At 44.9% G+C, this 144,179-nt stretch overlaps 1 protein-coding gene across 1 annotated transcript; it reads left to right on the plus strand.

The window, feature by feature from the left end:
* The first annotated feature begins 17,800 nt into the window (after nucleotides 1-17,800).
* LOC144894306 (uncharacterized) lies at nucleotides 17,801-102,350 on the plus strand. The gene is made up of 4 exons (XM_078786861.1): nucleotides 17,801-19,280; nucleotides 98,317-98,407; nucleotides 99,063-99,551; nucleotides 102,266-102,350. Exons 1-4 carry the CDS (start codon nucleotides 17,801-17,803, stop codon nucleotides 102,348-102,350), a joined length of 2,145 nt encoding a protein of 714 aa, XP_078642987.1.
* The last annotated feature ends 41,829 nt before the right edge of the window (nucleotides 102,351-144,179 follow it).

Below are 144,179 nucleotides of genomic sequence, written 5' to 3' on the forward strand. Positions count from 1 at the left end.
CTTCCCCGTCCTCTACTTCCTTCTACATTCATTTCCATCACTCTTCTCATCCAGTCGCTTTCATCCTTCCTCAACACATGACCAAACCATCTCAACCTGTTCCTCTTCACCGCATCAATCACAGGCTCTATTCCCATCATCTTTTGCAATTCATCATTTGTCTTCCTCTCTCTCAATGATATTCCACACATCCACCGAACCATTTGCATTTCCACCCATTCCAGCCTTCATTGCTGCTCGACATTCATGACCCATGTCTCACTCCCAAAAATCATAACACTTCTCACACATGTAGCATTGTAGCATACACCTTTCCCTTCAGTTTCAATGACGCTCCCCTCATCATCAGCATGCCACTCAGTTCCCGAAACTTCTTCCATGCACATCTCACTCCAGCAACCGTTGCCGAGTCGGATCCACATTCTACATTCAGCACGTCTACGAGGGAGCAAAATGTTTTCACACCTTCCAGCTTCACACTGTCTCCAAGATCCAACTCAACATTTCCTCCATCTTCAGCTCCCTCTGTGCACACCTTACATTTGAATGTAGCTGCCACACTGGTTAATGACACTCTCAGACCACTACATTTTTGATGAACCTACTCAGCACACATTGTACATTGAATGGAGTTCACTCTGACACCCTTCCTGCACATAGCACATGGCCATTTCCCAGTTCTTTCCACCTCACCACATGCTTTACCACTTGCCATCACATTCGTCTTTCCAATATTCACCTTCAGACCTTTTGTCTCCATACAATGCTTCCACTTGTTCATCTTTTCCTTCAGTCCATCCATACTTACCGCAATCGACACCAGATCATCTGCATACAACAACTCCCACGGTAAACCCTCCTTTACGTTCTGAGCCAGCACCTCCATCACAGCTACAAATAGTAGTGTACTTAGTACCGACCCCTGATGTACTCCCACCTTCACCTCAAACCCGCCACCTTTCCCGTCCTTCGTCCTTTCAGCCGTGCGCGCTCTTTTGTACATTGCCATCACTACTCTGATCAACCATTCCGCCACTTCTAACTTCCTCAATGCCCATGTCAATACTTTGTGTGGAACCCTATCGAATGCTTTCTCCAGATCAACAAACTCAAGAAACAACTTCTTCCTCTTCTCCATGTACTTCTCCTGCAACTGCCTCACAATAAAGAGCGTGTCTGTCGTTCCTCTTCCTGGCATAAATCCAAACTGCATTTTGTCGATCTTCACCTTCTTCCTTATCCTCCTCTCCAAAACCCTTTCCAATACCTTCATTCCATGCTCCAATAACTTTATCGCTCAGTACGATCCACACTCCAGAGGGTCACCTTTCCCCTTGTATAGAGGGACGAGGTTACTCAGTTCCCAACCACTGGAATGCGGCCTTCTTCCACCACCAGATTACAGATCTCTGTCATTCTCTTCACACCCCAACTTCCTGCTGCCTTCAACATATCTCCCACAACTCCCGTTGGCCCTTCCGCTTTTCTGCTCTTCATTGCTTTTGTTGCTTCCTCAACTTCCTTCTCAGTTATCTTCTCTGCCGGTCCTAAAACTGGGTTACTCTCCATGTTGCTATCCCATTCATTCTCTGTATTCAACAGCACTTCCATATATCTTTTCCATCTTCCTTTAATTCCATCTGGGTCCGCAACGATTTGTCCCACTTCATCCTTCAAGCAATTCACCCCCATCACATCACACCTCTCTTTCGCTATCTGCTTTGCAATCCTGAATACTGCTCTCTGACCCTCTTCCGAATCCAAGCGTTCTCCAAACATCTTCCTGCATGCCTCCTGCGCCTTTGCTACCTCTTTCTTTGCAGCCTTCTTGGCTGCCTTATAACTTTCATGCTCTGCTTTTTCTGCACCCATACCCTTCGCCTTCTGCCACTCCTTGAACTTCCTACTCTTCTCGTCAATCCTCTTTCCAACTTCATCATCCCACCACCATGTTTCCGAGTGCCTCGGTGGTCCTTTTGTCCATCCACATACCTCACCAACGGCTCCCAACAGACTATCTTTCATTGACATCCAACCACGTTCAAGCTCAACCACATCACCCTCTACCCTACTCAGCCCATCTTTTAATGCCTCCCTTATTGTCACCTCTTTCAACCTCCACACCTTCATTCTCAGTTGGGACTTCACCCGCCGAGCTCTCCTCACACCTTTCACCCTTATGTCGCAGACAACCAAGTGGTGCTGTGGAACAGCCTCCTCCCCTGGGATCACTTTTGTGTCCCGGATGTGCCCCCTATCTCGCCAACGCACCATCAGGTAGTCATCGGTTGTCGTCGACCCACCTGAGGGGGATATAAAAAGCTAATTATCCCCTTTCTGGAACTGAGTATTACATCTCAACAAATCAGCTCCATCAGCAAACTCCAAAATCCTTTCACCTTCTCCATTTCTCACACCATATCCGTAACCCCCATGAACTCCCTCAAAACCGTCCATACTCCTTCCCACATGTCCATTTCGATCTCCTCCTACCACAACAACTTCTGCATCTTTCATGTTTTCCATCAGCTTCGCTATTGCACACCAGAACTTGTCCTTATCTTCATCGCTCGGACCAACCTGCAGAGCATATCCCGAGATGACGTTCACCAAGAGCTTTCCAATCATCATTTTCACCATCATCAACCTATCACTCACTCTAGTCACACTAACCACACTGTCTACAAACTCCTCAGAAAATAGAACACCAACACCATTCATGCCCTCCTGGCACCCTTGCCACAGAAACTTGCATTTCTGTCCCTGCCTACCCTTCACCATTCTCACACCACTTCCCTTCCATCTCGTCTCTTGCACACAACATATGTCTACTCTTCTTCTGACCAATACTTCCACCACTTCTGATCTCCCTGTCATTGTCCCTACATTCCATGTCCCAAACCTCAGAAACCGATCTCCACTTCGGACTGTACCTGCCCATATGTAGTTGTAATTGTCATGGTTCTCTTTTTGAGGCAATGTTTTCACAGCCGGATGCCCTTCCTGACGCCAACCCTCTTCATCGCCTCTTACGACTTCGTACCTATTCTAACCAGGGTACACACCGAGAACATCAAACCGACACATAAAACACAAAACAAGGGGAGCGGTAGACAAGATGGGGAGAGAGAAAGGACACAAACACAACATTTGAGAGCAGGGACATCGAGAGAAATGTGGGAGGGAGAGGGCGTGGCTGGAGGTGGGAGAGGTATAAAACATATGAACACTGCAAGGACTTCCAGGAAAGAAGTTGGAATTTCCAAAAAAGTGTATCTGGGGTGAATTAGCGGGGGTAGAAATGATCAAGGTTTTGGATGGGGGAAGATGGTGGTGAACAGCTGTTTTAAAGACCTGGATGGGGGAGTGGGATTGAAGGGAGCGGGGGAGTTTGTTCCAGAGGTGGGAGAAAAGGGGAATGAAAGACTGAAGGTGAGCATAGAGCCAAGATTTTTTGCAGTTCAACCATAAGAAGGTTGCTGGCAGATCTTGTGCGACCTGTAGGAATATTAGGGGGACAGAGCACAGAGAGAGCTGGGGGAGCAAGGTCGGGGAGGAGTCGGTAGAAGACAGAAAGACCACCAACCTGCCTGCGGTGAGTGAGTGAAAGTCCCTCGGAGTTAGCTTCATCGCAGGAGATTCCAATGATTCTGAAAGCTTTGGTTTCAACAGCGTGAAGCCGAGCTCGGTGTGAGGCAGGGGCACCGGCCCAGAGGGGACGGGGGGGGGGGGGGGGGACGGGACAGTATTCCATTGAGCTGCAGATGAAAGCCTTGTATGTGGTGAGGAGCTCAGGTGTGCCAAGGAAGGACTTCGCACGACAGAGGATGCCCAGTCAGCGACTGGCTTTGGAAGCCAGCTTGGAAATGTGGTTTTTACCAAGAAATATCATGGCGGATAGTGAGACCCAAAAGCTTGAGCAACAGAACTTATTGGAGAGGATTGTTGAGAAAGTAGATGGGAGGATTTTCCAGTCGGTCTTTTCGGCGAGACATAGTAAGAGTGTGCGATTTGTCAGGATTGAAAGACATGTTCCATTTGTTTGACCAGTCTGTGATTTTGTCCAGGTCTTCAGAGAATGAGGAGGCTGCAGACTGCCGATCTGCGGGATGAGGAATGGAGGGACAGATAGTTTGGCATCATTAGCAAAGAGATGGAGGATTTTGCAGAGAGTCTGAGAGATCATTGATGAAGACCAGAAATAGCACAGGGCCCAGAACACTAACTTGGGGAACCCCAGCCAGAACAGGAAGGGGAGATGAGAGATATCCATTCAGGGCCACACATTGCCGACGACCAGAGACGAAGTCCACAAGCCATGAATGGAGATTTCCATGGATACCATCGGAGGAGTGTTTGGTGAGCAGAGCTGTGTGTGAGACAGTATCGAAGGCATGTGATATGTCAAGGGAGACAGCTCTGATTTTCTGTTTGGCATTGAGGTCCTCCATCCATTTTTGAGACAGCAGAAGCAACATGTCCACACTGGAATGATCTGGTCTGAATCCAAATTGATGATCAGAGATCAAGCCATTGGAGAAGAGGAAGGATTTGATATCTGAAGCAATGATGGATTCCATGACTTTGCTGATAATTGGGAGCAGGCTGATTGGTCTGTAGTTGCAAGGATCTGTTTTTGCACCTTTTTTGTGTGAAGCGGTAATGTTTGCTGATTTCCAAGATGCTGGCAGATGACCTTGAGCAAAAAAGAGGGTGAAAAGAACAGAGAGAGGGTGAGATGGAGCGGTATAGCAGGATTTTAGGACCCGTGGGCTGATGCCGTCTGGTCCAGTTGCAGAATCAGAGTCGAGGTTTGACCAAAACTTCTCCACCTTGTCAGGAGAGAGGGACACAGAGCCCAGGAGCAGTTGGGTTTGACTGCAAAAGGTGGGAACAGAGAGAGATGGGTTTGGGACACAAGATTTTGAGGAAAACACAGAGTTGAGGCATTTGGCTTTGTCACGTGCAGTGTCAACTTTGTAGCCATTTGAGGTGAGGGAGGGGATGGAGGGGGAACAAACACCATAAACAGATTTGACCAGATGCCACCAGGATTAGGAGGAAGGAGACAGGTTTGAGAGTTCAATCTTGAGTGTGGAGAGATAGTGCTTCCTGGCACTCCTGAGGGTGGACACACACTCGTTCTGAGCTTGGTGGAAGGAAATGAGATTGCCTTCAGTTGGATTTGCCTTCCAAGAGGCAAAGGCAAGTTGTTTCAGGGCAACTGCCTCACCACAAGATTCAGTGTACCATGGACGGGAGGAAGGGTAAGACAACTGAAGACGAGATGGGATAAATCTGTGCATGAGAAAGAGAGCAGTTTGCTTTGGAAGAATTCCCAGGAATAATTGATGTCAGAGGCAGTAGAGATGCGATACCAGTCCAGATGATTGATGGCTGCTTGCAGACTGTGCCAGTCAGCCTGAATGAAATGCCAGACTCGTCGGCACTGAGGAGGCTCTCTGAGAATGGCCAGAGAGATGTCCACTTTAACAAGCACATGATCAGAAGAACTGATTGGAGCAAAAAAGGAGCAGCAGAGATTTGCAGGAAAGTTTGTCATAACCAAGTCCAGAAGAGAAGATACTCCATTGACTGGGATCCGGGTTGGGAAATTGACAGATTGTGTCAGTCCCAATGAGTCGCAGAAGTCCTTTGCTTAGGTGCCATGGCTGGTGAGAGAGGAACCCACACCCAGCCAGCTGGCATGGTGATAGTTGATGTCACCACATATGAGGAAGAGAGAGTTTGGATGAGTTCATAGAAGTTGGTTAATGTTGTCCGACAGCAAAATTTAAATGGAGTCATCACTGTTTGGAGGACAGTACAGAACACATATGAACAAATGGTGGGAGCAGAGAGGAAGCCATAGCCAGAGGTACTCTTGGGGGTGGGGTGGAGAGAGGGCAGTGTCAGGAGAGTGAGGAAGAGAGTTTTTGATAAAGATAGCCACCCCACCAACAGGACGAGGCGCAGGTCTATCATACCGGAGGAGGGAGTAACCAGGAAGAGATATCAAGGAATCAGAGACATCATGAAGAAGGAAAGTTTCTGTTGAGCAGATCGTCTGGATTGTCAGGAGCAACCTGAATGGAGAGATCAATCAGGTTTGAGCGAAGGCCCCTGATGTTTGCGGTCCATCTATATTATAATAGCCGTAGATGATTCTGTCTGTCTGTCTGTCTATCTGTTGGGTGTCTGTCCGGGGTGTGGCTTACTCGGTTTGCAGAGTAGCTCCACCCATAGCTCCACCCATTCTGGGAGTGGCTATAAACAAATATCCACCATTTTATTAACTCGCATAGCTTTGAGTCCTGTTTTGTAGGCCCGTGGTGTCTTGCTCTCCCACAGTTTTATTTCAAATCAAATTCGATAAATCATTTCATTTTTCACAGTCGCTAACATAGTTTTAGACTCGGTTGAAAAAAAACGGGAATAAAATCCGATGAAAGTTGCCGTTTATAGAACGAAATGAATTCTCAAAGGCCTGTAACTTCAAGGCCATTGAGTCTCTCTCACGCCTTTATCTCCAATCTAACTCACCATATGATTTCATTTTTATCGATGGTTTTACTTTTAGACTCGGTGTCAGCAATAATTGAGAACAATCCACACACGCGGGAAAATGCAGAGATATATTTTTTAAAATCGCGTCATGGTGTATCATACACCGCCCAACATGACACCGCCGGCAATGTGTCGATATATATTAAAAATTCGCTTTTGCTTTTCCGTTATGATATATTACTATTTCGTTTGATGATAGTCGTCACAAAAACGTCAACAATGATGCCGACATATATTTCTTCGTTTTTATTTCATTCAACATATTAGCCGGAAGTAAAATATGTTTCAGGAAATTACCGAGATATTTCTTCGTTTTTTTTATTAGTTATGTGCGCATACACTTTAAATAGGTTTATTTGAAATCTTTAATTTTCCACAAACATTCCACACACGCGGGAAAATGCAGAGATATATTTTTTAAAATCGCGTCATGGTGTATCATACACCGCCCAACATGACACTGATGGCAATGTGTCGATATCTATTTTAAATTCGATATATCATTTCATTTTTCACAGTCGCTAACATAGTTTTAGACTCGGTTGAAAAAAAACGAGAAGAAAATCCGATGAAAGTTGCCGTTTATAGAACGAAATGAATTCTCAAATGCCTGTAACTTCAAGGCCATTGAGTCTCTCTCACGCCTTTATCTCCAATCTAACTCACCATATGATTTCATTTTTATCGATGGTTTTAGAGTCGGTGTCAGCAATAATTGAGAACATTCCACACACGCGGGAAAATGCAGATATATTTTTTAAAATCGCGTCATGGTGTATCATACACCGCCTAACATGACACCGACGGCAACGTGTCGATACATATTAAAAATTCGATATATCATTTCATTTTTCACAGTCGCTAACATAGTTTTCGACTCGGTTGAAAAAAAACGGGAAGGAAATCCAATGAAAGTTGCCGTTTATAGAACGAAATGAATTCTCAAATGCCTGTAACTTCAACTTCAAGGCCATTGAGTCTCTCTCACGCCTTTATCTCCAATCTAACTCACCATATGATTTCATTTTTATCGATGGTTTTGGACTCGGTGTCAGCAATAATTGAGAACATTCCACACACGCGGGAAAATGCAGAGATATATTTTTAAAAATCGCGTCATGGTGTATCATACACCGCCCAACATGACACCGACGGCAACGTGTCGATATATATTAAAAATTCGCTTTTGCTTTTCCGTTAAGATATATTACTTTTTCGTTTGATGACAGTCGTCACAAAAACGTCAACAATGATGCCGACATATATTTCTTCGTTTTTATTTAATTCAACATTATTAGCCGGAAGTAAAATATGTTTCAGGAAATTACCGAGAGATATTTCTTCGTTTTTTAAAATTAGTTATGTGCGAATACACTTTAAATAGGTTTATTTGAAATCTTTAATTTTCCACAATATAATTTACTTGCCATTTATCATTTGATGATTACGAGACAAATTCCTCTTGAGGATCGTGACAATTCATGCGCTGCGTGGAAACTTCTATTTCCAAAATGAATGAGACGATCGATGAAGAACGCAGACTTGAACAGGATGCAGCAAGAAAACGAATGAGATGGGCGAACGATTCCATCGACGAACGTCAATGCAAACTTGCGGGGTCACCCGTGGGAATCCCACGGGCATGGATGTGTGTGACATTTCGACATATTGAGTTAGATGCTGCACATTCATTTTTACAAAATGGTTACTGGCAAGTCATCAGATCCAGAAATGGTGTAAAAACCACCGTTTAGAGGCCATTTTTCCCCGCAAAGCGGGGGTTGGCCTTTTCGGGGACCGTGGTAGTTGTTGTTTTTTTGTCCCCTTTTTGAAGCAATGTTTTACGGCCGGATGCCCTTCCTGACGCCAACCCTTTTTGCCGCCTTCAACGACAAACAGGGAATTACCAGTGAACTGGTACTCAATTAGCCGACCTCGGAAGGATGACAGGCTGAGTCAACCCCCCTGGCATTAATTCGGCGATCGACCGAGATTCGAACCCAGGATCCTAAGCCGGCACCCTAGCCGCTAGCCCAACACCAGAAATGGTGTCATGAACACAATTTATTTACGCACAAGCACAAAAGCAAGACGGGCCGATTTCCGATTCCGACGGGCCGACGGGCGAGACGGGCCGATTTCCGATTCCGACGGGCCGATTTGGAGCAAGAAAAAGAACGAGACGGGAGAAAAAGGAGAGAAACGAGACGGGGAAAGCCGATTGGAGAGGCGAGTGAGGCGCGATTGGAGAGGAGTGTGAGGCGCGATTGGAGAGGAGTGTGAGGCACGATTGGAGAGGAGTGTGAGGCGTGATTGGAGAGGAGTGTGAGGCACGATTGGAGAGGAGTGATTGGAGGGGAGTGTGAGGCACGATTGGAGAGGAGTGTGAGGCACGATTGGAGAGGAGTGTGAGGCGCGATTGGAGAGGAGTGTGAGGCGCGATTGGAGAGGAGTGTGAGGCGCGATTGGAGAGGCGTGTGAAGGATTGGAGAGGAGAGGAGTGTGAGGGATTGGAGAGGTGAGGGATTGGAAAGGAGAGGGATGTGAGGGTTTGGAGAGGAGAGGAGTGCTAGGTGGAGAGAGGAGAGTGTCAGGTGGAGACAGGAGTGTGTCAGGTGGAGACAGGAGAGTGTCAGGTGGAGAGGAGTGAGGGGTCACATATTATGTGAAATAAATAAATTGTGTTCATCACACCATTTCTGGATCTGATGACTTGCCAGTAACCATTTTGTAAAAATGAATGTGCAGCATATAACTCAATATGTCGAAATGTCACACACATCCATGCCCGTGGGATTCCCACGGGTGACCCCGCTAGTCTATCTATAATTCCAGTAATCTCTCTCTCTCTGTGTGTGTGTGTGTGTGTGTGTGTGTGTGTGTGTGTGTGTGTGTGTGTGTGTGTGTGTGTGTGTCTGTGTGTCTGTGTGTTTGTTTGTCTGTGACCGCTGTTTCTCGACAACCACGGGTCCGATATACTTGAAACTTGCCAGGTATATTGCTGGGGACCTGAGGATGTGCCTTTTCAAGGTTTCATATTAATCGGATAAGTAGTTACCGAGCTATGTCCAAAAAACGATTCAACCAATCAGAGAGCAGCGAGCTATCACGTGTGCCGAACGTGGCGAACAGACTCTGCCTCGGACGGCACATTTGAGAGCGTATTCATTTATTTCACGTTGGCAAACTATGTTGGCGCTATGTTGGTGTTAAACTATGTTTTAAAACTAATTAAAACTAATTTGCGATTCATCGTAACTGCGATATGCGACCTTCCGGACAGTCAAATGAGGACGTCACTTCCGGACTTACGGATAGTCATAGTGACGACGTACTGATGCTGAACGTGGCGAGCAGACGCTGCCTCGGACGGCACATTTGAGAGCGTATTCATTTATTTGACGTTGCAATCTGTGTTGATTGTTGTAAGGTACGATCGATTGTAGTACACGTTTATAATAACTCTGCCGATACAGGCCCGATTAACTGCAGCGCCATCCGAGCTGCGGCGTCGGGACGATACATTCATTGTATGGTCACATCACGCACTTACGGGCACGCCCATGGGCCCATGGGCACGCCCATGCATGCATGGGCGAAGACATTTTTTTTTTTTTTTTTGGCAAGGAACGGGCACCCACGTACGGGCACGTCCTAGTACTGCTAATGAGGATAGAGGGGGAGCATTGGGTGCAGGACAGGGGAGGGGAGGGGTAGTGTCAGATGAAGGGTGAGAGGGGGAGGCAGGCAGAGCAGTTGATAGTGTGTCAGAGATTACAGAAGAGTTACAAGAAATGGAAGGATGAGGAGGACGAAAGGTTTGACGGCGATGGGATGAGGCACAGTAAGGGTTGTTTGAGGGGGGGCAGACTAAAGTAGACGGTTGGGGAGGTGGAGTGGAGGCAGCTTTGAGAAGGTGGGAGGCGGGAGAATTTTGGAGGGATGGTTGGGGGGGGGGATTTGAAGGGGAGGGGTTGGGGGGTTGATTGGGAGGGGCCAGGGGGGAGTTTAGGAGGGGACGGGCAAGGGGGAGTTTAGGAGGGGAGGGGCAAGGGGGAGTTTAGGAGGGGAGGGGCAAGGGGGAGTTTAGGAGGGGAGGGGCAAGGGGGAATTTAGGAGGGGAGGGGCAGGGGGGGAGTTTAGGAGGGGAGGGAAGGGGCAAGGGGGGAGTTTGAGGGGAGGGGTGGGGCAAGGGGGAGATCTGGAGGGGGGCGAAGGGGGAGATTTGGAGGGGAGGGGCAAGGCAGGAGTTTAGAAAGTGGATGATTAATGAAAGACGAACATTTATAACAATTTGGGTTTATTGTGATTTTCAAGTTAGCGATCCGTTTAAGAACGATTGAGGATGGGTGGAATGAATTTGAATTTGGAGCATGTCGTGATTTAGAATTATAAGAGATGGAATATTTTTTTGAATTGAAATGAGTTGGAGAGGAAATTGAAAAAAGCCTTTCAAATAGGAAGAAAAACAGCGTGTTGTCATATCCCACTGAATAAAACACTGCAGGGGAAAGTTTACACATATTTAAACAGAACCGTGAAGAACAGTCTTATATTCACAAAAATACCAACAGTGAGAGGGAGCCTGGAAGGACAATCACGAGTCACGTTAACAGGGGAAAAGGTGGCAGGCAAGGAGATATTGGGGGTGGGGCGAAACAGCGCACGTGGACAGAAGTGTTATGGATTCGTCACTTCCGTTGTTGTGGTTTTCATCCACTGTAAACATTTTTGGTTCCATGTACTATTATTGTTGTCATTTAAGTGAAATAGAGATTACTATTTTCAAAAGGTAAAAAAAGTTAATGTTTTAAAAGAAACCGGAACCGGACAAAGACATAGAGGAAGAAGAGAAAAGAGAGGCATTGCGAGTGAGTCGGACAAGAAGGAGCCGAGCTGCTTGGAGGTCTTGAGCAAACGCTGGCGAACGAGGGTCACGAGTGAACTTTGGGTTTCCTGGGAAATGGATTCCTGCGACAGAGTTGTTATCGCTGTGACAGATAATTATGTGTGACAGGTTTTGCGGTTGATTCCGAAGAAAATCATTGAAGTGCCGTTATGTCTCGAGAACGGACCATTGGCCATTTTGACTCGCGCCTGATTTTCGCATCGCTCCAGGTTTTTTGCCTCGCTTCAACCATTCTCACCGCGTCCAGACGTTGGCTTGGTGTGTGTGTGTGTGTGTGTGTGTGTGTGCGTGTGCGTGTGCGTGTGTGCGTGTGTGTGTGTGCGTGTGTGTGTGTGTGTGTGTGTGTGTGTGTGTGTGTGTGTGTGTGTGTGTGTGTGTGTGTGTGTGTGTGTGTGTGTGTAACGTGGATTTTGAGTGGGAAATTGCGGTTCGCCGTGCGGGGAGCCGTTGAGCGTCCATACCAGAGGGTGTGATTTCCCAGTTGCCTCTTGAGGACACCTTTGCCCATCTTTGGCAGTGTGACTGTCAACCGAACGGGATTCTGGTCTCGATAAGACGTCGTTCTGACGATCACTGGAGCGTGGATCGGCTTTGGCTTGATGCTGGGATAGAGACATTGGGAATATTATTTTCGCTCACTGGGAGCACAATGAGTTATATTGTACGAAACTGATTGTACCATCATAGGAATGATATCGTTGTTGTACAATTGATTACTATTGTTATTGTGCTGTTATTCTTGTGTGACCTTAACACAATACTTGTTTGTTGGTAACAATTGGTGTGGATTCACCATTGATCTTTGACATACAGAATAACACATCTTTCTGCCGTGACTCCTCTCGGGGCTTGGAGGTACACCGTGACCGGGGTTTGGGGAGGAGCACGTAACAGAAGCACACGATGGGACAACTTCACACGTGGAGAATGGGAAATAAATGTTGTTGTTGTTTTGTTTTTGTTTTTTGTTTTTTTTGGGGGGGGGGCGGGGGTGGGGGGGGGGGTTAAAACGTTAGACAAAGAGTAGATGTTTGGGGAGGAGGGAAAAATCTAAGAAGCTAGCAAAAACGGTGAAGGAAGGAACAAATTTCGACGTGGACCGGGGAAGCCTGAGGCAAGGCCGCACACGCGCGGCAAACAAACGATTAATTTATGAAAGATTAACACCGAGAAACTTCCTGGGGACACACTACAGGTTCACACACCGAAAGATAAATACAGTTTCGACAAAATACAATTGTGAACAATGACAACTTTGAAAACGTGGAGAACGTGTACAGCTTCAAAAATCTGTGCCGTCGCCGTCCAGACCTCGTGAGATCTCCAATTACTTGTTGGGGAATGATGGTACCATCATGGTTGGGGAGTTGGGGAGTTTGGGAGATGGTTGGGGAGTTCTTAATACAATTGTTTTGTTCTACAAGTGCATTGGTGTGGTTTTACCATGGTTTATCAGAACAAACAATACAAATCTTTCTGCCGCATTCCCTCTCGAGATTCTGAGGTGCACCTTAACCGTGGTTTGGGGAGGGAATACGTAACAATAGAAAGGACGTTTTCCCTCACCGATCACTCATGACATTGGCCATCGAGTTCTCAGGGTTCCGCTCAAGGGTATGTAATGAATAAATATATGGGTTCTCTCTCACATAGTTCACTCTCACAACACAGATCTTCCTGGTGTCAGTACATTTAACTTTGCCATGTCACATGACCTTACTCGGTTCATATCAGCTTTGACTTGAGTTCCTGAACAAGTTACTGAAAACGGGTATCTTTACCTCCCACTGAAGGTGGATGGAGGTTATGTTTTCACCCCTGTCTGTCTGTCTGTTACTTGGCAAAAATTCTTTTTTTTGACAAGTATGTTGATCACTCTGGTTTGTGTGTTTGTGTGTTTGTCTGGCCTCTCACTTATACTTGCCTACAGGTCACAATTTTAAACCGATTTTTACTCCCGCCAGGGAGTAATGCATTCGATCGTGTCCGTCCATGTGTGTGTGTTTGTGTGTGTGTGTTCGTGTGTTTGTGAACAAGATATCAGGAAAAGTTCTGAACGGATTTGGATGAAAGTTGGTGGGATGATTGCACTTGGGATAAGGAAGAATTGTTTAGTTTTTGGTGAAGCTCAGGATATTATTCCGGATCCAGGAATTTTTTGAAGGATTTTTTACCATTGGAAGATAGGGCTCAATTGGTTTTAACATTATCTTCTATATATTCTATGTATAACATTGTGATATGAAAATAGTTTTCATATTTGTTGTAAATGTAGTTTAAACTCATGGTTGTTAGAGCGGTGTATTTTTTAGGAGCCTTGTCTTCAATGTTCTTTTTTTTCTTTTCTAACAAAGACATATTCTGTCATTTTAAAACCACCAAAGTGTGTATTCGGTTTCCCCGTTTCATAAAATGTATAGTTTGATATGTATAATGTTTTTTTTTTTCTTTTTTTTTTTCTTTTTCTTTTTTTTAACCTCAGAAGATATATCAACATTTACCTCAGTGAATGTCAATCGCGGTGTCAGTATTTGATGAACTTATAAAGACTTAGGTGACATAAGTGTGACCAGCATGTGCACGGGATTCTTCCCAGAAGAATGAGTGGTCGCATTAGCTTGTACGACTCAAAATGAGCGAGTTTTGTTTTCACGTTTGGGCCAGTTTTACATGTTGTATCCCTAATGAATGAAATGCACGTTTTTCTGGCTTACAATTTTATTTGAAGTCACACATGCCTCAAAATACACACTTATATAGAATTGAATACTGAATCCGAAAATGTAAGTGAAATTGTCTTGTTTTTAAAAAACATTATCTTCTATATATTATATAATATATATATATATATATATATATATATATATATATATTATATATCTGTGCAGTGTCTGTCTTGTGTTGTCTTGTCTTGTGTTGTCACTGAACTACTCCCTCAAACTTTTGTGAAATCGTACTATTCCAACTTGACCCACGGTGGGAGTATGCGCTCTACTGTGGCGTTCTATTTTTTTTATTTTTTTTTGTATACAAAATCGAGGCTCGTGTAAGAGCTGGCAGGGGTAGAGTTTGTGGTCTGACAGAATCATATTTATTTTTGAGGTCAAAATGTCAACAAGCCGATGGTCAACCACTTTTTCTCCAGTTTCTAAAATCCTCAATTTGCATCCGATTGACTTGAAACTTGAAAAGGATTTTCATATCAGCTAACTGAATTCAACCACCAACAATTTTTGAGATCAGCATAGGCAACAACCATTCCAGATTTCTAAAATCTTGAATTTTTATCCGATTGACTTGAAATTTGTATAGGAGTTTCATATTAGCTGATTGAATTCAACCACCAACTATTTTTGAAGTCAAAAGGAAGAGACGCTGAGTGCCATTCTACTTATTTTTTTGTATGCAAAGCTGAGGCTTGTGTAAGAGCTAACACATAACACATATAATAAATGGAGCAGGAGACAAGATTGGGGGTGGGGGGGGGGGAGGTAGAGAGGGAAACACCCAAGCACAATAACAGCAGAGAACAGGGACATTGGGAGATCTGTGGAAAAGAGGGCTGGGATAGGGGAAAAACAAAAGTACCCTGCTGGGATTTCGCTATTTCAAAAAGTGAATCTGGGGTGAATTGACGGGGGTAGAAAAGACCAAGGTTTTGGATGGGGGAAGACAAGAGATGGTGGTGAACAGCTGTTTTCAAGACCTGGAGGGAGGAGAGCAATTGAAGAGAGTGTGGGAGTTTGTTCCAGAGGCGGGAGAAAAGAGGAATGAAAGAGTGAAGGTGAGCAGAGAGTCTTGATTTTGGCAGTTTCACCAGAAGAGGGTTTCTGGCAGGTTTTGTGTGTCCTGAAGGAATATTTGGGGGGGCAGAGCACAGACAGAGCAGGGTAAGCGAGGCTCAAGAGGGGTTGGTGGAAGACAGCCCACCAACCTGCCTGCAGTGAGAGCAAAAGGCCTTAGAATCAGCTTAATCATGGGGGATACCAATGATTCTAAACGCTTTGGTTTCTTCAGTGTGAAGCCGAGCTAGGTGTGAGGCAGGTGCACCAGCTGAGAGCGGAGAGTAGTACTCCATCAAGCTGTGGATAAAGCTTTGTATTTGGTGAGAAGCTCAATAGAGCTAAGAAAGGTCTTCGTATGACAGAGGATGTCCAGTCGGCGACTGCCTTTGGAAATGTGGTTTTCCCAGAAAGATAATGGCAGATCATGTGACACAAAAGCTTGAGTGACAGAGGGTTTTCCAGATGGTTTTTATGAAGAGAAATAGTGAGGGTGTGAAATTTGTCAGGATTGAATGAAATGTTCAACTTGTTTGACCAGTTTGTGATTTGATCCGGTCTGCAGAGAGTGAAGAGGCTGCTTCCTGCCAATCTCAGGGTTCAGATATGGAGCAGCAGAGGGTGGATTCATCTGCAAATAGATAGAGAGGATATTCCAGAGACTTGTATCGGTCATTAATGAAGACCAGAAGAAGCACGGGGCCCAGAACACTGCATCGAGGAACTCCAGCCTGGACAGGAAGGGGAGATGAGAGAATTCCATTCAGGGCCACATGTTGATTTCTACCATAGAGGAAGTCCGCAAATCCATGCATGGAGATTTCCATGGATACCACAAAAAGACAGTTTGATGACAATTGCGGAGTGCCTGACTGTATCGAAGGCACGACAAATGTCAAGGGAGTCAGCTCTCATTTTCTGTTTAGCATTGAGGACCTCCATCCATTGTTGAGACAGCAGAAGCAGAATGTCCCGAATGGAAAGGCCTGGTCTGAATCCAAAATGATGATCAGAGATCAAGCCATTGGAGAAGAGGAAGGATTTAAAATCAAAAGCGATGATGGATTTCATGTCCTCGCTGATAATTGGGAGAAGGCTGGTTGGTCTGTAGTTGCAGCGATCTGTTTTTGCACCTTTTTTGTGTTAAGCGGTAATGTTGGCTGATTTCCAAGCAGATGGCAGGTGACCTTGAGCAAAAAACAGGGTGAAGAGAACAGTGGGATGGTGACAGCGTGGCAGAGCAGGATTTTGGGACCAGTGGGCAGATGCCGTCTGGTCCATTTGTGGAATCAGAAATGAGATTTGACAGAAACTTCTCCACCTTGTTGGGATAGAAGGACAGAGTCCAGGAGCAGCTCGGTATGACTGGTTATGGTGGGTACAGAGAGCAATGGGTTTGTGACACAAGGTTTTGAGACAAACACAGAGTTGAGGCATTCAGCTTTTTCATGTGCAGTGTCAGGTGTGTCACCATTTCAGGTAAGGGAGGGGGATGGATGTGGAACAAACAACAGATACGGATTTGACCTGCTGCTACCAGGACTTGGAGGAGGGAGGCAGGTTTGAGAGTTCAGTCTTGAGAGTGGAGAGATATTATTTTCTAGCTTTCCTGAGGGTAGAAACACACTTGTTCCAAGCTTTGTGAAAGGACATTTTGAGAAATTTTTAACACCATTAAATTCGAGAATTTTTTTTTGATGAATCTTACAATCTCTATTTTAATTAAATTGAATTAAATACTTGAACACTGTTGAACACAAATCGCCTTCTTGTTACTTCCAATAACCTCCAGATTAACAGTACTTGGACATGTTAAATAGGGTGGTGTATAAGGGTGATGTAGAAGACTACTTCAATAGTGCTTAACATCTGCAATTTTTATTTTAAACAATCTTAAACTTCATTATTATATTTAAATGGAAGTATACATTTAATGGTACAACATGTTCTTTGAACTCTCAAGATGGTTCTCAGTCTCATTTCCCTGCAAAAGACTGACGCTTATTTGTACACAGGTGATATCTATCTTTTAAATGTGGGAGGCAGGCAACACAACGATTCATCTGTCACTGAAGATTCGAATTGTGCTTCTGCAAAGGAAGGTTCAGATGATAATCACATGACAAATGGAAGTGCTTCCTGTTTTGCAACTGGTGAGTGGAAACGTATAAAATTAACATACAATCTTTTGTGCTGAGAAAATATAAAAGTTTTTGAAAAGTGTTAAATATTTTTCAAATTTGATTTTGACAAAAAAAAGAAAAGAATTGATGTTCTTTGTTTCTGTAGAACAATCCAGAAGTCATATGGGACAAATGAGGTCCCGTCGCAGCTTGACAGTGAAGAAGAAGCATTTTTTTGAAGAAAAAATCACATAATCAAGACTCACTTTGTATAAAATACAAGTGCATGTGTGGTCCTCACAACACCAAGATAGATATTCAATTTCACAAACACAAAAAGGTTGCAGAAAGGCAAATATGCTGTAAGTGTAATTGTGTGCAGAATGTATTTTGCTTCAACGAATAACATCAAAGCACACATGAGGATCCACACTGAAAAACGCCCCCACACGTGCTCCATCTGTGAAAAAGGTTTTTTGACAAAAAGCAATTTTAATAAACATATGAAGATCCATACAGAAGAGCGCCCTCACAAATGCTCGATATGTGATAAAGGTTTCTCTCAAAAAGACAATTTGAAATTACATATGAGGATCCATACAGGAGAGCAACCTCACACATGTTCGATATGTGATAAAGGTTTCTCTCGTAGCAACAGTTTGAAATTGCATATGCGAATCCATACAGGAGAGCAACCTCACAAATGCTCGATATGTGAAAAAGGTTTCTCCCGAAAAGCCCATTTTAAAATACATATGAGGATCCACACAGGAGAGCAACCTCACACATGTTCGATATGTGACAAAGGTTTCTCTCATAGTGGCAATTTGAAATTGCATATGAGGATCCATACAGGAGAGCGACCTTACAAATGCTCGATATGTGATAAAGGTTTCTCTCAAAGCAACAGTTTGAAATTACATATGAGGATCCATACAGGAGAGCGCCCTCACAAATGCTCGATATGTGATGACGATTTCTCTCGAAAAGGCGATTTTAAATTACATATGAGGATCCATACAGGAGAGCAACCTCACAATTGTTCAATATGTGACAAATGTTTCTCTTGTAACAGCCATTTCAAATTACATATGAGGATCCATACAGGAGAGCGTCCTTACAAATGCTCGATATGTGATAAAGATTTCTCTCAAAGCAATAGTTTGAAATTGCATATGATGATCCATACAGGAGAGCGACCCCACAAATGCTCGATGTGTGACAAAGGTTTCTATGAAAAAGGCAATTTGAAAATACATATGAGGATCCACACAGGAGAGCGACCGCACAAATGTTCGATATGTGATAAAGGTTTCCCTCGTAGCAACAGTTTGAAATCGCATATGAGCATCCACACAGGAGAGCGTCCTCACAAATGCTCGATATGTGATAAAGGTTTCTCTCGAAGCAACAGTTTGAAATCACATATGAGGATCCATACAGGAGAGCGTCCTTACAAATGCTCAATATGTGATAAAGGTTTCTCTCAAAACAGTAAATTGAAATTACATATGAGGATCCATACAGGAGAGCGTCCTTACAAATGCTCGATATGTGGTAAAGGTTTCTCTCAAAACACTGAATTGAAATCACATATGAGGATCCATACAGGAGAGCGACCTCATAAATGTTCGATATGTGATAAAGGTTTCCCTCGTAGCAACAGTTTGAAATTGCATATGAGCATCCACACAGGAGAGCGTCCTCACAAATGCTCGATATGTGATAAAGGTTTCTCTCGAAGCAACAGTTTGAAATCACATATGAGGATCCATACAGGAGAGCGTCCTTACAAATGCTCAATATGTGATAAAGGTTTCTCTCAAAACAGTAAATTGAAATTACATATGAGGATCCATACAGGAGAGCGTCCTTACAAATGCTCGATATGTGACAAAGGTTTCTCTCAAAAAAGCCATTTGAAATTACATATGAGGATCCATACAGGAGAGCAACCTCACAAATGCTCGATATGTGATGGTTTCTCTCGAAAAGGAAGTTTGAAATTACATCTGAAGACCCACACAGGAGAGCTGAAATCTGAAATACCACGAAATGAAAAATGAGGTTTATATTATTTCAAAATTGAAGAAACATGAAGTTGAACCAGTGATAGTCAGAGAAACAGGGAATGTGGATGATTAAGATAACTCTAGATAAGCACTTAAAAAGCATTCCGGGGAATATCACGACAATCACACTACAGGTGGAGGCTGTCAGAGGTTCAGAAAGGATTCTAAAAAGAGCCTTTGGAACAAAGCTATGAGAATGAAGTTTCACAAACTGGTTCATGAATAATGATCCAAAAAAGGAGGTGGATATTTTGAGTTCTGGGAGAACTGCCTCCCACCTCCTAAAACCCGTCTCTGGAGATTACAACCAACGAGAGCATCCTTACAAATGTTCTATTTGTGATGAGGATTTTATTTCTAAACGGAGCCTGAACTTCCACAGTACATCCCACGCTGGAGTGCTCACATAAAAAGTGCTCTAACTGTGGGAAAGGTTTTGCTGATAAAGGTTTGTTAAATTCACATAGCATAACCCATACTGGGTTGTACACACCAACTTTTCAAACGATGCTCAGCAGCAGGTAAGGTCATCAGTGAACCAGCAAGGACAAAGATATAGTGAAAGCATACAGCTCTTTGGGCATATACCTTGAAAGCACAAATCCTCAGAGTACCATCTGTAACCCCTGACAACTAGCGCGCTCCCTGAGAGCCCCTTGATGAAAGCCATACGGCTGGTTGTCACCAGAATGTCCACAACAATGACTGCAAACTGGTGTCAGAAGGCACCAATAATCTCAAAATTCTAACCCCATCAGCATCCGCAAACTAAGTTTAAAGAAAGTGACATCTAAAAAAAAAAAAAAAAAACAGTAAAATGTATTAATTTTGTTCTCCATATTCTCATAATAGAGAATTGTTGAAAATTTGATGCCAAAAACTCAAATGGTAACAGAATGTAATCTCTCAATCTGATCTTGGATCTCATCATGCGTCTTTCAGGGTCTTCCTTTGGTTGCCAGTTTGAAATACTTGTCTCTGTCCTTGCCAGACATCCAGCCATGTTCCATTTGAGTGTTTTGATTGTGACCATTGTTTAGGAATTTTGTTTTCTGTCTGATTTGGTTGTTTTTGTCCCTTTTTGGTTATGCTTAGATGGCATCTTTCCATAGCAGTTTGAATATAATTTTTTTCTCAATCTTTGATGTAGTCCATGTTTCATTGTCACGTGTGATATGGGGAGAACACCCTTGTTGTAAAATTGTTTAACAGAAGAAGACTCCTGCCTATATTTTTCATGGAACTTGAATTTGTGAAGGGTTTCACAATAAAGAGAGTTCATCAAAGCACAAATGCACTGTCTGTGTTATTACCCTGCACTCGTGAAGCGAAAAGCGGGGTTAAGCAATCGGGTGCGTACATGTGCCGTGTGCCATACGTGTGCCATCTGCATTTAAAAAAAAATCATTTTCTCGGCAACCGTTGGTGCGATTGACATGAAATTTTACCGTATGAGTGCCTCTGCCTGTAGATTTTTTTGCTGATCATTATGACGTCGTAGGTCACGTGGTACAGACTCCATCTTGGAAAATCATTAAACCTATATATCTACCAAACCGCTTAATGGAAAAAATTGAAACTTTCTTTTTGTGAAGTGCACCCCAAGAGGAATAAGATATGTTGATGATAATGTCAGAGGTGTCTCCATTATGATGTCATAATTCGACAAGCACAACGCTTGATCTGATCAGTATGAAAAAAAAAATTGCCTATGCATCTGTTAGTCGGATGAACACTAATTTTTCAGAAATAAGCGGCTCCTCCTGTAGAATATTTTTCATGATAATTATTACGTCATTGGTCACATTGGTACAGGCGCCATTTTGGAAAAATCGAAAAATGCTGCACCTCTATATCTCCAAAACCACTCTGGAAAAAATTTAAATGTAGATGAATGTCAAGCACTCCCCTTGGGGAATAAGATATGTTAATGATGATGTCATCGGTGCCTTCATTATGACGTCATAATTCGACAAGTGCAACGCTTGATTCGATAAGGAATGAATTTTTTTTTTCGAAGTAACTGTTGGACCAATGGACACGAAAAACTTTGCACCACTATATATCCGAAACCTCCACATGGAAAACAAGAAAGAGCAATCAGGGATTGCAGAACCTCACCAGGATGTGAGTAGTAGGAAAAGGGGGGGTTCTGGGACACCTTCAAATTTAACATTGGAGTCAATGGGGAAAAAGGGAAAAACTTATTTACTCACAACCCCATCTCTTGTTAAACTCTTTGGTTTGGTTCTATCATTTAGTTCTTGTTGCTTGGTTCTATGATTTATATATTTGTAAAAAAAGGTGGCGGTAGCCCGATAAAATACCTAACCCCCCTTTTTATCTTTTCATATATATTTATCTTATCACTTATATATTTATCTTACCACATATATTTATCTTATCACTTATATATTTATCTTATCATTTATATACAGTCACGTGAAAAAGTAAGTACACACCACGTAAAGTTTTGACTTTTTCAACATATTTCAACATATAGCTATTTGATCTTCATTTCAACAGTATTGACAGATAAAGGTGATATAATATAACAAATATCATGAAACATTTACATTTTGTAGTCCATTGTATAATTTAAATAAACATAAATGCAAGTTTCGCATGTGGAATAAGTAAGTACACCCCTACATTTATCACTACTTCAAATACCTAAAATTAGAATCAGATGCACCAGCTCAGGTGCAAATGATTAGAACATCGTTAGAGAGGATCTTGGAGTCACCTGTCTTATTTAAACCTCAGACATTTCGTTTGGTTTGCTCTTTGTTGTTGAAGTGCGTGGCGTCACCATGCCTAGATCAAAAGAGCTCTCTGAGGCCTTCAGAAAGAAGGTTATAGATGCCTACGAGTCTGGGAAAGGATTTAAAAAGATCTCCAAACAATTTGAAATCAATCATTCGACTGTCCGCAAGATAATCTACAAGTGGAGAAGATTCCATATAACTGCCAACTTGTTCAGGGCAGGCCGCCCCAGCAAGTTCAGCCCGAGAGCAGACCGCAAGATGCTGAAAGTGTCTCGAAGAACCCCAGAATGTCATCGCGGGACCTGCAGGTAGCTCTTGCCACTGTTGATGTCAAAGTGCACAAGTCTATCATTAGAAAGAGGCTGCACAAATTTGATCTACATGGGAGGTGTGCCAGGAGGAACCCTTTGCTGTCCAGAAAGAACATCACGGCAAGACTAAAGTTTGCCAATGAACACCTCAGCAAAGACCAGCACTTCTGGAACAATGTGCTCGGGACAGATAAGTCAAAGGTAGAGCTATTTGGCCACAGTAACAGAAGACATGTTTGGCGAAAACCAAAGACAGCATTTGACCACAAGAACCTGATACCAACTGTAAAGCATGGTGGTGGAAATATTATGGTTTGGGGCAGCTTCGCTGCATCAGGGCCTGGGCAGCTCACCATCATATAATCCACTATGAATTCTTCATTGTACCAGAGGGTGCTCGTGGATAATGTGAGGTCATCTGTCGGAGAGTTGAAGCTCAACCGAAGGTGGACCTTGCAACATGACAATGACCCTAAACATACCAGTAAATCCACCAATGAATGGCTGAAAATAAAGAAATGGAGGGTTCTGGAATGGCCAAGTCAAAGCGCGGATCTAAATCCCATCAAGATGTTGTGGGGGAATTTGAAACGAGCTGTGCATGCAGGAACCCCGTCAAACATCGCACAGCTGAAATAATTCTGCATGAAGGAGTGGGCAAAAATTTCTCCCAGTCGATGTCAGAGACTGGTAGACAGTTATAAGAAATGCCTACTTGAGGTTGTTTCTACCAAAGGGGGCAATACGACATATTTGAGCCAAGAGTGTACTTACTTTTTCCACATGCGAAATTTGCATTTACGTTTATTTAAATTGTACAATGGACTACAAAATGTAAATGTTTTATGATATTTGTTATATTATATCACCTTTATCTATCAATATTGTTGAAATGAAGATCAAATAGCTGTATGTTGAAATATGTTGAAAGAGTCAAAACTTTACATGGGGTGTACCTACTTTTTCACGTGACTGTATTTATCTTATCACTTATATAAATCACTTTTATTTATCTTTACACTTATCACCATGAGGGAGGCTATCAATTCCATTTTCTTAAATAAACCTCTTGTCATCAAAACCTCCAAGAGCTTTCTTATTTACCTCTTCTGAATATAATTGATGTTTATAACTTCTTATCATATTAATTTTTCTAAACTCTTCTTTCTTTGAAGTTAAACAATTCTAATAATTTTCAAAGTTTATTGTTTCTTAAATAACATTTTTCTTTATTAGTCCCCTACCAGTGTACACCGGAGGGGACTATAGGTTTGCACGCTGCCCCTCCGTCTGTCTGTCAGTCTGTCCGGCCGTCAGTCCATGCACATAACAGTTGTCTGGACTTTTTTTCTGAACACTTAATCCTAGTGATTTCAAACTTAGCACAAGGTTTCCACATGATACGTTACAGATCAAGTTCGAACTTCACGACGTTTCGATCATTTGTGACAAAGTTATGGCACTTTGAACTTTGGGAATTCTGATTATTCTGATGATCCTTAACTCAGTGCCATTTTAAGTTTTAATTTCCTTTTAAAAAGATTTTCTCTCCAATAATAGGACCGATTGAGATCAAATTTTCACCGTAGGGGGGGGGGGGGGGGACTCGGTCTGCAGAATATTTTAATGGTAATTATGACATCACAGGTCACGTGGTTCGGCCGCCATATTGTTTTTCGTGAAAACACGAAAACCCCTTTTTCTTTGCAACGGCTGAATAGACAGAGGCCAAACTTTGCTTTCAGAATCGCATACCCATGACGAACAAAAAAAAAACTGCGAGCATGACGTCATGCATCACATATTAATTTTTTTATTTTTTTATTTTTATTTTTTTTGGATACTGAATCGAGGCTCGTGAAAGAGCTAACATTTACTTCACAAACAAATCAACCAGACAAACAGAATACGCAAAAAGAGGGAGCGGAAGACAAGATGGGGAGAGAAGGGGAAGCACACAAACACAACATCCGAGAGCAGTGAGATGTGTGGAAGGGAGAGGGCCCGGGGGGAGGAGGCATGGGAAGGGGGGGGGGGGGGAAGGGAGAAGTATAAAACACAAGGACACCAAGAACTTCCTGGACAGAAGTTGGTATTTCAGAAAAGTGAAATTAGCGGGGGTAGAAAAGATCAAGGTTTTGGATGGGGGAAGATAAGAGATGGTGGTGAACAGCTGTTTTAAAGACTTGGAGGGTGGAGTGGGATTGAAGAGAGTGAGGGAGTTTGTTCCAGAGGCAGGAGAAAAGAGGAATGAAGGAGTGAAGGTGAACAGAGAGTCTTGATTTTGGCAGTTTAACCATAAGAGGGTTGCAGGCAGATCTTGTGGGACCTGTAGGAATATTTGCGGGACAGAGCCCAGAGAGAGCTGGGGGGGGGGGCAAGGCCAGAGATGAGTCGTTAGAAGACGTTAAGACCACCAAACCTGCCTGCGGTGAGTGAGTGAGAGGCCCTTGGAGTTAGCTTCATCGCGGGAGATTCCAATGATTCTGAATGCTTTGGTTTCAACAGCGTGAAGGCGAGCTAGGTGTGAGGCAGGAGCACCAGCCCAGAGGGGAGAGCAGTATTCCATTGAGCTGCGGATGAAAGCCTTGTATGTGGTGAGGAGCTCAGGTGTGCCAAGGAAGGACTTCGCACGATGGAGGATGCCCAGTCTGGCTTCCGTCGGAGGATGCCATGACGGAGGACTGGCTTTGGAGGCCAGATTTGAAATGTGGTTTTCCCAGGAAAGATCATGGCAGATAGTGAGACCCAAAAGCTTGAGTGACAGAACTTCCTGGAGAGAATTATTCAGAAATTGGATGGGAGGGTTGTCCAGTCGGTCTTTTCGGAGGGGCCGTAAGAGTGTGAGATTTGTCAGGATTGAAAGACATGTTCCACTTGTTTGCCCAGTCTGTGATTTGGACCAGGTCTGCAGAGAGTGATGAGGCTGCAGACTGCCGATCTGAGGGATGAGGAATGGAGCGACAGAGAGTAGAGTCATCAGCAAAGAGATAGAGAGGATTTTCAAGAGAGTCAGAGAGATCATTGATGAAGACCAGAAAAAGCACAGGGCCCAGCACACTGCCTTGGGGAACTCCAGCCTAAATGGGAAGAGGAGATGAGAGAAACCCATACAGGGCCACACGTTGACTACGACGAGAGAGGAAGTCCGCCAGCCATGCGTGGAGATTTCCATGGATACCAAAAGAGGAGAGTTTGGTGAGCAGAGTGGGGTGCCAGACCGTATCGAAGGCACGTGATATGTCAAGGGAGACTGCTCTAATTTCCTGTTTGGCATTGAGGACCTCCATCCATTGTTGAGAAAGCAGAAGCAGCATGTCCAGAGTGGAGTGTCCAGGTCTGAAACCAAATTGATGATCAGAGATCAAGCCATTGGAGAAGAGGAAAGATTTCATATCTGAAGCAATGATGGAATCCATGACTTTGCTGATAATTGGGAGAAGGCTGGTTGGTCTGTAGTTGCTGGGATCTGTTTTTGCACCTTTTTTGTGCAAAGCGGTGATGTTGGTAGATTTCCAAGCAGATGGAAGATGACCTTGAGCAAAAGAGAGTGTGAAGAGAACAGAGAGAGGGAGTGAAAGAGCGGAAGAACATGATTTTAGGACCCGTGGGCTGATGCCGTCAGGACCAGTTGCAGAATCAGAGTCGAGCGTTGACAGAAACTTTTCCACCTTGTCAGGAGGAAAGGACACAGAGTCCAGGAGCAGCTGGGTATGGTGGGTACAGAGAGGGATGGGTTTGGGACAAAATATTTAGAGGCAAACACAGAGTTGAGGCATTCAGCTTTTTCACGTGTGGAGTCAGCCGTGTGGCCATTTGAGGTGAGGGAGGGGATGGAGGGGGAACAAACACCAGAAACAGATTTTACCAGATGCCACCAGGATTTGGAAGAAGGAGACAGATAAGAGAGTTCGGTCCTGAGAACGGAGAGATATTGTTTCCTGGCTCTCCTGAGGGTGGACACACACTTGTTTCGGGGTTTGTGAAAGGAAATGAGATTTCCTTCTGTTGGATTTGCTTTCCAGGAGATGAAAGCAAGTTGTTTCTGGGCAATAGCCTCACCACAAGAACCCGTGTACCATGGACGGGAGGAAGGGTATGACAACTGAAGACGAGATGGGATAAATCTGTGCATGAGAGAGAGCAATTTACTTTGGAAGAATTCCCAGGATGAGTTGATGTCAGAGGCAGTAGAGATGGGAGACCAGTCCAGATGATTGATGGCTGCTTGAAGACCGTGCCAGTTGGCCTGAGTGAAATGCCAGACTCGTCGACGCTGAGGAGGCTCTCTTAGAATGGTCAGAGAGATGTCCACTTTAACAAGCACATGATCAGAAGAGCCGATTGGAGCAGAAGAAGAGCAGCAGACATTTTCAGGGAAGTTAGTCATAACCAAGGCCAGAAGAGAAGATGCTCCGTTGACTGAGATCCGGGTTGGGAAATTGACAGATTGTGTCAGTCCCAGTGAGTCACAGAAGTCCTTTGCTGAAGAGCCATGGCTGGTGAGAGAGGTACCCACCCCCAGCCAACTGGAATGGTGACAGTTGAAATCACCACATATGAGGAAGAGAGAGTTGGGATGGGTAGATAGAAGTTGGTCCATATTATCAGACAGCGAGATGTAGATGGAGTCATCACTGTTTGGTGGATGGTACAACACACATATGAACAAAAGGTGGGAGCGAAGGGGAAGCCGTAGCCAAAGGTATTCTTGGGGGTGAGGTGTAGAGAGGGCAGTGCAGGGCGAGTGAGGAAGAGAGTTTTTGATAAAGATAGCAACCCCACCTCCAGGACGAGGCTCAGGTCTATCATACCGGAGGAGGGAGTACCTGGGAAAGATACCAAGGAATCGGAGACATCATGAAGGAGGAAAGTTTCTGTTAAGCAGATCACGTCTGATTTGTCAGAAGCAACCTGTACGGAGAGATCAGATAAGTTTGAGCCAAGGCCCAGGATGTTTGAGGTCCATACTGTTAAGGAAGAGGAAGGGGGAGCATCGGATACAGAACAGGGGGGGGGGGGGGAGCGGTAGGGTAAGATGTGGAAGAGGAGGATGAGGTAGGGAGAGCTGTTGAAGGTGTGTCAGAGATTACAGAATAGCTTGGAGAAAGGGAAGAATGGGGTGGACAAAAGGTTTGATGGTGATTGGGTGAGGCGCAGTGAGGTGTTATTTGAGGAGGGGGAAGAGTGAGGCAGAAGGTTGAGGGAGGAGAAGTTGGAAGGGGGAAGAAGCGGGAGGATGCTTTGAGGAGGAGGGGTGAGAGGGGAGTCTAGGAGGGGAGGGGTGTGGGGGGAGTTTAGGAGGGAAGGGGCGGGGGGGGGAGATTTGAAAGGGATGGGTGATGGGGAAGATTTGGGGGGGAGGGGTAAGGGGGAAGATTTGAAAGAGATGGGTGATGGGGAAGATTTGGAGGGAAGGGGTGAGATTGGATTAAGTTATGATGTTTCAGAGTTATGACGTTTTTAAGCATGAACCTTTAAAACCGAGCCGCTCCCTCATTTTTGATCCAATCGAGGTGAAACTTCAGAAATCTGTTCAGCATGTCGGTCTACTAAAATGTCCTTTTGGAATTTGCTATAGGGCAGGTGGTTTGGCAGATATCGTTAATTAAACGAAAATATTTTAAAAATGGATATCTCTTGTTTATTCTCGAGTTCTCCTCAAGCCGCACCGCGCGCCCTCAGCCTCGTCTCGCGAATGTCAAAAGCGCTCGCGAATGTCAAAAGCGCGACACAGCACGCGCTTTCGGGAGGGGTGGTGCCAAGCCGAGCAACATATATATATATACATTTATATATATATACATATATATATATATACATATATATATATACATATATATATATATATATATACATTTATATATATATACATATATATATATACATTTATATATATATACATACATATATATATATATATATATATATATATATATATATATATATATATATATATATATATATATATATATATATATATAAAAAAATATATATATATATATATATACACACATTGATCGTGAACCGGAAAATAGAATAAATTACTGATATTTAGCGAGTCGAAAGGTTCTTTATCAACAACTTTTTTTGTCGTGCTTCTGCTGACCTGTCTGCAAGGTGTATAAATCGAAGTCCCGAGTGTGAATCACAGGTGAGCCCGTCCTGAGGTAATTAGCGATTGGGAACGATTCAGAACCTGTGGATAAATAACCCTTGGTAATTTCCCCAACAGTTTTCCGGATGACAGACTGCTGGTAGGGGACATGTATTGCAGCGCAATACTCAGAATGCTTGTTCCTTTCAACTTTTTATCACTCTTTTCAATATTATTATCAATATATTTATAAGCATAAGCATTCGACCTCAATCCTATAAATTCACTCATTACCTTGCCCCCCCAATTCATCCTTAAACTTTCCAATAACCTTTTTATTATTTGAAGAAAACTACTTATCACCCGGCTTGTAATTACTTGTATCATATATATCAATATCATCAATCATATCTGTATAAACTTCTTCTGTGTCAATTTTCAAAATAAAACTATCCATACGAAGTGGATTAACATCATTTTGATATTTCTTCCTTCAGTTATTGTAAAAGTACATTAATGACTTTCACAATTCAAGAATTGATGTTCCAATATAAATAAGTTTATCCATTTCAATACTTTCTTTAACCAAATGGATAGCACAAAAGTTATCTGTTAACACCTGTACTCTTTGAAAACTGGGTCTATTAATTAATTTTGTTGCTTGTTTCCAAGATGTAGCAAGTCTTAAGTTTTGGTCTATTCCTAACATTTTCCATTGTCTTTCCAAATACAGCATTGTTCATCAATTTATAAAAGTCGTTCTCAAAATCTGTCTTTGCCTCTGTTCTTCTCTTTGTATTAAAATCAATATATTGTTGTGGTTTTGAGTTTGTACAATAAAGGTTAAATTTCCACCTCATAGTTTAGTCACACTACAACATGTAGCCTCGTGATAGTGCAGTTATTTCTTAGTATGTGTGAGAATAGTCCTTTTCCTGTGTTAGTTTTGCATTGAGTAGAATATTGAGTGGGTCCTCCATTGCCTTATGCGGCCTCCATTGTCTTATGCCTCCTTGTGCTGCCTTTGGCTTTTTGGCGCAAATTAACATGAGGCAAGCCTGGCAAATCGAGCAGGGACCGAATGAGGGCGGGGAAGAAGCTGACGGTAAGCGCGAGCCGCCAATCAGGGCTCAAAGGGAGTGGCTGCGGCACTGTGTCACAGGGTGTGGTTGGAACATTCGAGAGGGCTGGGGGGCTTGGTCATATAACCCTTTGTGAACAGCCCCCACCCCAGTTATGTGAGGAGTCCTTCTGTGGAGAGGTGAGCTTGCAGTTCTGCGAAGGGAGGCACTTGACTAAGTTCTGTGAGAGTTGAGTGTTGTTCAAGAGAGAAGACGCGCATGAACTGAGTTATAAGCGCTCTTACCAAATTGGACGCTCGGTTGAGCTTGGGGCCGAGCCTCTTTTGGGTTACGCGAGTGATAGCGCGCCGGAAACTAAATGCGCTGTGGAAAACCGCCAAGCCGGCGAGGGATGTGTACATTTCCCTTCTGCCTGCTGTGCCCTTTGTTCGAGAGACGCGCTACAAGGATCCCTTCCACTGCCTGTTTGCCTTCATCGCAGGACCTGCTGAGACCGTGGAGAGCCACGCCGGGCGGGGCCATTCCTGGACGACCATTCAGCGAGGAACATCATCCTGCCTGCATTTCTCCTTTGTGAGTGTGACTGGGCCCGTGTCTGGGGTTAATATAAGACTGATTAAGTACTGCTCTGTGTCTCTGCTTCTACTGATCATTGTACATACTTGTGTAAATAATAATTAAACCTGTTATTCCTTTATTCGACCGTCTCATCCCTTCCATCATTGACTAGGCGTAGTATGAATAGAACCGCTTGAATTGGGTTCCAATACTAACGGTAACTGCACAGACTACGTGGTACACAATCTGCTCGGTGTACCCAAATTACACATGGCTCGTGCGAGGCTTGATTCCCCGCTTCTGCAGCGGTGCAGGTATTTAGGTACGTGCGAGACTTGTCCCGAAACCCTACCTTGCATTTGCCTGGGGGGGGGGGGGGGGGGGCATTTCAAGTCTCGGTTACGCCGGCCGAGAAAGAACAAGGGGTTTAACCTTCCCTTGGTAAGGGTAGGAAGGGCGGCAGAAAAGCGTAACAATATGTTTTGAACCAATGACTTTGACTAAACTGTAAAACTCTATGAATCTTCTTTATTTTCAACCCTGCTGATAAACATTGCCTCAAGTTCCTTTGGTGTGAAACATAATTTTCTTTATTATATAATGTAGTTAGTTATTTCTCTGTTGATTTACCTTTGGTATTAAATGATTGTTGATAATCACTTAACCATTCTTTTCTTGGCTTTTTTATCAGGAGCATAAGGTAGATCTTTATGTTTATTATGAAGTTCTTCAGGATATTTCAAATCAACCTCAAAATAATATCCAATTTTAGCTGTATCCAATTATTTTTGTGTGGAGATAACGATATCCTGTAAAACCTTTTCATAATCTTTCTCTTTAACCAACTTAAGTTTACCATAAGGTAGGCCTTGAGACATAGTCCATCCATACAAATTATTAGCATCATAATACATCAAATAAGAACTATCTTTTGTCGTATCATAATTAGAAAGATATTTGTTGTTAGCTTTAGCATATCCATTGGAACATACTTGAGATATTCCCCCTCTCTTAGCCTTTTCTATCATCAAGAGCATATCGACATCACTGATTAAATCCAATTCTGTTTTGTCATTTTTATCATACACTCCAAGCCAAACCAGGCGCAGTGTAATAGTGAGCGGGGTCTTATCCATAAGAATTTTTATTATGGCAGATGGTTCTTAAAGTCTCAAATACATCAACCAATAGTAGGACATCAGTTTTAAGATACAAATCATGATACTGTCCAAGGTTCTTTCTATTAAACTTTTTCCAAACATCTTGTGCTCCAGTATAATCTTTATGACTTATATGACTTTTATTGAACTTGTTATCGAAATTTTATTTTGAGGGAAGTTGTGTTTCTTCAAATCTCTCAAATGAATCCATGTAATCATAAGGATATATACCCGTTTGTGATAGGAATTCAATCTCTTCTTGATTTATGAAATACTCTGATGACAACCTCGATATTTACCTGCAAGATGACAATGGTCTCTTACCTTTAACCCTTTACCAATTTTCACATCACAAATATGACATACAACCTTTGGTTGTCGAAACTTATTTTTCTCTTTTTTTTTTGTTAAGCACATGTTTTTATATGTTTCTCTCATTATCTTGGTTAATCGAACACAGTCTTTCCCCAGTCGTTTTACAAACTCGCGAGAGGCATCTTCTCCTCTATAAAGTTCTAACTTGTTGTATTTATCACCGACAGATGATTTGATATAATAACAGAAACCACAAGGAGTATGTTTTTGATATTTATTTGTGTAAGGCCCTTTCGGGACTGGAGAAGCAGCATCCATCTTTTCAAGGATACTTTTAAAGTCAGCATATATTACATACGGATGTTTTATGGATTTGTTGAAATCTTTGAATGAAATACCTGATCCTGCTTTTGGCATATTGATTACAGTTGATTTATGATTACTACAATATTTTGAATGTTGATCTTATCGTTCTTTTGTTTGAAAGAAGTTGAGACATCGCTCACATGGATATGTTTTACATTTTTTATTGATTACTTGTGAAGTGATTAATCTTGATAAATTTTTGATGTAAGCATAATGTGATTTTTCTTTGGAAGCAAAGTAGAGAAGGTCAATATGTATTTCATTATTTCTATTATCAGAAATTTTAAATATCTGAACTTTGTTTGTATCCGTTAATCCATCCAATAATTGGTTATTTGATGGTTAATCCATCCAATCCAATCCAAGAATTATTCATCTTTTCAAATTTAGAAATATCTATTAATGACATTGGGAATTTTAAATCTTTAACATTTGGCATATTCTCATATTTCTTATAATGAGATACTCTCTCAGGTTTGCAATGTGGGGGATGAAAGTGAGTGAGAACAGACCATAGGAAACATTTATTATCTTTGTTTTGAATATTAACAACTCTTTTTTGAAGTTTAATTTCTCTTGGTAAATCACTATAAGAAGAAGCATGAAGAGGGTCTGATTTTAGAATGTGTATATCGAGGAAAATGATTTTACTAATGCTATATCTGCTACCCACCACAGTATTATCTACATCCTGCTCCTGTTTTACAAGTTCACCATAAACACCTGATTATAAGAAATCTTGGAATGATGTGATAAAGTGAGGGACTGTTCTCATATGAGGAGTTTCTTCAACACCATATTTTACCATACTTAATACTTTACTTAAAAGCTTAAAATAACTTTACTTAAAATAAAATTTTCTTGGTGAAAATCTCGTGGTAATTTATAGATACTTTTCTGCTTAAAATAAAAAATCAGTTCTTGGCACAGATCCAAATTAGTATGGCTCCTTTGAGGAGACTGTTCAACCCTCTAACCTTTTTACTTAATAAATACAATGTTTCAAAAGACACATTTCAATCAATTTCCTCATTTTAAAAGGATACTGAAATATATTGCACTGATGTGAAATTGAACAAAGATGATAACAATAACTTTTGGATTAAACCTATTATGAAAGATTAATATGAGCTACTCAATCCCTTTTAAAGGAAGATCATTCTCTGTCTTTGGGAAGCCATCAATTAAAGTAGTTAGAACAAAAGTTTCACCACTATTTATGGAGATCTTTAACAAACTAGAGAAGGTAATGAAAGATGTTAAAGTATCAAAAAACAAAACTTTCTTCTGCAGCTATCGAAAAGAAGGATAAAACTATTACCTCCAAACACGGTGAAATTGTTATATTCTTTAATAAGCCAAAATATGTTAATCTTGATGAAATGAAAGATGTTAATATAACAGGAGAAATATCATTTTGCTCAATAGTAGTTAGGAACCATTTTCAAATCACCTTTAATATTAGAGATATAGTAGTTGAATCTGTTAATGAAAAAAAAGTATATGGATATAGATGGTAATGTTTTTTTCTGCTAATTAAATACGAGTCATTATTCAAGTGAAGAGTTTGGAGAGCATGATAGTGATGATAGTACTTCTATTGGAACAGAAGACAGTCATGATAGTGAGAGTTTGTGTTCTAATGATAGATATGAAAGTAGTTTTACAGATGACGAAGATGAAGATACCGATGAAGATTATGCAACTACTACTACTACTACTACTACTACTATTTATACTAATGATTTTTAGTTTAACTAATCTTTTCCTCTATAAATATGATAAATCCAAATGACTTACCAGATCTTGAGCCTCTTGAATTTCCTGATTCTCCATATGATAAATTAGAGAATTGTGATGAGATACTAACTGATATAGTGTGATTAAATACAGAGTCAAAAGGCCATAAACAATGCTTATTCTGTGATTATCTTACACTATATAAATGGAAATGTTAATACAAGATACTATATAAATAAAATAATGGATTATCTTGAAATTAAACCTGAACTCAGGATAAAATATAAAGTTTCTAAAAAAGCTCATAAAAATTAGATGACTTGTTTTTCAAATATATGAATGAATGATTTTTTACCCTTTTGGGAAAATGAGATAAAATTTAAAAACCATAAAATCTTCCAAATTCATTAAGATGTCTAATAGTTGGTTCAAGCGGTTGTGTAAAAACCTGTTTGCTTTTAAAGATGCTCCCTACCCCCATCTTTTTAGATTATAATAATTTATTAATTTTCACAAAGTCAAGTTTTCAACCCGAGTATTAACGACTATCACAAGGTTTTAATGCGGGTCTTCAAAAAGAAGATATAATCGCTTTATTTAAACTTCAAAACAAACTAAATGATTATAACATTGAGGATATAATAAAACTATTTTGTGATACACAGAAATCAAAACCCAAACCAAAACCCATAAATTGTTTTCTCAGTGATAATACGGATGATGTACATTCACCCCAAGATTTAGATAAATCAAAAAAGAACCTCGTTATCTTTGATGATTGTGTTAATGAGAGAAACCAAATGGTTATGGATAGCTACTATAGAAGAGGGACACATTCTTCTTGTAATTGTATTTATCTCAGTCAATCATACTTTCAACTCCCTCATCACTCAATAAGAAACAATGCCAATACTTTTATTTTGTTCAAGTTAAATTCAATAGATATAAATAATTTTTGGAGAGACCATTGCTCTACGTGATGAAGTAAAAAAAAGAATTTGAGACTCACATGAAACACACGATTGGAAAATATAAATATATTGTTGTGAAACAAGATGAGATACTAACTGATATTTTTTTATTTTATAAATGATTACACACATAAATGACAACTATTATTATTAATATTGTGGGTAAATCTGCTTCAGGAAAAAAAAACTTTCATAAATCTAAGCTCTTGAATAGTAAAAATGAAAAGATTGTAATTTTTTTTTTTTTTTAACACCCCATGATTCGTATTATATCTTCAACAACCAGAGCAATGCGACCAGGTGATGTAGAAGGTGAAGATTATTACTACATTAAAATGGAGGAACATATGCAGTTGAGGAACAAATGTCAAATATTTGAGGAGGTCTCTCTTGGCACAACAAAATATTCACATTGTAAGAGTGAGTCGAAGAAACTAAAATCTGGTGGTCTTGGGATTTTAGAAACTTATCCAGAAGGAATGAGACAAATTATTAAACATCTGAGTGTTAATGGAGTTAAGGTTTTATTATATGGTTTTGATGTTGATGAAGAAACTCAGCGCCAATGTATGAAAAGCAGAGATACTAGTACTAGTGAAGAATAAATGACAACTTGTATTAATGCTAATAAAGAAATTGATAAAATATTTAAAGAACAGGATTTATTTGAACACATCTACTTTAATGATATAGAAAAGGAAAATTTTCGATTGACCTTTACAATTCAGTAAATGGTATTTTTTCATAAATAAATGAATGTGCAATAAAGAGCAAGAAGATTTAAGGAACATCAGGAGTTAGTTTCAAAAGTTGTGAAACAACAGGAAGAGATAAAGAAGAAACGGAGACAAAAACTAACTGGTGAAGAAGCTTTTGAAAGAAAACAAGATAAAATTTTAAAACCACTTTTAAAAATTCAACAAAAAATGATTTCTTCTACAACTCCCACGATATATGATATACTCCAAAAAACTTCAAATGCTCGAAGATTTTAGTCAAATGGCAGAGCAAGAACTTGGAGATATAGGAGAATTAGAATATGATTATGAAGGATTATTTCAACAACTAGAAAAGGTAAATCAACCTCCTGATTACATTGTGAAGGCTCTTCTAAACAATGAATATTTGGCGGATTCAAAAATTATAGCAGGTCTCTTACCAACAGAAGAAACAGCAGTGTTTCATCTTGTGAAAGAAAAGGTATTGATACAAAATCATGAATTGATGTTCTTGTGTTCTGCTCAACCACCTGTTAAATTAACTCCAAGACGAATGTTTATTCTAACAAAAGATGGAATACAAGCTCACAGTATGAGGGGTGAATCGAGATATTTTGATGAACCATTGAATATTAAAAATGAAGATGATAGAGTATATATTGATTTACAAGACTTACTTGATTATGGAGTTTCTGTTGCTGGTAAAAGAAGGAAGAATGAGAAGGAGAAACATATTCTTGGTGCTTTAAGCAAGCTTGGTTTCGCCTTTTGTTATTTTTCTTTCTTTAAGGCTCAGGTGTTATTTTTCTTCCAAATGATCCATCACGATTAGTTAATAGGCTATATTGCTGTTAGGTAGTAAGAAGGCTGGGAACAACAATTGTTTTAATGAAGCCAAAGCCATTTTAGACCAGTTAATCAATCTGAAAAGAATTAATAAATCTCAATACAATTGTATTTTATTACATATTCACTAAGATGAGAAGCACATTCCTGAGTTTTAATTTCATGACAAGTGATTACACAGTTTCATTTCCTTACCCACAACAACTTAACCCTACAAAAGATTATGAGGCATCTTTATTGTCAATGGAAACTTTTATGGAACTTATGGAAATTATGGAAAACTTGTAGAAATTCAATATGGAACCAAAAAATCTTGTCCATTTACGTGTCAGGAAAAACCATGAGCAGAGTAAATTTTAGGATAACTGATCAAGATAATCATATGATTTTCTTTATTGAAGAAATTGTATCCATCAGAATTCACCTACGTGAAGTTTTCCAATAAATAAATACAATGATTGTGAGAAAACACGAGTTGGGAAAATATAAAATAATTACAAAAGATGGGGAAGGCATGTACCTATCACCATACTATAAGGGTGAAGGTATGTTTATTGGCAAAGGACACTATAAACCTAAGAGACAACGGGGAGTAGGACATCAATTTAGAAATAAAGGGGATGGAATAATTAATACTCTAATGGCTATTGGTTCAACCATTCTTAAACAGAAAGACCTAATTGGTTCAACTGCTTCTGCCATGGGAAATGTAGCAGGTGCTACAAAGATTGCAAAAGATGCTCAAAAGGAGTTTCATAAATTACAAGCAATCAAAGAATTTAAAATAGGCAAAACTCAACTATCTTCACAAAAACGACAAAAAATCATTTTTATACTTGGGTCAGGGTTTCAAAAGTTTTAGCATATTTTTTTTTCTACTAAATAAATACAAGTATGGAAGCGATTGATTGTATCTGTGATTTGGATGATACCATTATCATTTCAAGCTCCACTAAAATGGAAGACTATTTTAAGGTAAATGCTATAACAGGAATAGACTGGAATTCAAACGGAACAAAACGTTTTGAAATAAATAATCAACAAACTTACTTGAATGTAGCTAATAATTTCTTGTTGTGTAAATTTAAATTCAATAAAGCTGTGAATAACACTAATGCTATACTCTTAAATGATTTCTTCTGGAAAATGTTTGACAGTGTCCGCATGTATATTGGAACACAAGAGGTTAAAGTGGTTGGTTGTCTCTGCTACATCTGAAATGATGAAATTTACACTATATTCATTCGGTGAAAGAGTGGGTTAGGGAGCTGTTGAAGGTTTTATTCCTGACTAGCAGAAGTACCCGGCATTGCCGGGTGGGGGAGGGGAGGGGGAGGGGGAAGAGGAGGGGAGGGGAGGGGAACGGGGTGGGGGGGGGGGTGGGGGGGGGGAGCGAGCCCCTTGGCAAAGCGAGCGATTTTTTTTTTTCATAGCGTCATAGCAACATAGCATTCATAGCATCATAACATTCATAGCGTCATAGCGTCATAGCGATTTTTTTGGTCATAGCGTCATAGCGTCATATCGTTCATAGCGTCATTTCGTTCATAGCGTCATTTCATTCATTGCGTCATTTCGTTCATAGCGTCATATCGTTCATAGCGTCATATCGTTCATAGCATCATATCGTTCATAGCGTCATAGCGTTCATAGCATCATAGCGATTTTTTTTTCCATAGCGTTCACAGCGTCATATCGTTCATAGCGTCATAGCGTCATATCGTCATATCGTCATAGCGTTCATAGCATCATATCGACATATCGTTCATAGCGTCATAGCGTCATAGCGATTTTTTTTTTCATAGCGTCATAGCGTCATATCGTTCATAGCGCCATATCGTTCATAGCATCATATCGTTCATAGCGTCATAGCATCATAGCGATTTTTTTTTTCATAGTGTCATAGCGTCCTATCGTTCATGCGCCACGTTATGGCAAAAAATATGGATCTAAAGATGAAAGGGAAAAAAACCTATGTGCTGTGAATGGCAATGTTCATCGCTGAAATGTGAAAAAAGGCAATTGCTTTCTCTCTGAAATACGTGCGAACGCGTAACTGAGTTGATGGCGGCAAGGAACATCACGTGATCGCTCTGAGCGAATCAGCGCGCTGCTCTGAGACCGGTCAGATTCCGTGCATAATATTCCTCGCTGAAATACGCTGAGGTCAAAATATGGTTTAAAAATATTATGAAATCAATTTTTAGGTCGGCCATGTTCTTACCAGGCTCAATGGCCATGTCTGTGCCAAATATGAAGTACATGAGCCTCTCCATTTAGGAGTCTACCGGTAACATTACACACACACACACACACACACACACACACACACACGCACACACACACACACAAACTGTGTTTTATATATATAGATATGTCAACGGGAACAAATGCAGACCCTGGTTATAGACAAAGAAAGGCAATGTTTAACCATGATATAAAAGCATAGACTAGTTTAACCATAGCAGTTCCCCTAAAGCAGATATAAATATTTGGATTTTGTGATTATGATAAAATTTTGTATAGACTTAAAATTTGATTTCAACTACAAAAGAATGATAATGTAAATACAGACTTGGCATTTAATATGGAATTTTTCTTTTTTTCCTTGACTTTGGTTTAATTTCTGAACTCGGTATATCAATCTGGTGAGTTTCTTTTACGCTTCGGTTATTTCTTTGTCAAAAGAACCATGTCACTGATTGTCTGTCGCAGCAAGAAGTCAATAACAGGATTATATCACAGGTGTCGTGACAAAATGTACGGACAGGTACATTTGATGATTGACTTCACAATCGGGTATATAAGCGTGGTTGCATTCTGTATTAGTGGAAAACAACTGCTGCACGTCTAAAAAGTTATTGCCGCTTCCCCTGGAGATGGTCCGTCAACTCGACAATGCTGTTTGTCATGGAGTGGTGGCTTTACGAAATTCCGGCATGAAACAGCGTGCCATTGCTCAGCAGTATGGCATCACTCAAGGTCAGGTGTCAAAGATCCTGAAAGGAAATGCTCAGAGGGGTGTCCCTACTCCAATACCGAGGCCAGGACGTCCATGCAGAACCACAAGGAGGGATGATCGCCAGCTGCACCGGTTAATCTGCAATGGCCGTACCAAGTCAGCTAATTGGCTTAGGGCTGAGTGGCAGCAACTGACTAATGTGCCTGTATCCAGAAGGCTCGTCGACCAACGACTGGTTCAAGCAGGCTATCGTGCCAGGTATCCCCTGAGAAAGCCACATCTGACAAGACAACACCACCATCACTGATTGCAGTGGGCCAGAGAGCACCGTCAATGGCAGCCAGGACACGGGAATCACGTGATCTTCAGTGACGAGTCTAGATTTCTGGTCTATCGTCAAGATGGCCGCGTCCGAGTGCGAAGACAAGTGCATGAAGCCTACAACAAAGATTGTATAGTGCCAAGAGTCCAAGCTGGAGGTGGTGGGGTGACCGTTTGGGCTGCTTTTCATGCAGGGGGCAAAACTGACCTGGTTGTCCTGAATGGAAACCTGAACCAGTTCAAGCACAGGGCCATTCTGGAAGAAACATTGCTTCCATTTGTTCATGCAGCCTTTCGAGGAAACTGACAATGCACGGCCTCATCGTGCTCGCATGATCCAACACTTTCTTGCTGCCCATGGTGTAGAGCATATGGAGTGGCCTGCCATGTCCCCGGATATGAATCCGACAGAGAGCTTGTGGGCAGAATTAACGCGTCAAATCGACAACTTGGACCAGCAGCCTGCCTCTGTGCGTGAATTGCAGCAGGCTATTGCAACTGCATGGCAAGCGATTCCTGTGCAAACCTTGGCAAATCTCGTGAACAGCATGCCTCAACATGTACGTGCTCTCCTGAATGCTCGTGGGGGTTACACGAAGTACTGAACTGTAATTTTACTGTCCGTAATCCCAGTCGTAATTTAACTTTTGTTTTTGTTAAAATAATTTTTGGCTAATGTGCAAAATAAAGAGATACTTCTGGAAAATGCACAGAAGTTTAACACAGTACTGTCCGTGAATTGAGTTCGCTATCAGTTTACATCACTTTCAAGGATCAATTTATTTGCTTCAAAATGTCAAATGTGGTTTTTGTTTCTTTTAAAGGTCACATTAACAAAATCTAGAATAATTTCAACTAATTCCAATGAACTTTTGGTTCTAAGTCATCTTGAAAAGTAAGTTCACCCCCACAAAAAAATAATCCATATTAAATGCCATGTCTGTAGATTGCTTTTTGGGGCTGCTAATGCTTTTGGTGATAATAATGAGTTTGTTATTTATGATTTGTGTTGGTATATTAGTGAATATACCGCTAATCTTGAAACGGAAGAGATGTTAAATAGAAGACTTAACTCAAAGAAGCCGCTAAATGTATCATACCCGAAAATAAGATTTCAACACATTAAACTGGAACACACTACCTACATTTGGAATTTGGTTGTTATTCAAGGAAAGCCAATTTACCTATGGCTCATTTTTAAGAAACGAGATGGAGATGAAGGTACTGATAAGAATAATGCGCTGAGTGATAATGCTAAGGTAAAACAACTTTGGGTTTCTCTTGATGGTACATTTTAACCGCGAGATAGATTGGAAATTGATTGGGAAAAAAATGATTATGCAGAAACCTACAAGTCTTACCAAAAGGTGTGTGAAAGCAACGGTAATCAAGAACCCATTTTGGATATGACTGCATTTAAAAACTTTGTATAATCTATGCAATTTACCTGAGTTCTCAAAAGGAAACTATAAAGTCTAATCGATTGGATACTTCTCTATACATTGAAAGAGGGGAAAGTGAAGAAGTTGATACATATTGTTTGCTTTTGGATGAAACAGAATTGCAGTTTAATAAAGATAATGGTGTTATGATTAATATCACATACATTTTTCCAATAAATAAATGAGTAGGAAAGAACCAACTGGGGTATATTATTTATCAAATCAATCATATTAAACTATTGTCTTGTATTCAAAATCAAAAGTCTTGAACGATTAGCGTTAATACTCTTGAGTGGCCGCCTTTGATTAAAATCAGACAGTCATGGAAGCCGATTGCGAAGGCCTTAGCTCTCGAGGCGAAAACTCAATGGCGGACTCCAAAAACAAAAAGCGACACAAAACCGTGCGGAATGGAGAAGAGCGGCTCAAGAGCCCTGCAGTCTTACCTGTAAAATCAACCACATGGGAAACTGCATTCAGATATATACAGGAAAATAATATAAGGGTTTATTTTACAATGAATAACGGGACAGGAAAATCACGTGCCGGTAATTAGATTGCCTAATCGGGACATCCTCACACACCGACTTCGTATACGAGACGAGGGAATGAATTACGAAAAGAAATGTTCGTTATGTTTGGTGTATGTGGGGTGCGGCCTTATCTGTTCGTCGTCTTGCCCACATGCGGCTCCAAGCTCTGGCGCGAAGAAACCCTTCGTCCACCTGCTTGCGCTCCGCTCCGCTCACACCACGAGGTCCCGCCCACTCAGGACCAACACTCGCTCCCAGCACCACAGCACCGCAGAGGACCGAGCACCGCTCCAAGCTCTGGAAGCACCAAGACGGACCACTCCAAGCACCACTCCACACCAAGAGCGAACCGTCGGCACGATGAAGAGAAGTGCAGAGACAAGAAGATGTCGTGCAGCATCAAGAGACCAGCGAAGAGCCAAGTCTCACTAAATGTCATGCGGCATGCCCTTTTATGACCTTCGTCGACTCTCCTACAATGTTCGCTGGCTGCCTCTCATTGGCCAGGTGCCTCCCACCTGTGGTGTTGCTCGCCCATCCCCCTGCCCAATCAACAGTCCTCCTGGGCGTGGCCCCCAGCCTTGCCACGAGGCTGGTTGCTAGGCCAGCCGGATGTGTGGCCGGCGGCGGCCATCCTGCAATGCCCCTATCTGGCTTCCTGCCTGTCTTCTTCCAAAGTCGTTGTGGTAAGGGAAGGGAATTAATTAATGTTGCACTAAAGGGCCTATCTAAGTGTTTATAGGAGTATGCATTGCCATAAGGGACAAAGGTTTGGCTACCAGAGGGGATGATGAACAAAGGAATCTTATCCATAATTCCTGCACTATTTAGCACGCCCTGCTCCCCCATAGCGGGGACATCAATACATCTTATACCGACAACCCGGGTTAACATAGAACTTATTTCAAGGTAGATTCCCTATCGCGACAGTCGAATACCTACCTAAATAGAACTATCTGGCTCGAGATATTCCTCTACCCCCGACATAACAATACAATTCAAAGAAAAGAAACAGTAAGAATTGATGTTTTGCTCACAAGAGAGCAGTTGAAAACACTAAATGATACGAGATCACTTAAAATTAAAATATCAAAACCTATGTTAAAGAAATCTTAAATAATGGAGACGAGAGGAGGAAAAAAGTTATAATACCTTTATTTGCTGGTTTAAGTGTGGAAGGAGCATTGACTGATGGTATTTCAGCAGCTGTAAAAATTGCTAACGAAGGAAGGCACAACTAAAAGCTCAAAAAGAATTGGAAAGACATAACAAGGCATTGGAGAAACAAATTAGTGGAAGTGGTGTAATTGTAGATTTTGCTGAAAAGCTTGAAAGCCTTCCTGATAAAGCAAGATTCTTAGTTGATGATATGCTTTCTTCTATCGCACAGGGAGGTGTTAAACTAACCAAAAGCGGTAATGGATGATATCTTTCTCATAAATAAATGGATAAATGGTTTCAACAATAGTGGAAAGAATACAATGTCAAATATAGAACTTGCTAAGTATTGTAAAAAACAAAAAATTGATAATGTGGTTATTTCTATGAGAGATTAATTAACAAAGTTGTCTAATAATACAAAGAATATTATTATGAATTTAGATGCACAGAATGGTTCTCATTGGGTTTGTCTTCATAATAGTCAGGATCAATATTATTTTGTTAGTTATGGTACACCACCACCTGTTGAAGTTATACAATTCTAACAGAATGGTATTTATCAAACTTTTCAAGTCCAAGACATTAATTCTAAATGTTGTGGTCAATGATGTTTATATGTATTATTTCAACTCAATAAGAATGAAAATTTTTATGATGTCAATTTTAATCTAATATAAATGCCTTATGTTGGAAAAGATGGTTCTATCTTTGGAGTATCCCGAGAGTTGGATATTGATTTATCAAATTATTATGCATAGGCACAGGCCGAACAACAAAAATATAATATAACAAAAAATATTAATATGAAAAATACTTAGAAATTCATCGATTATCCAAGCCCCACAGATGCGAATGATTTGGTGAGATTCCGTGATTTAACAAAATATTCGACAGCACTCTTTATCAAACAAGTAGCATTTACAACCACAACACCTGGACCTACAAACCATACACCTTGCCTTATTAAATTTAACAATCTACTCAAAATAGAATTATTTAAAGAATGACGCTTAGTTAATATGAGAATAGAAAAATGGGGGTATGTTCTGCCTGATTTGGGGTATAATTGGACTTTTTCAATAAACCTACAAGACCTACATGATTTAAATAATTATTGTATCGAAGAATATTACCCACTTGGTGTGGATAATGAGATATGTGGAAGCATAAATAACACAACAAATACACGATTTCAAGAATAGAAAATTATATGATGGCGAAGTGATAGTTATTTGACAAAGAAGGAAGGAAATCAAATAAAGATGGAAAGCCGATAGAAAGCCGAACAATATTGGAAGATGGGGTGGTATCACCTGTCATAATATTAATCTCACATATATTTCAGAAACATGAATTTTTTTTATACATAAATGGCGGGGAGAAGACCACAAGAGAATTTACATTTTTGTATTCAAGGATATTTACAAGAAAAGGGTGTTAGATATTACATTCTTTATGAATTAGAACATAGACATAGGAATTTTGTAATTAAGAACTGGCCTTACAGTGATATTGATAAACCCTCAAATGAAGATTTGATTAAAATATTAAATAAAAATCAACTTCTAAAAGGTATGAAATATAATAATTCTTTTAGAAATCATCAACAAATGTTATTGGTATCCTATTATGAGAAAAATAATTACAGATACAAGAATATCTCAAAATCCAGATGAATACATGTATGATATTCCATGGGGCTCAAACTCAAGGGTAGCAAGGGATGAGGAAGGAGTCGAAGAAGAGAAGGAAGAGAGTGAGAAAAAGGAGAAGGAGGAAAGGGAGAAACAGGAGAAGGAGTAGAGGGAGGCAAGGGAGAAGGAGGAGAGGGAGAAAAAGAAGGAGGAATGGGTGAAGGAGGTAAGAGAGGAATGGGAGAGGGAGAGGGAGGAAAAATATGGAAACCAGTAAGATTAATAAAAGATTGAAGGTATTACAGAAAATAAATCAAACTTAACGCACTGAGGATGAAAATGAAGAAATTAAAAGTCTAACGAGGATATTATTTTTAAGAAAAATGGCACCAATGTCTTCAATTGCAGGGAGGAGACTTAAACGAGAAAGTGGGGATAAAGAAGAAGAAGGAAAATATTATGTGGTTGATGATGTTGGTGTTATTGACTTTAGTTCGTTTTATTTGCAAATAAATGGAGGAGAGACTAAAGACATTCCTAAGGATTATTTATCTTTTAAAAAACAAGACAGAAATATATATGTTAAAAACTAAAAAGGTTTTCACACTCTGAATTTTTCTCATAAATAAATGAGTTATTGTGTTAAGTGTAAAAAGAAAACTAATACTAAAAACATATCGTATGTTAAAAATAAAAATAATAGAGTTTATAAAAAAGAGAATATGTTTGGTGTGTGGCTCGAAAAAGTGTCAATTGATTTCTAAGCATAAAAGTGGGGGAGATATACAAAAGTTTTTGTCATGGAGTAAATTTACAACAACATTTACCAGGAGAATTACACCTATCGGGGTATTGTTTCTGTGGTTCAGGAACAAACTGGGACAAAAGATTAGATGAGGTTGACAATCCCAGACCTTGGTCTAAACCTCTAAATAGGGTTGATGAAGTGTGTATGAAGAACGATATTGATTATGGGAATACCACTACATTGGATGAAAAACAGAAGCCGACAGCGAAATGTTGTATAATTTGTCTTTGATACAAAATCCAACGTTGAGCGAGAAAGTTGATAGGTTTATCGTGAAAAACTTTACAAGTGTTCAATTGAAACTTGGTCTTGGTTATCCAGGTGTTTCACTCTCAAAAATCCAGTCCTCAAAAAACTATTAAGCTCTAATGATGTTATCAAGACTGAGGAGCTTTTGGCTGATGAATTACATAAACCTATAATCACAAAGTTTAAAAGAAGGAAAGTTTATTCTAAAGGCACCGACCACATTTGGTCTGCTGATTTAATCGAAATAAATAATGATAAGGGATACAGGTATGCTTTAACTGTTATTGATTTGAGGAGTAGATTTGCATGGGTTGTTCCTTTAAAAAAACAAAAGGGGTAAAACTCTTATGTTAGCTTTCAGTGGAATATTTAGTAAAAGCAAAAGGAAACCAAAGAAGTTATGGACTGATGAGGGAACAGAGTTCTTAACAAAATATTTATGAAATTTCTTAAGGGGGAGGGTGTTACATTATACAGCACCTTTAATGAAGGGAAGGCAGTTGTTATTGAGCATTTTAATCATACTTTGAAAGAGAGGCTATATAAAAAATTCACACAACTCGGTTCTCAACAATGGGTATATTTAATGAAGGATATTGTTGATAATTACAATAATACAGTTCATTCATCAATAAAATCAAAACCATCAGAAACATTTACAAAATTAGAACATGAAAAGGAGATTAATTTGAGAAAACCCAAGTTCAAAGTTGGTGATATTGTAAGAATATACTGATGGAAAAGCCATTTTGAGAAAGGTTATACAAAGAGATGGACTAATTAACTTTTCACAATCATGGATGTAATGGATACAGGTCCTTGGATCTATAAATTATATGATTTAAATGGAGAAGAAATCTTGGGTTCATTTTACTCACAAGAATTACAAAAAAACCAAGCTAACAAACCACATACACCTCCGTACCATAACACATCCATCCGTACTTTTATCCACCCCACCCAGATTAGTTAATTAATTCCCCACACCACACATTTATTTAATTAGTAGTAAGAATAAAATTAATAAGCCATGCCCACACAGACCACACCAACTCAAACCATACCCACACAGACCACACCCACACAGACCACACCCACACAGACCACACCCACACAGACCACACCCACGAAACCACATCCATAATCCCCATCATCCCCCACCGCTTTGTGTGCCCCACTTTTGACCCATCATCCCACCCCCAACCCCACCTTCCCCACACACACGGGGAGGGGTAGGGGTGGAATGAGGGGGGTGATGAGTCATTGGCAGGAGCACATTTTCCCCTTCTTTTTTCCTTTATTCTCTTTTTGTAATTAATAATTTCATAATTGTAGACAAAACAAATATAATTAAAACCATACAACATTAAAATCTTGTCATTATTTTGCCATTTTTCTTGGGGTATGAGTAGATATTCAGTTTCCTCCCAGCATGAAGGGATGAGATAAAGTGTAATGGGTGAGGAAAAAGATCACAGATTAAAGCATTTACCTCTATAAAATTTAGTTTTGCATTGAGATGAAGGTTTAACCCGACACAGGTTGGGAATGGGTTGACACTCCTCGGAACTTCAAGGTTGTGAAATGCGTTGGTTTCATCATCAAACATCATGTTGTTTTGTTGGTTTTTAATGCTGGAAATAAAACAGTTAGTTAAAGTTAATAACACACATACACACACAGTATCAAAGTTTGTGAATAATTAATTATATATCTTACCTCTGGCATAACATCTCGTACAAGGTGTTTACTTCGTTGTCAGTCCCTTATTTTGTTGTCTCCCCAACTTTGGGGAATATTAAGGGGTGAGAGAGGTCTTTCAAACACTGTGGCATCTCTTATGTCGCCACCTCCGAATCTGTCAGTTCTGTAAGGGTTTCATTCATATTCTCCCATTGTTGGTAATAATCATTGGCTTCATTTTCAACATCAACCATCAACTTTGACATTGAGGAGAGGCTGTTAAAAAAGAAAAAAAACAATAATTGATAATCATGCAGTTATTTGGTTCTATATAAAACAATGAATAAATTAATCGTTGAAACAAAAAAAAAAACTTACCTCTTTTGTGATAAAGCTTGAAACTCAACATCATCTTCAAAGTTGAAAAACATTCTTCGAATGGACCAAGCTCAAGTGAGATTCAGTTATTATAGTTAGTTTGGGGTGAGGTAATTTAATGATATCATGGAAACAATAAACAATGAGTTTTCTGTGAATTTCAGGTGTGTGTCTCCAAGGAAGGGAATTAACATTCTTCATAGGATTTAATGTTTTAAAATATTGCCCGACTAAGAGAGACTAGTATTTTTGCCTCAGGCAGAGGAAGTGTAAAACTGGTTTCTCTGGTGAAACATTCTCACGTAGGTATTTTTATTTATTTATTATAGATGGTGATTGTTCTTTTAAGAAAATTAAGCTATTACCTAAAAATGAAACACAAATATTTGTTGGGTCTCTGTGTGAGTATCATGAAAAATGGGGAAGAGTTAATAAGTTAAATGCAGGCGTGAGTCAATAGCTTAATTTTCCCCACTGACTTCAATGTTATATTTAATGTGTTTTAGTAGTTGGTAAATGAGCTTCGTTGAAAGGGAGAAAACGGTGCAATTTAACGGGAGATGGGGTTGTGAGTTTAGGTTTTTCCCTTTTTTCCCATTGACTCCAATGTTAAATTTGAACGTGTCCCAGAACCCCCCTTTTCCTACCACTAATGGGGCTTCCATTTTCAGTGTTTAATCACAATCCATCTTCCAGGATTTCTTCCACTGGTCTTACAATGGTGTCTGGCAAGTTATCTTGTAGCCAGTCACTGCTTGCTTTGCTTACCTGGGAACCAGTATACCAAAAGGCATGAACCTCAATGCCATTCAGTTTACGGACACTGTTCGATTGATAAGTTTACCAGAATACAGTCCAGGTGAGCTAAAACGTGTTACCTGGTAAAAAGTAAGACAAGTTTTAGTAATCCTTTTTAACATAACACGAATATTCGTACGCGTGGGCATTGTGGGTAGTGACACATTTATTTTATATCAATAAATTATAAAAAAAAAAACGAGGAATATCAATTAATTATTTTAATTTTAAAGGTGGGAAATATAAATTAATTATCTCATCATTTGTACCTCAAATTGAGTGTTGCGTCACTTAATGCCAGGTATGATTTTACATTGTTCATTTCACAGGGAATCACAGGATTAGTGGGTTCGATGAAACCTGTTATAATGCAAATATACAATGTATTATGCAAATGTGCAATGCAGGTACACTTGATGCATGTGTGCACGTCGGGATGTTGTTGCAGGTGTGAACTTGGGGCATAACACATACACCGCCGAGTGGTTGATTATGGCATGCATGGTAATACAGTGTGGATGCACTTCCGGAGTCACTTCGGTGCTGGACGTGGAACAAGACTTATTTATACTGACATCAGCTCCGTAACTGAAACAGGTTGTGCTTTGTCCTGTGACGTCATGAACCGCATGATGACGCAGTCTCACAGAACGAGCGCGCGATCTCTTGCGCATTCGAGTTTCACAGCACATCACGTGGTTATTTTAATACAATCAGGTAGATATTTAACTTGTTTTTCACCTAAGTTTATTTTCTTGTGAAAGAATAACCGAAAGAGGGAACATTCCGCGGGGGTTTAAACCCTTTCATGTGATGGTAACGTTTATTTTAAACCCGTTATCTCTGATTATCCCGTTTAATAAACAAACTCGTTCTCATCTCGTTATCATTTATCAAAACAAACATCATTCCCGAATCCCGATCCACGGATTTCTCCGATCAATGTTCGAGTTCAGAAAGTTCAATTGCAGCCTGAACTGAACTCATTCGGGAGAACGATCTTTAAAATGTGTTTCAAGTTTTGGGATCTCGCGAGATCAAACTCGTTCAAACAAACTCGTTCAAAATGTGTTTCAGGTTCAACCCTGGACGGCTGGGTTCGAATCGTGACCCAGGTATAAACTGCCGTCCAGGTGTTTCGCAGGCAGGTGATTCATCAATGTGTTCATCTTCGTTCCTCGGATAGACGGAAAGCCGGACGTCCTGTGTGCTAACATTAGTTGGTGAACGTGAAAGATCCCACGGTGTCCTTCACGAAGAGTAGGCAAGCTGTCGCCGTCATCCTGAACAAATTACCCATTCCTGCTGAAACCCACGAGGCACTCCTGTAAACAAGGTAAAGGTACGACAAGCATTTGTTAGATTATCGGGAACACGTGACACGAGAATAGTTCCACCGATGTATGACGTCATCGCACACAAACCAACGTGATAAAACGTCATCACGACATGGAGTATTAAGGTGTGATTGAAAAGCTGATCCACACCAGGTAACCCGGTTTATAACACTTGTCCTGAAGGAACTGCGCTCCAACGCGAGTCGAAAGAATTGACGCGACCAAAGACGGAATTCGTCCGAGTTGCTTTATTGAAACAAAACAGCTCAGGTATTCTGACAAGCCCGTTTTTCGGGCAACAATATATAATAATAATAATAATAATAATGCATTTATTTTATATAGCGCTTTTCAGGAAGCCCAAAGACGCTTTGACAGAGTGCAAAACATAATGCATAGCAAAACATAAAGACAATATACACATTTATGTCGGGAAGTTTGCCCGGCAAAAGCTATAGCGGGCATGCCCGGGTATCAAGGGCGAGCCTTGGAAAGGCGAGTCTGGACCTGCCCGGGCGTGTTTGGCTGCGGCCTGGCAAGTCGAGGCTGGGCGTGCCCGGGCGCTCTGGGCGAGCCCTGGAAAGGCGATAGCGGGCATGCCCGGACGCTCTGGGCGAGCCCTGGAAAGGCGATAGCGGGCATGCCCGGACGCTCTGGGCGAGCCCTGGAAAGGCGATAGCGGGCATGCCCGGACGCTCTGGGCGAGCCCTGGAAAGGCGATAGCGGGCATGCCCGGACGCTCTGGGCGAGCCCTGGAAAGGCGAGAGCGGGCGTGCCCGGGAGGTTCGGGCGTGCCCGGGAACAGTGAGTCCGGGCATGCCCGGGAGAGGCGCGTCTGGCCGTGTTCTGGCCGATGCAAGGCGATTATGTACATCCAGCGGTAACCGCTACACACGCCCCTCCAGAATCGACCTGCACCGGCAGGGTAAATTTAAGGGGGGTCCGGATGACCTGGCCGAAGCGACCCCTGGAGGGTCGTGGGGAGGGGTCTGACGTGATGGTGGGTGGTCGAGCGGGGGGAACTGTGGACGGGGGGCGGCCTCGCCGCGGAGGAAGGGCCAGCCGTGGTGGTCGGTCGACGTCCATGTGCGCCGGTTTGAGGCGGTCCACAGAAATCCGGTCCGGCCGGCCGCCGAAGTCGACGATGAAAGACTTGTCGCCCCGTCGCAGGACCCGGAAGGGCCCGTCGTACGGCGGCCGGAGTGGCCCCCGGTGCGCGTCATGACGCACAAAGACGTACTCCGCTGTGCGAAGCGCCGGGGGGACGTAGGACTGGGGGCCACCGTGGCGGGACGTCGGCATGGGGGCAAATCGTCGGGCGGCCTCCTGGAGGTCCGAGCGCTGGCGAGCAGCGGACCAGGGACTGGTAGCGTCAGGCACGAATTCGCCCGGGACGCGGAGTGGCTGGCCGTAGACGAGCTCGGCGGCGGACGCCTGGAGGTCTTCCTTGGGGGCCGTGCGAAGGCCCAAAAGGACCCACGGCAGCCGGTCGGCCCAACCGTCGTCCTGAAGGCCGGCCATGAGTGCGGCCTTCATGGAGCGGTGAAACCGCTCGCACAACCCATTGGCTTGGGGGTGGTAGGCCATGGTGCGGTGCAGAGTGACCCCCAACGAACGGTCGACCGCGCCCCAAAGCTCAGACGTGAACTGTGGGCCGCGGTCGGACGAGATGTCCACTGGTGCGCCGAAGCACGCGACCCAGGTGGCGATGAACGCCTGCGCCACGTCGGCGGTGGTGGTGGAGGTGAGGGGCACGGCCTCCGGCCACCTGGTGGTCCTGTCCACCATGGTGAGCAGGTGGGTGAACCCCCGCGAGGGGGGCAGGGGACCCACCAGGTCCACGTGGATGTGGTCGAAACGCCGTTCAGGCATGGCGAAAGGTGCCAGCGGGGCCTGGGTGTGGCGGTGGACCTTGGCTCGCTGGCAGGCTGTGCAGGCGTTGGCCCAGTCGCGGATGTTTCGTCGAAGGCCGTGCCAGACGAAACGCGCCGACACCAGCTTCTGAGAAGCTTTCCGGCCCGGGTGAGAAAGGCCGTGGATGGAGGCGAAGATGCGGCGCTGCCAGGAAACGGGCACGATGGGGCGAGGCTGGCCCTGGGAGACGTCGCAGAGCAGGACGTTGCCCGCGAAGGGGATGTCGGCCAGGCGGAGGCCCGTGTCCGCCACGCGGAGTGCCTGCACCGAGGCGTCGGTGGTCTGGTCGGCCGCCATGAGCGTGAAGTCCATGCCGAGGTGGACCGCGTTCGCGCTGGCCCGCGAAAGGCAGTCGGCCACGGCGTTGTCTTTGCCGGCGACATGCTGGATGTCTGTGGTGAACTCCGACACGGCGGAGAGGTGGCGCTGCTGGCGGGCCGACCACGGCTCCGTGACCTTAGCCATTGCATAGACCAACGGCTTGTGGTCGATGAAAGCCGTGAACGGGCGGCCCTCCAGGAGGTGTCAGAAATGGCGAACGGCCAGGAATAGCCCGAGCAGCTCGCGGTCGAACGTGCTGTAGTTTAACTCGTTCGGCCGGAGTTGCCGGCTGAAAAAAGCGAGTGGCTGCCAAACCCCGTCCACCCATTGCTCATGGACGGCGCCCACCGTGTAGTTGGAGGCGTCCGTAGTGAGGGCGATGGGCGCGTTGAGCACCGGGTGAGCCAGCAGCGTTGCGTCGGCAAGGGCCCATTTGGCACTGGCGAAGGCCGCATCCATGGCCGTGGACCAAACAATGTCATGCTTGGCCGGCTTGCCCCGGAGGGCCTCATAAAGGGGCCGCATGAGCTGAGCAGCGCGGGGCACGAATCGGTGATAAAAATTCACCATGCCGAGGAACTCTTGGAGGGCCTTGATGGAACGGGGACGCGGGAACGTGGTGATGGCCTCGACCTTGGTCGGCAGCGGCACGGCCCCGGTCTTGGTGATGCGGTGGCCCAAAAAGTCAACGGTCGTCACGCCAAAGTGGCATTTGACCGGGTTGACAATTAAGCCATGCTCGCTGAGGCGACCGAACAGTGTTCGGAGGTGGAGGAGGTGCTCGGCGCGGGACGTGCTGGCAACGAGGATGTCGTCCAGATAGACGAAAAGAAACGGCAGGTCACGCAGCACGCCGTCCATCAAGCGCTGGAACGCCTGGGCCGCGTTCTTGAGGCCAAACGGCATCCGCAAAAATTCGAACAGGCCGAACGGCGTGATGACGGCCGTCTTCGGGACGTCGGCCGCCCGGACAGGTACCTGGTGGTAGCCCCGTATCAGGTCAATTTTCGAAAAGATGACCCGTCCCGCCAAACGGGCGGAAAAGTCCTGAATATGCGGGATCGGGTACCTGTCGGGGGTGGTAGCGTCATTGAGACGGCGGTAGTCGCCACACGGGCGCCATCCACCCCCCGGCTTTGGCACGATGTGCAGTGGCGAGGCCCACGCGCTATCGGAGCGCCGCACGATGCCGAGGTGCTCCAACGCGTCGAATTCGGCCTTTGCCACGGCGAGCTTGGCTGGGTCGAGGCGGCGGGCCCTGGCGTAGACCAGCGGGCCCGTAGTGGGTATGTGGTGCTCGATCCCGTGCCGCACCGCGACGGCCGAAAACGTCGGCCGCGTGAGGGCCGGGAATTCCACGAGCAGGCGAGCAAACTCGTTCTTTGCCGGTAGGGCGCACGCCAGTTCGGTCGGTGCGGAGCTGCTCATTTTGCACGCCAGGGAGCTGAAGGTCTCGGCGTGGCCAAGGCGACGTCGTTTGACATCGACCAGCAGCCCGTGCGCGCAGAGGAAGTCGGCGCCCAGCAAAGCCACGGGGACGCTGGCGGTAACAAAAGTCCATTGAAAGCGCTGGCTGCCGAAGCAGAGGGTGACGACGCGTGGGCCGAAAGTGCGTATGGCCGAGCCATTAGCAGCGACCAAAGAGGGGCCGCAAACTGCGTCCAGCCTGTCCTGCTCGGAGGCAGGTATGACGCTCAGTTGGGCGCCGGTGTCGCACAGGAAACGCCGTCCAGATGCTTTGTCCCGAATAAACAGCAAGTTGCCCGAGTGGCCGGCGCTCATGGCTGGGAATGAACGCCGGCCCGGCCGTTTCCCGACCTGCCGAAAGTGCACGGGGGCCGGCACGTCCGAGCCTTGTGTCCGAACCTGGCGTGGTAATAACACCACGCCCGGTCAGGTGGAGGCCCCGGCCGTCGTGTCGGAAGCGGGCGGTGCGGCGTGGCGGCAGCCAGTTGCACCGGCAGTTCGGCCTCCAACCGCGCAGGGCGCTCGGGCGTCGCCTCGGATGGCGGCGGGCTCCAGGTAACCGCGCCGATGTGCTGGCCCGCCAAGGAGATCTTATCGGCTTCCCTGGCGAGGGCGCGGGAATCCGTGATCAACGTGCCAGCCAGGGCGAGGCGTACCGGGTTAGGTAGCTGACGGAGGAACAGCTCCCGGAACAGGAATGCCGGAGAGTGCTCGCCGAGCAACGAGAGCATATAGTCCATGCGCTCGGACGGGCGCGTGTCGCCGAGCTCGGGCAGGTCAAGCAGGCGCCGTGCGCGTGCTGCCGGTGAGAGGGCGAAAGCACTGAGGAGGAGCGTCTTCAGCGCATCGTATTTGTCAGCAGCCGGCGGGTGCTGGAGGAGGCTCAAGGCGCGGGCTGCGGTGGCGGAACCGAGCGCCGCCACAACATGGTGGAAGTGGGTGTCGTCCGCAGTAATGCCTCGCAGGGCGAACTGAGAGTCCGCCTGGGCGAACCAAACAGCCGCGTGAGCCTCCCAGAAGGTAGGCAGTTTAAGCGTCACTGCCGTATCCATGTCGGTAGGTCACCAATGAAGGAACTGCGCTCCAACGCGAGTCGAAAGAATTGACGCGACCAAAGACGGAATTCGTCCGAGTTGCTTTATTGAAACAAAACAGCTCAGGTATTCTGACAAGCCCGTTTTTCGGGCAACAATATATATACACATTTATGTCGGGAAGTTTGCCCGGCAAAAGCTATACCGGGCATGCCCGGGTATCAAGGGCGAGCCTTGGAAAGGCGAGTCTGGACCTGCCCGGGCGTGTTTGGCTGCGGCCTGGCAAGTCGAGGCTGGGCGTGCCCGGGCGCTCTGGGCGAGCACTGGAAAGGCGATAGCGGGCATGCCCGGACGCTCTGGGCGAGCCCTGGAAAGGCGATAGCGGGCATGCCCGGACGCTCTGGGCGAGCCCTGGAAAGGCGATAGCGGGCATGCCCGGACGCTCTGGGCGAGCCCTGGAAAGGCGATAGCGGGCATGCCCGGACGCTCTGGGCGAGCCCTGCAAAGGCGAGAGCGGGCATGCCCGGGAAAGACGAGACCGGGCGTGCCCGGGAGGTTCGGGCGTGCCCGGGAACAGTGAGTCCGGGCATGCCCGGGAGAGGCGCGTCTGGCCGTGTTCTGGCCGGTGCAAGGCGATTATGTACATCCAGCGGTAACCGCTACAGTCCCATCATTTCTGAGTCGATTCCTCGAGCGAAGTAAATCACGTTCAAAGACCATTGTTGGATACCTGGTTTAAACGTGTACACCAGACAATGTCTGAAGTGTATCCTGGATTCCCGATTTCCTGTCCTTGTGCAACTCCATCATGTTTGATCGAAGGAACTCGATAACAATCGGTAAACTGTTTGGGGCGGATCCAGGAATTTCAAGACGGGAAGTGGGGGGAGGGGGGGCGGGGCGTGCATTACACTACAGGGCTCGGGAGGGATGAAGGGGGGTCTGGGGGTCCTGCCATCGGAAATTTAAAAAAAGTGATTGTCAGAAACGGCATTTTGTGAGTTATTGGAAGTTTACGCAGTTCCTTGCGTTCTTACCTGGTCCAACAGTTCAGCAGATTCGCGATGACTAATGGTCAGACAGAGGAACTGGTCAAACGACTTGCCCAGATGTTCCTTCTGCTATAAATTGATACATTTTGTAGGTGTGTGTGTGTGTGTGTGTGTGTGTGTGTGTGTGTGTGTGTGTGTGTGTGTGTGTGTGTATGTGTGTGTGTGTGTGGTGTGCATCCGTGCGGCATGATTTTTGTGTAGTTCTACTGAAGCTTTCTGATGTGGAATTTCTGATTTGTGTCGTTCTCGCGAAATGATTGTCATGATCTCTCGAGTTAATTAGGCTAAATAACTTCGAAGAATCCAGAAGAATTCCCATGTTTCTGAACGCACGCCATGTTAAGGTGTATAGAGCAGCGTAATAGGTCCTTCCATGGCATGCCATTCTCATTACTAAACAAATAACAAAAACAATGATAATATTTTAGAAAGCATTTATTCCATCTCAAGCACTGTAGCACTGTAGCAATGTGGCACTGTAGCACTGTAGCAATGGGGTATCCAAAGAACACAATTGTGATCACTCATTCCCATGGGGGTAGAATCTGGATATCAGAATACAAATGGGGTTAATTTGGGATAATTTTATCCAGGATATTAATCCCTCTCTTAATCCCTCAAGCACTGTAGCAGGCAGGTATGCTGCAAGGCCATGAAAGCCGATGAAAATTTGGTCAATTTGGACCAACGGGCTCACCAGCAGTTATAAAAGACCTGTGCACTCCCATAGTGTGAAATGATGGCGATGACAGACTGTGAGCTGGTCAAAGCCCGGCACCGCCATGCGCCTCGGTTGTGAAGATCAAGGCAGGGGGTTCTCCCCATAAAAGAGATCAGATAGGACAGCGGAATGTGAATTATTTAATGAATCGTAAGTTATGCAATTTTGGAATAGACGGCACTTGTGTTTCCGAATGAAAATGTCACACACATCATGTGGGGATATGGTGAAGTCATGGTGTATGTTCATGACGGCCAGAGATGCCATCCGACTTTCTCCCATGGAATTTCTTAGGTAGGTCTTCAGACGACGCAGGCAAGAAAATGAGCGTTCGGCCTCACAGGAGCCGACAGGGAGAGTGCATCCAACATGGAGTAGGACTTTGGTGGATATAAATTCGTCTCCATCTACTGCGCAGAAACAATCCATGAATGTGCTTGGAAGCGTGTTGTTGGGCTTCCTTCTCCAAAACATCTGCCAGTCTCTAAGCTCATTTATCAGTCCTGCAGGATGTTCCTTGTCGTTTTTCCAACGCAACAGTTCCTGATGTAGGGCTGAAATGTCGCAGGTATGGGTGATTATTGCAGATGGCATCAGCAGAAACTGGTCACTACCTTCCCGCTTTTCAGCACAGAATCGGTATCCATTTCCTGGCTGAGGTGGTCGAGAAATGGAATGCACATGTTGCTGAGGTAGAAGAGCAAGGGAGTATTGGCGGCAGTGTTTGGACGATGGATTTATGTGATGAAAGTATGGTTTTTACCATCGCACTTGGGGTGTTTTATAATAAAGCAAAAGTGATTTAAAACCAATGAGCATTGGTAAGCCGCCTGAAACGTTCCTTGGTCAAAATAATCTGGACTTGAGGGCCGATCCAGGATATTCACAGCTTATAATTTATAAAAAATGCGGAAGGGAGAGGGGGTGCGCACCCCCTGCATCTTCTCCCCTGGATCCGCCGCTGCATTTTGTACCTGGATCAATTGCTTTAAATACCTGCTCCCATGTGAATTGTGTTATCCATCGACCAAAACTCCGCAAACCACTGTATTTAAGAGGACATATTGTATTTTTCTTACCACATTACACTGCGGGGCCCAGTCTCAGGGTATCCAAAGAACACAATTGTGATCACTCATTCCCATGGGGGTAGAATCTGGATATCAGAATACAAATGGGGTTAATTTGGGATAATTTTATCCAGGATATTAATCCCTCTCTTAGGTTGTGCAACTACTTGTTTAAAACGGTCGTTTACAAGAAGTGGAAAGTCCAGATCATTAAAATCCCGACTCTGGAAACTCCAGCTCCTGGATATTGTATCGGTAACAAATCGATTGTTGAAATCAAATAATTTATACATTTATCAGTGTTACCACCTGTAGGAGGGTAATACAACATACACATAATAAGATAAGGTACTTCTCGAGGTAACCTTGGTGGTCGCATGATAACCCATAACGCTTCGATGTTAATGTTACCAGGTGTATTTACCGGCAAAACACGTGGTTTCAAGTGGTATCTTGCATACAGTGCTATGCCTGCACCAGGTCGTCCAACCCGAGGTTCAGAAAAAATATAAAAACAATGGAGAGTAAACAGTTCTACAGGTGTATTTTCCTCAAGCCAGGTGTCTGTGAGAGCTAATATATCGACCTTGAGGTTCTGAGCTGCAATGGGCACTTCATCAAATTTGTTATTGATGGATCTTATATTTGAGAGGAGCAAAGGAGGAATGTTATAAGATCGTTCGTTGTGTTTGATGCTTTTATTTTACACTCATCACTTTCAAAAGTCTGAATAAAATGTCCTGAGATCCATTACCTGAGATAGTCGGTGTCCTGGTCTTATGATCACAGGTATCTGCTTGTTTAAATGAGTCATAGCAGACGTAACCGTAATGGGGACGAAACCCCCGAACTCAGGGGTACGAAAGACGTTCAATGAAGAACAACAAGCCAAGTCGACACTTCGTGTCTGCAGTCCCGGATCGATGTTCTGTGTCTGCAGGCCCGGATCGATGTTCTGTGTCCGCAGGCCCGGATCGATGTTCTGTGTCTGCAGGCCCGGATCGATGTTCTGTTTCTGCAGGCCCGGATCGATGTTCTATGTCCGCAGGCCCGGATCGATGCTCCATGTCCGCAGGTCCAGATCGATGCTCCGTGTCCGCAGGCCCGGACCAGAGATCACAATGATGTGAGATGAAACAGAACAAAAGACCAAGAGGCCAAATGAGACAAAAACGTTGCTAAGTTCCTGAGTTGGTCTCGTCCGCCACGTGCAGGCGCCGCCATTACCATTACCCTTGTGACTGAGAGAGAATAATGGCAGTGGTAACCTGTCTTAATGAGAAGGTAGACGAAGTCGAAGTGGAAACTCGGAGAAGGTGAGGAGCAGCGAATGACGTCATGTTTGTAAGCACAACTTGAATCTCACAGCCGAGCAGGAGAAAAACGTTCCGTCTTTACTAATTGAATTGGAGACAAAGTTCAATCCGGAGAGAAATGTGATTTATGAACTGCACGTGTTCGGCAGGTGAAAGAAAGAAGAAGAAGAATCTATTGCTAATTTTGTTTCGCGCCAAAGAGAGAAAGCAGCATGTTGTGAATATGGATTTTTGAAAGAGCAGCTAAAGAGAGACAAAATCGTTCTCGTCGTTGCTAATGAGAGTACACAGCGTCGCCTCCTGAGGTAACGTGATTTACCTGTAAACGCGGCCATTGAGACGTGTCGGTGGAGGAGCTCACGGACAGGCGGATGAGAACAATGGAGCAGGAAAGGTCGTTGATCGACAGTGTTAATGTCACACAGACGAGGAAGAGAACACTGTCCAACCTATGGTAAAACATGCTGATCATGTGGTGGAGCTAATCACTTTACCATGGTATTGTAGGAGCTGTGCTCCCACGTCGATCGGAAGAATGGACGCGACAAAAAGCTGGAATTCGTCCGAGTTTCTTTATTGTCACAAAACAACTCGGGTACTCTGAAAAGCCCGTTTATCGGGCAGCAATATATATACACACATTATCCCGGAGCATTTGCCCAGGAAAGGCGAGAGGGGGCGTGGCCGGGCGTCTTGGCGCTTCCTGTGCGACACCAGAACCCAGGTGAGCGTCATACCTGCCTCTGATCAGGACAAGCAGTCCGCGGTTTGCGGCCCCTCCTTGGTTGCGGCCAACGGATCGGCCATCCGCACCTTCGGCCCGCGCAACGTCGCCCTCTTCTTCGGCGGCCAACGCTTTACTTGGTCGTTTGTCACCGCAAACGTGCCCATGGCTCTGCTAGGCGCCGACTTCCTCTGCGCACATGGACTGCTGGTGGACGTCCAACGGCGCCGCCTCATTAATGCCGAGACCTTCAGCTCCCTGGCATGCACATTGAGCAGCTGCGCTCCGACCGAGCTGGCGTGCGCCCTGCCGGCGGCGAACGAGTTTGCTCGCCTGCTCGCGGAGTTCCCGGCCCTCACGCGGCCAACGTTTTCGGCCGTCGCAGTACGACATGGGATCGAGCACCACATACCAACCACGGGCCCGCCGGTCTATGCCAGAGCCCGCCGCCTCGACCCAGCCAAGCTCGCCATGGCCAAAGCCGAGTTCGATGCTTTGGAGCACCTCGGCATCGTGCGACGCTCCGACAGCGCGTGGGCTTCGCCACTACACATCGTCCCAAAGCCAGGGGGCGGCTGGCGCCCATGCGGCGACTACCGCCGCCTGAACGATGCTACCACCCCCGGCAGGTATCTGATCCCGCACATCCAAGACTTCTCCGCCCATCTGGCGGGACGGGTCATTTTTTCAAAAATCGACCTCATACGGGGATATCTCCAGGTACCTGTCAGTGTGGCCGACTTCCCTAAAACGGCCGTCATCACGCCGTTCGGCTTATTCAAATTCCTACGGATGCCGTTTGGCCTCAAGAACGCGGCTCAGACGTTCCAGCGCTTGATGGACGGCGTGCTGCGCGACCTGCCGTTCCTCTTCGTTTACCTGGACGACATCCTCGTCGACAGCACGTCCCAGGCCGAGCACCTCCTCCACCTCCGAACACTGTTCGGGCGCCTCAGCGAGCACGGCCTCATCGTCAACCCAGCCAAATGCCACTTCGGCACGACGACCGTTGATTTTTTGGGCCACCACATCACCAAGACCGGGGCCGTGCCGCTGCCAGCCAAGGTCGAGGCCATCACCACCTTTCCGCGTCCCCGCTCCGTAAAGGCCCTGCAGGAATTCCTGGGAATGGTGAATTTTTATCACCGCTTCGTGCCCCGCGCTGCTCATCTCATGCGGCCCCTCTATGAAGCCCTCCGGGGCAAGCCGGCCAAGCACGACATCGCCTGGTCCGCAGCAGTGGACGCGGCCTTCCAAAGCTCAAAGCGGGCCCTCGCCGACGCCACACTGCTCGCTCACCTGGTGCTCAACGCTCCCATCGCCCTCACCACGGATGCCTCTGACTACGCGGTTGGCGCCGTGCATGAGCAATGGGTGAACGGGATTTGGCAGCCACTCGCTTTTTTCAGCCGGCAGCTCTGGCCGAACGAGCTCAAATATAGCATGTTTGACCATGAGCTCCTCGGTCTACACCTGGCCGTTCACCATTTCCGCCACCTCCTGGAGGGCCGACCCTTCACAGCGTTCGTCGACCACAAGCCATTGGTTTATGCAATGGCCAAGGTCACGGAGCCGTGGTCGGCCCGCCAATAGCGCCACCTCTCTGCCATGTCGAAGTTTACCACTGACATCCGACACGTCGCCGGCAAAAACAACGCCGTGGCCGACTCTCTTTCTCGGGCCAGTGCGAACGCGGTCCACCTCGGCGTGGACTTTGCGCTCATGGCGGCGGACCAAACCACCGACACCACGGTGGAAGCCCTCCGGGTGGTGGACACGGGCCTCCGCCTGGCCGACATCCCCTTCGCAGACACTGTCCTGCTCTGCGACGTCTCCCAAGGCCAGCCTCGCCCCATCGTGCCCGTCACCTGGCAACGCCGCATCTTCGCCTCTCTCCACAGTGTTACATATTTATGTGAATGTATGTGAATTACCATTCAGGTCTTTGCTTATCTGTGTGTAGTATATTAAGTTGTGGTGTAGTTGTTGTGGTTGGAGGGTCAGGAGCCCTTCTGAGGGAGGGGCCGGAAACGGAAGTGGCCGGAAACGGAAGTGGCCGGAAACGGAAGGAGAAAGACATGAGGGGAAAAAAAGAAAGGATTTTCGTCTTCCTCGCCCCGCTCAGACAAAAGGTGAAATCGACCTTGCGCTGCGTGGAAAACGCGGCGTTTCGAAGCCCGTCTGGCGAGAGGAATTTACTGGTATGATACCGGCCCGGTGGAGACGTCAAGTTGACGTGGGGCCGTGCCTCGACCCTGCCTCTGGCCTCGTTCGCGGCACCGTCCAAACAGACGCGTGCGGGTCGCACTTTGGGGGCCTAACGCGCCTTGCAAGCGGCGTGGGGTTTGGCTTGCTCTACCGTATCCGCTTCGCGTGGCCACGAGGGGCTGCAGCCACGGTGCCTGGTACGATACCTGCCCGGTGGAAACACGTCCACCCGGAGTTCGTTCAACCGCCCGAGTGCGGCGAGGGCGACCATCATCTTGGTCAGTAGGGGCCCAGAGACATTGTGCAGGACCGAGACCAAACGGGTGTCGTGAGTACTCACCGGGACACACATGTATAAGATGGCCATCTTAATCATAGGGAATTAATTGTGAATTGGGGAATTGGTGAGGGTTGTGTATTGTTGATTGCTCGGGGAAAATCTCCGTGGTTGTGTCTTTGAAATTGTTTGGTATCATTACCATTGGAAATATATCCTTGAACATCAGTTGTCTCCTGGGTGAAATTCCTATGGATTGCGTGGCGAACGCGCCTATATAATACAGCTTGCTGGCGGAGTTCCTCTCACGGTCCGGGGGTCACTGAGACCAGGTATTCACCGAGGGGACCACGTAACAGAATTGGGGGCTCGTCCAAATTACGATTTGCGGTTTCGCAATTGGGTCTACGTCCGGGATTTAAAAGTGTATAAAATAATAAAATAATAATATTTTTGTTAATTAAAATTTATTAATTAATTATTAATTGGTAATTTTTTTTTTTGAGAAATTGGGGTAAAGTCTTGGGGTGAAGGTTAACAGGTGTTAACGATAGGCACCATGGCGTTTGTGGCACAGAACTTTGGGGTAACCCCGAGTGAGGCACAGTTCCGAGCGTTGCTAAAGTCGGACCTCTTGAAATTGGCCAAACATTTTAACTTGGAGGTCCGAACTAATTTGAGGAAGGCAGAGTTGCAGGCCACGGTGATACAATCTATAGTCCTTGAGCCAACCGGCCATATTTTGAAGTGAATGCTCCGGCGGGGGGAGTAATTCTCATTATGATTTTCCATAAGACCAATGTCTCAAGTGTCAGAAAAGGTGTGATGGACATCTGAGAACGGTAGCTTAGTGCCCGGATGGACGCCATCTTTGAAACCACCCAGCTCGAAAATGCCCATTTGGTGGGGTACATTGTTGCACGTGTATCTGGACTTCTATACTAGCTATCGATGTGCGGTTGACGACTAAATATACGTCCGATGTGTACCGTCTAAATAAAAAATAATATGAAGCATTTTGTTTTAGATTAATTATTATAAAAATCAATTATCGAAAAAAAATCATATATTTTTCAATATTTTATTATTAGACTTGTACTTTTTTTAGTGAAACAACACTGGTATGATTTTCCAAATTACGCATTGTGCTACACCGTTTATCTGTCTATAAAAATAACTCAAAAACTAAAACATATCATCCACCACGAGTGTACACAAAAAATATATGAAAAGGCATGCACTTTCCACAAACCGAAACTATGTCAGTTGGAATTTCCCGCCGATTAATCAACCCACAGAACCCAGTGCCGAAAGTGACGTCAGTCTATTCTATATCTATATTCTATATTCTATATCTCAGTCTGAGATTTGTTGCGGTGACCTGATTAATTTCTGAGGGGGGGGGGGGGGGGGTGGGTGGCTTAAGAACTAAAAGTGAACATGTTAGATGGCGCCACATACAACTCTATTATAGAGTTGTATTGTGGCGCCATCTAACATGTTCACTGACTTGGATGAGTATGTCTATGTAAGCTGGCGAGCTTTTCGGATATCGGAGTAATCTAACGTCAGTCTTTTTGTTCTTTCAGCTGAGATGGCCGGTGTCGAGGCGAAACGGGCGAAGATTGAACCTGAGTCCGGAACGTGCATCCTGTGCAGCAAGAAGTCGCCACTCTCTGAACTAAGCAAGGCAGCGGGCAACAGTTCTTGGAAGACATTGTGTGACGCAGCCGCAGTTAGAAACTTTTATCCTGCCGACTATAAACGCGCCTGCCACAGATATGGCAACAGTGCAAGAAATCCTCAGAGAAGCTCTGAACATCATGTCATCACTTCAGCTTGAGCGTATACCGGTGGTGCTAGACCAGGCACTATTTGCTAAGGCGACCGAAATAGCATGGAAAGATGTCGATCGATATGGAAGAATCGTGCTCATGATGGGGAACTTCCATACCATCTGTAACTTCATGTCGAGCATTGGGAAAATGTTTGGAGATGCAGGCCTTCGGGATGTAGCTGTTGAGTCAGGAGTAATCGCTGAAGGTTCCATCAACAGGGTTCTGGAAGGCAAGCAATACAACCGTGCTGTGCGACTCCACAAGTTGATGTACGAGGCACTAATGCGCATCATTTGGAAGGGCTTCCAGGTGTGGATAGAAAGCAATCATCCTGACAAGGAACCCCAGATTCGAAGCACTGACCTCAAAATTCGCAGCATCAAGGAGGATGTTTGCCACGAGACTCTCGCTGCTGCTCTCGATGATGATTCATGTGTACAGAGCTTTGACATGTTCGCGAAATACCTACATTTTCTGCGAACCAAACATGGAGACCTGGCTCGCTTCTGGATGATGTATATTGATATGGTAGAGACCCTGCTGGGGTTGATTCGTGCGGATAGAGAAGGCGACTGGATGCTTCACTTGGCTTGTGTCAGAAGAGTGATCCCTTGGTGTTTCGCAATGAACAAGGTGAACTATGCTAGATATCTACCAGTGTACTATGCACAGATGACGCAACTCCACGAAACATGCCCCGAGTTGTACAGGCATTTCAATCAAGGCTACTTCTCCGTACAGCTTAGACCAGGGAATCCATTTGCCAGAATCGCTGTTGATCAGACAACAGAAGAAACAGTAAACAAAGATACGCAAACAGCTGGAGGAACACGAGGTTTTAGTCTTCGACAAGGGGCTGTGTCACGATACTATCTAACTGCAGAAAATCGGGCTACTGCACTGAGGCAACTACGAGAAACTATCCTTGTGAATGGCAGCGACACATCTCACGCCAAGCACCCTGACTTGTCTACTTCTCGCATCAAACGTGATGAGTCTGGCGTCACAGCTATCTGTGATCTACTGGAAAATGACTGGACCAATCCATTCGCCGATGATCCGTCATGTCTTCTCAGTATATCTACCGGAGCGGCTGCGAGGGAGGACGTTTCTAATGACCTACTCAACGCCCTGCAAAAGGGGGAAGCGGCGTATCAAAGCTTCCAGAAACGTCTTGAAGAGGGAACAGGCTTTCATGACACATTGAACAAGCTAAACTTGAAGACCTTTGGTAAGATCAAGCAGAAAGTTGTGAAGGGCACAAAGAAGGAGATCGTCCTGAGAGCTGACAGACAACTGTTTGCCACCATGATACTCATCGCCAAGACAAGGAACCTCGACATGCAACTTGTCCTTTGTCACCCACTAGGGCCGTTACCATGGTCTTTGGCAAACGTTGATGGGTCAATGAAAAAAACGAACAAAGCTGCACTTGCGAAACACATGGAAGGTCTTGTGGAACCAGCCGAGAACGTTGACAAGCGAAGTGCAACAATAATTGATGCGATGGCTCTCATACAAAAGATGCATGGCGAGAACGACACGTTCGAAGAACTATCTGACCGCATCCTTGCTGCAGCGCTTCACGCTGGTCAAGGCAGTGAGCGCATCGATGTTGTCTTTGACACATACACAGAAGAATCCATCAAAGCAGCTGAGCGTGTGAACCGCGGTTCAAATGAAGGCATCAGTTTCAGCGAGATCAGACCCGCACACAAAATCATGAACTGGCGGCGTCTCCTTGCTTGCAGCCAGACAAAGGAGAAACTGGTTGTGTTTCTGGCGGAGTCGTGGAAACATGAAACAAATCGCGAAAAGCTAGGCAACAGAACACTGTATGTCACCTGTGGTGAAAAATGTCTGGTACTGACCCGCGATAGGTGGAAGTTGGTGCAAGCACTCGAATGTAGCCACGAGGAAGCAGACATGCGTATGTTTCTCCACGCAAAGCACGCCGCTACCCACTACAAGACGATCATCTTAGTGGCAGATGACACCGACGTTCTGATCATCAGTCTTCATCTCAGCAGAACCATCGATAATCAGCTCTTCATCAGACGAGGAACAAAGGTTCGAGTCAGAATGATCGACGTTGGAAAGTTGGCTGCGGTATTGGTCTGGAGTTTGCAGTGCATTGCCAGGGCTTCATGCATGGAGCGGGTGTGACACTGTGAGTGCTCTGGCTAGCCAAGGAAAGATAAAGGCTTTGAAGCTTGTGCAAGCGAATGAGCTGTATCTTCAAGCATTCACAGATCTGGGATCTTCGTGGAATGTACCAACAGACGTCTTCAATAGCATTCAGGCCTTCACGTGTCAGCTGTACGCCAAGAACACGAAGATCGTCGGTGTTAATTCGCTCCGTTATCACATGTTCTGTGCAAAGAAGGGCCAGATCGAATCTGGACAATTGCCGCCTTGTGAAGACTCCTTGATGCAGCATACGCTTAGGGCCAACTATCAGGCGGCTATCTGGCGACGCAGCCTTGAAAACCTACCAGACGTCCCAACACCATCAGCAGGACATGGTTGGGAACTCGATGATGGCGGTTCGCTCACAATCCGATGGATGGCGGGTCTACCAGCTCCAGATGTCGTCTTGAATCTCATCTCATGCACATGCAGAAGGACGTGTCGACCGTCAGATTGCTCCTGCATACTGAATGGGTTGAAGTGCACTGTTGTGTGTAAGCTGCAGGGATGCTCCAACATGGTGCAGGATGATGCTATCGTGGCTCAGGATGCCAATGACTCTGATGGCGACTCTGATGATTAACTTTGTGTGCACTGTATATTGTATAGCATATGTTGTTCTCTATTATAATGCAGGCCAAATTGCCTGAAAATCTTTATAGACAGATAAACGGTTTAGCAAAATGTATAATTTGGAAGATCATACCGGTGTTATTTGACTAAAACATGACATGTTCAATGATACCTCCGCTTGCTTATTAGGAATATACATCGTATGGTGTTAAAATCAGCTCCATACGTCTTTCCAAACTCTAGTAATGAATAATTAATATAATTGGCGGCCATTTTGAAATCCAAGATGGCCACCAAAGTGCAGATTTCCTATGTAACAATTTCCGCCTGCTTATTAGATATCGTATGGTGTTAAAATCCTCTCCGTACGACATTCCTAACTTGCGTTATCGTCAGAATAGATAATGCCAGCGGCGGCCTAAGTCATTTTATGCCTCTTTACATTTATTTGTTGTAAACTCGTGGTGGATGATATGTTTTAGTTTTTGAGTTATTTTTATAGACAGATAAACGGTGTAGCACAATGCATAATTTGGAAAATCATACCAGTGTTGTTTCACTAAAAAAAGTACAAGTCTAATAATAAAATATTGAAAAATATATGATTTTTTTTCGATAATTGATTTTTATAATAATTAATCTAAAACAAAATGCTTCATATTATTTTTTATTTAGACGGTACACATCGGACGTATATTTAGTCGTCAACCGCACATCGATAGCTAGTATAGAAGTCCAGATACACGTGCAACAATGTACCCCACCAAATGGGCATTTTCGAGCTGGGTGGTTTCAAAGATGGCGTCCATCCGGGCACTAAGCTACCGTTCTCAGATGTCCATCACACCTTTTCTGACACTTGAGACATTGGTCTAATGGAAAATCATAATGAGAATTACTCCCCCCGCCGGAGCATTACTTTTGGTCTGGCTCAAGGACTATGGTGGGATTAGGAACATGGGACGAGTTAGCCTGGGAGTGGCTACCCGAAGAACCAGAAGATGTTGAGCTCCGGAAACTGGAGTTGCAATTACGGAGCCAGGAACGGATTAAAGAAGAAGAAAGGAAAGCAGAAAAGGAAAGAGCAGAAGAAGAAAGGAAAGCAGAAAAGGAAAGAGCAGAAGAAGAAAGGAAAGCAGAACAGGAAAGAGCAGAAGAAGAAAGGAAAGCAGAAAAGGAAAGAGCAGAAGAAGAAAGGAAAGCAGAAGAGAGGAGGGAAGAGAAACAAGCGGAGGAAAGGAGAGTGGAACGAGAACTCCAGGAAAGGTTAAAAGAAGAAGAAAGGAAAGCAGAGGAGAGGAGAGAAGAGAAACAAGCAGAAGAAAGGATGAAAACAAGGGAACTCGAAGCAGAGGAGAGAAAAGCAGAAAGGGAATTAAAGGAACGTGACATGGAGCTTCAGCAGGAAATTAAATTCAAGGAGCTGGAGTTAATGAGAGAACGGGGAGAGGCACCACCCTTGCTGACGGGGTCGACACCTAACCAGAAAACCTGGGATGTGGGCAGACATGTGAGGCTGGTTCCACCGTTCAGTGAAAAGGAAGTCGCGAAATTTTTCCCACACTTTGAGAAAGTGGCTCGACAATTAAACTGGCCGGAGGAGGCCTGGACCATACTCGTACAAAGTGTGCTGGTGGGGAAAGCTCAGGAAATTTATTCGGCGCTACCAATGGACCAATGTGCAGATTATGAGGTACTGAAGAAGCACATCCTCAAGGCCTATGAGTTGGTTCCGGAAGCGTACAGGCAAAAATTCAGGAATGCCAGGAAGAGGGAGAGTGAGACCCATGTGGAGTTTGCCAGAGTGAAAGAAAACATGTTTGATCGGTGGTGTGAGTCAAAAGGAGTCGGGAAAGACTTCGAGACATTGCGTGACTTGATCCTGGTGGAGGAATTCCAGCAGTGTGTCCACGAGGACATCAAAGTGTACCTGCAGGAAAAGAAGGTACCAAAGTTGTGGGACGCAGCCACCATGGCAGATGATTATGCCTTAACCCACCGAATAGGGGTCCACGAACCTAACTCCTCACCTAGATCTCCGCAGGGGAGGTGGGGAACAGCAGGTGCGGAGAACGACCATACATGGCGGCGGCCTCGAGATGATTATGGGGACAACTATGATACCCCACCGGTTCGAAATCAGAGGGAGGCGGGCCCAAGACAAACTTATAGTTCGGGGGGCCCGAGGCAGACCCCGAGTTTTTCCTCCGGGCCTACTTGCGCGTTTTGCAAGAAACCTGGACACTTGATGTCCAGTTGTTACCTCATGAAAAGGGACAACCCAGAGCGGAGTCCGACTATTACAACTCCGAATGCGATGGCTAGCGTAAGAAATCGCCATCAAAAGGGTTACCAACCATTTATTTCAGAGGGGTTTGTGTCACTGGATGGAGCCTCGACTAACCGGAGACCGGTTAGGATATTGAGGGACACAGGGGCCCATCAATCTTTAATGCTTGAAGGCATTTTGCCATGGTCCGAGGAGACGGCAACGGGGGATAGTGTGCGTTTACAGGGGATCGGGGGCGGTGTTAGTGCTCCCCTTCAGGTCATCCAGTTGGAGTCCGATTTGGTGTCAGGACCGGTCACCGTCGGTTTACAAGCCACGCTTCCTGTAGAGGGTGTATCTGTGGTTATCGGGAATGATTTGGCCGGGGGTCAAGTTTATGGTAACCTGAGGGTTGGTAAAGAGCCCAGCAGGGAAAATAACACCACACCAGCTCGGGATGGCGACAAAAGTGCCAAGTTATTTGTAGGGGGACTGAACTTCAAAACAGAGGAAGAAGTTCTGACCTCTGTCTTCAACAGATATGGGCCGCTGGGGGAAGTGCGGTTGGTAAGAGACTGGGAAACGCAACAGTCAAGAGGGTTCGGCTTTGTCACGTTTGCCAGCACAAAAGACGCCAGAGAGGCAGAGAAGAATTGGAATGGCAAGGATTTGGAGGGTCGGACCATAACAGTAAGGAAGGCATTTCATAGGCATCGAGAGGTCTACAGGAGAGGACAACTGGGCGGTAGTTTTGGTGGTGGCCGCAATCAATATTATCATGGAGGCTCCCTGAGTTATGGCCGCTCCCGAGGGAGGGATTGGCAAAATGGTGGCCGAGATGGAGACCGCTATTCAGGGGACTACAGGGACCAGTGGTCCCACCCTAATTATTAGGGAAGTTCTGAGAAGTTGAAGCACTGAAGGCGGCGGAGCCGCCGAGCCAAGATTCTTACACGAATTAACCGTGAACGCCGTTCCTAAAGGCGTCCATGTAGTGAACTCTCATGCACGGACTAACCGTGAACTCCACGTTCCTCAAGGCGCCCATGTAGAGAACTTTCCTGCACGGACTAACCGTGAACTCCGCATTCCTAAAGGCATCCATGTAGTGAATACTCGGCTTGGCCTCCCGGAAAAGTGCTATCGAGTTGCTAACTTTGGATCTTTGATCAACCCCTTAACCTTCATTCCCAAGAAACTGACGGTCAAAGTCAGAGGGTCATGAGATGGAGGGTGATTTGGCAGGGACAATGTCGTTGTTGGTACTTAGTCCAGAGGGAGTAATCTGGAGGGGTTGTGGTGAAATTTTGGTTGCTTTATTTTCAAGTGATAACTGTGCCCGGGGGGAACTGATAATGTGGGGGGGGGGGTTGAGTTATCTGTTTTGTTTCTCCAAATTGGCCGGCAAAGAAAGTTTTCGCTGGGTTCAAACTTTCTTTCTTGAAGGGGGGGAGTGTTACATATTTATGTGAATGTATGTGAATTACCATTCAGGTCTTTGCTTATCTGTGTGTAGTATATTAAGTTGTGGTGTAGTTGTTGTGGTTGGAGGGTCAGGAGCCCTTCTGAGGGAGGGGCCGGAAACGGAAGTGGCCGGAAACGGAAGTGGCCGGAAACGGAAGGAGAAAGACACGAGGGGAAAAAAAGAAAGGATTTTCGTCTTCCTCGCCCCGCTCCGACAAAAGGTGAAATCGACCTTGCGCTGCGTGGAAAACGCGGCGTTTCGAAGCCCGTCTGGCGAGAGGAATTTACTGGTACGATACCGGCCCGGTGGAGACGTCAAGTTGACGTGGGGCCGTGCCTCGACCCCGCCTCTGGCCTCGTTCGCGGCACCGTCCAAACAGACGCGTGCGGGTCGCACTTTGGGGGCCTAACGCGCCTTGCAAGCGGCGTGGGGTTTGGCTTGCTCTACCGTATCCGCTTCGCGTGGCCACGAGGGGCTGCAGCCACGGTGCCTGGTACGATACCTGCCCGGTGGAAACACGTCCACCCGGAGTTCGTTCAACCGCCCGAGTGCGGCGAGGGCGACCATCATCTTGGTCAGTAGGGGCCCAGAGACATTGTGCGGGACCGAGACCAAACGGGTGTCGTGAGTACTCACCGGGACACACATGTATAAGATGGCCATCTTAATCATAGGGAATTAATTGTGAATTGGGGAATTGGTGAGGGTTGTGTATTGTTGATTGCTCGGGGAAAATCTCCATGGTTGTGTCTTTGAAATTGTTTGGTATCATTACCATTGGAAATATATCCTTGAACATCAGTTGTCTCCTGGGTGAAATTCCTATGGATTGCGTGGCGAACGCGCCTATATAATACAGCTTGCTGGCGGAGTTCCTCTCACGGTCCGGGGGTCACTGAGACCAGGTATTCACCGAGGGGACCACGTAACAACAGCCTCTCCCACCCGGGCCAGAAAGCTTCCCAGAAGCTGGTGTCTGCGCGATTCGTCTGGCACGGCCTTCGACGGGACGTCCGCGATTGGACCAGCACCTGCACAGCCTGCCAACAGGCCAAGGTCCACCGACACACCCAGGCCCCGCTGGCACCTTTCACCATGCCCGAACGACGTTTCGACCATGTCAACGTGGATCTGGTGGGCCCCCTCCCCCCATCACGGGGTTCACACACCTGCTCACCATGTTGGACAGGACCACCAGGTGGCCAGAGGCCGTTTCCCTCGTCTCCACCACCACCGCCGACGTGGCGCAGGCTTTCGTCGCCACCTGGGTCGCCCGCTTCGGTGCACCAGCGGACATCTCATCGGACCGCAGACCGCAGTTCACCTCCGAGCTGTGGGGCGCGGTCGCCCGCAACCTGGGGGTCAAGCTCCACCGTATTATGGCCTACGACCCCCAAGCCAACGGGTTGTGCGAGCGTTTCCACCACTCCATGAAGGCCGCGCTCATGGCCGGCCTTCAAGACGGTGGTTGGGCCGACCGGCTGCCGTGGGTCCTTTTGGGCCTCCGCAAAGCCCCCAAAGAGGACCTCCGGGCATCCACCGCCGAGCTTGTTTACGGCCAGGCACTACGTGTCCCGGGCGAATTCGTGCCCGACGCTACCAGTCCCTGGTCCGCAGCTCACCATCGCTCGGACCTCCAGGAGGCCGCCCGACGGTTTGCCCCCGTCCCAACGTCCCACCATGGTGACCCCCAGTCCTACGTCCCCCCAGCGCTTCGCACAGCGGAGTACGTTTTTGTGCGTCATGACGCACATCGGGGGCCACTCCGGCCGCCGTACGACGGGCGCTTCCGGGTCCTGCGATGGGACGACAAGTTGTTCGTCATCGACATCAGCGGCAGGTCGGACCGGATTGCGGTGGACCGCCTCAAACCGGCGCACGTGGACATCGACCACCCGCCACGTTTGGCCCTTCCGCCGCGGCTAGGCCGCCCCCCGTCCACGGTGCCCCCCACTCGACCGCCCACCACCACACCGGACCCCCCCCCCACGACCCGCCAGGGGTCGCTTCGGCCGGGTCATCAGGACCCCCCTCAAATTGACCCTACTGGTGCAAGTCGATTCTGGGGGGACGTGTGTAGTGGTTACCGCTGGGTGTTCACAATCGCCTTGCACCTACCAAGGACGCGGAGCGAGCACCATGCCGGGCTCGTGCTCAACTTGCCAGGCCCGCGCTCAACTTGCCAGGCCTCGGCCGGAACGCCCGGGCATGCCCGCCCTCGACTTGCCAGGCCGTGGCCGGGCCAAGCCCCCTCTCACCTTTCCTGGGCGGGGGCTCTGGGATAATGTGTGGATATATATTGCTGCCCGATAAACGGGCTTTTCAGAGTACCCGAGTGCTTTTGTTTTAATAAAGGAACTCGGACGAATTCCAGCTTTTTGTCGCGTCCATTCTTCCGATCGACGTGGGAGCACTGCTCCTTCAATAACATCAGCTAGATTTTCAACTTGTTTTTCACCTTAAGTTTATTTTCTTGTGAATAAATATTTTTTATAAAGAAATATTTTTCTAAACTATGAAGAATAACCGAAAGAGGGAACATTCCGCGGGGGTTTAAACCCTTTCATGTGATGATAACGTTTATTTTAATCCCGTTATCTCTGATTATCCCGTTTTATAAACAAACTCGTTCTCATCTCGTTATCATTTATCAAAACAAACATCATTCCCGAATCCTGATCCACGGATTTCTCCGATCGATGTTCGAGTTCAGAAAGTTCAATCGGAGCCTGAACTGAACTCATTCGGGAGAACGATCTTCAAAATGTATTTGAGGTTCAACCCTGGACGGCTGGTTTCGAATCTCGACCCAGGTATAAACTGCCGTCCAGGTGTTTCGCAGGTAGGTGATTCATCAATTTGTTCATCTTCTCTCGGATGGACAAAAAGCCAGACGTCCTGTGTGCTAGCATTATCTGGTGAACGTTGAAGATCCCATGGTGTCCTTCACGAAGAGCAGGTAACCCACCTGGAGTGTCATGGGTGGATCGCGCCCTGAGGGCACCACCTGTTTGTTCACGCTTTTGTCTCCTGCCAAGTAACAGGTAAGTATGCTTTGTTCATCACAGGACGTGATGCGACACCTTCTCAGGATTCTGTTCTCACGTGATGACGCGACCGTTAACTTTATGACGTCATCATGCCCATTGTTGAATCGTGATTTTATATCGCTGTTGTTACGTCATCACAGGAATCTTTTTATGTGATTCGTTCGCAATGGTGACTTGAAACAACCACCAGTGCTGTTATGGTTGAGCTCAGTTTCGCTTTTCATTATCGATCGGGTAGTTTGGTTGCATCATCATCCTCGGGTAGTTTGGTTGCATCATCATCCTCAGGTAGTTTGTTTGCCTCATCATCCTCGGGTAGTTTGGTCGAAACAGCATCCTCGGGTAGTTTGGTTGCAGCATCATCATCCTTGGGTAGTTTGGTTGCATCATCATCCTCGGGTAGTTTGGTGGAAACAGCATTCTCGGGTAGTTTGGTTGCATCATCATCATCCTTGGGTAGTAAGATTGCATCATTCACCTCGGTACAGGAGTTCTGATTTTAAAAACCGCAACGTTCCGCCGAATTCACGGGTTATTCCATTTACTTATGAACCTTATTTTCTTATTTTACAATCTACCATATAAAACACAATGTGTGTGTGTTTGTGTGTGTGTGTCTATCCCCCTTCATAAAGATAGGTTTTAAAGGCTTGGAGTAGTGCTTTAGAAGGGATTTGTGTGATGAGGGGGTTGGGGGGGGGGGGGAGGTTAAGGGGAAATCTTTGAACACGACTGTGTGTGAACCGGTTAAAAGACCTAAATGATTGAGGACCCAAAAGACCCCAAGCAAACAGAAGATCCTGAAGATCCAACTGGACCCCAAACACCCAAAATACACTGTAGACTGTTAAAGACACAAAATACCCCAAAGAGCCAAAATACCGTAAAGACCCAAAAGACTGAAAATACCATTAAGACCCCATGAATCCCAAAGACCAAAAAGACCTCGAAGATCCAAAAGACCCAAACAACCCCAATGATCCAAATGACAGAGGACCCAAAAGACCCCAAGGACTCTGAAGTTCCAAAATACCGTGAAGACCCAAAACACCGAAAAGACCCTGAAGACCCAAAACACCATAAAGACTGCTAAACACAAAAAATGCCATGAAGACCCAAAATACCATGAGGACCCCAATGACCCAAAAGACTGAAAACACCCTGAAGACCCAATGGACCCCAAAGACCCAAAATATCCCAATGACCAAAAAGACCCTGAAGACCCAATAGACCCTAAACACCCAAAACAACCCAAGGACCCAGAAGACCCCAAGGACTCCGAAGACCCAAAATACCCCAAATAAAGAAAAGACCCTGATGACCCAATGGGTCCCAAACAAGACTGATACTGTTAAAGACCCAAAATACTCCAAAGAACCAAAAATCCCAAAAGGCCCCAAGATCCTTAAATGCCCAAAAGACCATGAAGACCCGAAAGACCCCCGAAGACCCTTAAATACACTGAAAACCCTTAAGCAACCCGAAGGCCAAAAATACCCCCAAAGACCCTTAACTATCCCGAAGACCCAAAACACCCTGAAAACTGTTAAACACCCAAAATACCCCCGAAGACCCAAAATACCCCAAACACCCAAAATATCCCAAAGACCCTGAAAAACCCTGAAGATCCCAAGGACCCAAATTACCCAGAGGACATAAAAGACCGACAAGTCCCTGAAAACCCAAAATACCCCATGGACACCAGACCCTTAAAGATCCAAAAGACCACAAAACCCCAAAAGACCCTGAAGACCCAAAATTCCCCTTTGACCCACAAAGACCCCAAATACCCAAAAGACCACAAAGATCCAGATGACCCAAAAGACTCTGAAAACGGTTAATGACCCAAATGAACACGAAGACCCAAAATACTCCAAATACCCAAAATACCCCAAAGAACATTAAATACCCAAAATACCCAAAAAATCAAAAACACACTGAAGACCGAAAAGACACTGAAGACCCAAAATACCAAAATAACCTTTATAACCTAAAAGAGCCCAAAGTCCCAAAATATCCCAGTTACAGAAAGGATTGAAAAGACCCAGATGACCGAAACGACCCCAAAGACCCCAAAATACCCCATATACCTTTAAAGACCCGAAAGACTTCAATGACCCAAACAATCCAAAAGACCGAAAATACCCCGGAGCCCCTTAAAGACCCTGAGGGCCCAGTGGACCCCAAATTCCCCCAAGACACAAAATACACCGAAGACCCTAAAATACCCCAAATATTCAGATTGATGACCCAAAATACTCAAATGAATCAAAAGACCTGGAGGACCCAAAATACTCAAATGACCCAAAAGACACCGATGAACCAAAAGACACTGAAGACCCAAAAGACCCCAAGGACCCAAATTACCCAGAGGACACAAAAGACCCCAAGTACTCCGAAGACCCAAAAGAAGAGTAATTATGGCTCTTACATTGGTATTGAAGACGGTGGCTTGCAAACTGAGCCTCAAGGTCCGTGTCCAGAAGCGGTATTTTTAAAATCACAATAAATACAAAGCACAGGGAGGTTAAATTTGCTGCACGTGATGTGCAATGCGCAGAGTAAAACGAGTGTTCATTTACGTCTGTGGGATGGCTAACAAATAAAAATGATACAAGCAACACTGACACTTGGCCCAGACTTCAGACTTTGGCATGCTCATGTGGCTGTACCTTCAATAACTGTTCCAACCCGTCATTTTTGACGGGCTTTATACCAGTATAATATAATGTGCATTTCATAAACAATATCGATATGCATTAACAATAGGGATTTATAGAATTTTAATGTCATTATTGTTGCATTTGTATCCATTCAATGAGGTATTCATTATTCCACTTTACCTGCTTTTTTACCAATACTTCACGCCTTAATTTTATAATAGTCTCGTCTAGTTAAACATCAGGGAAAAACGCTGGCCTCCAAACCCAGTCGCTCACTGGGCATCCTCCGTCGTGCGAAGTGCTTCCTTGGCACACCCTCTGGGCCGGCGTTCCTGCCTCACACCTTGCTCGACTTCACGCTGTTGAAAAAACAGCTTTCAAAATCATTGGAATCTCTTGCGATGAAGCTAACTCCGAGGGCCTTTCAATTACTCTCCGCAGGCAGGTTGGTGGTCTTTCTGTCTTCTAGCGACTCCTCTCCAGCCTTGCTCCCCCAGCCCTCTCTGGGCTCTGTCACCCAAATATTGACTACAGGTCGCACAAGATCTGCCAGCAACCCTCTTATGGTAAAACTGTCAAAATCTAGGCTCTCTGCTCAACTTCACTGTCATTCCCCTTTTTCCCGCTTCTGGAACAAGCTCCCCCACTCCCTTCAATCCCACTCCTCCCTCCAGGTCATTAAAATAGCTGTTCACCACCATCTCTCATCTTCCCCCACCCAAAACCTTGATCTTTTCTACCCCCGCTAATTCACCCCATATACCCTTTTTTTTTAAATTCCAACTTCTTTCCTGGAAGTCCTTGCAGTGTCCATATGTTTTATACCTCTCCCACCTCCCCCCAAGCCCTCTCCCTCCCACAGATCTATCGATGTCCATGCTCTCATATATTGTGTTTGTGTCCTTCCTCCTCTCTCCCCATCTTGTCAACCGTTCCCCTTATTTTATGTTTTCTGTATCAGTTAGATTTTTTGTGTGATTAATGTTCGCATTTTCATGAGCCTCGATGTTGTATCCCCCCAAAAAAAAAAAATTTTTTTTTAAAATCGATTAATCACGTGACAATGCTTTCTTTCCTCGAGATGGATCATTCCATTTACACTGTGTTTATCACCACTCACAAGGTGATGTGTTTTGTGGGTAAAGTGAGACCCACCCTCGGTCTCATCTCGAAACATTTTGGACCACGATCGTTCTCGCGTTATCTCTCATCTCTCCTGATCTCGGGTTGCTTTGATTGCATGACGTCATTTAATTTGGGGGCCCTGGGCACGTGACCATTATTGACGTGCGTTAATCCGCCATTACGGACAGAGCAGCGCTCACTCGCACGTGGTTCACTCCTAACCCGGAAGCCGTTCATGCTTCTTCTTTATCTGCCCTTTAGTTTTGAACAGAAATTTGGCGGCGGCTGACGTCAATTGCTGACGTCAAAAACAATCTTCTTACAAAGAGGAAAAAGCACGATGTGCGTAAACAGGAAGTATTTAATAACGAGGAAGAGCTTCCGGGTGATCTACTTGTAAACCTCGTGTTGTTACTGTGACGAAGGTTCACGTGATCTCATCTCATCATTCTCATCTCATCTCATCTCATCTCATCTCTCAAGGATCTCATCTCATCAAGATCATACTTGTAAACATCTCATCTCAGATCTCATCTCATTGGGCGTGATCTCATCTCATCTCATCTCATCTCATCTCATCTCATCTGCAGAAGAGGTTTGTTCAGAGATTCTCATTTTATTTTTAATCCTGAGATAGATCTGTAAAACGTTTATTTAAAGATGAAATAATTCGCTGTTCGTTGACGACGGGAATGAAGATAAGTTAAACGAGTTTTTATTCAATGTGTGTTGAGGTATTTGATTGTTCATTCAATGAGGTGTTTTCACTCGTTTTGTTTTATTCACTGCATTGTTTTATATGACGTCATCACTAAACTTCATACAACGATGGTGAAACCTCATTATTACTTTTAACTACAAACCAGGCAGAAAGCTTTTATAATTAACTTGTAAAACCAATGTCACCTCTAAATGAGGAGGTGTTATAGAGTTTGTAGATTATGGATGGATGAGCGATCTATGTAGCGTTGGTATGGAAAAAAATGTCGGTCCCATCTGCTACGTCCAAAACTAAAGTTGGAGAATCTTCTGAAAAAAGTCGTTTAGACCAGAGATTCTCAACCGGTGGGTCGCGACCACCATTTGGCCGGAAGGTGCAACCACGTGGTCCGCGGACATCATACTCACCTGAGAAGGCAGGTGAATAGTTTACCTCACGAGTGTTCGTTAAATTTACCTCACGGAAAAAAGTTATATTAATGCCATTGTATTAATTTGTGATTGGAATGATGCTGTTTAAAATGAAAAGAAAGTGAGATTGAGTTGAAAGGTGAATTGGGAAATGACGTGAGGGTTTCCATCTGTAACATTCACGGATTCGGTATTTGCAGTTTCGCCATTGACCGTATTTGGTTGATCGAAGGTGTTTCTGGAATGGAGAACGTCTCGGGCATCTCGTGTTCACACGAAAAGGCAAGCTGGTGTATTTTACTATTGCTGTATTTTATTTTGACAAACATGGAACGTTAACAGAAAAGAAAAACCCCTCGGGCGTGGCCGACACCCTCTTGGTGCGCGGAATGATGTCATTGTGCCAGCGAGCCATCGTGTCCACCACACACGCCCCCCCAGAATTCCCGCGCACCTGAAGGGTCAGTTTGCGGGGCAAACGGATGACCCGGCCGAAGCGCCCGCTGGCGGCATCTGGGATGACGGGATGCCATCTGGGATGCCTCCGGCTGCACCTGGGATGGGTGTAGGACCGGGGGGTGGCGTGCCGGCGGGGCTGGGCGGTGCCGGGGGTCCGCCTGCCGGGGGGCGGCCCCGACGCGGGGGCCGTCCAATGGCGGGGGGTGGTCCACGTCGAGTTGGGCCGGCTTGAGGCGGTCCACAGAAACGCAGTCAGGAGTACCGCCGATGTCCAGGGTGAAGTGTTTTGCCCCGGTCTCCAGCACGCGGAAGGGCCGGTCGTACGGGGGCCACAGCGGTGTCTGCTGGGCGTCATGGTGGACAAACACGTACTCCGCCGTGCGAAGCTCCGGGGCGACGTGCGTTGGCGGGCGCCCGTGGTGCGCCATCGGCACCGGGGCGAACCTCTGGGCGGTCTCCTGCAGTGCGGAGCGCTGCTGCGCTGCAGATCATGGTGCCGTGGAGTCGGGGAGGAACTCGCCCGGCACCCGCAGCAGTTGTCCGAAGACCAACTCCGCCGAGGATGCGCGCAGGTCGTCCTTGGGTGCCGTTCGGAGGCCCAGCAGGACCCAGGGGAGCCTGTCGACCCAGCCGCCGTCGCGGAGGGTGGCCCGGAGCGCGGCCTTCAACGAGCGATGGAAGCGCTTGCACAGGCTGTTGGCCTGGGGGTGGTAGGCCGTGGTGTGGTGCAGCTGGACACCGAGCCCCCACACGCCAGCCCCCCAGAGCTCTGAGGTGAACTGGGGGCCGCGGTCAGACGAGATGTCCGAGGGGGCGCTGAACCGGGCAACCCAGGTGGCGATGAACGCCTGCACGACGTCCGTCGCCGCCAAAGGCACGGCCACTGGGTGGTGCGGTCCACCATGGTGAGGACGTGGGTGAAACCCCGCGAGGGGGGCAGAGGTCCCACCAATTCCACGTGAATGTGGTCGAACCGACGTTCGGGCACCGTAAACGGGGCCTGGGTGTGGCGGTGCACCTTTGCGCGCTGGCACGCGACGCACGTTCTGGCCCAATCGCCGACGGCCTTCTGGAGGCATTGCCAGACAAACTTGTCGGCGACCAGCCTTTGGGAGGCCTTCGTGCCCGGGTGGGGCAGGCCGTGGGTGGTGTCAAAAACCCGGCGCTGCCAGCCCGCGGGCACGATGGGGTGAGGCCGCCCGAGGGAGACGTCGCACAAGAGGGCCGTGCCCGCCCCGTCAAATGGCACTTCGGTGACGCGGAGGCCCGTGACGGTCCGCAAAGCCTGGACATCGGGGTCGGCGGTCTGGTCCGCCACCATCCGGGCGTAGTCGATGCCGAGGTGGACCGCATGGGTGACGGACCGGGAAAGGCAATCCGCCACCGGCTTGTCCTTCCCCGCGACGTGCCGGATGTCCGTCGTGTACTCTGACACGTCCGAGAGGTGACGCTGCTGCTGGGCTGACCACGGCTCTGCGACCTTGGCCATCGCGAAGACCAGGGGCTTGTGGTCGACGAAGGCTGTGAACGAACAGCCCTCGAGCAGTGCCTGACCGCCAGGTGAAGCCCGAGCAACTCGCGGTCGAAGGTACTGTACCGGCGTTCGTGCGGGTGAAGCTGCCGGCTGAAAAACGCCAGCGGTTGCCAAGCACCACGCACCCATTGCTCGTGCACCGCGCCCACCGCGTAGTCCGACGCGTCGGTGGTGAGGGCGATCGGTGCATCAGGCGCCGGGTGCGCGAGCATGGTGGCGTTAACCAAGGCGAGCTTCGCCCCCGCGAACGCCGCGTCCATCTGCTCGGTCCAAGCAACGTCACCTTTGCCTGGCTTCCCCCGGAGGGCCTCGTGCAGGGGGCACAGGAGCTGGGCGACGCGGGGCAGGAAACGGTGGTAAACGTTCACCATTCCCGGGAACTCCTGGAGCCCCCTGATCGTGCAGGGGTGCGGAAACCCCTTGACCGCCTCCACCTTGGCCGGTAAGGGGATGGCCCTGTGCCTGGTGATGCGGTGCCCCAAAAAGTCAATTTCGGCGACGCCGAACCGGCACTTCGCCGGGTTCACGATCAGGCCATGCTGGCCCAGGCGTTCGAAGAGCGTGCGGAGATGGCGGAGGTGCTCTTCATGGGACGCGCTTGCGACGAGGATGTCGTCCAGGTAGACAAACAAAATCCAAGTCGCACAAGACACTGTCCATCAGCCGTTGGAACGCCTGAGCCGCATTCTTCAACCTGAAGGGCATCCAAAGAAACTCGAAGAGGCCGAATGGTGTAATGACGGCCGTCTTTGGTATGTCCTCCGGCCTGACGGGGACCTGGTGGTATCCGCGGATGAGGTCCACCTTGGAAAAGAAGGACATTTTCGCCAATCGATCGGAAAATCCTGGATGTGAGGGACTGGGTAGCGGTCGGTGTGGTGTCATCATTGAGGCGGCGGTATTCTCCGCACGGCCGCCATCCCCCGCCGGGCCTCTGCACGATGTGCAGTGGCGACGCCCAAGCGCTCTTGGAGTGCCGGACGATGCCCAGCCGCTCCAGCATAGCGAACTCCGCTTTCGCCACCGTGAGCTTCGTCAGCTCGAGGCGGCGTGCCCGGGCATAGACCGGTGGCCCGACGGTGGGGATGTGATGTTCCACCCCGTGCTTGATGGCCACCGCCGATAAGTTGGGCCGCGTGAGGGCTGGGAAACTGGGAAGGAGGCGGGTGAACTCGTCCGCTGCCGGAAGCGTACAAACCAACCTCGCCCTGACCGAACCGCTCAGCAAGCCGCCTAGCGAGCCGCTCGGTGAGCCGCTCAGTGGGCCGCTCAATGAGCTGCTCAGTGCACATGCAAGTGAGCTGAACGTTTCGGCCTGGACGAGGCATCTGTGCTTCATGTCCACCAACAGCCGGTGTGCACAGAGGAAGTCCGTGCCGAGCAATGCCATGGGCACACCGGCGGTTACGAATGACCACTGGAAGCATTGCCCTCCGAACCGCAGAGAGAGGCAGCGCTTCCCGAATGTGCGTATGGGTGTTCCGTTGGCTGCAAGCAATGTGGGGCCCCGTCCCGCAGTTTGCTTGTCGGACGTGGAGGCGTGGATAACACTCACCTGTGCACCTGTGTCGCAGAGGAAGCGTCGCCCGGACAAGGTGTCCGTTATAAAAAGGAGGCTGCCGGAAAGGCCGACGCTCAAAGCCGCTACCGAGCGCCAGTCTGGGCATTTCCCGACTTGCCAAAACGAGCACGGCGGGCAACAATTCCTAGCCTTGTCCCCAAATTAGGCGTGGAAACGGCACCAGCCTTGCGGCGGGGGCGGCGGAGGCCTCGGAGGATGCGGCTCTCGCTGTGGCGGTGGGCGGGGCATGGTGGCGGCCACGAGGTGTGCATCAGCATCAGCCTCGGGATCCGCGATGGCCACACCGAAACTCGCCCGCGTGTCCAATGCCACGAAGAACTTGACGGCCAGGGTGCGGGGTTCCGTTATGTTGGAACCAGCCAACGCGAGGCGTACCTGGGCCGGTAGCTGGCGTAGAAAGAGCGCCCGGAATAAAAAAAAATCCGGGGCTTTGTCACCCAGGAGCGACAGCATATAGTCCATCTGGACCGATGGTCGTGTGTCACCGAGTTCTGGCAGGTCCAGGAGGCGGTCGGCCCATTCGTCCTCAGTGAGGCCGAACGTGGCGATGAGGAGACGCTTGAGCGCCTTGTACCTGTGGTCGGCCGGTGGGTTCCACAGGACTGACACTACTCGGGCGGCTGTGCCGGGCCCGAGGGCGGTGATGACGTGGTAATAGCGCGTCTCGTCTGCCGTTACGCCTCGAAGCTGGAACTGGGCCTCGGCCTGGACAAACCATACCTCGGCCTGAGCTTCCCAAAACTCAGGGAGCTTGATCGCGACCGCGTTGTGTGACATGGCGCGTTCTGTTGGTCAGCGACGGCTGCGCCAGCGGGGTCACCAGTGAAGTGCGGTGCTATGCACACAACTCGTTTGCCAAGAAGGTGAGCAACAACGCGGGTAACCAAAAAGAGTCTTTATTCCAAAGATCAAAACTATAGCACTGACTCGCTCGGGGCTGCGAGCCCCGTGTATATCCCGAGGCCACGCCTACCCCTCGGGCGTGGCCGACACCCTCTTGGTGCGCAGAATGATGTCATCGAGCCATCGTGTCCGCCACAACACCGAATATATTAAGTTTGGGTTAACAGTGGCAGGGGATTAAGTCAGTGGGCAATCAAGTTCAAGCAGCCATCAATCATCTGGACTGGTCTCCCATCTCTACCACCTCTGACATCAGCTCATCCTGGGAATTCTTTCAAAGGAAATTGCTCTCTCTCATACACAGATTTATCCCATCTTGTCTTCAGTTGTCATACCCTTCCTCCCGTCCATGGTACACGGAATCTTGTGGTGAGGCTGTTGCCCTGAAACAACTTGCTTTCGTCTCGTGGAAAGCAAATCCAATGGAAGGAAATCTCATTTCCTTTCACAAAGCCCGAAACAAGTGTGTGTCCACCCTCAGGAGAGCCAGAAAACAATATCTCACCGTTCTCAGGACCGAACTCTCTTATCTGTCTCCCTCTTCCAAATCCTGGTGGCGTCTGGTCAAATCTGTTTCTGGTGGTTGTTCCCGCTCCATCCCCTCCCTCACCTCAAATGGCTTAACGGCTAACTCCGCACGTGAAAAAGCTGAATGCCTCAACTCTGTGTTTGCCTCTAAATCTTGTGTCCCAAACCCATCCCTTTCTGTACCCACCATACCCAGTCGTACCCAGCTGCTCCTGGACTCTGTGTCCTTTCCTCCTGACAAGGTGGAAAAGTTTCTGTCAACCCTCGACTCTGATTCTGCAACTGGTCCTGACGGCATCAGCCCACGGGTCCTAAAATCATGTTCTTCCACTCTTTCACTCCCTCTTTCTGTTCTCTTCACCCTCTCTTTTGCTCAAGGTCATCTGCCATCTGCTTGGAAATCTGCCAACATCACTGCTTTGCACAAAAAAGGTGCAAAAACAGATCCCAGCAACTACAGACCAATCAGCCTTCTCCCAATTATCAGCAAAGTCATAGAATCCATCATTGCTTCAGATATGAAATCTTTCCTCTTCTCCAATGGCTTGATCTCTGATCATCAATTTGGTTTCAGACCTGGTCACTCTACTCTGGACATGCTGCTTCTGCTTTCTCAACAATGGATGGAGGTCCTCAACGCCAAACAGGAAATTAGAGCTGTCTCCCTTGACATTTCACGTGCCTTCGATACGGTCTGGCACCCTGCTCTGCTCACCAAACTCTCCTCCTTTGGTATCCATGGAAATCTCCACGCATGGCTCGCGGACTTCCTCTCTGGTCGTAGTCAATGTGTGGCCCTGAATGGTTTTCTCTCATCTCCTCTTCCTGTTCAGGCTGGAGCTCCCCAAGGTAGTGTTCTGGGCCCTGTGCTTTTTCTGGTCTTCATCAATGATCTCTCTGACTCTCTTGAAAATCCTCTCTATCTCTTTGCTGACGACTCTACTCTCTGTCGCTCCATTCCTCATCCCTCAGATCGGCAGTCTGCAGCCTCCTCACTCTCTGCAGACCTGGACAAACTCAGCTGGGCAAACAAATGGAACATGTCTTTCAATCCTGATAAATCGCACACTCTTACGATGTCTCTTCAAAAAGACCGACTGGAAAACCCTCCCATCCACTTTATGAATAATCCTCTCCAAGAAGTTCTGTCACTCAAGCTTTTGGGTCTCACTATTTGCCATGATCTTTCCTGGGAAAACCACATTTCAAATCTGGCCTCCAAAGCCAGTCACCGACTGGGTATCCTCGGTCGTGCAAAGTCCTTCCTTGGCACACCTGAGCTCCTCACCACATACAAGGCTTTCGTCCGCAGCTCTATGGAATACTGCTCTCCACTCTGGTCTGGTGCTCCTGCCTCACACCTAGCCCGTCTTCACGCTGTTGAAACCAAAGCGTTCAGAATCATTGGAATCTCCTGCGATGAAGCTAACTCCAAGGGCCTTTCACTCACTCACCGCAGGCAGGTTGGTGGTCTTTCCGTCTTCTACCGACTCCTCTCTGGGCTCTGTCCCCCAAATATTCCTACAGGTCGCACAATATCTGCCTGCAACCCTCTTATGGTTAAACGGCCAAAATCAAGACTTTCTGCTCACCTTCACTCCTTCAGTCCTCTTTTCTCCCGCCTCTGGAACAAACTCCCTCACTCTCTTCAATCGCACTACACCCTCCAGGTCTTTAAAACAGCTGTTCACCACCATCTCTTATCCTCCCCCATCCAAAACCTTGATCTTTTCTACCCCTGCTAATTTCGGTCACCTTGTGTTTTATACCTCTCCCCCCCCCCCCCCTCCCCTTCCCACGCCTCCTGCCCCCAAGCCCTCTCCCTCCCACACTTCTCCCTGCTCTCAAATGTTGTGGTTGTGGGCTTCCCCTTCTCTCCCCATCTTGTCTTCCGCTCCCTCTTTTTGTATATTTTGTTTGTCTGGTTGATTTGTTTGTGAAATAAATGTTAGCTCTTTCACGAGCCTCGATTCAGTCTACAAAAAAAAAAAAAAAAGAAGTTTCTGTTGCCTTTCACTACCACATACCTTTGTGAGTCAGGGTTTTCACTTGTGACTGGTACAAAATCAAAGTCCAAGAATAAACTGAAAGCAACTTTGAATGGTAATCTGCGAGTCTGCCTCTCGCCCATCCCACCCAGAATTGATCTGATTGGTTCTCAGAAACAAACCCAAGTATTCCATTGACGTAAGCAGCACTCTGTATTTAAGGGTTAAATGTCTTAAATAAAGAACCAAATAAAGTTATTATTATTATTACGAGAGAAATACCTGTGCTACGCATGGGTGGGAGGTCAGAAGCAAACAGGCAATGCAGATATGGTGAATGCTAAAGCATGAAACCAATAAATTCCACATTCCTGTAGCACCTTCAGTCGCAAGTCAGACATGGACAGCAAGTTCGTGAAGGACTTCCATGAAAAACGTACCTGTTAGCAAACAAACGGGTACGTTCACGTAGAGAAACATCGATCGTGGACCGTGGCGAATCTGCATATGGCGATGGCAAAATATCAGAAATTGAAGGCTTTTTATTTTATTTTAAACGATTCATATAAACATCCATTGAATCATATCACACGCAAATCATCAAAATCTAAACGGTATCTTTCGAATTTCAATAAAAGCAACATCACCGTTCATATTGGTAAATATTATTCCATCGTGTTTCAAATTGTGATCGATACACTATGATCGTGATGATCGTGATGATCGTGTCCTGATCGTGATCGATAAATCGTGTTCACAATCGCGATGTCGTATGAACTCCCGATATGTGTACCAAATTACCGATACATGTAACTCTACCAAATCAACAGTTAAAAGGATTTTGAGCCGATAGGTGTTACAGCCTTGGCAAGATCGATGGAGACAGTGATCGAGATCGAGATTGAACGGATTTTTATATAAATCGTTCAAAAGAAAAAAAGCCTTCAATTTCCAATATTTAGCCTTTTCATTTGGGCTTCCCAATTGAAGCCCCACCCATAGGGCGGGTACCGTTGCTCGACGTAAGAAGACGTCACAATGAACGTCATGCAAATGTGAATGTCATGCGGGAGTCAAAACCTGAGAATGCTGGAGACCAAAGCTGAAATTGGGTAAACTAAATAGCCTATTTCACTCCTGGGGATCCCAGGATTATCCGCCCAAAATATCTTTGCAATCGGTTCAGCAGTTTTTATGGTACCTTCGAACAGACAGACAGACAGACATTTGGTGAATTATCGTAAGATTATATTTTATTCAATCCATTGCTGCAGACAGCTACATATAACTAAGGTTCTGAGATGACAGGATTATGCGTGTTGAACCTGAAAAGTTTAACTTCCAGCAAAGTGGAGACTCCTTGGTGCAGTTGTGTGAGACAAATGCAGTGAGGAAAATAAAAACAGGTTTTATATGTTTGTGTGTATTACACAAAAGGATCAACTCTGACCCTGAATGCGACATGATGCTGAAGTCAGATGTGTAAATTATGCCAACACATCACCTTCAAACTAGGATAGCATCCACGTGCTATTCAGGTCTTTGAAGACAGATTTTTGGTCACAAATACATGGAATTTGAGTGGCCGATGCAGCTTATGCCCTTATTATGGGATCATTAGGATAACGTACGGGTAAATCATTTATTTGTGACCATGCTTCACAGCTCAAAGGTGAGTGTGGCTGTCTCTTACGTATACTGTCAGTCTAAATGTGGTGATCAAGCTGGATATGTTTACCATTTAGCCTGATAAGTGATCAAATTGGATAAGATGATGACTCACAAAAAATTCCAAACTGAGTAAAGAAAATAACGTGTAACTTTTCTGTGATTAACATGAGCATTATATCCTTGGCAGGTCATCGGTGAAATGGAGAGCTTCATGGAATGGCTCAAGTCCCAAGGCCTGAGAGCAGAAACAGCCCAAGCAGTGATTGATAAGCTCGGAATTGAGAATCGGAAGGTTATTCGAGCTTGTACTGAGTCGGATCCATTGCGGACCGAACTCCTCTCTCTCGCCAAAGCGAAATTGCAATTTGCAATGTATGCTGACTTCTGTAAATTCATGAATTCATTTTCAAAGTCACAAGATGTCCAGATTGCAGGTTCTTCTCTATTGGGAAGTATTTTCGTCAACTTGGAGAATGTTATTCTGGAACTTTCCAGTTTCTGTGAAAAGTTTTTCAGATTCCAAAATGTGCTCAGGGGCAACGTTTCTGGTTTCTCTGGAATCTGGTTCAGTGACGTCAGCAGCCTCCGCTCTCAGGATGATGGATCAAGACCCACGTCTGGTATGTGACTGTTTAATATGACATCGCATGTCATCAAATATCTTGATGTTCCACCATTTTTTTTTTTCTAACTTGTATAATCTCTTTTGGTGCAGTTTTGTATTGTCTAATATGAATGGATTTTTTATGGAGGGTACACGGTAAATTTGAGCTCACCGTGAACATATTTCCGGGGAGCTTATGGGATGGTGTGTTGTCAACTACTTCTTCTTCTTCACTTGCAATTTCCTCTCCGAAACTGCTGATGGGATTTTGACCAAACTTGGCTAAGATTATGTTTTGTGTGTTCGAACTAAAATTTGTTCACGGCATTAAAAAAATAATTGTGGTTTCAAGGGGCAGCAAAAAATGTAATTTGAGGCACATTTTAAACATTTTTGTCATGTAGCCTTGTTTCTGCAATCAGCATTGGGGGATACATGAAATTTGCAACCTTTTTCGTTGACTTCTACAGCCTGGTGTTGGCTTGGAGGTTAGGGTGCCTGCTTGGAATCCAAGGATCCTTGGTTCGAATCCTAGTCGATCGCTGCATTAAAGCAAGGGGGGTTGACTCAACCTGTCATCCTTCCGAGGTTGGCAAATTGAGTACCAGTTCACTGGTAATTCCCTGTGTTTCGCAAGAGGCGACTAATAGGGTTGGCGGCAGGAAGGGCATCCGGCCATAAAACATTCCTTCAAAAAGGGGACCACGGTGCCTGAAAAAGGCCAATCCCTGCTCTGCAGGGAAAAATGGCCTCTAAAGGTGGTTCTTTCTTTCATTGACTTCTGCTTCATGCCCCAGGATTTAGCGTCACTGGTCAAAATGGAAAGGAAACCCTAAATTTGATAATGGGTCATTCGTGGTGGAGCCTGTTGCCATCCTTCAATTTAGCTTTTGGTGTGAAGCGTAGGGATTTGCGATGGCATGCCATGTTTTGCTCTTGTAGTTTTAGTACCTCTCTTAACCATGGATGGGCTTAACAATATTATTGTTGTTGTTTTTTAGCCCTGGATAGTTCATTTGAACAGGCCCACTGCAAGTAGACAGCCAATCAATCTGCCAGGAGTGACCCAGGGATCCCCCACATCTAATATGATGTACCCTCACCTTCTCTTATCCTTATTTAAACAATGAAATTCATCGTATAATTCTTTATATCTTGTAAATATTTGGTTGAACAATGTGAACGTTAAAAACAAAAAAAATTCATTTGAAAACAAACTCCAACCCACTGTTTGCTAAAACAAAAAAAAATGTGTAAATTTTTGTTGTTTTTTCACAACAACTATTTGGACTTTCTTCAAAAGAAAAGAATTATTTAATTCTGAAATGTTTATTTAAACCTAAATCAAGGTTTGAGTTGTGATTAAATTTCAGGAAATGCAGTTTGGACATCATCCATCTTTGTGCAGTATTGAGTAAAATCTCTTATCTTCTCTTGTCCAACATCTCTTATCCACCATCTCTGATCTTCTCTTATCCACCATCTGTTATCTTCTGTTATCCACCATCTCTTATCTTCTCTTATCCACCATCTCTTATCTTCTCTTATCCACCATCTCTTATCTTCTCTTATCCACCATCTCTTGTCTTCTCTTATCCACCATCTGTTATCTTCTCTTATCCACCATCTGTTATCTTCTCTTATCCACCATCTCTTATCCACCATCTCTTATCCTCTCTTATCCACCATCTCTTGTCTTCTCTTTTCCACCATCTGTTATCTTCTGTGATCCACCATCTGTTATCTTCTCTTATCCACCATCTGTTATCTTCTCTTATCCACCATCTGTTATCTTCTCTTATCCACCATCTGTTATCTTCTCTTATCCACCATCTGTTATCTTCTCTTATCCACCATCTGTTATCTTCTCTTATCCACCATCTCTTATCTTCTCTTATACACCATCTCTTATCTTCTCTTGTCCAACATCTCTTATATTCTCTGATCTTCTCTTATCCACCATCTCTTATCTTCTCTTATCCACCATCTGTTATCTTCTCTTATCCACAATCTCTTATCCTCTCTTATCCACCATCTCTTATCCTCTCTTATCCACCATCTCTTATCCTCTCTTATCCACCATCTCTTATCCTCTCTTATCCACCATCTCTTTTCTTCTCTTATCCACCATCTCTTATCTTCTCTTATCCACCATCTCTTATCCTCTCTTATCCACCATATCTTATTGTCTCTTATCCACCATCTCTTATCCTCTCTTATCCACCATATCTTATTGTCTCTTATCCACCATCTGTTATCTTCTCTTATCCACCATTTGTTATCTTCTCTTATCCACTGTGGGGAAAAATCAACCAAGTCCACAACTTTGTCCCATAAGTAGGTTTAATTTCAATCAGATCTCTGGCATCATCCTGTAAAATACAATCATGCAATATATATTGTAACGGTTTTGAGAAGTGTAACGGTTTTTTTGAGAAGGTAACGGTTTTTGAGAAGTGTAACAATTTTGGAGGAAGTGTAACGAATGTAAAAAGTATGGTTTTGTTATGTGTAACATCCTCGTAATGTAAATAATGGTCGCAGCCGTCCTCCTAGTTAATTCCATGAAACTTACACGCAGGCCACGATATATCTTTTTAAATAGTTTATTTCCTTATTCAATGTAGGTTAAATATGTGTTTCCCACTAGATTGACTCTGCATTGTATCAAACGAAATAAGCGTAGACCCTTTCAATTCCCCAATCATCTCCGCTCTCCAAAGTTCCTTTCAAAAGGGTGCGAGTGGTGTTCAATCCCGCAAGCCGCCATTGCCCATGTGCTAATCTCGGAGAAGAAAGGCGTGTCTCCACCTCGTCATAGAGGGGAGGAGTGAGCCAGAGGGTCGCATGGCCAATCAGCACCGTGGTGAGCGACCCGGTAGGCGTGCCCTCGCAGCCGGCGGCTTGATTCCGCCCCGAGTGATAAAAGCGAATGGAAGGGACTGCTTCACCAGATGACCTGGGAGATGAGATGAGCGAAGACGCGACATACGAGAGGAGCGGTGAGATGCGAGACGCTCCAAGCCAAAGGGGAGAGGTACTCGGAGAGGAAACCAGCTTTGGAGGGACGCGCTGAAAGGAGGGAGACGGCTCCACCAGAAGGAGAGGAGCAGGTGGGCCCGAGCCAGCGTGTGACGTCTAGAGCATCGGCAGCGGATACGCGACGGAGGGTTTTCCCGCCAAAAACCGCGAGGAATTGAGGGCTGCTGCCTCCGACCCTGCCTCCCTCTCCAGCAATCCACCTCAAGCCCTACCTGCCTGCAATATCCCCCGTGTAAGTGTGAACGTCGTCTGTCCTACTCGTTGTCTTGGGGTTAAGTAAAATGAATAGTATAAGCTAACGATGCACTGTGTGACTGCTTCTTCCATCCATTGCTGTAAATAATTTTGTTCGCTCTTTCTTTTTGCTTGTGTGTGTATAATAAATCTGTTCTTCCTCCATACTCTGTCTTCTTCTCTTTTCCTTCTCTTTCGGTCGCTTTAGAGGTTTCCCGATTGAATATCTGCGGTGCGATCTGGTCAACGTCGGGTGGAATTGGGTTCTAATCGGGGAGTAACTGTTCGGTCACGGTTGGACCATCCGCTCGGCCCATCATAACATCTAAAACCGCGTCTGTAACAATATATATCAGGATCATGGCATCATATAGAAAGATCGATGATATTAGTCGATGCAAGCAAGCGGGGGGATATGAGTGGGTACGTACCATTCAAGTCTTCATGTCATTGTATAATGTCGCAGGAGTGGCCTCGAGTCGCGGACATCCGAGGTCTTATAGACGCCTCCCAGCGGTTTAAGTGAGCATGACACCTGGGTTCAACATTTTGTACATTTTAACTACATTCTCCCCGCCGTTAGAACTACACTGCTGCTAGGCAGGAAGCGAGCATGCGTCAGCATTAATTGATTGGGGATGTCATTTTATTATTATTGGGGTGTCAAGGAAATATTGTCCTATTGATACATGTCTTTGTGCAATTGTTTTTATGTTTCGCTCTCTGTCAAAGCATCTTTTGGGCTTCCTGCAAAGTGCTATATAAAATAATGCATTATTATTAAATGTCAGCCGGTCCATCCGCAGCGGTCAGGGTGGCGAATTACCCTGCCAGCAAGGGTTCGGAAACTACCGGGTATGACATCCCCAAGCCCGGAGTCCCCTGCTTCGGAGTAGCTGCTGGAGGCAGGTGTCAGAGTGGCACCTCAGTGCCTTCAGGCAGGGGTGTATCTGGCGAAGGGAAGGGCGGCAGATGTTCCCTAGACGCACTCGTAGCCTGGTTAGCAATCATTTCCGATACCGGCAGACTATGAGCCCGTGGGTCGCAATAGTCTTACAGTGGGGTCGTCGGCACAGTAGCTAGATTGGATAATTTGTATCTTGTCGAAGAGCAAATTGCCATTTGTCGCAATGCAACACATTACAGGAAGATGTGCGGATGTGTAAGATGCGTAAGCAGCACATTACAGTAAGCCTCTTTACAGTAAGCTGTAACAGTAAGTAAGATTACATTACAGGAAGCCATTACAGTAAGTCCCTTACAGTAAGCCTGTACCTGACTAGGCTCCCAAGGGTACATGGTCGATCCATGTTAGGTCCATGTCATGGAATTGCCGAGGGAGAGAGAATCGATGAGAGCCATACGGAGCCATAATGAGAGTTACTCGGTACCAGCGTCTCCATGGGAGAGTTGTCAACCGAACCGGGCGAGTATGGCAGATTACGACTACACACAAAATGATCGAAACGCACCTCCCCAGGACGTTACTTAGTGTCGTGCAAAGCGCGCAGAACTTCCGCGATTTATTCGTGTCGTGCAAAGCGCACAGAACCTCCGCGATACATTAGGCATTCCCGTCCTGCAGTACAGCGCTCTGTGGATCAAAGAAGATCGGCTATCTGGATTTGCCAAACTTCCATCCATGCAATGACTGCCGCAGATCTAGCTGGATCGCTCCATGCACCGACGACATGGAGTACCACAATGTCCCGGATGGATTGTCCATCCATGCAACGAATGGTGCAGATCTAGCTGGATCGCCCCATGCACCGACGACATGGAGTACCGCAATGTCCCGGATGGATTGTCCATCCATGGACTGTCCTATTGACATTGACAAACCGAGAGAATGTTCTAATGTCCTCCATGGATTGTTGTCCATCCATGGACTGTCCTTATCTCACCCCTTCTCTCATCCATCCCCCTCCCCCCCCCCCTTTTCCGAGATCGCAGCTGCGCGCTGCGTACCAAAGTCGAGCGACCTTCACAGTCTGGGTCAGAGAGAAATGGAAACTGGCAGCGGCCGGGCGAGGCATCTCGCAGTCTCGAAACGTGTCGTGGAGGCGAGCCAAGAGCTCTGTTCTAGAAACAACAAGCCCAGAGTCAAGGGTGATCAGGTGAGACGGTGCCTCCGTGGCTTGCTCAGGAGACAAGGGAGTCGGGCGCAACGCTCAATGTTACCATCTCATGAGGTCACTGTACTCATGAGGTCACCGTGTACTCCCAAATGCCCCGTGGTCTTATCGAATAACGGCATAAGTCCTCGTTGTGGGCTAGTCACCCTTGAAGGCCTATGTTCTCAGCGAATAACGGCATAAGTCCTCATTGTTGGCTAGTCGCCCGCGAAGGCCTATGTTCTCAGCGAATAACGGCATATGTCCTCGTTGTTGGCTAGTCACCCTCGAAGGCCTATGGTCTCAGCGAATAATGGCATAAGTCCTCGTTGTTGGCCAGACGCCCTCGAAGGCCACCACGGTATGACATGCACGTTTGTGCTGGGGCAGTCAGGTTGAGTATTTCCGCTATCTGTGGAGGTACCAAGGTACACAGAAACTCGGGTAGACGAACTCTGATGACGCAAGCCCGTGAAGCACGCAATTACGTTAATGGCGCTGTAGGGCAAACGCGTGATTAGTCGTTGACGTCATAAATTGGTTCGGGTGCGTGCGGGCGGGTTTGACGGTGATTCGCCCCATCCTCGGATTCCTGGAGCGGAGTTCCAGCTGAGCGGTATCCCCAGACGGAGTAAAGTGGCACACCGAAATCTATAGTCTCGCATTCATTGGGCACCAGCATTCGAGCGGGCTCGAGATTGGTGTACTGAATATGAACCCGGCCGACGAGTGGATTGTATTATCTAGGGCACACTGCATTCGAGGGAAAACCGAAAGTCGAGCTCGGCCCGTTGAACCAGCGCGGCACGCCGAGTCGAGTGGGCGAGCACGCTGGGCAGCGATAAACTGCATGTCCTGAAGTAGCATCTCGTTTGATAGCTTTCGGCCCGTGTTTGTCCGGAGTTAGATGCGGGGGGGGGGGGGGGGGGGGGGATAGAATACATCGAATACATATCACATCCTGAAGTAGCGTCTCATTTGATAGCTTTCGGGCCGTGTTTGTCCAGAGTTAGACATAGTTAGTCATATAGAATACATTGCGCTATGGTATATGATCATCTAGCTTGATGCGACATTCCCGCGGTAGTGCCCGAGTGCTGTGAAAGTCTATGAAGGTCCCGCTCGACGTCCTTAGAAACTGCCGCCAGACGAGGCTCGCTGCCTGTCCGTTAATCGGGACATAGATGATGGCGCTGACAAGCCGGATATCCTTGCTATGGCGAGTCCTCGAATGGTGCCAAGCGAGCCCCTTGCCAAGCGAGCCTCATGAGTTGAGGCGATTCCGGGCAGCGGAGTTCGCCGGCCTCGTTGAGTAGCCACGCGTAGGTGGGATTCCGACCAGCAGCAATCGGGTCCGCCGGCCTCGCAGAGTACGGCCTTTGAGGGGAATCGCATATGATTCGCGCGTAGGAGGTGATTCCGACGAGCAGTGATCAGAATCGCCAGCCTCACAGAGTAGTGCCCGTGATGGGTGCAGCGTGCGATTCGCGCATAGGAGGTGATTCCGGATGAGCAGCGATCGGAATCGCCGGCCTCACAGAGTAGTGCCCGCGATGGGCGCAGTGTGCGGCTTCGCGCGTAGGAGGTGATTCCGACGAGCAGCGATCGGAATCGCCGGCTTCACAAGTCGTGCCCGCGATGGGCGCAGCATGCAGCTTCGCGTAGGAGGTGATTCCGATGAGCAGCGATCGGAATCGCCGGCCTCAGAGTAGTGCCCGCGATGGGCACAACGTGCGGCTTCGCGTAGGAGGTGATTCCACCGAGCAGCGATTGGTCGGGTCGGCCGGCCGAGTGAGCCATGGCAGACATGGGAGTCGTGAACACTCGCGTGGGAGTCTCATCTCGGGCCGAGGCATGCAAATCTAGGATGATTCTCTCAGACGGAGCCGTTAGCGTTTCGAGCAACCGAGGCTAGACTCGTACCTTTGGCTCCAAGCGGGGCCGTCGTCCCGACGGGGTTTCGGCCGCCGGACATTTCCCAGTAGCATCGTTCTCCAGGCATCTTGCTGGAGTTCGTCACGCCTGCTCTGGTGTTCGGGCCTCGGGAGAGCAGTTCGTGCTTTGACGACGCGGTTCCGCAAAATGCTTGCGAGGTTCCAATGCATCCGGTCCCTTCGTGGCAGACCGGCAGCGAGAGTAGTCGGAGCTCTGTGGCTGGAGCGAGCTCGACGGGTCCTCTGCTGGTCATTCTTCTCTGAGGTGGGTCTCGCAGGAGCGTGGAGAATGTCGGGAAACGCTCATCTGAGATCTGCGTTCATCCGGCCATAGCCAGACTCGTGTCTCGCCATTTCCGCAGATCATGATTGAAATTAAGTGTCGTGAAAATCAACCAAGTCCACAACTTTGTCCCATAAGTAGGTTTAATTTCAATCAGATCTCTGGCATCATCCTGTAAAATACAATCATGCAATATATATATCAGGATCTTGGCAACATATAGAAAGATCGATTATCTATCTATAATTCTAGTAATCTCTGTATGTCTGTATGTATGTCTGTGTGTCTGTGACCGCTGTTTCTCGACAACCACGGGTCCGATATACTTGAAACTTGCCAGGTATATTGCTGGGGACCCGAGGAAGTGCCTTTTCAAGGTTTCATATTAATCGGACAAGTAGTTACCGAGCTATGTCCAAAAAACGATTCAACCAATCAGAGAGCAGCGAATTATCACGTGTGCCGAACGTGGCGAACAGACTCTGCCTCGGACGGCACATTTGAGAGCGTATTCATTTATTTCACGTTGGCAAACTATGTTGCCGGTATGTTGGCGTTAAACTATGTTTTAAAACTAATTAAAACTAATTTGCGATTCTTTCGCTTTCCTGCGCGTTTGTGCACGCTATGGCGATTTCTTTACCAAACTCCGCAAGCCGTTCGCTTTGGACCAAACCATTTCATGTAAATAGAGGGAGGGGGGGGGGGGGGATTGTCACCGTACTCGCAAGCCGTTCGCTTTGGACCAAACCATTTCATGTAAATAGAGGGGGGGGGGGGGGGATTGTCACCGTACTCGCAAGCCGTTCGCTTTGGACCAAACCATTTCATGTAAATAGAGGGGGGGGGGATTGTCACCGTACTCGCAAGCCGTTCGCTTTGGCTTTGCGAATGGACCAAACCATTTCATGTAAATAGAGGGGGGGGGGGGGATATAATTTTAGATATATATATATAGTACGGGCATGCCCTAGTCTATCTATAATTCCAGTAATCTCTGTATGTCTGTGTGTCTGTGTGTTTGTCTGTGACCGCTGTTTCTCGACAACCACGGGTCCGATATACTTGAAACTTGCCAGGTATATTGCTGGGGACCCGAGGATGTGCGTTTTCAAGGTTTCATATTAATCGGACAAGTAGTTACTGAGCTATGGCGATTTCTTTACCAAACTCCGCAAGCCGTTCGCTTTGGACCAAACCATTTCATGTAAATAGAGGGGGGGGGGGGGGGGATTGTCACCGTACTCGCAAGCCGTTCGCTTTGGACCAAACCATTTCATGTAAATAGAGGGGGGGGGGGATTGTCACCGTACTCGCAAGCCGTTCGCTTTGGACCAAACCATTTCATGTAAATAGAGGGGGGGGGGGGGATTGTCACCGTACTCGCAAGCCGTTCGCTTTGGCTTTGCGAATGGACCAAACCATTTCATGTAAATAGAGGGGGGGGATATAATTTTAGATATATATATATAGTACGGGCATGCCCTAGTATTAGTCAATGCAAGCAAGCGGGGGGATATGAGCGGGTACGTACCATTCAAGTCTACCTGTCATTGTATAATGTCGCATGAGTGTCCCCGAGTCGCGGACGTCCGAGGTCTTTTCGACGCCTCCCAGCGGTTTAAGTAAGCATGACACCTGGGTTCAACTTTGGTACATTTTCACTACATCCACCATCTCTTATCTTCTCTTATCCACCATCTCTTATCTTCCCCCATCCAAAACTATGTTCTTTTCTACCCCCTAAACAACCCAAAATCCACCTTTTTCAAATTCCATTTTTCTCTCCTGAAAGTATAAATAGTGTCCATTTGTTTTATACCGTTTGCCACCCCACTCTCCCTTCCACAGATCTCCCGATGTCCCAGCTCTTCTGTTGTTGTGCTTCCCTCTCTCCACCCCCCCCCCCCCCTTGTCTCCTGCTCCCTCGATTGTATGTTTTATGTGTTTCTGTTTCTGTTTGTTTGTTTATGTTTATGTTTATGTTTGTTCATGTTTATGTGTTCGCTCTTACACGAGCTTCGACTCTTGGAAATTCTGATCATGTCGCCATCGAAGTTCAGATTTCTTATTCTTCACCATAAACTGTTGTTCATCGTGTCCATTAAACTGTCTTCCAATATAGCAAGGCTGACTGGGATCCCTTGCATTCTTTTCTTCCCGATGTTCACTGGAACTCAATCCTTTTTCACAACCCATCTGAATCTGCTGTGGAAGTGACTGAGTGGATCCGTGTTGGTATGGGCCTCTTTCTCCCTTCTCGAACCTATCAAGTGAAACACCACTCAGCCAGGGTTCACTCCAGCTAGTTCTGCTGCTATCGCCCATTGAATGACTTTTTCAAACAGTATTGCTGTGTTGGCTCGAGTGAGGCACATCGTTTGTTTCACCTTGTGAGCAACCACTGTATATAAATTTTGGAGAATGCTGATCGATGAAATGCAGAATCTGTTTGTAATTCAATCTCAAATAAACATCTCTGTTCTCAATATTTTTAGAGAATTTCTGATAGTGTTCTCAACCATAATCGATCATTGATTCCTGTTCACTTCAATTGCCCTGAAGTACTCACTTCTCCTATTGATAAGGTCAACCTCTTTGCTGAGCATTTTGCTGCAAACTCCATGGACAAATATTGCCCGTTTTTCCTTCTCGTCCTGACACCAGGCTTTCCACTGTCATCAGCACACCCAGGAAAGTTGCTAAGATTATTCAAAGGCCTGACATTTCAAAATCTACTGCACCAGATTGAATCCCTACAATTGCTTTGAAGATGTGTTCACTTGAAATGTCTTCTGTTCTCTCAAAACTGTATTGCTTGTGTATGTCAACATCTGTGTTTCCACTTAGCTGGAAGCAGGCATGTGTAGTCCGTCTTTAAAGGCTCCGGTGAGTAATCAGATCCTTCTCCTATCGGCCTGTTAGCCTTCTACCCATTATCAGCAAAGTGTTTGAATACCTGAGAAAACAACTAATGACTCATCTGGAAACCCACAACCTCCTAAATGATGCTCAGTATGGCTTTAGACAGTCATGGTCTGCTGGTGATGTTCTACCCTAATCACTGAACATGTGAATGGGGCTTTGGATCATCATGGAGAAGCCAGGGTTGTTGCTCTCGACATCTCGAAGGCTAAAATCATATGGCATTTCCTGAAAATTGCTTGATACAATCACTGACGTCCTTGCAAATCGTCAAATCTCTGTGGTACATGAGGGACAGTAACCCCCTGTCCATAATACGATTGTGAGTCCTCAGGGGTCTGTCTGTCTGTGTTGGGTCCAATATTGTTTATGTTATATGTAAATGATCTGCCTGATTGTATTCCTTCTCAATTAGGCATTTACGCAGATGGCTCAACACTGTATACTACCTACTCAGGAACCTTGTCTCCTCCTTCCCGTGACCAGTGGCATCAAGAGCCAGCACGGTACCCGAGGCAAATAACCTCGGGGCCCCAACCCCACCCTTTCTCTCATTGATAACTTTGAGGAACTTTCTTGAATGAAAAACAAAAAACTTTTGAAAAACAAATGGTCACTTTTATTTTGCCGTTTAATCGAAGACATAAGAGATAGCAGGACGTTTGGACCGATAGAATCAATTCGCACCCTCGACTATTGAACACTTTTTCTCCCTAAGATTGGCAAAAAAAAAAAGTGAGAAGATGGTTAATAATTTTTGGACAAAGAGGATACAAACGCCTTTCTTTGTAACGCACATTTCTGGTAAATAACCTTTTTCTGTAGAGTTTGAAACTACTATTAACAGCGGCAAATGTTTTCTTTCTGGCAAGAAAAAGCAAAATTAGCTTCTGGGTTTAAACGTAACGATGAGGAAATGAGGATGAGCCGATGAGGGGTTTTGTTTCACTGCACTGTTTAAAAAAAATTACAGCAGAAGCTCGGGCCCGGATGCAGTGACCCTCCCCCTCCCCTCTCGCCCCCTGAGCCCTCCCCTCGTCACCCATACCCGTGACCATGCAAGTACCACTCTCAATCAGGACCTGGAGAGTGTGAGGAACTGGGGAAAATACTGGCTTGTTACTCTCAACCAAAAATGACCCACTTGTTATCTGTTTCTAGTTCAAGATCACTTTGTTGTCCGACCCTGTCTATGGATTTGTTACCCTTGCTGGAGCTCCCTGTCAGCTGCCTGCTTGGATTGGATATCAGCTCAAACCTCAGCTGGGAAAAGTACATCTCTGGTCGAGCTAAAAGCACATCACAGCACCTTGGCAGCTTATTTCGTACTCGGCGATACCTTTCTCAAGCTGCTATGCTCAATCTATACAAGGCCACTGCAGGTCCTGTCATGGAGTATCATTGTCATATTTGGGCTGGTGCTCTGGCCTGTCACCTTTCTCTTGACAGAATCCAGCAGCGTGTTGCCATTCTGGTGGGACATGAGTTAGCATCATCCCTGGAATCTCTCTCAATTTGCCGCTTTGTTGCTGCAGATATTTCCACGGATTGTGCTCTGAGGGTCGATCAGGTTGTTCCATCTGAGCACTTTCAGTCACTCAACACATCTGGCAGTTTCTTCCCATCCATACACCATATCTGTTCCAAGGAGTAAGACTATAAGTTATTCTTATTTTTATTTTTCCCCACAATGCATTACTCTGGAACAGCTTACCTGCATCCTGCTTTCCCCTCTATCTCAAGCTACCTTGATTCAAGAGGAATGTGAATAAATATACTCCTCCTTTCTTTCTAATATCTATAATTTCCTTTGCGTAGGCCCCACCTCGAGTAGCCTGAAACTCTTTGTAGCCGGCGATATGTCATAAAAATATATATGGATGTGCATTGAGAGTATGTACCCCAATTGGCACCGCCAAACCATTTGGCACCGCCAAACCATTTGGCACAAAAAGGAAACACGTTTGTAAAAGAGCAAGAACCCTGCTTCCGGAACATTTGACGTCAGGAGTGAGAATCGAATATGCGGCACCCCAAAAATTGTGAGGAGTGCAGGGTGAAATTGTACTTCAAATAATTATACAGATATGTCAAGCCAAGGGGAGCCGGACCCGGTGGGCTAACTTGACGAGGATGTGGAGGAGCTAATGGCTCAGGAAGCTGTAAATGAATGTAACATTGTGGGAGAAGGACCAGGAGGGGCAGCAGTGGAGGTGCCGACAGTGATTGAGGACTCAACTCTCCCCTTACCCCCACCCCCTCCCCACCACCAGCCCCAATTGGCATGGAATAGTGGGTCGCCGTTGTCAACGCAGTCTGGTAGCGACCAGTTGATGCTGTTGTCAGGGATTTCAGGCGAGTAATATCCTGAGGGGGGCAGCATTGGTCCACGGTGAACAAACATTGTTATTTCTGAGACAGCACTTGACGGTTGCTCAGCAAACTGCTGGCCTTCTGGCTTTGGGAACTGTTTTGATAAATATCTCTTGGATCCCTTGGCCGATCATGGACAAACATTCTTTCTCCATGCAACTTAACTTGGCAAAGATCCTTGATGCAGAGGTATGACTGAATCTTATATTGGACTGTCCACTGTTGTGTATATGACAAATAGTTTCCCATGAGAAAGAGCTGTTCCTTCGTCAAGGCAAAGCTCAGCTTGTTGTTCAGAATTCCTTTGGGGCTGGGTGTGCGCTGGAAAAGTATTGCTGTGGTTTTGAGATTGTACATATTACTTCAATAAATGTTAAAGGTTTGCCCCTCATAGTTCGTTCCACGAGCAACACGTAGGCCACCTTGTATTATTAGTTATGTCATAGTATGTGTAAGTATAGGCCATTTCCCCTATTAATATCTGTGTTGTGTAAAGACATGAGATTAGGTCCCTTTCATTTTGTGCCCACCCTCCAATTCTACCCCTATGGGCGAAATCCATCTCACGCCCCATTTGGCTGTTCCACATTGAATTAGGGTGCTCCCTAGTCAACTTAACACGAGGTATGCCTCGGAAGGTCGGGGCAGAGTTGAGGGTGGAGCGACAGACGCAATGACGGTAGGGGTTACCAACCAACCAGGGCTTGAGCGGCATGGCATGAGAAGGCGTGGTTAGAGAGATCTGGTGAGTTCGGGAAGGTTAGCTGGGTGGGGCTAAAACGGCCATGCGAACAGCCCTCAGAAGGACTTGCAGAGGGAAAGGACTTGTTGGAAAAGGCTCGCGTAACAAGGACTTGAGGGGGGCGAGCGGATTGTGAGGACTGATTGAGAGGACTCATTGTCGAAAGGACCCACAGAGGATTGATTGGACTTGATCATTGGCAAGAGGGCTGGTTGTGAGCGCATTGTGAGCACTTCAATGTAATAGTGCTTCGAGGTTTTGAAGCGAATAACCCAGCCACTCGAGTAAACGCGGCAATAGCCGCCAGTGAATTACACCACAGCCGTGCCAGAGCCACCCCCCCCCCCCCTACCGTTCGCCCCGTAAATAACCTCTGCGTCCAAACGGCACATTACGAGCTCCTGCCTGCTGCTGGATCCATCTTCGCGGTACGTGCTGGGGACCAGAGAGAGAGAGCTGCACGGAAGCCATCCCTGGACGCGCTGGTAACCATCAACCTGACTTTCATCTGCGATCCCCATGTGAGTGTGTATGTGTGAGACGGGCCCGTTTGTCCTGGGTATTAAGTAAGACTGTATAAGCTGCCCTGTGTCTCTGCTTTCATCATTGTGAATAGTGTAAATAAACTTGTTCTTCTTTTCCAATTCGATCACCTTTGTGATTTCGCCATTGACTAAGCGTGGTATGAATAAGAACCGCTAGAATCGGGTTCCACCATCAACTAAACAGCTCGGATCACGTGTACGCTACCACTCTGCGCATCCACCAACACACGTGGTTTGGGTGAGGCTTAACTCCTCGTTTCAGGGCAGCGCTAGTACTTAGGTAATAGCGAATTTGGTCCTACAACCCTAATTAGCGCTGTCCGGAAAGGACGTCATAGGCCTCGGGTCGTGCCTGGTCAGTCAAAGATGAGGGGATTAATCCCCCCTTGGTAAGGGGAGAAGGCCGGCATCAGTATATAAACTGGTTGCTGTATATAACAGACAGTTGTATATATACAGTAGACAGTAGTAGACAGTAGACACAGTACATACAGTATACAGTAGACAGTAGTATATAACAGTAGAAGCAACAGTATATAAACTGGTTGCTGGCCATAGCTTTTAAGGAATTGTGGATTGCTGTGATGGGATTGATGTTACTGTATCATTGCAGTGGTGTTACTCGTTTACACGCCAATCTTATTTCTTCCATGCACACACTGTTAATACATCTTTTGTAAACTGATATTGTCCGGGTTCGACAGGGTGCTTATTCCTGGTGCGGAGTCGGGTGCCTTCGACATTGTTGATTCGTCAACTAGTGGCACAGATGACGATGAAAATGGATGAGGGACAGGCTGGCTGGCTTAAGGCATTACATGCATGCGCGGCAGGCAGAGGTAAAGGTTGATATGAAGGCTGTCGCCAATGAGGTAGCCGCAACGCTTGAGGCTGTGTGGGGAGAGGTGAGGAAGCATGTATATGGTGTCTGGAACGAGTTCGGGGCAGGTGAGGCTAGAATGATGGAGACAAATGGAATAAAAGAATAGGTAAATGGACTTAAACAAGGAAAAAAGGAATTGTGGAGGGGAAAAAAGAACTGTTCATGCAAATCAGAAGAAATACAAGACCTAAGGACAGCTCAGAAGGGCAAGCAAGAAAGAATGTAAAATGGGACATGATGACCTAACACGGAAGATAAAAGAAATGGGATGAACGATAGAGACAAAATAACAGAAAAGGAAAAAGAATGGAAGACACCAAAGTAATCTTGGAATAAGAACTAAAAGGGGTAAAGTGGAAAATAATAAAGATAGAAAAATCAAATGGATAAAGGCAAAGAAGAATGATTAGAGACAAGTGAGTGGACAAAGAATGTTGAGGAGATCATGGAATATGTAGAAACAATGTGTAAAGATCGGGATAGCGCATGGCAGGTCCAGGTGGAGAGGGTATGAGCGATCAAAGTGGACCATGATGAGGTGAGGCTATGTGAGCTGCAGCAAATTCATGATGTGAAAGGATGCGTGCCGAGCTTGGGTGGAATAAAGAATCAGGGGTTTCTTGGAGTGCCAAGCCTGAGTGTAGTGGAGTGTGTGCCGCAAGCGTGGAGTGGAGTGCATGAAAGAGCGAGAGTACGGGTCGTGCACCGACTCAGACGGGGGTAACCGTTAGCTTGACTGAGTGGAGGGGTAAGGTTACCGAGTGGTAAATATTTTGAATGCTGGGATGTTCTGGTCCTGTGCGCTGTAGATTGAAAAGAACAGGTGTGCAATCGGTACAGGTCCAAGGGAGGTCGCATTTCGAGGCACTTCATGTCACTGTGTTAACAGTCTGTGCCGGGCAAAACACCTGTGTGTGGATGATTGAAAAAATATTTCCCAAGGGATGGTGTGTGGCTCAGCGTGTGTGGCACAAATGGTGCAAACGGCATGAATGGCAAATTCAGCTGCGGGACCTCCACGGGATGGCCCGTATGTAAGGTAGTGTGTAAACTGTCATGGAGTGAAATTGATGGTGGAGTGGATCGTTTGAATAAATTGTGTGCAAGAGATCGTGAGATGGCCGGTGTGTGTAAGTTGTGTGCGCTGGTCCGTGAGGTGTTTTGGGAATGTACCACGGTGGTGCAAGTGTGGGTGTGGTGAAGGTTACGGGGCTGCACATGTACAGTCACGTGAAAAAGTAAGTCAACCCCATGTAAAGTTTTGACTTTTTCAACATATTTCAACATGCAGCTATTTGATCTTCATTTCAACAATATTGATAGATGAAGGTGATATAATATAACAAATATCATGAAACATTTCCATTTTGTAGTCCATTGTATAATTAAAATAAACAGAAAGGCAAATTTCGCATGTAGTTGAGAGACTAAGGGAGATATGAGGCTAAGTTCGTGCAAATCAGTCTAAAAGCACCAAATTTGGCCCAGATGTAGCGCAGGGCATGCTCTAATGATTTAGTGAGAGTGCCTGAGCCGGCGACCCCCGGGGTCACCATGGTGGCCAAATCCAATATGGCCACCACCCGATCAAGGTTTCGGCTATAACTTTTGATCCAGATGAGCTACAAATACAAACGTGGTGTCTATTTTGATGTGTTTTGACCATTAGAAACACGTTGGAATGCTTACCTTTACGATTGGGTGTGTCTGGACCCCTAATTTGCATATTTCCAAGATGGAGACTACCCGACAATGAGTTTTACCATAACTTGTGACTCTTTTGGCAAACTTGGTGTCTATTTTATGCTTTTTGAGCATTAGATACCCATTAAATCCAGCTGTTTACAGTAGTGCTTGTGTACAAGTCATGGAGATGGACAATGACAACGTATACAACTACTCTTTCCTGCCTTTTCCTGTCATCAGAACCACTTTTTTGAGAGGTCATATTTCCATCATAGTCATTAAAGACACAATGAAGATGGCATTGCTCCCCCTTTGCTCATAATAATGCATTTGTATCATTTCAATTGATAGGAGACTTCCTGAAACTAAGGGTAGACCCTCTCGTTTTACTTCTGTCTACAAATACAATTTCATGTCTCACGTAAGTCATGTGTATTATTTTCATACTAGGATGTGCCCGTACGTGGGTGCCCGTTCCTTGCCAAAAAAAAAAAAAAAAAAAAAAAAAATTTCTTCGCCCATGCATGCATGGGCGTGCCCATGGGCCCATGGGCGTGCCCGTAAGTGCGTGATGTGACCGTACAATGAATGTATCGTCCCGACGCCGCAGCTCGGATGGCGCTGCAGTTAATCGGGCCTGTATCAGCAGAGTTATTATAAACGTGTACTACAATCGATCGTACCTTACAACAATCAACACAGATTGCAACGTCAAATAAATGAATACGCTCTCAAATGTGCCGTCCGAGGCAGCGTCTGCTCGCCACGTTCAGCATCAGTACGTCGTCACTATGACTATCCGTAAGTCCGGAAGTGACGTCCTCATTTGACTGTCCGGAAGGTCACATATCGCAGTTACGATGAATCCCAAATTAGTTTTAATTAGTTTTAAAACATAGTTTAACGCCAACATAGCGCCAACATAGTTTGCCAACGTGAAATAAATGAATACGCTCTCAAATGTGCCGTCCGAGGCAGAGTCTGTTCGCCACGTTCGGCACACGTGATAGCTCGCTGCTCTCTGATTGGTTGAATCGTTTTTTGGACATAGCTCAGTAACTACTTCTCCGATTAATATTTAGTTTTAAAACATAGTTTAACGCCAACATAGCGCCAACATAGTTTGCCAACGTGAAATAAATGAATACGCTCTCAAATGTGCCGTCCGAGGCAGAGTCTGTTCGCCACGTTCGGCACACGTGATAGCTCGCTGCTCTCTGATTGGTTGAATCGTTTTTTGGACATAGCTCGGTAACTACTTGTCCGATTAATATGAAACCTTGAAATGGCACATCCTCAGGTCCCCAGCAATATACCTGGCAAGTTTCAAGTATATCGGACCCGTGGTTGTCGAGAAACAGCGGTCACAGACACACAGACACACAGACACACACACATACACACACACATACACACAGAGATTACTGGAATTATAGATAGATATATTTAATACGAATGTCACTTCAATTCAATGTATTTTGATGTATTTGAGTCCATTGATAGTTAAAAAATATATCAACAGCCAACGTGAGCTAAGCCAGCAAAATGAAACAAATATAATCAGGTATTTTCAGGTTTCTTAATCTCAATTTCACAAAGTAACTTTTCCAATCAGGTCTTGTGAGGAGCCGATCTTACTGTAACTGGTTATTGGTGCCGACAGAATCGAAGGAGTGATTGCTTGAAAGGGGACCGTTGCCGGAGCTCAGTGAACAATATGGCCTCTACCTCTGGTAGTACTAGTTAGTAGCAGCATCATCAATTGGGACTTATGCTGTCTCTGCCAATTATATTAGATTTCGTAGTGCAGCGGTCAGAACATAAATTCAGCTTGATTGCAAAAGATCAATCCCATGAGCAATCGAACAGAGTCCTGCAGTCCTGTGGTGGAGCAGCTGGACTCTATGAAAGCACTGAAGCCCTCACACTCTTCATGCTTGCAGTGCCTGACTGCGCCAGGTTGGTGCAAGAGTTCGAAGCTGTGTATAACAGCAGCTCATCATCGTCAACATATCATCATGAAGAGGCACATAGCTTGCAGATCAAGTTCAGGAAAGATGTCAAATCCTTCACCGAGGTTATGGAAACTCACGGAAATCCATTTCTATCAGCGAATCACGACCTCATAGCACTCGACACACAAGACGTTATGGAAACGGAAGTGGCTGGATCGCTCGCAAGTGTTCACGAAGTTGGTATGGCCCTACATTCAGCTTATGTAGAGCAGCAACTTGACAAGGTCACCAAGCCCGTTTCAGATACGATCCCACGGACAAATACCTTGACGTTTGCCAATCAACCTGACCCAAAAGCCAAACATAAAAAGAAGAATGGCGTTCACAAGCAAAACATGACTCTCGTCACCCAACTATTCCTTTCCCTTCAATCCCAGCCCGATGCAGACATGGCAGAATTCTTCAGGTTTGAAAATCAGAGGGAGCCACCCAGAATTTCCAACCAAGGGCTTTTACGCAGCGGCAAAAAGGCGGACATTCTTGAATGCGTGAATGCGGCAAAAACCCACGTAGCAGCAGCCAGGGATGCCACTGTAGTTGTGCTCGATGGAGCAGTAATGGTCCAAATGGACCGGCCAATTACTGCAAAAACATTCCAGGACTATGTAAACACCAATATTGCTGGGTTTGTGAGGTCACACATGAGCCGTGAATCTGTCAGGGTGCTTGGACATTGTGTTCGATACGTATCCAGAGGAGAACCTTAAAGCACAAACTCACGAACGCCGAGGAACGGGGTCAATAACTAAAATAGGAGATGGCAGAACTCCTATTCCAAAGTGTAACTGGAACAGCGACTTCCTGACTAATGACGAGAACAAAAAATAACTATTTGGACTTATCAGCGATGAGCTCACCAAGCATGACATGCAGGGTAAACTTCTCCTTTCTACCAAGAAGGATGTTGTACTCTCCAACAGACCTGAATATGACATATCTGTGCTTCAGCCTTGTAACCATCCTGAAGCAGACACGAGAATGATTCTGCACTTGGCACATGCTGGGGCCAATGGCCATAAAAAGGCATTTGTCCATACGGTCGACAGCGATGTTGTATTACTTGCAATCCACTTCTTCGACACATTAGGCCTCACAGAGCTCTGGATTTGCTTCACATGTGGAAAGAACTACCAGGACATTCCTGTTCACGAGATCCGCAATGCTCTTGGTCCCCAAAGGTCACTGGCTTTACCTCTCTTCCACTCGCTAACGGGATGCGATAATACATCAGCCTTTCTGGTCCATGGGAAAAGGAGTGCATGGGCAGCTTGGGGGGCAACACCGGATCTCACAGAAACCCGGGTCGCCCTCACCTTGGAGCCTGAACAGATCAACTCAGATGTCCATGTCCAAAGACTGGAGCATATGGTCGTCATCATGGACAGCAAGAGCTGTGGCTCCAGCCGAGTAGATGAAACCAGACAACGGCTTTTCTCAAACTGTACCAAGTCCCTCGAGAACCTGCCTCCCAACCAAGCTGCACTGATTCAGCATGTCAAAAGGGCACTGCTGCAGGCCAGATTCTACTGGAATCGGGCAACCTCCGTCCAGCAAAACATCCCAGAGTTCAGTATGTGGGGCTGGTACTGGGACTCCATGACCAAGACTTGGGAACCTTACTGGACCCATCTTGCAGATGCCAGTAAAGCCTGCGCCATCCTCCTCTGCTGTGGCTGCAAAAAGTCATGTAGTGTGTGCTGCAAATACTGTAAAGCTGGAGTCCGTTGCACCTCGATATGTGGATGCGAGGGTGCCTGTACCAACAATGAGGGTCGAGACGACGATATTTGAGTAATCTGGTTGTGTGATTTGGATAAAACAAAAATCCACTCGTCACCTCAACAGCTACGATCCAAAACAGTTGCCCTGGTAAATCAAAATGACTGAGAACATATACCTGAGAACTTATACCCCCCCCCCCCCAATGGACATAATTACTACTCACTTGTACATATATTGATGCACATACTGGTTGTTAACTGTATCAATAGGAATGGGTTCTACTCTTCTATTTGTAGAATTGTTTCAATAAAAATGACATATGTAAGATACATAGGTTGATTGTTTTCACCAGTTTAATCTTAACTCGTTCCTACAACTCTACACTCAATATGGGTGAAGATGTACGTTAAATTAATTTTTTGGGATAGTGGCCATATTGGTAATATGCAAATTAGAGTGCTCCATATAGATTCCATCATATCAATCTGAGTATTTCAATGTGTTTGTAATGCTCAAAAAGCATAAAATAGACACCATATTTGCCAAAAGTCACAAGTTATGGTAAAACTCATTTTTGGGTCGTCGCCATCTTGGAAACATGCAAATTAGGGGTCCAGACATACCCAATCGTAAAGATAAGCATTCCAACGTGTTTCTAATGGTCAAAAAACATAAAATAGACACCACGTTTGTATTTGTAGCTCATCTGGATCAAAAGTTGTAGCCGAAACCTTGATCGGGTGGCGGCCATATTGGATTTGGCACTCTCACTAAATCATTAGAGCATGCCCTGAGCTACATCTGGCCCAAATTTGGTGCTTTTAGACTGATTTGCACGAAAATATCCCTAAGGCCCTCGACTAATGTGGAAAAATTAAGTACACCCTTGGCTCTAATAGGGGGTATTGCCCACTTTGGCAGAAACAACTTCAGTAGGCATTTCTTATAACTGTCTACCAGTCTCTGACATTGACTGGGAGAAATTTTTGCCCACTCCTCCACGCAGAATTATTTCAGCTATGCAATGCTTGAGGGGTTTCTTCCATGCACAGCTCGTTTCAAATCCCCCCACAACATCTAGATGGGATTTAGATCTGGGCTTTGACTTGGCCATTCCATAACCCTCCATTTCTTTCTTTTCAGCCATTCCTTGGTGGATTTACTGGTGTGTTTCGGGTCATTGTCATGTTGCAAGGTCCACCTTCTGTTGAGCTTCAAGTTTCCGACAGATGGCCTCACATTATCCTCAAGCACCCTCTGGTACAATGAAGAATTCATAGTGGATTCTATGATGGTGAGCTTCCCAGGCCCTGATGCAGCAAAGCTGCCCCAAACCATATTTCCACGATCATGCTTTACAGTTGGTATCAGGTTATTGTGGTCAAATTCTGTCTTTGGTTTTCGCCAAACATATCTTCTGGTACTGTGGTCAAATAGCTCTTCCTTTGATTCATCAGTCCAGAGCACATTGTTCCACGAGTGCTGGTCTTTGCCTAGGTGTGCATTGGCAAACTTTAGTCTTGCCCTGATGTTCTTTCTGGACAGCAAAGGTTTCCTCTTGGCACACCTCCCATGTAGATCAAATTTGTGCAGCCTCTTTCTAATGGTAGACTTGTGCACTTTTACATCAACAGTGGCAAGAGATACCAGTTGGTCCCGTGATGACATTCTGGGGTTCATTGAGACTTCTTTCAGCATCTTGCAGTCTGCTCTCAGGCTGAACTTGCTGGGGCGGCCTGTCCTGAACAAGTTGGCAGTTGTTTGGAATCTTCTCCACTTGTAGATGATCTTCCATACAGTGGAATGATTGATTTCAAATTGCTTGGAGATCTTTTTAAATCCCTTCCCAGACTCGTAGTCATCTATAACCTTCTTTCTGAAGGCCTCAGAGAGCTCTTTTGATCTAGGCATGGTGACGCCGCACACTTCAACAACAAAGAGCAGACAAAACTAAATGTCTGAAGTTTAAATAAGACAGGTTCCTCCAAGATCCTCTCTAACGATGTTCTAATCATTTGCACATGAGCTGGTGCACCTGATTCAATTTTTAGGTATTTGAAGTATAAATAAATGTCGGGGTGCACTTACCTTTTGCACATGCGAAATTTGCATTTATATTTATTTAAATTATACAATGGACTACAAAATGTAAATGTTTCATGATATTTGTTTTATTATATTGCCTTTATCTATCAATATTGTTGAAATGAAGCTCAAATAGCTGTACATTGAAATATGTTGAAAAAGTCAAAACTTTACATGGGGTGTACTTACTTTTTCACATGACTGTATGTGTGTGATGTCTGTGGGGGTTCCGCACATGAGCAGTGGATGTGGCGAACATGGAGGAAATCCGCCGAATGTCAGTGCGAAAATTTTAATTAATTTCCAGGTTACGGAAGTACCGCCAAACTTTTCCACAGAGAGGGGCTTACTTAGGATAGAATATTTCGTGCAGTAGCAGCTTAAAAGCTGGAACACCAGAATAATCGCTGCTGTTTGAATGCACTTTGCACCCAAGGAGAAGCTGCCTACCTGTTCATTCCATGGAAGGATTGCCTGCCGAGATCAATTGGGTTGCCAGGTTTGGCGGTCTCACTCGGTCAGTTGTTACTTAACATCCCGTTGGGCCGTGAAGTATCCACAGCATGGCGACTTGCAGGTCCAGAGGTCAGGGAGAGTCCGAGAAGTCCAAATTGTGATGCACCACGAACTCCGCGTCTGCAACAAAAAAGAAAAGTCAGTGTTGAAGGATCTACCAGGGTTCAAAGTGGGGCCAGGTTTGACACCCCAAAATAGATTTATGCTTTATTCACTGAAACTACACACACAATTTCAATGAAACATTACCACAACCTTTACCATACGTGCTGTAACAAAGTTTGTTCAAGGCATTAAAAAAAAATCAGGACCTAAGATAATCTATAGAGGGTGGGGGGAGGTGGCGATGGAGGTTGCCCCCCCCCCCAAAATAGGTTTTTGGGGGGTTTCTTTGTTTAAGGTGTTATGGTGATGTGAGTATGATTGTACATGCTGCCCTGTCTTCTGGCATCCATTGAAATTGGTTAAAATTCCATGATGCGGTTTAAAATGCCATATCATGGGTTTTCAGTGAAGTATTCAGTAGTCAGTGTAGTACACTGCTTTATTCAACCAGGTGAGTGCCCAGGGGTATTGCCCCGATGTTTATATTTAAACTGAAGTCTACATTCCATGATGTAACATGTTCAATGAACTCTCAAGATGGTTCTCAATCCCATTTCCCTGCAAAAGACTGATGTTTATTTGTACACATGTGATCTTTATCCTGTAAAGGTGGAAGGCAGACAACACAACAACAATTCATTTGTCACAGAAGATTCAAAATGTGCTTCTGCAAAGGAAGGTTCAGATGATATTCACATGACAAACGGAAGTGCTTCCTGTTCAGCAACTGGTGAGTGGAAATGTAAAAATTTTTACATGCAATGTTTTGTGTTGAGAAAATATAAAATTTTCACGAAAGTGTCAAATATTTTGATTTTGACAAAAAAAAAGAAAATGTTGTGTTCTTCGTTTCTGTAGAACAATCCAGAAGTGATATGGGACAAATAAAGTCCAGACACAGCTTGACAGTGAAGAAGAAGCCTTTTTTGAAGAAACAATCACGAAAAGAAGACTCACTTACAATAAAAAACAAGTCTGGGCCTCGCAACACCAAGATTAATGTTAAATTAAACAAACACAAAAAGGTTGCAGAAAGGCGATTACGTTATACGTGTAATGTGTGCAGAATGGATTTTGCTTCAACGAGTAACATCAAAATACACATGAGGATCCATACTGGAAAAGGCCTGCACAAGTGTTCTGTCTGTGATAAAGGTTTTTCTTGTAACAGAAATTTGAAAGGACATATGAGGATCCATACAGGAGAGAGACCTTACAAATGCTTGATATGTGATAAAGGTTTCTTTCGTAGCAACAGTTTGAAATTACATATGAGGATCCATACAGGAGACGACCTTACAAATGCTCGATATGTGATGAAGGTTTCTCTCATAGCAGCAGTTTGAAATCACATATGAGGATCCATACAGGAGAGCGCCCTCTCAAATGCTCGATATGTGAAAAACGTTTTTCTCATCGTAGCGGTTTGAAATCACATATGAGGATCCATACAGGAGAGAGACCTTACAAATGCTTGATATGTGATAAAGGTTTCTTTCGTAGCAACAGTCTGAAATCACATATGAGGATCCATACAGGAGAGAAACCCCACAAATGCTCGATATGTGATAAAGGTTTCTCCCGTAAAAACTATTTGAAAGAGCATATGAAGATCCATCCAGGAGTGTGACCTGACAAATGCTCGATATGTGATAAAAGTTTCTCTCAAAAACGCGTCTTGAAATTACATAAAGTCATGTGAAAAAGTAAGTACACCCCATGTAAAGTTTTGCCTTTTTCATCATATTTCAACATACAGATATTTGATCTTCATTTCAACAATATTGATAGATAAAGGTTACATAATATAACAAATATCATGAAACATTTACATTTTGTAGTCCATTGTATAATTTAAATAAACATAAATGCAAATTTCGCATGTGGAAAAAGTAAGTACACCCTTGGCTCTTATAGGTGGTATTGCCCCCTTTGGCAGAAACAACCTAAAGTAGGCGTTTCTTATAACTGTCTACCAGTCTCTGACATCGACTGGGAGAATTTGTTTTCCACTCCTCCATGCAGAATTATTTCAGCTGTGTGTTGCTTGAGGGGTTTCTTGCATGCATAGCTCGTTTCAAATCCCCCCACAACATCTCGATGGGATTTAGATCTGGGCTTTGACTTAGCCATTCCAGAACCCTCCATTTCTTTCTTTTCAGCCATTCCTTGGGGGATTTAATGGTATGTTTAGGGTCATTGTCATGTTGCAAGGTCCATCTTCGGTTGAGCTTCACCTTTCCGACAAATGGCTTCACATTATCCTCAAGCACCCTCTGGTACAATGAAGAATTCATAGTGGATTCTATGATGGTGAGCTGCCCAGGCTCTGATGCAGCAAAGCTGCCCCAAACTATAATATTTCCACTATCATGCTTTACAGTTGGTATCAGGTTCTTGTGGTCAAATGCTGTCTTTGGTTTTCGCCAAACATGTCTTCTGGTACTGTGGCCAAATAGCTCTACCTTTGACTCATCTGTCCAGAGCACATTGTTCCAGAAGTGCTGGGCTTTGCCTAGGTGTTCATTGGCAAACTTAGTTATGCCGTGATGTTCTTTCTGGACAGCAAAGGTTTCCTCCTGGCACACCTCCCATGTAGATCAAATTTGTGCAGCCTCTTTCTAATGGTAGACTCGTGCACTTTGACATCAACAGTGGCAAGAGCTACCTGTAGGTCCCATGATGACATTCTGGGGTTCTTAGGGACTTCTTTCAGCATCTTGCGGTCTGCTCTTAGGCTGAACTTGCTGGGGCGGCCTGGCCTGAACAGGTTGGCAGTTGTTTGGAATCTTCTCCACTTGTCGATGATCTTCCGGACAGTCAAATTATTGATTTCAAATTGTTTGGAGATCTTTTTAAATCCCTCCCAGACTCGTAGGCATCTATAACCTTCTTTCTGAAGGCCTCAGAAAGCTCTTTTGATCTCGGCATGGTGACGCCGCACACTTCAACAACAAAGAGCAAACCGAACTAAATGTCTGAGGTTTAAATAAGACAGGTTCCTCCAAGATCCTCTCTAACGATGTTCTAATCATTTTCACTTGAGCTGGTGCACCTGATTCTAATTTTAGGTGTTTGAAGTAGTGATAAATGTCGGGGTGTACTTATTTTTTCCACATACGAAATTTGCATTTATGTTTATTTAAATTATACAATGGACTACAAAATGTAAATGTTTCATGATATTTGTTATATTATATCACCTTTATCTATCAATATTGTTGAAATGAAGATCAAATAGCTGTATGTTGAAAAAGTCAAAACTTTACATGGGGTGTACTTACTTTTTCACGTGACTGTATGAGGATCCATACAGGAGAGCGTCCTTACAAATGCCCGATATGTGATAAAGGTTTCTCACACAGCGGCCATTTGAAATCACATATGAGGATTCACACAGGAGAGCAACCTCACAAATGCTTGTTTTGTGATAAATGTTTCTCTCATAACATCAGCTTGAAATCACATTTTAGGATCCATGCGAGAGTGCAACCTTACACATGCTCGATATGTGAAAAAGGTTTCTCCCAAAAAAGCAATTTAAAATCACATATCAGGATCCATACAGGAGAGCGACTGCACAAATGCTCTATGTGATAAATGTTTCTCTCGGAAAAATAATTTGAAAATGCATATGAAGATCCATGCAGGAGAGCTGAAATCTGAAATACTAGGATATAAAAAACGAGTTGAAGAGGATTTGAAAATTGAAGAAACATGAAATTGTACCAGTGATAGTTGGAGCAACAGGGATCTGGATGATCAAGAAAACCCCAACTAAATACTTCTAAAGACTTCCGGGGAATATCATGACAAACAATCTGCAGGTGGAGGCTGTCGGAGGTTGTGTGGATTCTAAAAAGAGCCCTTGCAACAAAGCTATGAGAATGAAGTTTCACAAACTGTTTCATGAATAATGATCCTTCACTGAAAAAGGAAGAGGAGATTTTGAGTTCTGGTCCTCCCACTTTCAAAACCCGTCTCTGGAGATGGCAACCAATGAGAGCATCCTTTCAAATAGACCATGGATCGAGTCCACTAATTCTGCTTGGTTTTCGAATTCTGCAGTCTGCGTCTGAGAAGTATCTACAAATGTCCAGGATATGTTGAATAAGTGTATATGAATCATAAATGAAATCTTCCCATGTTCGAAATTTGCACATTAATTAGCAACGGCCAAAAACAAATGACCTCCTTTTCCCCAGCATCGGTTATATAGATACTTCTAAATCGAGATTTAGACCATTGCAATCCAATCATGCAAAATTAGATCATCTGATGTTAGTCGATAAGATTTTGTGGATTATTTCATGTACATAATTCCTATTGGTGTCTGTTGCTATGGTAAAAATTTCCCTCGCAACCAATATTTCACAAACTGCTTATGTGCATCAATTGATTGACAAAAAGTGTAAAATCTGCCCTGTAAATTAGACAAGCCAGGCTCGAGACACTGGTATACTTTTGGGACTCGTGATCCCACCCCACATCCCCATTTTTGTAACTGAGAATACACAAGTACAAAAAGTTTTTATTAAAACAAAAGCCGCGTCGATGTTACACAATGCCTAGATGCAGCTGTGCTCATAACGTCGATGTTATAGGCACAGGACATTCCTATTGATTCGATTCCTTGATGTTATTTTTGTGCAAAGTGAAAATATATCTCGGCAATTTCTCGTGTGTAGCGACACGTGAACGAAGCTATGCTCCTCTCTCCACATTATTGTGACGTATAAATTAAATATTTCATCGTGACGATTGTCATCAAATGGACGAATTTTTAATACTAGGGCATGCCCGTACTATATATATATATCTAAAATTATATCCCCCCCCTCTATTTACATGAAATGGTTTGGTCCATTCGCAAAGCCAAAGCGGACGGCTTGCGAGTACGGTGACAACCCCCCCCCCTCTATTTACATGAAATGGTTTGGTCCAAAGCGAACGGCTTGCAAGTACGGTGACAATCCCCCCCCCCCCCTCTATTTACATGGAATGGTTTGGTCCAAAGCGAACGGCTTGCGAGTACGGTGACAATCCCCCCCCTCTATTTACATGAAATGGTTTGGTCCAAAGCGAACGGCTTGCGGAGTTTGGTAAAGAAATCGCCATAGCTCGGTAACTACTTGTCCGATTAATTTAAAACCTTGAAAAGGCACATCCTCGGGTCCCCAGCAATATACCTGGCAAGTTTCAAGTATATCGGACTGGTAGTTGTCGAGAAACAGCGGTCACATACACACACGCATACACACACACAGACACACACACAGACACACACACAGAGATTACTGGAATTATAGATAGATATCTCGGCATTTTCCCATCAGTTATTTCAGGCGGTGTATGACTGACCATGCCGCGATTAAAATATACATATATATATCTCGGCAATTTCCCGTGTGTGGTGACACGTGAACGAAGCTATGCTCCTCTCTCCACATTATTGTGACGACGTATAAATTAAATATTTCATCGTGACGATTGTCATCAAATGGAAGAATTTTTAATATTTCTCGGCATTTTCCCCTCTGTTATTTCGGGCGGTGTATGACTAAGCATGCCGCGATTTAAAAGAAATATATCTCAATGGACTTGAAGTTACAGGCCTTTGAGAATTCATTTCGTTCTATAAAGGGCAACTTTCATCGGATTTTCTTCCCGTTTTTTTTCAACCGAGTCTAAAACTATGTTAGCGACTGTGAAAAATGAAATGATTTTCGAATTTGATTTGAAAGAAAACTGTGTGAGAGAGGAAGACACCACGGGCCTACAAAACAGGCCTCAAAGCTATGCGAGTTAATAAAATGGTGGATATTTGTTTATATGAAGCCTCTCCCACAATGGGTGGAGCTATGGTTCCCAGAATGGGTGGAGCTTCGAGGTTTTGTCTTCTCTGCAAGAACAACAACAAGAAGAACAACAACAACAACAATAGCAGAGGGCACTCTATGAGCAGCGTCTGCGACGCGGCTAAAAATGAAGCATTAAATGAAATAAATATATATTTTAAACGAAATAATTGTCACCCATATACTGTAATGGGTATTTGTATTTGTATATTATCCCCATACTCCCTCTATTTTGTCCTCTTGAGACACAGACACACACACACACACACACACACACACACACACACACACACACACACACACACACACACACACACACACACACACACTTTTACACACATGCACATCCAGAACATTCTTGTGTATATTCCAAAATGACCCTCATTCACTCTTCTTTCTTGTAAATATTTCCTGTTTCCTTCCCCTTTCTCCATTTAACACACACACACACACGCACACACACACACACACACACACACACACACACACACACACACACACACACACACACACACACACACACACACACTTTTACACACATGCACATCCAGAACATTCTTGTGTATATTCCAAAATGACCCTCATTCACTCTTCTTTCTTGTAAATATTTCCTGTTTCCTTCCCCTTTCTCCATTTAACACACACACACACACACACACACACACACACACACACACACACACACACACACACACACACACACACACACACACACACATGCACTCATTTTAAAAGTCATATCTTAAATAATCTTCATTCATCCTCTCTCTGACTCTTCCTTCCCCCCCCCCCCCCTCAAACCCCCACCTTTCCCTCTCTCATTCTCTCGCAAGCTGTGTGCATCCCTATCTGAAACAACACTAAATAATAGCAAAAGCCACTGAAATAGACCATTTATGTTCAGTTTATAAACGGCTCGTGTGTTTCACATATTCTCTTTGACATGCATATAATATTGCGTATAACAAGTCTTGATGTAAACAAGTTTGTATGAGGACATCATAGTCTGAATCATTACACAAACATGCAACTCCTCCAATTCCTCTGACTATCAACAAGTTAGTGCACATTAAGTACTGTACATATAATTTGGTTCAATAATAAATGGGAAAGGATAGATATTGTACTTGGCATGCATATTCATTGTAATTTTTCATATGAAAATCCGTCCCTGCAGGACAAAAGTTCACATTCTTAAACTACATTAGTTTTGTTTTGCCCTGCAGTGTAAACTGTTCTCAGCTAAAAGAAAACACAGGTATAATCTTTTAACTATGAAATGCATAATTTCCCAGTCTTACATTCATCTGTAATACAAAATTTTGTATTAATTAATCTTTCATTTTCAAATGGAAATGACCCCATTCTATATAAAGACGCAAAACCTTTGTTAAATGAAGAAAAAAGAACCAAAACGCAGAGATTTTTGTTAATACAATAACAAAATGCATTTCTGTCAATAATATTTGTGCATTCAGTAGAAAAACATGAAAATAAATTAATGACTAATAGACTCAAGTGACAAAAACCCACAGAGTACAAGGAAATAATTAAGCTTCTTCATCTCATTCCAGAGTGTCGATTTCTCCCTCGATCTCTGTCAAGTCAGGAACAGACTCCTTAGTACAGCGGATAAGCTCTCATATTTTAACAAATTGTGCATTTTTTAGAAAAGCATGAAATTTCTAGCATAGTTAGTCTATACCATAAGGTTTAATTTCAGATGTGGAGGGAAGTCAGATTTGACCTCTGAAGACCGTGAAAGGTCAAATCCAAAATGGCCGCCAGTCCACCGGGTATAATGTTCAAACGTGCTTATAGGTGTCATTTCCAACTAAATTGGGGATGCCCATTCATTTGGTGATACTTTTGAGATAGCCAGAACTCAAGGACATGTATTTAGGTCATGGTCAAGGTCAAATTATGTTAAATATCTATCTTTATGATACTGCAGTTGGAACTGCTATTGGAAAAAGTTTATTTGAATTTTTAAAACTTTATTTTTTCGGGTACAGGGATAGGTACAGAACACCCAAAGACCAGAAATGATGAAAAAAAAGTGTTTACACTGCAAGGAATGATGCAATAACCTCTGAAAAATAACTGTAGTTAACCAAGTATGTCCACCAAAGCTTACATTAAATCAAGTGCAATGATGAAAATTGGTAATGATCTAAATCTAACAGTCTACAGAACAGAAGCACAGTGCAGTGCACTTGAGTGCAGCTTTGGCACTTGCAGCGTCCAGTGCACCCTTTCTTGCAGCCACAGTCGATCAATTCATGGCAAGATTTTGATGCTTCAGGAAGAGTGGTCCAAAGTGGCTGCCACCCAGTTGTCTCCTTTGTCCAGCCCCAGTGAGGTGGGGCTGGCATCTCTGGATCCATGACCAATGCCTGGTTACAACAGTTGGCCTGGTAGCAAGTGCGCTTGATGTGCTGCTTGAGTGTTGCCTGGGTTGGAGGAATGTTCTCTGGAGTTCTACACTTCTGTGTGAAGAGCTGTTTCCTGGCATCATTCACTTCCGTGCTCTCACTGGTTCTATCGTGGATCAGCACCACAAATCGCTCCAGCAGTAACATTGAGCCTTCACTGACCTCACTTGGCATGCCGAGAAGTTCATTGAAAGCATCATTCACCTCTGGGCATCCCCAATTTAGTTGGAAATGACACCTATGATGTTTTTCGACACTATTTAGTTCCAAAATTAAGCGCGTTTGAACATTAGACTTTGTGGACTGGTGGCTATTTTGGATTTGACCTCTCTCGGTCCTCAGAGGTCAAATCTGACTTCCCTCCACATCTGAAAATAAACCTTATGGTATGCACTAACTATGTTAAAAATTTCATGCTTTTCTCATAAAATGCACAATTTTTGTGTTTATCTGCTGCACTACCTGATTTGCACAGACTTTCGATGAACACAAATCAGTACAGGGAAGCTTGTTGAGAAAACACGAGCACCGCCCATTGAGTACATTGTGTCTTCTTGAAAGAGCAATGGGCAAGTTCCATTACACTTGATGGTGCTGGGGGAAGACCCATCCAGTCCATGGTCAGCAAACCATCATCAATATCCCAACCATTGTTCTTTGGTGATGATATTTCTGGTTTGCTGATAAGGCACATTTTGTGAATGGCGGCTTGGGAGTTTGCTCGCAATATGTGCTTGTGCATGAAATCTCTGTTTAGAGGCAAACCTTTCTCTCCACAGCTCCCAGTCTTGAACATTCTGCATCTTGCTTCATTTGCCTCGCGGCAGCCCTTCTGCCCATAGAGTTCACAGGTGTATGCTTCGATGTCTTCATGCAAGGATGGCGGTACTGTAAACGTCATGCCAAGCTTTTCAAATGTGGAGCAGTGGTCTTTACTTGATGTCAAGGTATTTGCAGATTTTAGTTTACTATTACCATACAAAGCACTCACTGTGTCGCATCCAGTAAAACAATGAAATCCTATTAACGCAGAACAAACTTCTTTCCCGAAATGGTCAATTATGTGACAGACAACAGTTGTGCGTGTATTACTTCCTCTGCCTGTGTGGAAATAGACCTCTGCATCTATGTCCTTGCAAAATGCCACACATAGTACCAAGACATCGGTGTCTGGACTGATCATGATGATGATGTGATCACTGTTATTACAGCGTTCAAAGAGTGTAGTAGAAGTCTCGTATCGGCTTCTTGTGTTGAGAACAGACTTGGGATTTGCAAAACTTCCTCATCATTGCCATGCTTTCCAATAGAATGACACTCAATGCAATGTCCAACAATAATTGTGATGTAATCAATCAGCTTCCCAGTCTTGCACCACTGTTTGAACAGAAATTGGAGCAGATTTTCCTTGTTGTCACCATAAGATCGAAACTTGGACCATTGTTTTGGAGTCCTCTGCTCAGGAGAAAATATTTCACTGATCTGGGTCCCTCCCTCTGCTCGTCTTCCTCTTTCAGCATTCTCTATGCTGCCAGACATGTATCTGTCTGTAATAAAGTGCACAACTTTGGACTTGTTCATCTTTGCCTGTTTCACAAGGACTTTCAACATTTCATCAGCAAACTGTCCAAATGTTGGCTGTGGTTTGACGACTGATGAGTGCCATCGAATCCCATACCCACATTGAGCCAAATGGGATCTCCTCAACTGTGGGTGATGATCAACTGATCCCTCCAGGAAGTGCATGAGTTTGTCATTGTTGGTTTTCACAGGAGAGCCGTCATGGTTTGCCAGTGGTGCAGGAAATGGACCCAATGAATGAACCAGCATCTCTTTGATGTCGACCTTTCTCACTGAACCAACAACAATCAGCCTGCGGACAAATCCTGGTCAGCTGTCAAGGCGATTTCTTTACCCTTCACTTTTGTTATGGTGGACTATCTGTATCCTTGAAAGTCTTCAGCTTCATCTTCGTCATGGTTTCATGAAAACCAATATCATTTGATTGAAGTCTCTTCTGGCAGAATGTTGCAAAGGCAACTTCACCTTTTTGCTTAGCCTCATGAAGGTCTGCAGCGACAGGTCTGATGCAAGCTGACCTGATGTTATGTAAAACAGCTTGTCTCATTCTAGTGAAGGATCAAAAGGGTTGACCATATTTTGAATTGTATCCATGATGTTCTGTATGTTCTCATCACGCTCTATTCGTGTTCTGTCTAAGTCAACACGGGCCCAACATGGAGTGTCACGACCAACCATCGCCATCTCCTGACAATTTCTCGTAATGGCAGTTCTTTCATATTTTAATAATATCCATCTGTGCACTGCACCCTTCTTGATTGTGAATCCAGTCATTCCTCCTTTTGTCTTGGAGTCTCGGTTTACAGTTTGCTCAATTATTTGGTCACAACCAATTTTAGCAAACCCATGCTTCTGTTGTGTTTGTGCAACAAAATTCCCAGCTTGAAACTCTGCATAGATATCAGGGTGACTCTGTCTCAAGCAGCACATCTCAAACCAATACGATGTCAGATACTTTGCATTATTGATTCTGTCATGAAAAGAAACAAGGTGGAATGGAACGGATGCTCGACAGGTGAAGGTTCCAACTGGCTTGCCTTGTAGCCCTGATGAATAGAAGCAAGTCATCAACCATTGAAATATATATGCTCCAGAAGTGGAATTTCTCAATATTCAGGATGTCCATGATGAAGTTCTCATAGCCACTGATAAGCTCCTGAAATTTCTTTGAGTTGACACGGTCGTCAGTCTTCAGCTGGGAATGCCTTCTGCAGGTGAATTGCAAGCTGGGAATCGACATTTCTCTCCTCTTCTGATAGTTTCCAAGTATGACTGCCATCGCAGTCATTGCAGTGCTTCACAAAGTAATTTGTGAGATCATATGCTCCTGTTCTAATGATGGCCACTTATGACTCCCCTGACAGACCCAGTCGCAATCACTTCAGACTCGATGATAATGTCCTGTAAGCCAGCATCAGAATATTGCTTTCCAATAGTCATTCGGCACAACATCATCTTCGATGACTCATTAGGCACAACACTGGCAGCAGCATCCATGTTGATGTCTGCTGCTGTGGGTGGCCAGATCAGCTGAGGATTGGCACAAGTTCCATCGGATATTTTGAGCCTTTGAATAAATGGCCTGGTCCATGACTACAACAATCTTACTGAGTCCCAACCCATCTACTATGGCAAGGCTGCGGCATAGGATCATGTACCCTGTGTTTAACTGAGTCGGACTGGCATCTATGACAGGTAAGTAGCCAATATTTGTTTGTGTTGGAATAGCACCTCTTTTAAACAATGTGTTGAAACCAGTCCATGCAGGTAAGACACTTTCATTCGGGTTTGCTGTCTTTGTGAGAAAGTATGCGCTATCGATTTTCCGTGGCAGTTTATTGGACATGGATATGGTTCTCCAAGTCCAGTTGGACATTCTCAGCATATTTCCGGGGCTCTTTCATTTGCCCTCCATGGTAGAATTCCATGTTGGTTGATGGTGGCTTCAGGGATCGTTTCGTCATTCTCTGCGCAGATATTGCTTCATCAAGTGTCATGAGTGGATACCTGCCTTTGAATTATTATACCATTGGTATTGTGGGTGGTTCCTCTGCCAGATAGTTTCTTCACCGTAGTCATTGTTATCCCGTACAATCGTTGCATGGATATTTGGCTGGATATTTGGAGGTATGAAATGCTCTCCTCACTGTATCTGAAGTTGGGCCAGAGCTGTATCGTGTTCAAGGACCTGGGAAATGGAAGTACAATGTCCCAGGCCATTCAACAGCCCGATAAGCTGAGCAGATCAAGTTATGTGTCCAACTGATATAGCCAACGCTGAGTGCTTAGGCATGAGCCTCCTTCCATTGAATGCAATGTTCATTATATCCTGGCAAGTTGAAATAATCTTCTTACTTCTATCTTCACCAACGTTTACACGTGCAATTTATTGAGGAAGTTCATCGGAGGCTCCTGTTGACCATGCCATGAAGTTCAATGACTCATTAGGCACAACACGAGCAGCAGCATCCATGTTGATGTCTGCTGCTGTTGGTGGCCAGATGAGCTGAGGATTGGCACAAGTTGCAATGACACTCCTCTTCAGTGATTGTGCAGCATGGTAAAGAACTCTATAGTTATGCCCTGCATTCATATGAGATGTGGTTTTATCTTGGTTTGTGTCCGAGTCATCTGTCTCATCTGTGCTCACACCAGAGGAGAGTGGGAGAGCAACCTCCTCTAACACCTCGTCTGTGGACAAATCTTCCACAATCACTAAATCACTCGTTGTTGCGAGATGACCTCAACAACTTCAGAAATGGGTTTGTCTTCTGAAGTCTCTTCTTTAGATAATAGGATTTGTATCCAATATCTACCCCCTCTACCTCACATACCCATTTCGTAAATGAAGATAGTAATTTCTTCAAGCACAGCAATTCACGTTTCTTTGTTATTCTTTCTTCTATGACTGATACACAGAAGTATTTGTATTCTGCCTCACCGAGGTTTTTTTCAAGACCCTCTTCATTCTATTTCCTATTCAGAAATCTTGTGCAGCTCTGGTAACAAGTTAAATGGTACCTAACTTCTAACGCTACAAGATCCTGTCCAAGTATATGCAATAAAATGCTCTCGTCTTTGCGCAATTCTGCAGCATTCCCCAGCTTACCCACTGTTACTATTTCACACAGGATAAGTTTTTCTTTCTTTCCTTTTTTTGCTGAAGTGTTCGATGATGTCCCTTTCTTTGCTGCAAATGATGCATTGGACTGGCAAAAGGTGAGGAGCCCTAGATGGTACAGCATGTCAGTCAGGTCCTTTCTGTCGGAGAAGTTGAAACTTGGGTGCTACTTCATCACTCTGCTTAGCTTCTTGCTTCTGGATTTCACTGGTTGTAGCAGCTGCATTTGAAAAATAATTAAAGCAACAAAGTGAAAATGGAGGAAATAGCATTGAGATCTAATCAATGAATAGCTTTATGTTACAATATTTTAATTTCATAGATTCTATATGTATGTTATAGAGGCCAAAACAGTCATTAATTTTGTGTTTCATTACGCATGATGATACAAATAAAAAGCTTAACCAAGACATACAACATGTAAGTATCTCCACATCAACAAGTTAGTGCAGTGGTCATATATACGTCTGTTTATCAAGACAGGTGCTAAAACGTGCTGAAGTTTTCATCCGATGGGCAGTGAGTGGGCCTGTGCAATTTGTAGTGTGCAGGACTGTCGACAAATTGGTTCCAATCTTGGTCTTGTCAGTGAAACGCATAAAACATGCAAAGTGATGTCCAACGGAGTTAGGAACAACATCGAGAAGATCTGGTGCCAAAACAAGCTCCAAATGTAATCGTTTGATTTTGTTTTGGTGGCAATTGTACTTTCTCTCGTTCCCAAGCTTTTCCACTCATGAACACTTACACGAAAGTTTTGCAAACTTATGTCCGAAATAGAAATTAGATTTGTCTGCACATTGGTCCACAACGTGCATGCAGCACACCATGTTACGATGTCCCAACAACGTGTTCATGCACACACTGTACGATGACTGTGATTGGTTAATTTTTTGGAGCCTGTGTTACAACCGTCATAATTGGTCGAGTAAGTCTTATAATGACATCATTATTTCAGAAGAATTGCCTGCTGCAAGGGTAATTGTATCGTCCTTATTACCTTCACAGTACATTGAAAAAATGTGCTGGTTTTTAAAATGGAACATTCATAAACGTTTTTAGAAATCTTCCAGCAGATTAAAATATTTTAAGTAAAGTACTTCTCTGACGCAGACCGTGGAAAGTAAGAATTTGAGGACTCGGCCCATGGCCTAAAATGTAATATTTGTGATGAGGATTTTATTTCGAAACGGAGCTTGAACTTCCATAGTGCAACCCACGCTGGAGCAATCACATAAAAGGTGCCACACTGGGTTGTTTGTGCCACCCTTGTAAACGATCCTCAGCAGTCGGCAAGGTATTCAGTGAATCAGGAAGGAGAAAGCTATCGTGAATGCGTACATCCCTTTGGGCATCTACGTTGAAAGCACAACTCCTCAGAGTACCATCAGTAACCCCTGACAACCAGCCGGCATCCCAAACCCCTTGATGAAATCCAAACAGCTTGCTGTCACCAGAATGTCCACAGCAATGACTGCAAACTGGAGTCAGAAGGCAACAAGAATCTCAAAATTGTAACCCCATCTGCATCCTCAAACTAAGTTTAAATAAAATGACAGCTTTAAAAAAAATGTAAAATTTGTTAATTTGGTTCTTCATATTCTCATAATATAGAATTGTTGAAAAATTGATGTCAAAAACTTAAATGGAAACAGAACTTAATCTCTCAATCTGATCTTGGATCTCATCATGTTCCTTTCATGGCGTTCCTTCAGTTTCCAGTTTGTAATTCTTGTCTCTGTCCTTGCCATGTATCCAGCCAAGTTCCATTTGAGTTTTTTGCTTGTGACCAGTGTTTACGAATTTTGTTTTCTGCCTGATTTAGTTGTTTTTCTTGTCCCGTTTTAGTTTTGCTCATATGGCAACTTTCCATTGTTTGAACATCAATTTTTACTCGATCTTTGCGGTAGTCCATGTTTCATTGCCATGTGTGGTTTGGGGAGAACACCCATGTTGTAAAATTGTTTATCAGAATAAGACTTCTACTTATATTTTTCATGAAACTTGTATTTGTGAAGGGTTTCACAATAAAGAGAGGTCCTCAAAGCACAAATGCAGTGTCTGTGTGATTGTGAATATGTAATTGCACATTATGATCAATTATTAGTCATTTGAGAGTTTGGAGTTGTCCACATCCCGAAAAGTAATCCTGATTAAACCGAGAGCTGTTCACTAAACCACATGAAAGCCTTGCAGAGAGAGCACTTACCATCATGACATGACTGCACTTCATGCCATAGATGATTGCTGCCAAGCAGCACAGTTACACAGGTCTCAATGTGAAGGCCATACAGCTGGTTGCTCCCAAATTTTTCTCAACATCAATGGTAATGCAATGTTAATGGAGGGAATAGCTTTTAACACAGATGTGAAGAGTTGAAACGAACCCCACCCCCCCCCCCCCCCCCCCCCACACACACAAAAAAGGTTGAGATTCAAGTCGATGTGGCCAGGATATAACAAACAGTCTAATATATATATATATATATATACAAGCAGAAGTACCCGGCATTGCCGGGCGGGTGAGGGGGGAGGGGAGGGGAGAGGAACGGGGGGGGGGGGGGGAGATGAGGGGGAGAGGGGAGAAGAGGAGGGGATGGGGAGGGGGATTGATGGGAGGGGGAAGAAGAGGGGGGAGGGGGAGGGTGAGGGGGGGGAGGGTGAGGGATGGGAGGGGGGGGAAGGGGAGGGCCAGTCAACAATGACGTTGCAGTTCTCATGGTCGGAGAGCAGCACAACAATCGCGACATCGTCCTGCATCTTCACAACAGCACGAAGCGGATTTTGGAGACTCACTGATCCTGTGACGCCCTCCAGTACCGGCGTTGCCGGGCGGGGGAAGGGAGACCCGTACATTCCCAACCCGTACATTCGCCCTCTCAACTCAAGCTCACTCGGACAAAAGCCTCGCACAAATTACACCGTGAAGGCCCAATGGTCATGTCTATGACACAAATCAAGTCCGTGAGGGAGTCGGGCACACTGAATTGAAAATATATGGAATGCTCATACTCCGTGAAAACTGAAGCCGCCGTTTCGCCATCTTGGTTATCCCGACTCGACCAACTCGCTTCGCAGATCTCGTTTGTTTTGAACGTGTCCCAGATTTTAAAAGCCAGACAACTGTTAAAATGCCATTTTGGGCGGCAATAAACTGCTCCAATCGGTTACGGAAGGGTTGTGGAAAGACGTTTCGCAGCTGTTTCAAAGACATTTAATTCATATCACACAAAATCGACAAAAATCGACACAAAACACGATCGCATATAAGGTGAAAAAACGCAATCGCTTTCCACTCTGAATTACGTGCAAACGTGTGACGGAAATCACCATCGCCCAGCATCGAGTGCCAACCAAGATGGCGCCCAGTAACTGCATCTCCACGTATGTGGTGTGAATGGCAATGGTCATTCGATATATTTTCAGTTTAGTGGTCTGGCGGCGGGGATGGAACATCACGTGATCGCTCTGAGCGAATCAGTCTGGCGGCGGGGATGGAACATCACGTGATCGCTCTGAGCGAATCAGCGCGCTGCTCTGGCACCGGCTGAGATAATATTCCTCGCTGAAATGCGCTGAGGTAAATATGAATAGAAAATATGGATCGTCAAATATTTTGAGGTCAGCCATGTTCGTCCCAGGATCAATGGCCATGTCTATGCCAAATATCAAGCACATGAGCCTCTCCGTTTAGGCACCTATCGGTAACATTACACACACACACACACACACACACACACACACACACACACACACACACACACACACACACACACACACACACACACACACACAACTGTGTTTTAGATATATAAGATAGATAGATATATATATATAAACTTTACCTGTTCACCACCATCTCTTATCTTCCCGCACCCAAAACCTTGATCTTTTCTACCCCCGTTAATTCACCCCAGATACACTTTTTAGAAATTCCAAATTCTTTCCTGGAAGTCCGTGCAGTGTCCATATGTTTTATACCTTTCGCACCTCCCCCAAGCCCTCTCCCTCCCAAAGTTCTCTCGATGTCCCTGCTCTGAAATGTTGTGTTTGTGTCCTTCCCCCTCTCTCTCAATCTTGCCTACCGCTCCCCTTATTTTGTGTTTTTTTGTGTTGGTTTGACTTTTTGTGTGGTTAATGTTAACTCTTTCACGAGTGTCGATCTTGTATACAAAAAAAAAATTCATGCTGTAAAGGCCAACAGTATTCGCCCATCATGTTTGGATTGAATCGGCCTTGATATCGAGTCTCCATGATGGCAATTTCCTGGTGAAACCTTCCCCCCATGTTCATCACTGACATCGCCAATATTTTGTGGAAAGAAGTCCAGATGAGAATGGAAGAAATGTATCTTGAGTGACATTCGAGCACCGAGTGCCGGGTAACTCTTCAACATCTTGTCCACAAGCTCTTCATAATTTGGTGTTCGAAAATTTCCAAGGTAATTGTTAGCAAGAGCCACAAAGCTATCCCAAGCAAGGCTTTCCAGCTCAGATAGTCTCGTTACAAAGTCCTGATTAGTGAGTGCAAGAGAAATTTCGGCTGTGGCTGATATTCCTATGGTATGCTTGTTCTCAAAAACTGGATGTGCTCGTGAAAATGGGATATCACAATCGAAATCTACAGGTTCATGTTGGTTAGAATCACCTTAATATATACGAGAACCATAAAACTTTTAAAATGTTGTTGACCAGTGTTATTGTTGTTGTTTTTGAAGGTGGTTGCATGGCGGGCCTTGTAGGTGTAAAAAAACGTAGGGGAAAAATCACTGGAGAAAAACCTCGCTCCAAAATTCTGGGGCGGGTAGAAAATGTCAGACATCACACAAATAATCTACCTTAACGACAAGCTTTAAACTACCTTGATAAAAAAAATCTCCATTGATCAACAAACGTTAACCAAAATTCAATAACGTTTGTACAGCCTCCTTCTAAAGACTGCGTTCCCTGGTGGATGCCAATACCCAACGTTACCGGCGGAGCCATCCCAATTTATGTAATCCAAATTCCCGTGGGCCCTGTCCTTCTGGTACAGTTTAATGACATGGATCGGTGGACCTTCCCCCCCACACACACATAAACCCCAATAATCAAAAGCATTCATTCCAACCTTGCAAATCCATGGTTTAAATGTTATTACACATGTGTGATCCTCAATTCGGCAGCGGAGAGGTACCAAACAACCAAGATGGTGGGGACGCTTCAAGCTGTGGTGCCCACAGCCCAAAAACAAGTCAACCGACTCACGACTTCTTCACCCAGCCCCCTTCCCCCCTTTAACGATTCGGTCCTTGACAACCAAACAGCACCCTCGCTATACCTCCCACCGAGGAGGGTCTCCGAACCATCTAGGATCTCTCAGCCTCTCCTGGGTCGCCAAGGGTCTCCCTGCCATTGGTCGCCCAACCAGACGCCCCCTCCATTGGGTCCCCATTTCCAGACACCACTGGCTGCCAGGGACAAATGACCTCAGAAGGGGCCGCAGTCACTGCTCCTCCAGAGCTTGATCCATTCCTGTTTACATACACACCTTCCCCGCCCATAAAATCCAACACGTCATTCCCTCCCCCACTGCCATTCAATTCTTAAACACTGGTAGTGCAAAAATGGTGGTTGTGTTCATAACTGCCATGGCCTGCATACATCTTATAATCCACATTTACTCTCCAAACACAACTCAACCCTTGACACAAAACAAACATAAACAAAACAAGACAATTCTGGTTTCCAAACCGATTTACCAACCATTGGGTCACTCTCACCTGCTCCCATCTGAATTACCCATGTCCCAATTTCTGAGAAAGAACCGAAAACTTGGGACAGTAAACATCAAGGACAGCTGTAAACTTTACCTAAAGTGCAGGTCATCGCAGGTTGGTCAGGTCCAAGAGTATCATCCACCACTCCTAATTTCCCTTTTTCCCATTGGGTCAATCAATTTTCCACAAATTTTTCCCTTTTGTCCGGCTGACCTGGCAAGCATGTAGATCCGTCTCCTCCGGTGACCTCCACTACACTACTACATTTGGCTACGACAGCTCCACCCTTTACCGTGCAAGGGCTATCGGATAAGTTGAACAGCCAAACCGCCAACATAGGCCCACAAGTGTCCACGGGGATGCGACCCACCATTAATCATTTGGCCCCCTGTGAGGACAACGTCTCCACTAGCCCAAGCTGGCCAATGTGGTGAGCACCTTTTTTTTTTTTTGGTTTTTTTTTGTATACAAGATCGAGGCTCGTGAAAGAGCTAACATTAATCACACAAAAAGACAAACCGACACACAAAACACAAAAAACAAGGGGAGCGGTAGACAAGATGGGGAGAGAGGGGGAAGGACACAAAAGAGAGGGGGAAGGACACAAACACAACATTTGAGAGCAGGGACATCGGGAGGACTTGGGGGGAGGTGGGAGAGGATTAAAACATATGAACACTGCAAGGACTCTGGGGTGAATTACCGGGGGTAGAAAAGATCAAGGTTTTCGATGGGGGAAGATAAGAGATGGTGGTGAACAGCTGTTTTAAAGACCTGGAGTGAGGAGTGGGATTGAAGGGAGTGGGGGAGTTTGTTCCAGAGGCGGGAGAAAAGGGGAATGAAAGAGTGAAGGTGAGCAGAGAGCCTAGACTTTGGCAGTTTAACCAGAAGAGGGTTGCAGGCAGATCTTGTGCGACCTGAAGGAATATTGGGGGGACAGAGCACAGAGAGAGCTGGGGGAGCAAGGCCGGAGAGGAGTCGGTAGAAGACAGAAAGACCACCAACCTGCCTGCGGTGAGTGAGTGAAAGGCCCTCGGCGTTGACTACATCGCAGGAGATTCCAATGATTCTGAAAGCTTTGGCCTCAACAGCGTGAAGCCGAGCAAGGTGTGAGGCAGGAGCACCAGCCCAGAGGGGGGAACAGTATTCCATTGAGCTGCGGATGAAAGCCTTGTATGTGGTGAGGAGCTCAGGTGTGCCAAGGAAGGACTTCGCACGACGGAGGATGCCCAGTCGGCGACTGGCTTTGGAGGCCAGCTTGGAAATGTGGTTTTCCCAAGAAATATCATGGCAGATAGTGAGACCCAAAAGCTTGAGCGACAGAACTTCTTGGAGAGGATTGTTGAGAAAGTAGATGGGAGGGTTGTCCAGTCGGTCCTTTCGGAGAGACATTGTAAGAGTGTGAGATTTGTCAGGATTGAAAGACATGTTCCACTTGTTTGACCAGTCTGTGATTTTGTCCAGGTCTGCAGAGAGTGAGGAGGCTGCAGACTGCCGATCTGAGGGATGAGGAATGGAGCGACAGAGAGTAGAGTCGTCAGCAAAGAGATGGAGAGGATTTTCAAGAGAGTCAGAGAGATCATTGATGAAGACCAGAAAAAGCACAGGGCCCAGAACACTACCTTGGGGAACTCCAGCCTGAACAGGAAGAGGAGATGAGAGAAACCCATTCAGGGCCACACGTTGACTACGACCAGAGAGGAAGTCCGCCAGCCATGCGTGGAGATTTCCATGGATACCAAAGGAGGAGAGTTTGGAGAGCAGAGCAGGGTGCCAGACCGTATCGAAGGCACGTGAAATGTCAAGGGAGACAGCTCTAATTTCCTGTTTGGCATTGAGGACCTCCATCCATTGTTGAGAAAGCAGAAGCAGCATGTCCAGAGTAGAGTGACCAGGTCTGAAACCAAATTGATGATCAGAGATCAAGCCATTGGAGAAGAGGAAAGATTTAATATCTGAAGCAATGATGGATTCCATGACTTTGCTGATAATTGGGAGAAGGCTGATTGGTCTGTAGTTGCTGGGATCTGTTTTTGCACCTTTTTTGTGCAAAGCGGTGATGTTGGCTGATTTCCAAGCAGATGGCAGATGACCTTGAGCAAAAGAGAGGGTGAAGAGAACAGAAAGAGGGAGTGAAAGTGCAGAAGAACATGATTTTAGGACCCGTGGGCTGATGCCGTCAGGACCAGTTGCAGAATCAGAGTCGAGGGTTGACAGAAACTTTTCCACCTTGTCAGGAGGAAAGGACACAGAGTCCAGGAGCAGCTGGGAACGACTGGGTACGGTGGGTACAGAGAGGGATGGGTTTGGGACACAAGATTTAGAGGCAAACACAGAGTTGAGGCATTCAGCTTTTTCACGTGCGGAGTCAGCCATTAAGCCGTTTGAGGTGAGGGAGGGGATGGAGGGGGAACAAACACCAGAAACAGATTTGACCAGACGCCACCAGGATTTGGAAGAGGGAGACAGATAAGAGAGTTCAGTCTTGAGAATGGTGAGATATTGTTTCCTGGCTCTCCTGAGGGTGGACACACACTTGTTTCGGGCTTTGTGAAAGGACACCTGTTGCCAACTCTGCCATTGCAATGGCTTCGGACCTGGGGGGCACGGTCACAGTGTGTGATATGTCCAGCCACACCCCCTGCACCTCCTAGTCATCCCCCATTCCAACCAATTGCAGCCTCTCAGTACCCAACGACATGTGACCTCGCCCAAGGTCAAGTTGACTCGTGTTCCACCAGGAAACTCAATCCCAGAAGACATTGGTCACACACCTCGGCCACCGAAGACACCACATTGACCTCCAGACTGCCCAACTTTATGGCCACAACCACCCAACCCAATAATGGAGCCATCGCTCCCTTAGCCAGTTGGAGGATGGGTCCTGCTACCCTATATATTTTGTCCCAGCCTCCAACACTTTGGTCTTCCACACCTGGATCAATAATGGTGCCACTGTGCAGTGTCCACCATGGCCTCACAAAGATAAGAGATGGTGGTGATCAGCTGTTTTAAAGACCTGGGGGGAGGAGAGGGATTGAAGAGAGTGTGGGAGTTTGTGGGATATTTGGGGGATAGAGCACAGACAGAGCAGGGGGAGCTAGGCCAGAGAAGAGTCGGTAGAAGAGAGAAACACCACCAACCTGCCTGCGGTGAGAGAGAAAAAGGCCCACAGAATCAGCTTCATCGTGGGAGGTACCAATGATTCTGAATGCTTTGGTTTCAACCGCGTGAAGCCGAGCAAGGTGTGAGGACCCAAAATTAATTGGAGCGTGCCCAGACCCCAAAGACCCTGAGGACCCAAAACACCCCAAAGACCCAAAACACCCCAAATATCCAAAACACCCTGAAGACCCCGAAGACCCTTAAATACCCAGAAGAACCAAAATATTTCAAAGACTCTTAAAGACTCAGAGGAAACAAAAGCCCCTGAAGACACCAAAGACCCCAAATTCCCAAAAACAACCCAAAGACCCAAAATACCCTTAAAGGCTCAGAGGATCCAAAAGTCCCTGAAGACCCAAAACACCATGAACACCCAAAAGACACTGAAATGGTCAAAGATGCCTATCCCTCTGAAACGATGCGTGATGAGGGGTGCGGAGCGCACTGAGTCACGCGGGTCTTGCTAATAGGCAACAATTTACAGTTGAAAAATCTCTAATTCCTCATTGAGACCTATCAGCCATGGAGTTCTTCAAGGATATATACTTGGGCCTCTTCTTTACCTTCACCACGAAAGGTGGATGGATGTTATGTTTTCACCCAAGTCTGTCTGTTTGTCTGTCTGTTTGTCTGTCTGCTTGTCTGTCCGTTTGTGAACAATATACCTTAAAAAGATGTGGACGGATTTGGACGAAACTTGTTGGACATGTGTGTGTGTGTGTGTGTGATAAGGAAGAATCGATTCAATTTTGATGAAGATCCAGATCCGGATCCGGCTAGTAGAAAATTTTAAGTGATTCTTCACCATTGGGAGATTGGGCCAAAGACTACACAAAGCAGAATATCTCAAAAAGTTGTGAACGGATGATTTTGATGAAATGTAAATTCCATATTGTGATTTTCTGTTCTACTCTGGGATACAAAACGTCAACTGTTCACCTGGCGGAGGTATGCTCTCTACTGAGTGCCGTTCTAGTTTCTTATTATATGTTAATGACCTACATACTTGTTCTTCTTCATTATTTCTTTTTGTTTTTGCTGATGATACAACTGTCATCTATTGCAATCCTCTTTGATCAACATTCTCAATAATGAACTCACTAAGGTTTCTTCCTGGCTTAAATCAAACAAACTCTCTATAAATCCCAATAAAACCAAGTGTATGTTTTTATGAAATCCACCAAACCTCTGTCTGACACTATTTCCTCTGTCTATATGGACAATGAACCCATTACTTTTATTCATTCGACGAAATTTCTCGGTGTTCTCCTGGATGACAAACTTTGCTGGTCGAATCATATTTTATCGATTGCTCAGATTATTTCTCGAAACACGAACTTTCTGTCTAAACTTCGAACCTTCCTTCCTCCTTATGTTTTATTGCCCCTCTATAATACCTGAATCCTCCCTCGCCTGAACTATTGTAACATTGTCTGGGCACGCTCCAGTTACAATCAGCGACACTCACTCTCAGTTATTGAAAATCGCGCTGTCAGGATCTGCACCTTCTCTCACCCACGTGACCAAACTGCACCTCTTTTGACCAAACTCAACACATTGACACTTTGTCTCATTCATAAATTACATCCAGGGATATTCATGTATAAACAAATTAACAAACTTCTTCCACAAGTTTTTTGATCTTACTTTACAGTTGTCCATGATATCCACTCTCATTTCACGAGAGATCACAACATAACTTATTCCCACCTTTTACCCGCACATCTTACTCCATGAATTCTCTCCGTTATTTTGTGCCACGTGTTTGGAATATAATTCATGGAGCAGTGAAGGCCCCAGTCGTCTGTGAGTGGGTTTAACTCTTCCTTTAAACAAAGTTTGATCAAGCATTATTGTTTGTTTCCTTTCCACACGTTCATTTCTTATTCAATTTTGCAAGTCTCGCCTTATTGTTATTTCATTATTTTTATTTGTTTATTCTGGTTATTGTTAATCATTGTATTTTTCACGATTTCCCCTTCATTTTTTACCATTCGGCATCCTAATCTAATTTATCGTTTGTCATTTATATTGTTAATCCAGCGTCATATCGATGCAAGCCTTGGTTTCTGAACATGCCTCCATATTTGCTTCCATTATACATTACTAGGGCGTGCCCGCACGTACGTGCTTGCCCGTACGTGCTTGCCCGTACGTGCGTGCAAAAAAACATGCGTGCAAACAACAACAACAAAAAAAAACTTTGAAACCACGTGGCAGTAACGACCACAGAACCCCCCCTCTATTTACATGAAATGGTTTGGTCCATTCGCAAAGCCAAAGTGAACCCCCCCCCCCCTCTATTTACATGAAATGGTTTGGTCCATTCGCAAAGCCAAAGCGAACGGCTTGCGAGTACGGTGACCATACCTTGGGAACCACTTGTCCGATTAATTTCAAACCTTGAAAAGGCACATCCTCGGGTCCCCAGCAATATACCTGGCAAGTTTCAAGTATATCGGACCGGTAGTTGTCGAGAAACAGCGGTCGCATACAGACAGACAGACAGACACACACAGAGATTACTGGAATTATAGATAGATGTTGATTATATCCCAATGAGTTTTTTAAATTCCGAAGTATTACTTCTGTGAACGATCTTCAAAATGTGTTTCAGGTTCAACCCTCGACGGCTGGGTTCGAATCCCGACCCAGATATAAACTGCCGTTCAGGTGTTTCGCAGGCAGGTGATTCATCAAGGTGTTCTTCTTCATTCCACGGATGGTCGTAAAGCCGGACGTCCTCTGTGCTAGCATTAATTGGTGAACGTTAAATATCCCACGGTGTCCTTCAGGAAGAGCAGGTAACCCACCTGGAGTGTCATTGATAGATCTCGCCTTGAGGGCACCACCTATTTGTTCACGGTTTTGTCTCCCGATAGGTACCAGGTAAGTATGATTTGTTCATCACAGGACATGATGCGACACCTCAGGATTCCGTCCACGCGTGATGACGCGACCTTTAACTTTGTGACGTCACCAAGCCTGTTGTTGAATCGTTATTTTATCTCTCGATTGTTACGTCATCACAATAATCTTTTGCTTTGCGATTCGTTCGCAAAGGTGACATGAAAATACCACCAGGTGTACATCCTGATGTGAACAGAGAATTCTCCTCCGGTAAGTTTGTTGTGAATCGGACAGTTTTGTTTAATTTACTATTTTAATTTGATTAAGCGAACAGTTCGTTATCTTGTCGAACAGTTTGTTATCTTGTCAAACAGTTTGTTATCTTGTCAAACAGTTTGTTATCTTGTCAAACAGTTTGTTATCTTGTCAAACAGTTTGTTATCTTGTCAAACAGTTTATCTTGTCAAACAGTTTGTTATCTTGTCGAAGTTTGTTATCTTTTCGAACAGTTTGTTATCTTGTCGAACAGTTTGTTATCTTGTCGAAGTTTGTTATCTTGTCGAACAGTTTGTTATCTTGTCGAACAGTTTGTTATCTTGTCGAAGTTTGTTATCTTGTCGAACAGTTTGTTATCTTGTCGAACAGTTTGTTATCTTGTCGAAGTTTGTTATCTTGTCGAACAGTTTGTTATCTTGTCGAACAGTTTGTTATCTTGTAGAACAGTTTGTTATCTTGTCGAACAGTAAGGTATCATTCTAATACAAGTTTAATGAATCACTGGTATGAATGTCTAATGTTTGTCCATTTAATATATTTTCAGGTAACCTATTGAGGAGGTGACTTGTTGGATGATGTACGAACGAGGAAACGTTAAATCACATGTCAGAAGTTACCCCTGAGACGTTGCAAAAAGTTACCCTTAAAAGGATCCCAGCACTCTACTGTGCAGTGGAGAACAAAACTGATGATGTAGCATTTTGTGTGAGAAGAATTGAATGAAGAAGAAGAACAAATTGTTGAGAAGGTACCTGTATGTCATGTCACATGTGGAAATTGTGAAAGGGTGAAATCATCACGTGTCCAACACATGTGACAAAAATGCAGCAATGAACTCTGGGATCATCAGGTGTAGATCCACCTTGGGTCATCCGGTACTAAATCCATAGACCATAGAAATCAGTGCTTTGTTTTAGTCAGGCTAACGATGTTTTTTCGTTCAAAATTTTGGTAGATTAGCAAAACTATACATTTTTGGAATAATCAGAGCATGAGGAATCCAAAAATTAATGTTTACATTTGCGTAGACACCTTTGCGAAAATGACACTCAGGACAGTGATGAAGATCTGTAAAAGCATATTCCTGAACGGTATAGACCTCGTAGATCCTGTGTATAGGACTTATAGTTCAATCTGATACTACCTATAACTTCCTATAACAACCTATAACTTCAAAGGACTTGCAATATCATGTATTATGTAATACAGTTATATCACAAATATAAAGACAATGGTTTTCAATTACCTTTGTTTGTTGCTTTTCTATAATCCTAAGCACCATTTTGAGGCCTGTATTGGATTTCTTCACCCAGAAAACATGGGATTAGCATATTTAATTAAGTCTCTAGGTTGACTAGAAGCCGAGATCGCGCAAAATATGTATTTTATGGCGGCCATTTTCAAAATCCAAAATGGCGGCCATGCAGGTGTCTGTGCAAATGCCAACATTGATTTTCAGATTCTCCATGCTCTGAAGATTCCAAAAATGTACAGGTTTGCTAATCCCAAAATTTTGAAAGAAATTATATTTGTTAACATAGTGAACCTGACTATCTTCATCACTGTCCTGAGTGTCATTTTCGCAAAGGTGTCTACGCAAATGTAAACATTAATTTTTGGATTCCTCATGCTCTGAATATTCCAAAAATGTATAGTTTTGCTAATCTACCAAAATTTTGAACGAAATTATATTTGTTAACATAGTGAACCTGACTATTTGTGTGAAGGAACGAGATCACACAGGTGAACATCAACTACTACCTGTGAGTACAAAGGATAATCGACAAATGTGATATGGGAGCAAGAAAAGGTACTCAGTGATGATGATATGGTACACCGTATCCAGGTATATGGCAACAATTGTGGTGACGTGATTGATAATGAGTTCAGGTTCCAAAGTCCTGTGTGTGTACAAATATGACAAAGTCTCACCTGCAGATGAAACACACCTGTGATCCAGTACATGATGATACTCTGCAGTGGTTCACCTCTAACAAAGATCGTAACTTATCTGAAGACCCGAACACAATCATCTTTCTGAGTTCACTTCACCGCAAATACAGGTGCTGGTTGTCCGTACCTAGTATAGTGAATACCACTTTATACAGGTGCTCCATTCTCAAAAAGGAATGAAGAATACGACGCACACCGTGGATCAAAGGTCATGATAGAACCACAAAAAGGTAAATCTTCTATCATTTGTTCATCAGATATGTCAACAGGTTATCTTCTATCAAAGGTTACCTGCCTGAAGAAACGTGCAGAGGAAAGTGGTGCGAATCCACAACCACAGGTGCTAAGCCTGAAAAGAACGTTATCTTCCACCATTCTGCTAAATCATTCCGGAATGATGTGAAGGACACCTGTGAGAAACTGAGAAAAAGAAGAACCCAGAAGATGATCCATCGCTGTTTATTCAACGCTGTGATTCTGCACCTGAATGTGTACCTGTGTCCCTCTACAATCACGTGGCCTGGATGGTAAATGATGCAACTCCAGAGATGATCGAGTCAGACTTAAATTGGAACTGAATGAGAGAAATCAGGAAAAGTCCTCAATATAGATCAAGGTATTTGTGCACCTGTTGCAGGTATCCCCACGAGCATTTCACACCTTAAAACAAACCAGGAGTAAAGAAGGAGTTTAAATATTGAACCGTTTTATCAATATCATCAGGTATCAAATAGCCAAATATGTATCGCTTCCATGTCATGGACTAGTCAGGTGGACCAGGAACAAGGTGAGCTCTTGATTCCCACAAACCATAAAAGTGGAAATTTCACTCAAAGTGCCATTGGTAACCTGGACTTCCATGAACACAAGGGAAGGCACAACAACGTGTGGCACTACCCACAACATCTACCAACATTCAGGTAACGATGATGAGGTGTTGAAAGCTGTTACATCAGGACCATGAACCAAAACACCTGGTGAGCTCCATGGGCAGGAATTCAGCTCTTCCAGACTAAGGTGAGTGGTCTAACCTTGAGAGATCGACAGCAAAGTCGTTCCTTGTTTGGCCGGAAACTTGTACAAGAACCAAGAGATACCAATGTGTCTTGCGTCCATCAAAATGGTCCTCGTACCAAAAAGGTGTGTGGAAGCTGAAAGAGCTGCCAGGTGGGAACAGCACCTTGAGGTATAAACATGCTGCCACACCTGATATCTACTGGACACAGTAAACACGTGGCAGGTATCCCACAATACCTGATGGTGATGAAGAAGCATCGACCACCAGATATAGGTGCAGAATTCCAACAGGTACATTTCACTGTGAGTGAAACCAGCGGGAAGTTCAATGGTGTTTGGACTGACGAGGCTTCAGAACAGAACCAGGTATGGTGTTTAATGATGGATTCTTCTTCTTCTTTTGAATGCGGCACAAGGTGTCGGGGCAGCATCATTGACTGAGTGCAGGGACCTCTGCAGGTTACGGTGGATTTGTTCTGTAATTTGTTCAGGATGCCGGCGATAGCTCACCTGCTCTTCATGAAGGATACCTTGGGATCTTTAACATTCAACAACGATTGTCGGGAGACGGGATTCCTGTTTAACGTTCATCCGAGGGATGGTACTCGCATTAATGGATCATCCCACCTGTGAAACACCGGGATGAGCCCCTACCGCACATTGATGGATCATCCTACCTGTGAAACACTGGGATGAGCCCCTACCGCACATTGATAGATCATCCTACCTGTGAAACACCGGGATGAGCCCCCTACCGCGCATTGACGGATCATCCTTCCTGTGAAACACTGGGATGAGCCCCCTACCGCTCATTGATGGATCATCCTACCTGTGAAACACCATGATGAGCCCCTATCGCACATTGATGGATCATCCTACCTTTGAAACACCGGGATGAGCCCCATACCACGCATTGACAGATCATCCTCCCTGTGAAACACCATGATGAGCCCCCTACCGCGCATGGATGGATCATCCTACCTGCTGTGAAACACCGGGATGAGCCCCCTACAGCGCACTGATGGATCGTCCTACCTGTGAAACACCGTGAGTGTTGAAAAACCACTTTTCGCACTTGTGTTGGTGCAGGAAACCACTTTTGCACTTGTGTTAGTGTTGAAAAACCACTTTTCGCACTTGTGTTAGTGTTGAAAAACCACTTTTCGCACTTGTGTTGTTGCAGGAAACCACTTTTGCACTTGTATTATTGTGGAAAAAACACTTTTTGCACTTGTGATAGTGTTGAAAAACCACTTTTCGCACTTGTGTTGGTGCAGGAAACCACTTTTGCACTTGTATTAGTGTGGAAAAAACACTTTTGCACTTGTTATAGTGTTGAAAAACCACTTTTCGCACTTGTGTTAGTGTTGAAAAACCACTTTTCGCACTTGTGTTGTTGCAGGAAACCACTTTTGCACTTGTATTAGTGTGGAAAAAACACTTTTTGCACTTGTGATAGTGTTGAAAAACCACTTTTCGCACTTGTGTTGGTGCAGGAAACCACTTTTGCACTTGTATTAGTGTGGAAAAACCACTTTTCGCACTTGTGTTAGTGTTGAAAAACCACTTTTCGCACATGTGTTTGTGTTGAAAAACCACTTTTCGCACTTGTGTTAGTGTTGAAAAACAACATTTCGCACTTGTGTTGGTGCAGGAAACCACCTTTGCACTTGTATTAGTGTGGAAAAAACACTTTTTGCACTTGTGATAGTGTTGAAAAACCACTTTTCGCACTTGTGTTAGTGTTGAAAAACCACTTTTCGCACTTGTGTTGGTGCAGCAAACCACTTTTGCACTTGTATTAGTGTGGAAAAAACAATTTTGCACTTGTGATAGTGTTGAAAAACCACTTTTCGCACTTGTGTTAGTGTTGAAAAACCACTTTTCGCACTTGTGTTTGTGAAGGAAACCACTTTTGCACTTGTATTAGTGTGGAAAAAACACTTTTTGCACTTATGATAGTGTTGAAAAATCACTTTTTGCACTTGTGTTAGTGTTGAAAAACCACTTTTCGCACTTGTGTTGGTGCAGGAAACCACTTTTGCACTTGTATTAGTGTGGAAAACCACTTTTCGCACTTGTGTTAGTGTTGAAAAACCACTTTTCGCACTTGTGTTGGTGCAGGAAACCACTTTTGCACTTGTATTAGTGTGGAAAAACCACTTTTCGCACATGTTTTAGTGCAGGAAACCACTTTTGCACTTGTATTAGTGTGGAAAAACACTTTTCGCACTTGTGTAGTGTTGAAAAACGACTTTTCGCACTTGTGTTGGTGCAGGAAACCACTTTTGCACTTGTATTAGTGTGGAAAACCACTTTTCGCACTTGTGTTAGTGTTGAAAAACCACTTTTGGCACTTGTGATAGTGTTGAAAAACCACTTTTCGCATTTGTGTTAGTGTTGAAAAACCACTTTTCGCACTTGTGTTGGTGCAGGAAACCACTTTTGCACTTGTATTAGTGTGGAAAACCACTTTTCGCACTTGTGTTAGTGTTGAAAAACCACTTTTCGCACTTGTGTTAGTGTTGAAAAACCACTTTTCGCACTTGTGTTGGTGCAGGAAACCACTTTTGCATTTGTTTTCGTGTGGAAAAAACACTTTTCGCACTTGTGTTAGTGTTGAAAAACCACTTTTCGCACTTGTGTTAGTGTTGAAAAACCACTTTTCGCACTTGTGTTAGTGTTGAAAAACCACTTTTCGCACTTGTGTTGGTGCAGGAAACCACTTTTGCACTTGTATTAGTGTGGAAAACCACTTTTCGCACTTGTGTTAGTGTTGAAAAACCACTTTTCGCACTTGTGTTAGTGTTGAAAAACCACTTTTCGCACTTGTGTTAGTGTTGAAAAAACACTTTTCGCACTTGTGTTAGTGTTGAAAAACCACTTTTCGCACTTGTGTTGGTGCAGGAAACCACTTTTGCACTTGTATTAGTGTGGAAAAACCACTTTTCGCACTTGTGTTAGTGTTGAAAAACGACTTTTCGCACTTGTATTGGTGCAGGAAACCACTTTTGCACTTGTGTTGGTGCAGGAAACCACTTTTGCACTTGTATTAGTGTGGAAAAAACACTTTTTGCACTTGTGATAGTGTTGAAAAACCACTTTTTGCACTTGTGATAGTGTTCAAAAGCCACTTTACGCACTTGTGTTGGTGCAGGAAACCACTTTTGCACTTGTATTAGTGTGGAAAAACCACTTTTCGCACTTGTGTTAGTGTTGAAAAACCACTTTTCGCACTTGTGTTAGTGTTGAAAAACCACTTTTCGCACTTGTGTTGGTGCAGGAAACCACCTTTGCATTTGTTTTAGTGTGGAAAAAACACTTTTCGCACTTGTGTTAGTGTTGAAAAACCACTTTTCGCACTTGTGTTAGTGTTGAAAAACCACTTTTCGCACTTGTGTTGGTGCAGGAAACCACTTTTGCACTTGTGTTGGTGCAAGAAACCACTTTTGCACTTGTGTTAGTGTGGAAAAAACACTTTTCGCACTTGTGTTAGTGTTGAAAAACCACTTTTTGCACTTGTGTTGGTGCAGGAAACCACTTTTGCACTTGTATTAGTGTGGAAAAAACACTTTTTGCACTTGTGATAGTGTTGAAAAACCACTTTTCGCACTTGTGTTAGTGTTGAAAAACCACTTTTCGCACTTGTGTTGTTGCAGGAAACCACTTTTGCACTTGTATTAGTGTGGAAAAAACACTTTTTGCACTTGTGATAGTGTTGAAAAACCACTTTTCGCACTTGTGTTAGTGTTGAAAAACCACTTTTCGCACTTGTGTTCGTACAGGAAACCACTTTTGCACTTGTATTAGTGTGGAAAAAACACTTTTCGCACTTGTGTTAGTGTTGAAAAACCACTTTTCGCACTTGTGTTGGTGCAGGAAACCACTTTTGCACTTGCATTAGTGTGGAAAAAACACTTTTGCACTTGTTATAGTGTTGAAAAAACCACTTTTCGCACTTGTGTTAGTGTTGAAAAACCACTTTTCGCACTTGTGTTGTTGCAGGAAACCACTTTTGCACTTGTATTAGTGTGGAAAAAACACTTTTTGCACTTGTGATAGTGTTGAAAAACCACTTTTCGCACTTGTGTTGGTGCAGGAAACCACTTTTGCACTTGTATTAGTGTGGAAAAATCACTTTTCGCACTTGTGTTAGTGTTGAAAAACCACTTTTCGCACATGTGTTTGTGTTGAAAAACCACTTTTCGCACTTGTGTTAGTGTTGAAAAACAACATTTCGCACTTGTGTTGGTGCAGGAAACCACCTTTGCACTTGCATTAGTGTGGAAAAAACACTTTTTGCACTTGTGATAGTGTTGAAAAACCACTTTTCGCACTTGTGTTAGTGTTGAAAAACCACTTTTCGCACTTGTGTTGGTGCAGCAAACCACTTTTGCACTTGTATTAGTGTGGAAAAAACAATTTTGCACTTGTGATAGTGTTGAAAAACCACTTTTCGCACTTGTGTTAGTGTTGAAAAACCACTTTTCGCACTTGTGTTTGTGAAGGAAACCACTTTTGCACTTGTATTAGTGTGGAAAAAACACTTTTTGCACTTGTGATAGTGTTGAAAAACCACTTTTTGCACTTGTGTTAGTGTTGAAAAACCACTTTTCGCACTTGTGTTGGTGCAGGAAACCACTTTTGCACTTGTATTAGTGTGGAAAACCACTTTTCGCACTTGTGTTAGTGTTGAAAAACCACTTTTCGCACTTGTGTTGGTGCAGGAAACCACTTTTGCACTTGTATTAGTGTGGCAAAACCACTTTTCGCACATGTTTTAGTGCAGGAAACCACTTTTGCACTTGTATTAGTGTGGAAAAACACTTTTCGCACTTGTGTAGTGTTGAAAAACGACTTTTCGCACTTGTGTTGGTGCAGGAAACCACTTTTGCACTTGTATTAGTGTGGAAAACCACTTTTCGCACTTGTGTTAGTGTTGAAAAACCACTTTTGGCACTTGTGATAGTGTTGAAAAACCACTTTTCGCATTTGTGTTAGTGTTGAAAAACCACTTTTCGCACTTGTGTTGGTGCAGGAAACCACTTTTGCACTTGTATTAGTGTGGAAAACCACTTTTCGCACTTGTGTTAGTGTTGAAAAACCACTTTTCGCACTTGTGTTAGTGTTGAAAAACCACTTTTCGCACTTGTGTTGGTGCAGGAAACCACTTTTGCATTTGTTTTCGTGTGGAAAAAACACTTTTCGCACTTGTGTTAGTGTTGAAAAACCACTTTTCGCACTTGTGTTAGTGTTGAAAAACCACTTTTCGCACTTGTGTTAGTGTTGAAAAACCACTTTTCGCACTTGTGTTGGTGCAGGAAACCACTTTTGCACTTGTATTAGTGTGGAAAACCACTTTTCGCACTTGTGTTAGTGTTGAAAAACCACTTTTCGCACTTGTGTTAGTGTTGAAAAACCACTTTTCGCACTTGTGTTAGTGTTGAAAAAACACTTTTCGCACTTGTGTTAGTGTTGAAAAACGACTTTTCGCACTTGTGTTGGTGCAGGAAACCACTTTTGCACTTGTATTAGTGTGGAAAAACCACTTTTCGCACTTGTGTTAGTGTTGAAAAACGACTTTTCGCACTT

The sequence above is a fragment of the Myxine glutinosa genome, chromosome 1, assembly GCF_964187855.1.
Source record: "Myxine glutinosa chromosome 1, kmMyxGlut1.1, whole genome shotgun sequence".
NCBI classification, from domain to species: Eukaryota; Metazoa; Chordata; class Myxini; order Myxiniformes; family Myxinidae; genus Myxine; species Myxine glutinosa.

Coding starts and splice junctions, on each gene's coding strand:
- LOC144894306 (XM_078786861.1), top strand. CDS start 17,801: ATGAGGATCCACACTGAAAAACGCCCCCACACGTGCTCCATCTGTGAA. Junction 19,281..98,316: donor ATGCTCGATATGTGACAAAG/GTTTCTCTCAAA, acceptor CTTCTCAATTAG/GCATTTACGCAGATGGCTCA. Junction 99,552..102,265: donor CACCATATCTGTTCCAAGGA/GTAAGACTATAA, acceptor CGGGTTCGACAG/GGTGCTTATTCCTGGTGCGG.